The following is a 108,159-nucleotide window of genomic DNA, read 5'->3' on the forward strand; positions in this document are numbered from 1 at the left end:
AAGTCCTTTCCAAAATCACTAGAAATCCATCTCATTGTTTGAGTCTCCATGTGTAACCTTAAAATATTTTTATCCGAAATTGTTTTTTCCCCTGATTTCTTCTTTGTTAAAACGTAGGCACTTACGACAATTGCAGCTATTTGTGTGATTATTTGATTAGTATCCCCTGTAGACGTTCCTTACCATTCCAGTAAATTGCCGTATTCCTAACTCTCAGGGCTCGGCATATAGTAAATGTTTAATAAACACCTGTGGAATGAATGGATAAATATAGAAAGGTATAAAGAAGAAAGGATACAAAACGTGTGATAACTACTGTGAACATGCTGATACTATATCCTTCCAGATACTTTTCTAATAAACTTTTAGAAATTTCACAGCTCTTACTTCAGATATAATTTCAGATATAAAAATAATAAGTGATATTTATTGAGTGATTTATCTCATTCCAGTTTCACACCAACCCTGTGAGTAGGTTGCATTAGCTCTATTTCACAGATCATAAAACTGAGGCTTACATAGATTTTTTTTTTTAAGTTTTACTTATTTAAGTAATCTCTAACACCCAACATGAGGCTCAAACTCACCACCCCAAGATCAAGAGTGGTGCACTCCTCCAGCTGAGTCAGCCAGGCACCCCTGCCCAAGAGATTTCTAAGGTGGCTCCTCTTGGCAAAGGGCATCTATATTACAGGAGCTGGAGGGCATGCTGAGTCTTTGCTCAGGTGAGGCCCAGCAAACACAGAGACCACAGGTGCAGGTGGACCAGAGACAGACAACGATATCTGGGTATACATGTAGGTATATTCACATTTTTCTAAGGAAGAGTGACTCCTTTCCCTGGGTGACACTAGCTTGTGAACATGTTTTCGTAGTCAAGAGCCACCTGTCATTTGTAACACTTGGTTTGGTATATGGGGGGATGTAGTAGGCGCTGATATTTTTACAGGACACTCACTTTGTGCAAGTGACTGTGGTAAGTAACTGCTTTACAGGATTAGCTCTTTGATTACCATCCCAATGCTCTTATTGTCCCCACTTCATACACAGACTGAGACAGGTTAAAGGACTTTCCCAAGGTTACACAGTCAATGGCAGACCCAGGATTTGACCCAGGCAGGAGTATACACTGGCCCCTCAAGTGTCCTGTCCCTAAGCCTTGACTCTTCAGTTTTTGAGGTCCCTGAACATTCAGAGTCCCCTGAGAGAGCAAAGGCCTTCAGCTTACCAGGTGTCATGGCCTCTGTAGGGAGCAGGTTCAAGTTTATGCGGCTTGAGGAAGGGGGATGACATATGGCAGCATCTCATAAGGTAGTTGGGGGGGGGGGGATGAATAAAATGAAATGGTCTTGAAACCTATCACTGAGTGTTGTAGCCTCTGGCCTCTGTACTACAAGTTTTGGAAAATACGAGCCAGTAGATATTTTGGTTTGATGTTTTCGGAAAACTGGCTTTTGGCAAGACAAAATTGCACCTGAAATTCTGACGGTGGGAACGTTGGGCAGGAACAGAGTCTGAGCTACTCTGTCCAAGTCCAAAACCAGACAAAAAACAAAAACAAAAAAAACCCCACCAAGACTGCATTACTTAACTACGTAAAGCTCTGAGTGGTGTTGGGCAAGTTATTTAACTCCTCTGAGCCTCTGTAAGTTTTGTCTGCCCAGAAGTCCCCTTCTTTGCAGGAGGATCTTGATTTGTCCTCAGGAAACCAGCTCACCCTATTCTCAGGTTGAGGATGGCCCTTCCCACTGACGTGGGGCCAAGTGTGAACACACGAGAAGACCTGGCCAATCAGCACATTCCATCCTTGTAGCCACACTGATTGGTTCTGGGATGAGCATGTGACCCAAGCCAGGCCAATGAGATACTTATCTGCATCTTTTCTGGCAAGCCATAAAAACGAGAATCTCTTTTCCAGAGAGTTGTTAAGCTAATAGGATTTAAGCCTAGGGTTTCTGGACATTCATTCTCATGGCAAAAATTTATTAAGCCCCTATTGTGGGCCAAGTATTGTGCTAGGAGTTGGGGGAAAGGCCTGCCTTCGGAGAACTAATGGGGTAAGAAATGGGAGAACGGCAATTTCTCTCATAGTCATTATTCCATCATACCATTATAAACCTCCAGGTGTGCCAGGAGCGAGAGGTATGGGCAACAAGGAGAGATTATAAGGCAAACCTGCTCAGAAAGGCTTCTCTGAAGAAATGGCATTTGAGCCGGGCTCTCAAGGAAAAGTAGGCATCACTTCCAGTAGCTTTAGGAAGACAGTGCCTGGGTGGCCTCAGCAAGGAGATGTGGGTCAGAACCATTCTTGGTTTTTACTCGGTCCTTGATCACCTCCTATGACCATCGCACAAAGTTGTTCAGACTTTACTGAAAAGTTTGGGGTAACAAGAATTAAATATAGGACGGAAAACATTAAACCATACTAGCAATGTTACAGTATCCAAGAGGAAGAATAAACCCTTCCCAGGGCACTCTTCATTGGCCCACTCCAGTTCCAAGCCTTGCTCCCCTGTCCTAAAGCCTGCCCCTCCTTCTGTCACACAGGCAGCCATCTCCTCTTCGAGCTCTGAGGGACAAAATCCCCGCCTCTATTGGAAAAATCCCTCTTCTCCCCGACAGGGAGTTGGGTTTTTTCCCCCTTTCCCACCAGAGGAGTCCAGAGTAAGGGGCTCAATAACCCACAAGATGCAAAAGATACCATCAAGAAAGTGAGGGGCGCCTGGGTGGCGCAGTCGGTTAAGCATCCGACTTCAGCCAGGTCACGATCTCGCGGTCCGTGAGTTCGAGCCCCGCGTCAGGCTCTGGGCTGATGGCTCAGATCCTGGAGCCTGTTTCGGATTCTGTGTCTCCCCCTCTCTCTGCCCCTCCCCCGTTCATGCTCTGTCTCTCTCTGTCCCAAAAATAAAATAAAAAACGTTGAAAAAAAAAAATTTAAAAAAAAAGAAAGTGAAAAGACACACCTGAAGCTAACATAATACTGTGTGGTTGTGACTCAACAATACTTAAAAAAAAAAAAAGACAGTGAGAAGACATTTCATATAATGGGAGAAAATATTGACAAATCCTGTATCTCATAAGGGATTCATAGCTAGAATATATAGAGAGCTCTTACCACTCAAAGAAAACCCTTTGGGTTTAACCACTTTGAAAACATTTGCTTCAAAAAATTAAACATTGGGTTACCATACAACCCAGCAATTCCATTCCCAAGAGAAATAAAGACATATGCCTACACAAAAACTGATACATGAATGTTCAGAACAGTATTAGTCATAATAGCCAAAATGTGAAACCCGACTATCCATCAGCTGATGAACAGGTAATTAAAATGTGGTATATCCATACAACGAAATATTATTTGGCAGTAAATATGAATGAAGCACTGACACATGCTACAACATGGATGAACCTTAAAAAAATTATGCTAAGAGGCGCCCGGCTGGCTCAGTCGGTGGAACGAACGACTCTTATTCTTGCGGTTGTGGGTTCGAGCCCGACATTGGGGGTAGCGATTACTTAAAAATTAAATCTTTAAGGAAAAACCATTATGCTAAGCGAAAGGAGCTAGTCACAAAAGGCAACTTACTATATAAATTTATTGATATAAAATGTCCAGATTGGGGAAATTCAAAGTGACAGAAGGTAGATTATTGGTTGCCTGGGGCTGGGAGGGGAGTTTGGGGAGAATGGGCAGTGACTACAAAAGGCTGTGGGGTTTCTTTTTGGGGGCTATGAAAATGTTCTAAAATTAATAATCATGGTGATGATTGCAAACTTTGAATATACTGAAACAAAAACAAAACCTGAATTATACACTTTAAATGGGTATAGTGGTGCCTGGGTGGCTCATTGGATTGAGCATTTGACTCTTGATTTCAGCTCAGGTCATGATCCCAGGGTGGTGGGATTGAGCCCCGTGTCGGGCTCTGCGTGGAGTGTGGAGCCTGCTTAAGATTCTCCCTTTCTCTTTCTGTCTCTCTCTCCTTCCCTCTGCTCAGGTATTCTCTCTTTAAAATAAGCAAATAAATAAATGGGGATATTGTACGGCATGTGAATCACATCACATTAGAGGTGTTAACCCCCTCCCCCCCCCCCCACCCCACACAAAGTGCTCATGGAGTCTCCATCTCACCACGGTGCTTCGGGGTGTGGCAGCAGAAGAAAGGTCACCAGGAGCAGTAGCCCAGCTCTTACGCCCACTAGCCCCATCGCGGATACATGGCTGTTCTCACCTTCCAAGAGATGGGTATAACCCTCACAGAGGCTCAGAGAGGATGGAGAACCACCCTAGCCCCATATGCCACAGAAGGGAAATGTTCTCCAGTGTTAAAGGCTCAGATCTCCTGTCCGTAGGAGCCTGCGTCCGCAGTGGTTATAGAGTGATTTTAGGTTCACAGCAGAACTGAGTGGAAGGTCCGAGATTTCCCATATCTCCCCTGTCCCCACACAGGCACGGCCTCCCTGTCATCAATGGCCCCCACCAGAGTGGTACATTTGTTACAAGTGGTGAACTTACACTGACACATCATTATCACCCAAGTGCATTGTCAACATTAGGGTTCGCTCTGGGTGTTGTACATTCCATGAATCTGCACAAATGTATAATGACGTGTACCCACCGCTGTAGTATCATATACAGTAGTTTCTCTGCCCTATAAAATCCTGTCTCCCAACTTTCAGGAACCACAGTGAGATGCTTTAAAGCAGTAGCTTCAAAGTCCTTCTTGGCGCACTTCCGTGGCTCAGAAGGTCCCCGGCCTCCTGGGCATAAAACATGAAGTGCATCACAGAACCATGGCATAGCCCAAGTGTAGCTATAGGAAGACTCACACAAAATGACTACACTTGGGTCTTTTGGGTGGTGCATTTCTCCCCTTGCCTTGTGCAAAGCAAACCCCAGGAACAGAGTGGGGCATTTACACACATCTGCATAGGAAAAGATCTGGAAGGTCACTCTTTACAGGGTAAAGAGCTCCTGCCTGAGCTGTGGGGATTCAGTTGTAAAGGACAGTGATGGTGAGGAAGAGAACTTCCCTCCAACTTTATACATATGATATAACATTTGAAAAAAAAAATTACAACCGGCATGCATTACGTTACATTTCAAATTTATTTTTTAGGATTTTTTTTAATTTAAAAAATGTTTTTAATATTTATTTTTGAGAGAGAGAGGGAGAGACAGAGTGCGAGTGGGGGAGGGGCAGAGAGCGAGGGAGTCACAGAATCCCAAGCAGGCTCCAGGCTCCAAGCTGTCGGCACAGAAGCCAGAAAGAGACAGGAGATCATCCCCTGAGCCGAAGTTGGACGCTTAACTGACTGAGCCACCCAGGTACCCCCTATTTTTTTTTCAAGATTTAAAAAATAATCTCTACACCCTAGGTGGGGCTGGGGCTCAAACTCAACCCTGAGATCAAGACTCAGCACTTTCCATTAGCAAACCGCTGACAGAGTTTAACTGGGTAGAGAAATTCAAGGTGATTTTATTTCATTTTTGCTTTTCTTTCTTTGCTCGAGTCTCAACAAGGAACACATATTACTTTTACAAACGTTATTTTGAAACGTCACTCGAAACCAAAACCAAAACCAAAATGAAACAAAACCTCAAAATGAAGCAGTCTAGCTGCTTTGGGTTCTGTGGCCTCCTCACCCTTGCTGTGCTGGGGCTGGCTTTGCACAGAAGCTGACCTCTCTCAAGTGGCACCCTTGAAGACACAAATCACCGGAGAAGCCGGGTCAGCAAGTCTGTGGGAGGCCACACGGGCCAGCGGGTAGAAATGCTCAGATGAGCTCATGGCCTTGCTTCCCTTGGATTTTTGTTCTTTTGAAGAAGCACCTCTTGGCCTGAGGGTATCTGGAAACTCCTCCCAGAAGACCTGCTCTTTGCCTGATCAGGTCTAGTAGGTGCAAGATTAATGTTCACTTGAATTAAGTTATGAGAGAGAGAGAGAGAGAGAGAGAGAGCACGAGCGAGCGAGCTGGGGTGGGGAAAGGTTGCTCCCAGCAAATGGGAGTCACGACGGGGATGGGTGTGTGTTTGGGGGTGGCGGTAGATAACCTGAAGAGGTCTCTGTTTACTGCTTGTGGCCACAGGTGATCTTCCAGAAGAACAGACCACAGTCTGGCTACGTTCAGACAAAAGATCTACGAGCTAGCTCTCATGCTGGGCAGGTCCAGCCCAGAAGCATTTGCCTCTGACTTCGTCAAAGCCCACATAGCAAGAGGGAGCGGCCTCGACCAAGGATGCAAAACCACCAGTATAAGGAAGAGTCTTACTGCCAATACTGTTCTAGGTCCTGGGGAAATAGCTTTGGGTGAACAAGACACGATCACCTGCCCTCCCGGAGTCGACATTCCAGCCGGGCCCATTATAGTCCTCACAAAAAGCCAAATACCAGCTCGAGGCAGTGGTGGGGAGATGTATGTGCAATAATACCACCAAGTGGTCAGCATCCATGTAAGAACTCTGGTGGTGAGCAAACTGAAGTACTGGGAGGGAGTGGGGAGCTCAGGCTGCTGGAGTCACCACCGCCACACCACCCACACTATGTGCCTGGGAGGTTTGAGTGCACGACGCACATCACCACGTTTAACCTTCCTCCGCTTCACTCCAGTGTGGCCAAGTACACGGAACAGTGCCTGACATGTTGAAGGAGCTCAAGAAATACCTGCAGAATGCACGAATGGGATTCCCATAGCAATCCTGTGAGCTGGGTATCATCATCGCCCCATTATCACTACAGACAAATAACTGAGGTCCAGAGAGAAGTAGATTTCCTAGGCTCAAGGCTCAGGCTGTGTTCCCAAGCCCACAGGTCAGTTTATACACTGTTTCGGTTTTCTATTACTGCTGTAACAAATTACCACAAATTTAGTGGATTGAAACAACACAATGGTTTTACCTTCCAGAATTTAGAAGTCCAAAAACCAAGGTGTCAGGCACTTGTGTTCCTTTTCATAAGCTGTAGGAGAGAATCCGTGTGCTTACATTTAACAGCTTCTAGTTCATTCCTTGGCTTGCGGCTGTATCACTGGGACCTCTGTTTCTGTCTGCACGTCTCCTGCTCTAATTCCTACGTCTCTCTTCTAAAGACCCTTGTGATTAACTTGGGCCCATGTGGATAATCCAGAACAGTCTCCCTACCTGAAGATCCTTAATTTAATCACACTAACAAAGTCCCTTTTGTCCCATAAAGTAACATACTCACAGGTTCTGGGGATTTGGATGTGGACGTCTTTGGTGGGTGGAGGAATTATTCAGCTTACCACACCCACCTGTCTAGCTTTACTGTAGTTTTGTTATTTTCCTTAAATATGCAAGGAAATGGAGAAGCCTATGTGTAGGTAAAATTCGAAAAAAGTGGACTAACTAAAAGCATCTGAGACTCCTGAGCAAGGAGGAAGGGGGATCGAACTTGCAGATTATCAAAGGAGACTTGAATCTTACTTACAGCTTAGTTCAGTTTATTTTTTATTTAAGAATATTTGAAGCAAATACACAAAACGTTAACTAATTACGGATGACGGGAAATGGAAGTTTGGTATGTACTTATGTATTATGTATTTGATCTGTACTTATTGCATTAAAAACAAAAAAACACTGAAAGAGCCTGCATAGAAGAACACTGGGGTTTTGGGAGGCTGGAGAATACTGGCTTTGCCTGGGGCAGCTGAGACAAGTTACTTCGTCTCTCTGCGAGTCAGTTTCTCCCTTTCTAAGATGTGGCCAAGAATTATGATTGAGGGAGACCAACATACAGATAATGTGTAACAACATTCATTGACATTGTAACGACATTCACCTAGACCGGTGATTCTTACCTCGCAATGGCAGGGACCAGGCCATGGGGCCACCTGGGATTGCAGAGATGACGTGGAATAGGGCTGAGAAGTCCGCAGGATGGGGACCTGCCCGGCTTCTGTGCATAGCAGGGTTCCGCGCGGGACCCCGCAGCCCAGCAAGGGAGGAAGCGGCAGCGCGGCACCGTCCCCTGGTGGCCGTAGACAGTATACGACGCACACGGCAAATCGAATGCACACACGTAAGGACTGAATATTCATGTTTAACACTCAGGAACTCTTCTTTCCCTTTAAATGTGGCATTCTGACCATAGTTATTGCTGTCAATCATATAAATACTGTGATTCCAAAGCCCTGAAAGAAGCCACAGATCAAGATACCTTCACAGGCGCAGGAGAATCCAGGTTGCTATTGGGCATGCGCAAATCTAAGAGGGCGGAGTCACAGTGTGAGACACTACGTCATTAGACTAATATAGTCTCAGCGGAAAGCCCTGCGACGGGCGGTAGCGTGGCCGAGTGGTCTAAGGCGCTGGATTTAGGCTCCAGTCATTTCGATGGCGTGGGTTCGAATCCCACCGCTGCCACACCCCTTCATGGTCTCACTTTTTCTTGAACTCTTCAATTTGTTTACCATCTCCTAATCCCTCTTCCTCTTTTCTCCTTTATGACTCTGTTTTTACAAATGAAATGGAGAGCAAGCGGGAAAAGCAAGAAACTGCAGCCCAGGCACTGCCTTTCCCTAGCCCAGTACACAAACCCACCAATCCTGCTATCTGAAAAACAAAAACAGAAGCGTCTCCTTATGTCCAAGGGGAAAGCATCTGAAATAACTTTAATAGTTCCCAACAGACTGCCTACATCTCTAATGCTTCCAGGGGCGGCCAGAGTGAGCAGGCCGCTTTACCCCTTAAGGACAAAGGTTAGGTGGGGGTGATTTTAATTATGACCTGAGTTGGGAGGTTCCTTTCCCCGCACGCTCTGTATCCTATGGAGAGCTCCGGCTGACTCCACAAACCTCTGTTGGTAGAAAAGGTGTCAGGTGACCCTGTGGAAAGGTTGAGATTTCACGGGGCCTGCCCCACGTGTGCTATCAACCTTGAAGTTCCAGCTTCATTGATCCACCCCCTATTTGGCCTTCACGCTTGGTTCAGGGGCCCCTTGTTTGTTTGTTTGTTTGCTTGTTTATTCAATAACTGTGAAGGGCCTACTATGTGCAAGAAACCAAGTTCGTCTTGAGGCTACAGAGCACACAGGCAGGTAAGCTTCTCATCAGCTTTCCAGCTGTGGTAATTTCATTAATTACACCTGTGCGGAGTGTTAGGCAGGGCACAACATGCTCACCTGGCTCAGGGTCAACCTAGGATGTGTCATTTCCCTGGGACTTGAAATTGAGAGATTAGGTATGTGAAGCTGGGAGAGAGGAGCTCAGGAAGAGGAATCAGATTGTGGAAAATCCTGGTGGCAATCAAGAGCCTGGTGAGTCTGAGATGCTTTGAAGGCAATTCAGGGCAGCTGAGCAGAGAGCGGCAGGGACTAATGGCAAGAGATGAGGCTGAGTGTTAGGCAAGCAGGGTCATGAATGCTAGGCTAAGGCCCTGAACTTGGTCCTGAGGGCAGTGAGAAATCATCAAAAGGTTTTAAGATGGAGGGTGGCATGTTCCAATTTTCGGTTTAGAAAGTTCCTTCTGGCAGCAGGAACGGGAGGTTCCATTCAAAGCCTACTTCAGCTGTCTAGGAGAAAGGAGGGTGGCTTGCAGCATGGTTGTGACAGTGTGTAGGACAGAGAGATGTTTTGGAAGTGAGTCTGACCAGACTCACTGAAGAAGGTATGAAGAAGAAGGACGTGTCAAAGTGATGACCAGGTTTTGGACTTGAGCCACTGGATGGTGGCTCTGGTGGTGCCTCTTCTTTCCCTCGGAGGGAATATAGGATGAAGAGGAATTTGTGTAAAGATACTTTCAGCTTGATTCACAATGAGCGTGAGATGTGGGACATGGGCTTGAGGAGGAGGTTGGACATAGAAGTCTGGATGTCAAGAGAACACTCTAAACAAATGATACAGACTTGGGAGGCAGTGGAATAGACGTATTTGCTCAGGAAGAGTGCACAGGGGCAGTAGAGGGGCCAAGACAGAGTCCTGAGGAACGTCATCTTAAATAGAGGGCAGTAGGAGGGGTGCCTGGGCGCCTCAGTCAGTTAAGCACGGAGTTTGGCTCAGGTCATGATCTTGCGGTCCGTGAGTTTGAGTCCCGCGTCGGGCTCTGTGCTGACGGCTCGGAGCCTGGAGCTTGCTTCAGATTCTGTGTCTCCTTCTCTCTCTGCCCCTCTCCCGCTCACACTCTGTCTCTCTCTCAAAAATAAATAATAAAACATTTTTTAAAAATGGGGGACAGAAGAGAGGAGACAAGAAGGACTGGTCAGAGACATAGGTGGAAAACAGGTGTGGTGTCACATAAGCCAAAAAGAGTATTGCGAACAGGAAGTAGCCAACCATGTTGAACACTGCTAAGAGGCTTGGCAAGATAAAGACTAAAAAATATCCATTGGACTTATGATTTATGGACAAGGTCATTGACCCTGATTAAAGACATATTGAATGAGTTGAAGAGAAGAAACAGAAACATATGTGTGGACCACTGAACACAAAATTTGATTTTGAGGAGGAAAGCCGTAGGAGCACTAGTGAGAGAGGAAATGGGGAGTTAAGTGAGGATATTTTTCAGATGAGAGAGACTGGAGGATAATTTTTATTTGTTTTTTAGTAAACCCTACAGCCAACATGGGGCTGGAACTCAGGTCCCTGAGATCATGCTCTTTCCACTGAGTCAGCCAGACACCCTGAAACTGGGGGCTATTTTAGACACCTGGCCTTGCATCTACAACAGGGAATAGTTTCACCGATGATTTTTTTTTTTTTTAAGTTTATTTATTTTGAGGGAGAGAGAGACAGCGTGCTTGGGAGGGGCAGAGAGAGAGAGGAGAGAGAATCCCAAGCAGGCTCTGCACAGTGCAGAGCCTGATGTGGGGTTCGAACTCACAAAATGTGAGACCGTGACCTGAGCCAAAATCAAGAGTCAGATAAATGCCTAACCAACTGAGCCACCCAGGCACCCCTTCAGGGTATAGTTTCAGCACTGACAGTGGAAAGCTCATGGATTTACCTTTGATGATCCATTCTGATTGGCTGCTCACACTGCCAGCTCTATTTTCTGCATTCATGTTGCTTTTGCTCAGTGTTTCCAAGTAAGCTAGGCCCTCCTACCTCTCTCAGAACCTCATGCACGGAGGGCTGGTTATCTGAGCTGCCTCTAAAATCCTCACAGGAACTCTGTCTGTTGGGTGCAGGTGCTACCTCCTTTTCCTTTGGGTAAAAACACGAAAGGAGGGAAGCTTTCTTGGCATAGTGACCCGCACAGCCCCCAGGCCCAGGGGGCCTCAGGAAACAGATGACTTAGAGAAATGGAGAGAACAAAGGAATTGATTTTCCTTTTGTTTTCTGAAAGCTGAGTTTTGGCAGTAGACAAAAGGTGTAGAAGATTATGCGAACAGTGAAAGTCTGTTTTCCCGGCCCTGGGAACAGATTTCTCAGGATTGATAGAGGAAAGTCAAAGAAGAAGGAGGTGAGTTTAGATGCAAATGTGTTACTGAGAAGAAAGGGAGCCTGAGGGCTGCCAGCCCCAAATGGCCTGAGGTAGATACCAGAGCTCAAACTAAGCCGTGAGATGGCTGAGGTGCAGAAGAGCAGAAATAACCATGAGGAGCGTTGGGCCAGTGGGCCTTGGACAGCGCCTCCAAATTACTTCAGCTGCAGAGGAGCAACCCCCACCCTTTTTAGTTAGACACACCCCCAGATTCCTCATCTGTAAAATGGGAATGATAAAACCTACTGTAAGGGTAGCCCTAAGAATTAAATAAGAGCATACAGGGATGCCTGGGTGGCTCAGTCGGTTGAGCGCCCGACTTTGGCTCAGGTCATGAGCTCACAGCTTGTGAGTCGGAGCCCCGCGTTGGGGTCTGTGCTGACAGCTCAGAGCCTGGATCCTGCTTTGGATTCTGTGCCTCCCTCTCTCTCTGCCCCAACCCACTCGCATTCTGTCTCTGTCTCCCTCAAAAATAACATCAAAAAAAAAAAAAAATGAAAAGAAAAGAATTAAATAAGGGCATACAGATGAAAGCCCTTTCAAACTGTCAAGCATCAAAACAGACATAAAGGATTATTACTGAGCTTTGAAAAATTATATGCACACAAACAGTTCAACCTATCAAAGAGGAGCATACAATTTTTAACTGCTTCACAAACTTTCTTAATTGTTCAGCAGAGAGATACACTGGGGATGGTCATGTTGGCTCTAATACATTCGTTCCCCTCCACCACAAGTTTTGTTAGGCTTGTGATGGTTTTCTTCTCTGCCAGGATCCATTGTTTGATGGGCCAGTTCCACTTGTACACATTATGATATATACATGGATATATTTAAACACTGATATCTTGATACAATCAATACCAAGACAATGTGGAAGGGGGCACTGTTTCTGTGGAGAGCAAGGCTGGATTACGAAGTTTTGTGAGTTTAAACATTAAAGATTCTGGTGATCACCACTGCTCCCTTATTAATATATGGAAGAAATAGGGGCACCTGGGTGGCTCAGTTGGTTAAGCATCCAACTTCAGCTCAGGTCATGATGTCACAGTTCCTGAGTTCTAGCCCACGTCGGGCTCTGTGCTGACAGCTCAGAGCCTGGAGCCTGCTTTGGATTCTGTGTCTCCCTCTCTCTCTCCCCCTCCCCTTCTCATGCTCTGTCTCTCTCTCCCTCTCTCAAAAATAAATAAGCATTAAAAACATTAAAAATACATATATGGAAGAAATACCAAATTATAAAGTATGACCAAAACAAGTTCTAATTCTTCCCATTACAATTATATTGGTACTTTTTCAAAAGGTCCAATTCTTTAAAAAATTATTTTTGGGGATATAATTTACACAGAATATTAGCTTCAGGTGTACAACATGATTTGATATATGTATATACTGTGAAGTGAGCACAATATCCAGTTAACATCTGTCACCACATATAGTTATAATTTTTTCTTGTGATAAAAACTTTAAGTTTTTTGTTTGTTTGTTTGTTTTGAAAGAGAGAGCGATAGAGTGAGCAGGGTAGGGGCAGAAAGAGAGAGAGAATCCCAAGCAAGCTCCGTGTTATCAGCATAGAACCCAACATGGTGCTCAAACTCACAAACTGTGAGATCTTGACCTGAACTGAAATCAAGAGTGAGACACTTAATCAACCAAGCCACCCTGTGTTCCTTGTGGTGAAAACTTTGAAGATCTACTCTCTTAACAACCTTCACATATATAATATAGTATTATTAACCATAGTAACCATTATATCACCATAACTTATTTATTTTATAACTGGAAGTTTGTATCTTTTGACCACCTTAAAAAGTTTTGTTTTGTTTTAGACCTTTTCTGACATAGAAGCCTGTGCTTATTATCAGCCCCAGACTCATAAACTGGAAACCCAAAAGGCCAGGTCTGGCTAGGCAGAAAGCCTGGGTCTCCAGTGTCCCTCCAACCCTGGCTATCATCACATAGGGAGAAGTGCATGACTGAGTGAAACCAAAACATCAAGGTAGCAGATCAAAAGCAATTCTCCTAGAATCGGTCTATTCCAAGATCCCAAGACTGTCTCAGGACAAACAGAAAGGAGCTTGGGCAGTGAGGACGGTCCAATGTTTCTAGAGAGGCAACAGCTGCAAATGCCACCCCCGCCAGCACTTAGCCGCTAGAGATGACTCCGGCCAGGCCCTAAGCGCTCACCTAGGAGGCGTGGCTGGGGAGGGGGTGGAGCCAGAGAGGGAGAGGGCGGGGCTACGCAGAATTACAAGCAGGAGAGGGGAGGGACCGGATCCAGAAGGAGGAGCAAGGCCAGTCCCGGAAGGAGAAACCAAGGGGAAGGCTCAATCCTACCGGTAGGGCCAGAAACAGGGCGGAACCAAAGCAGGGGAGAATCCGGGGTCGGGCTAGGTGTGGGCAGAGCAGAGGGAGAAAGCCTAGAAGGCGGAGGAGGCCTTACGGCTACCTCCTCGGTAACCCCGCCAGGCCAGGCATGAAGCTTGGGCGACCCAGAGGGCGGGGCCAGGGCGGGGCCGTGGCTCAAGAGGAGGAGCAGAGGCGTGCCCAAGCCTGGGGGGGCAGGGCAGGGACGGAGTCAAGACCCAGGGGGTGGGCCCAAGCCCAGGGGGCGGGGTGTGGCCGGGGCAGTGGTTCGGGGGCGGGTCCAAGCCCAGAAGGTGAAGCTGGGTAAGAGGAGGCAGTGGCCAGTGGCGCCGGTCAGACATTGGACGGCTGCAGGCCTACGAGATGTAGGGCCAGGGCGAGCAGCCCGAGCAGCAGCAGCAGCCCGAGCAGCAACCGTAGGAGTGTTCGCGCGGTGGAGCCGCGGGACCGCCGGCTCGTAGACCTCACGTATTCCTCGACGACGTCGGCGAAGCGGAACTTGTCTGGCGCATAGCCAAGCTGGGCGCGGGCCTTGGCGATCTGGAAGGTGTGCGTCACGGCCACGCTGCGCACCTACGGGGAGGGGGGGTAGCAGAGTGGCGGGCCCATGAGGGTGGGAAACACATTCCAACTTGTGTTACCCACAGGGAAGAGAGGGCAGGGGTTTCCCTTCCTTCGCACATCAGATCCCATGTGCTGCGTCTCGCACCTCCTCAGGGAAGATTTCCTTTCTCCCTTCTCCCATTTTCCTCGAGAGCGAGGCTTCCAGGAGGCGTTTTCTGCATCTCCCCCACCCTACTGAACTTCTCAGTCCCCCCAAAATGACGGTCCCACCTCTTCACGTCCCTTCCCGGGCTAGCGGCCTAGCACAGGGCTGGGAGTCAGCAGGTTCTTGGCTATGTTCTAAAAGAAGCTGACCGCCCTGCCCGGGGGCCCCGGGCGCTGCTCTCCGGAAATGTCCCCAGGAAACACGCTAGGCTTCTCTGGCTACAGCCCCAGGACACAGCCTTCACACCCTCCCTGGTTAAACTTCCCTAAGAGAGGAATTCAATTATGAAGACATGATTCTCTCCAGCTTCTGGGCTGCCTGGGGCCCCATAGGCTTCAAGGGCAGTACTGACAGTTATGAATAACTGAACAGGCCCTGTGCCTGGCCTGGGCTAAATCCTTTCTAGGCCTTATCTTATTTAATTCCCTGAGGTGGCACTAACACTGTCTCCTCTTTACAGAGGTTAGATGACTTGCCTAGACTCACAGGGGAGCCGCATTCCAGGCCCCGCACTTCCTGGCTGTGCTGGGACCGGAGAGAGGATGCCCTCCCACCTCAGGTCTTCCTCTGTTGTTCCTCATCCGGACACTTGGAGGGGGTCTGAGAGAATGGCTTGATTCTCCCATGGCACTGAAACAGCCCCTCTGGCCAAGCTGCTGGTCTTGGATACTCGTGGGAGAGGGGAGAGGCCAGTCTTGTTCCTTTTTGCCCCAGGTAGTAAGTTCAAGGCTGTGGGGGACACAGCTGGGAACTAGATCAGCAAGGTCCTGGACACAGTGCTCTCAGATCTCAGGCTTAGATGTTACCTTACTTTGGGAAGTCTCCCTAACTGCCTCAGACCTAGCTCAGGTGCCCCTTCTGTGTGCTCTGAAGTTCCTCATAATTTCCTTCAGTATAGGCCTTATACTGTGTTAGGTTTCCCGGTTGTCTTCCCCTTTGGACTGTGAGGTATTCGAGGTAAGGGCTGTGTCTTGCCTTAGTTACTCCGCACAGTTCCTGGCACACATTAGGGGCTCAAAAAATGTTGAATGAATCGGACTGTAACTAGAGAGCTGGTTGGGTATGTCACAGTTTGACCAGCAGAGGGCGCCAGAGCCATAGTGCCCAGAAACTTCCTTAGCTAAGTAGGGATCCTTTGCCCCTTAGCTGAACAAGGAAACTTACAAGTGAAACAAGGAGGGGAGCTAAGTCCCTTCCGCAATTCAGCAGCGACTTGGCAACTAATTTACATTAATGTGATTCCTGATTCGCTTTGAGCTTGAAATCATTTAGGTCTGGTCTGGGTTCAAATGCCAGCTCTGCTTCTTAAGTGCATGTTCATGGGCAGGTTTTTTCACCCCTGTGTGTCTCATTTCCTCTGTAAATGAAGGCAACAATCTACAATTTCGAGTAGCATTGAAAACTAAATGATATAAAGCACAACACCTGGCATATCATCACCACTCAGTAGATGGCCACTATTGTCATTTTTCTTTTTCCTCTGCTAGTCTGGATAGTTCAAAGGAGAAACCACAGGGAAGTGCTTCTTGCTGTGGCCCATTCCCTATCCTCTGAGTTAAACAGCACTGAGCTTGGAGTATGAAGTCAATTCCCAAACTGTGTGACCTTGGACAAGCACTAACTTCTCCAGTGTTCAGTTTCTTATAAAGTTCAGTTTCTTATCATAAAACACCATCATAATCTCTTGCCCTTCCTAACTTAGCAGGACATCAGAGAGAATCAAATGCAGAGTGAACTGGAAGGATTTTGCAAGTAATGCCAAACACTACTATTTACAACCTGCCTTAAAACATCCTCTCTTTTAAACTGTATGTACAAAGAGAAATCTGCATCATCATTTGGGAATAGTATTCTGTACACAGTAGGCACTTGTATACTTATTATTCAGTAAGCGTGAACGGTGAACCTAGAACCACCAGGTTCTGTGTGCATGTGTCTCGAGTGTCGGTGGCACTGGTGGGGAGTGTTGGCATATTCAAAAATGTGAATGTCACAGAACCTGTCTTTGGGAGCTTCCGGTCTGGCAGCGAAGATAAGCTGCTTATGAATGAATGACAGGGATGAGGGACAGGCTCAGAGCTAATCACATTTCAGACCAAGAAAGCACAGCCTAAGCAAAAGCCCAGAGGCTGGGATGATTGTAAAAAGCTAGCACTAGATTTGGGCCCACAAGGAAGGTTCTGAGACTTCAGACAAGGATCCAGTTATGGTGTCCAATGGGTGAGGGGTGCTGGCGGTGGGTCTGTGGTGCAGGGCACCCCCCCCCCCCCCACCAGTAGCCCACCTACCTCGCTCCGGGTGAGCAGTGGTTGGACGCTGCAGATGGGCCTCAAGGCCAGGTGCACATACTCCATCACCGCAGCTGTGGGGGGAGAGAAGGGCCAGTGACCAGGGGGCCTTGCTCTGCAAGCTCTGGGGAGACCCTCGGGGACAAATGAGTTGGGGGCATTATTTGCTTTGCTAGGGGGAGTCTCTTCATTTTGCAAAATTCTCCTGTCCCTGGGTTCCTTTAGATCAGCAGTTGTCAGCTTGTGCCGGGGAGGTGGGGGTGGGGGCTTGTTTGGCTGTGAAATGTGTCACAAGTACGTTGTTATTATTAAAGGACTGACATTTGAAAACAAATCAGAGCAGATTCAGAGTTATCTCAAATCATGTCTCCTCCACCCCCCCCCCCTCACTTCTATTCCAATGTGGTCTCTCGAGTAGGAGAGAAAGAAGTTGCAACGGTGGTTCTCAACGGGACCACTTTTAAAAATGCTCATGCTTCCCCCACCCCCTTGCTCTTGCTGATGCTGATGTAATTGGTCTGGGATGCGGCTGAGGCATTTTTATGTTTTATAAGCTCCCAGGTGATTCTAATAGGAACACAATACAATCCTATATAACTGCTAGAACCTGTAGCTGCTCTTTCCCCAGCTGGGGGGTCAAAGAGTGTCAATCATTGTGGCAACGCTGTGCGTGAGAAGTCACCCCACGTGTGGCCTAGTGGGCATAAGTTTGTAAATCCCTGCTTTAAATGTCAAGCACCCCAATGCATTTAAAATACAACAGATCTAGCTAAGATTTTCCAGGAACGCAGCTCTTCGTGTCATGAGGATCACTGGTCCCCCTCGGGCTGACCACTCCATGCCTGATGTCTGCATTCCGGCTGGAAGGAGGCCCGCAGAGGTGATGATGGGGGGTGCGGATGAGAGTAGAGACTGAGCTTCAGGGTGCGGAGGAAGCTCCACCTGCGCCGAGGCAGACTTCTCTTCAGCCCCAGGGCCCCCTGTCCCCCTGACTGGCGTGATGCCTTCCAAGATGGGCCACAGGACTGGGTGTGGGTTTTGAAGTCAGCCAAGCCCGGGTGTGAACCTGCCTCTCCCGCTTTCTCACCGTGGCTCCATGAGCAGGTCACTAACCTCTCAGGGCCTCAGAGGCCTCATCTTTACTTGGGTCCAATCATACCCACCTAGAAAGTAGGATAGGGTTTATTCAGGGTCAGGACTATGGCAAGGAGGTTGCCAGGCAAATGCAGATCGGGCTTGGAGCACCTGACCCCTGAGAGTGACGGTCTCCTTAGATTTTGTGCCCTCAGTGCCTCACTCGTCTCCACCTAGTCCTGGCCCTGGGCTTGAAATAAGGTGATGCATGTGCACCTGGTACATGGAGGGCTTGTAATACACACACCCCTTTCCTTACCTGTTAGGTAAACCCAGGAAGTGGGCACCTGGATCCAGGGCTGGCTGTACCCTAGCTTCTCAAACTGCAAGGAAACATGGCCTGAGATGAGAAATGGCCTTTCAGGGGCTGGTGTGGAAAGGCCACATGTTCCCTTTGCCCTCTGTAGAGGTACCACCCGGCCCTCTGCCTGCCCACCCAAGAGGGCAAACCCAGCAGCCAGCCCCAACCCTGTGCCAGTCTTGAAATGGAAAGCTTTGATCTAGAAAAATCAAGCAGGGCATGGATGCATGGGTAGGTTTTTAACCTGGGATCATTCACATCATTTAGTTATTATTTCCATCTGCCTACACCCAAAGACATTCCAAGGCACTTAACGTAAAACCTAATTTTTCTAGAATTGACTTTTCTGCTATTAAGGGATAATAATAAAAAAATCCGGCATGTGTGTGGAGGGTGGTAGGAGATGCATGAAGAGATAGGCTGGCACAAGGTGAAGTCTTCACTTGTATAAAAACTGTCTGGGTCACAAGAAAAAACAAAAAAACAAAAAACAAAAAAATGGCAATAACAAGTGTTGGCAAAGATATGGAGGAATGGAACCCTGTTACACTGGTTTTGGAAATGTAAAATGGTGCAGCCACTTTGGAAAACAGCCTGGCAGTTCCTCAAAAGGTTAAACAGAGATACCACATGATCCGACAATTCCACTCCTAGGTAAACACCCAAGGGAAATGAAAACGTACGTCCACAAAAAACGTATACAATCTTATTCATAATAGCCCCAAAGTCAAGAAAGCCCAACTTCTATCAACTGATGGATGGATAAACAAAATGTGGTCTATCCCTGGAATAGAATATTTTTTGGCAGTAAAAAAAGAATGAATACTGATATGATGCAGGCTACGCATGAACTTTGAACTCATGATGCTAAATGAAAGAAGCCTAACACAAAAGTTCACATACTGTACGATTCCATCTATACGAAATGTCCAGAATAGGCAAATCTATAGAAACAGAGAGTAGACTCGTGGCTGTGTAGGGCTTTGGGGTGATGGTTGCACAACTCCAAATATACTAAAAACCAGTGAATTATGTGCTTTAAATAGGTGAATCGAACAGTATATGCTCAATAAAGCTGTTGACATTGACATGTCTGCATGCCCCACAGATGGATCCTCTAGCAGAGGGGTTGTGGTCGACCTCTTCCAGGCAGGCCTGGCCCCAAGAAGGAGTCTGCAGGGTGCTGGGTGTGGAGGCCAGGGTTCTCGGAGGGGCTGCAGCACAGGAAGCCCCAGGGCTAACAGCTTCCTTCGACTTCAGTCTACCTTCCACTTACCCCTTACACAGCTTCATCACATAGTATGGGGGCATCATGAGCAAACTTCCACAGGGCAAGTCGACATAAATCAGGAATCAGGGAGCAGCTGAGTGGTTCAGTCAGTTGAGCGTCTGAGTCTTGATTTCAGCTCAGGTCATGATCTTATGGTTTGGTTCATGAGATTGAGCCCCACATTGGGCTCCACGCTGACAGCATCGAACCAGCTTGGGGTTCTCTCTCTCCCTCTCTCTCTCTGCCCCTAAGCCTGCTTGGGATTTTTCTCCCTCTCTCTCTCTCAATCAAAATAAATAAATAAACTTAAAAAAAATTAGGGGGCACCTGGGTGTCTCAGTCAGTTAAGCATCCAACTCTTGGTTTGGGCTCAGGTCATGATCCCAGGGTCATGGGATTGAATTCCACCTCAGGCTCCATGCTGAGTATGGAGACTGCTTGGGATTCTCTCTCTCTCTCTCTCTCTCTCTCTCTCTCTCTCTCTCTCTGCCCCTCTCCTGTGCTCTCTCTCATAAAATAATTTTTAAACATTAAAAAAAAAAATCAAGAATCAGACTGGGAGAGGCTAAGGCAAACCAGGAGAGTACATGGTCCCCCAAAGGGGGAGCCACAACCCAGCTCCAGCCAGTTCCAATGTTGCCCAGTGGACACTATTGCTAGAGCTGTTTTTCAATGTGAAATCTTCCGATTTTCCGGAAGTAGGAAAGGATGACAAGGAGAGGAGATGTGCAGAATCCTTTAATTCTCACTTGGGGTGGAGGCAGGTGGACATCTGGGCACCTACCAGCGGGGCCATCCACTCGAAGAGGTTGACACTCTCCCCGTCATTGATATAGTACGCCTGGCCACTCTGAGAGGGACACACAGGGAGGGGGACAGTCAGGCATCTGCCCACCGCCTGACCCCACCCTTTCAGATGGCCAGCAGCTGCCCTGACTCCCCAGTTCTCCCGAGCAGCCATTGAGGAGTCATGGCCATTGTCTAACCCTGGGGACAGACCTGGGTAATTCCCTTTGAATTCTGAGACTGCCACACTGAAAAGCTGTGTGACCTCGGCAGAATCACTTAACCTCTCTGTACCTAAATGGGACGAAAATAATGGGATCTCCCTCTTGGGCTATTGTGAAGAGTAAATGTGACAGCATAGGTAAAATGCTTAGCATTTGGTTACCATTAGTTCAGGATCCACAACACCTACATCACAGGGTTACCGCAAGGAGTTAGCGATGCCCTATAAAGACACCCCACCCCTAGCTTCCCTGGGCCCACAGTCCCACCGGCCATCTTGAGTTGGGGAGAAATGTGTGTGAGCCAGGAACCCCCTAGGGATGGGGCACCCTGCCTGCCGTCTGCTGGGGGGAGGTGGGGACAGCATGGCAGGAGACTTACAGCTACATAGCCCTTGGCCACGGTGAGGGCCTCGGCTGCCAACACGTGTGCCTGAACCAGATTGCGCACGTGGACCCAGTTCATCTGTGTCCTGCGGTCCCCAAATCGGAACATGAATAGTCTCTTCTTGATGTGGCTCTGGAGAGGGTGATAAACACAAACCCAAGTCTGGAGTGGCTTTGAATACCATTTATATGATGATGGCTCCCAAATTTCTAGCTCCAGGCCAGACCTAGGTCCCGACGCCTCCATGTCCTGGAGCGTGCGCCTGACCTTCTAGCTCCTGTTCACCATCCCCCGCCAGGCCCCCCACATCTTACTAGAGAGCACTCTGTGGCTCAGGCTGAAACCCTGGAGCCTCTGCTGGCCTTCCCTTCTCTCCACTCCACATCCAAGCCACCTGCAAACCCAATGGACTCAACTATTAGAATCTGTCCAGAATCCAACCACTTCTCATGGCTGTGACCGCTGCCCGGCTTCTATACCTGGACACCGAAATAGCTTCCTAGCTGCTTCGGCTTCCACCCATGGTCCTTGCTGCTGTTCTCCACACAGCCAGCGTGATCCTTCTGAATTTGAAGTCAGATCCTATGTCTCCCTGCTCAGGGTCTTTCAGATGCCCACTGCCAAGTTGAAGGCCAAAGTCCTGACAACGGCTCAGGAGGCCCTTCTGACCTGGTCCCAGCTACTCTCAGACTTCATCTCCTACTAACTCCCTTGTGCACCCAGCTCCTGCCACATGGCCTCCTCCTGGAATGTGCAGCAGGCTCCCATCTCGGGGCCTGCCCCTGCCTGGAAGGTCCTCCCCTAAACACTCGTGTGGTGCACCCTGCCAGCTCCTTCAAGGTGAAGAAGCCTCAAGGTTCCCCTGTCCCCTGCTCGATGAGACTCCCTGGCTGCCTGTGCGCCCAGCTCCCACACCTTGCTCCCCCGTCCTCTTTCTCCATCGTACCCGGCACCTTCGAACACTCTTTATCATTTATCATGCGTATTATCCATCTCCTCCTGTGAAAATATAAGCCCCACAAGGATAGGAATCATTGTCTGCTTTGTTCACTGATCTGTCCCGAAGCCTGGAATAGTGATCTTTCTAATTTCCAGGTTTGTACCCAAGCTGGCTGTTCTATTTGGACCACCTTCTCTCTACCACCCCATTTCCTTGGTTAATTCTTTCTTCTCTTTCCAAACAGCATAGGCATCACTACCTCCAGGAAGTCCTCCTGGACTGCCCCTACCAGGTCGTCTCTGCTGTGCTCCCACATTCTCCTTCTTTCCTCCACATAGCCCTTACCACACTGACTCTGTGACTGTGGCATCCATCTCCCTGACGTGGCTGTGAGAAATGTGAGGACAGGGCCTCCAGTCCCTCATAGCTATACTGCTGGCACCTGGCTTTCTCTGGAGAGAGGCTTTCTATATGGCAGCACGAGATGAGCCATCTGGCCATCTTTGAGCCCACATCTGAGTAGGGACGGTAGGCTCCCTCTGCCTCTTTGGGGTCATAGCTCTGTGTCTCTCCAACCTGTGCGTAACCCTGGCTGGCACACACTGAGACCTTTGTTCCTCGTGGGTCTGATAGGGGTAGGGACATCTCCCAGAACTAAGAGTCCCAGGCTCAGGACATTGCCCCAAGACTGACACAGTGACTGTAGACTGGAAGAGCCCCATCCATGCACACATCAGCCAGACTCCTCCTGTGCCTTGCGCACAGGCCTGGGTTGACATACCGCCACACGGGGCAGGTGCCTCTGCTCTTCAGGGCCATAGATCCCCGGGGGCCGGAGCACACACGTCCGCAGAGTGCCTCCTCCTAGGACACAGGGAGGGAGGTCAGGGCCTGGGGAGGGGTGGACCAGCAGGGAGAGACACAGACATGCTGTCCACATCTCCCAGTCCTTACCTGGATAGGTCGGCAGGGAAGACAGCCCCTTGGGCTTTCCTCATTGAATTATTCTCAGTCCATCAGTCAGTCATTTAACAAACAGCGTTGAGGGGTTCCCCAACCTCTCCCCCTTGCACTGGGCCCTGGGATGGATGCTGTGGAGAACCCAAGGATGACCAAGAAATGGTCCCTGCCCTCATGATGCTCACGGGCCAGTAACAGAGGTAAGACTGAGATGCAGATATGTACGTGGCCCATGACAGTTCAGTCAGCACTTGGCAGACATAATCTCTTTGGCTCCCCTGAGAGTCCTACTGTGCCCATTTTACAGATGCACAGAGAGACCCTCACTCCATTGTGCCAATAGCTGTAGCTCTTTCCTTTTTCTGATCATCAGCTAGATAAGGACTCTGGTGGCTCTCAGGGAGAGCCTACTATGTGCCTGGTGCTCTGGTAAGCCAGGTTTTTGTTTTTTTTTTTTTAATGTCTGTTTATTTATTTTTGAGAGACGGAGAGAGACAGTGTGAGTGGGAGAGGGGCAGAGAGAAAAGGAGACACAGAGTCTGAAGCAGGCTCCAGGCTCTGAGTTATCAGCTCAGGGCCTGATGCGGGGCCCGAACCCATAAACTGTGATGAAGTCTGAGGATTAACCAACTGAGCCACCCAGGTGCCCCCAGGGTTTTTTCCTTCAAGGCAACCCCATGAGGTGAGAACTGTTACTATCCCTGCTTCTGGATCAAAGAACCAAGCCTCAGAGAAGGGACGCGATTTGCCTAAGGGCACACAGCTCAGCCCAGGAGAGATGAGATGGGGGACCAAAGCCCAGGTTCTGATGCTACAAACGGACTCTGTGTTTCTGCTCACGCAGCCTTGGTCTCCTTGGAAAATGGGTGCTTTGTAAGTAGTGGTAGCGATTGTACTTTTCAGGCAATCAGTGGAGAAGGGAAGAGACTGGAGCCATCCGCACAAGAGCCTGGAGGCTGTCCCCCTCACTCTCACTGCTCTGTGCCAGCAGAGTCCCCCAGACCAACAGGGAGCTTGGTCCAGAGCCCCCCAACTTCTCTGGCACGGGTCTCCCCACATTGATGGAAGCAGTAAGCGAGTCTCCTCTGGAGAAGTCTGGGGGTACAGCCTGGAGGCTGCCACAGACATATGTCTGTCAAGTCTTAAGAAACCCTACAAAAATTTCAGTTTATCTCATAATCTATTTAAGATTTAAAAAAATTTTTTTAAATTACTTATTTGTAAATTATTTGACTTTCAATCCCAACCCCTGGAGATGGAACCTTCTGGAAGATGTTCCTACTCTCCTGAGGCTCAGGTTCCCCAAGGGACCACACCCCAGTTTGGGAAGCCCCAGTGTACCTCGTCCTCTGGGACCAGAAGCCCACCTTCCTTTGGGGGTCCCTCCCCCTCTGCACAAGGTCTTAGGGGACCATCAGTCTAGATGCACCAGATGTGTCACTCTCCTTTGAGGTGGTGGCCACGGGACCCAAGCTGGGCTAGTGACATGTTCTCACCCAGGAACGTGACTCTCGGTATCACTGACACCGGGCTCTAAAATCCTCAGAGTGGGTTCACCCTGAAGAGACTGGTCACCAGCTCCTGCCACCCAGGTCCCCGGAGCTGCCCCAACCCTGTCCTATTTGCAAGCTCTGGTGATCATTTTTCTGCAAATATATTTTCCAGAAGCTATCCCACATCCTTCTGTAGTTAAGTTCCTTTTCCTCGCAAACTTTGCCAGGGCCAGTGTCCTGGGTCATAGCCAAACACCCTGACTGCCTCTCCACCAATATCCTCACTTTACAATGAGGCCAGTGCAGCAGACTGAGTGGTAGCCCCAGAAAAGATATGCCCACATCCCGGAACATGTGGATATGACCTTATTTGGACGAGGGCCTTTGCAGATACAATTAAGGCTCTCAAAATGAGATCATCCTGGATTATGCTGGTGAGCCCCAAATCCAGTGTCAAGTATCCCTTATAAGAGACTCACACAGAAGAGACACATGAACCGCAAGGAATGAGTGGGGCCATAAGCTGGGAAATGATTCTCCCATAGAGCCTCCTACAGGAAGTGCAGCCCAAGCCACACTTTGGTCTCTAACATCTGGCTGTAAACCACAAGAGAAGACCTTTCAGTTTTAAGCCACCAAGTTTGTGGTCATTTGTCCCATCACACTGAGCTGAGATCTGCACTCTCAGGGCTCTGCTTCAGGGACCAGGGCTCTCCTTGCCGGATTACAGGCAGAGTCTCAGGGACCAGCTTGTGTTAGCAGGGACTGGAAATCACCCAGCGTGACCACGGTTGGACTCCTGGAAGGCAGGTATCAGGTGAGCTTTTCTGTAAGCAGACTGCAGCTAATTTTAAACTCTGGGTCACCTGGGCATGGTCAGGGGAGCGGCGGGGAGGTCAGGTTTCAGCTGACATTGACTGGCGGGGCACTGGGCAGCCACGTCACAGAGGGGCAGGGCCCAGGGTATCCATGACTCCCGACCACGAAGAGCTGGGGATGCTCGTATAAATAATTCTTGTCCAAAGGATTAAGTGTCTGTTTTGCAGGCTGCTGGTCCGGCCATGGAAGGCTCCAGGCAGAAAAGACAGTTCAACCGCACAGGGTCAACCCCCTGGGAAAACACAGCCGGATGTATGTTCCCACTGGGATCAGGGGTCAAGGCCTGACAGGCCCAGGGTGCCAGGATGGAGTGGGAGGATTTTAGGGAAAAGAGCCTGTGCTCAGTGGCCTGCTCAGCTGTGGCTGCAGTGAAGCATGATGGTTCAGGTCCAGGCTCTGGTGTTAGACGCCCCCTGGAGTAGGGGTGGGGTGTTCAAATCCCACCTCTGCCACCTAATAGCCAGGTGACCTTAGCTAAGTCAGTTCAGCTCTCAGCCTTAGCCTCCTCCCCTGTAAATCTGGGGATTATAATTGCAACCAGCCCTCACTCTCCAAATCTACTTGGCTCCTGAGTTTAGATACTTAAGGTAGTAAGAGAAACCAAGTTTTCTGATTCTTTTTTAGTTTCTGAATTTCAGAAAGCAGAAAGTGATCACTTGAAGAGCAAGGGATATATCTAAATCTATCTGGCTCCTGAGTTTGGAAAGCAGGGGATCCTTAGGATTCTTAGCTCATATGGATGCTGTAAAGAATTACTGAGACCTTTGCATATAAAATTAGCATGTAAGGGACACCTGGGTGGCTCAGTCGGTTAAGCATCTGACTTTGGTTCAGGTTATGATCTTACGGTTTGTGGGTTCAAGCCCTCGTCAGGCTCTGTGCTGACAGCTCAGAGCCTGGAGCCTGCTTCTGATCCTGTGTCTCCCTCTCTCTGCCCCCCCTCCCACCACTTGTGCACTGTCTCTCTCTCTCAAAAAATAAATAAACATTAAAAAATTTTTTTAAAAAGTAAAAAACATCCTTAAACTAGATCTACTCCTATGTGGCAGAAGAAAGATCCACTCTTATCTGTCTCTTCCCTCACCCAAGATGTGAGCAACTTGAGGGCAGAGACTGGACGTGACTTTCTCCAGACTATGTCCCTGATGGGGTTTGGGCACATAGCAGGTGCTCAGAATTTGTGGAATGATGAATGACAGAGGCCCTGGGGAACTGTCCTTTGGAAGGAAGGTGAACCTCAGAAACATAGAAGCTGAAAGCTAGACTTGCACATATATTCTGGGGGGAGGCAGCGGGAGGCATGTGTATTTGCCCTGAGTAGGGCCCCACGACACTTACCTGGGAGAGGTGTGCCATTGGCCATGAGGGTCAACTGGTCAGCGATGGCTTTGGTTCGTGAGTAGTGGTCCACATGCTGCCAGAGGACAAGGAGAAGAGCACCACCAGGTAGGGGTCAGCGGCACTGCCCAGCCCCTCTGGGCCCAGGGCTGCCCTTCCTGCTTCAGACTACATAGGGGCTGCATTCTGGGGGCTCCCCCTGGGAAATGGCCAGCGCCCTTCTTTTCCCTTGGGGTAGGAGCCATGGGAGCAGAGTTCAGAGCAGTAGCAACGACCAGAGCTCCTTCACTCGGGGAGGGTCTTGCTGGCCCCCAGCGCGACCCCCGGGATGCAGATGCTGCGTGTGCACTGGATGAACTATTTCCATGCAGTCCTCCAGGTGTTCATGGCATTTCACACGCATCAACTCGCTGCCTGCTCTCCACACCCCACCGGGGTGGTGTTTTCACGCCCAGATGAAGAAACAGTGGCTCAAAGTGACTTGCACAAGGCCCCACAGGTAGAGAGTGGCCTGGCTGGCTCAAGGCCAAGTCTGTCTGATTTCAGAACCCCTAAAATAGGAGGCTTGTGCTACCCGGTTTTGGGGACCCCTTCTTCATGGGACTCAGCCTGAGTTGTGAAGCTGACCCTGGTTTCCACGCATCCCTACCCTTCGGGCTGTGGATCCCAGGCCCAGTGGCCCTGCCCACCTCTCCTGGAAGCCAGGTACCTTCTCCAGTGGGAAATATGGCACAGAGTCCTCATCACCCTGTTCTATGGGCTTCCCGCCGAACACGACATTGACAGTGCTGGTGTAGATGAGCCTTGGAACTCGCCGACGGACGCAAACTGCAGTGACAACGGCACACACACACACACACACACACACACACACACGGGGCCAAGATGAGTAGAAGCTGGAGGAGAAGGTGCCTACTGGGACCTCCCTGGGAGAATCCACTGACCTCCACCCAGTCTTTGCCACACATCCTGGCCCCTGGGGCCCTCCCAGAATACAGAGCTGCTCAGGAGGGAAGGGGTGTGGGTCAAGTCCCTGCTCCGTGGGGCCCTGGGAGCCAGGCTGGCTCACTCCTTCTTCTCAGTATGGCTGTGGCCCCTGAGCTACCTTGCTGGGGGCAAGTCAGAAGAAAGTTTCAATCGATGGGGACATAGGAAAGAGACACTCTAGAATCAGAGAAAAGACCGGATGCAGGACAAGGCAGACATGGCCAGAGCCCCCATAAGTGGGTCTTCTATTTTGGTGCTTCAAGCAACTTTTCTAACTCTTGATCCCTGAAATGTAAACTCCGCTGCCCGTGTCCCCAGACATGCTGTGGCCACACTGACACGTCCCATGCAGGGGCCTGGGTAGGTCTGCAGTTTAGGAAGGATGTGCTGCCCACAGGCCCTACACTGGGGTGGGTGGGGGCAGGGGAGGAGGGTCCCACCTCTGTCCCCCTACCCTGTCCCCAGGGCCGGGCCTGTGGCAGGAGAGGGGAGAGAAGCAGGAAACACACAGCAGGTCACACGGAGCTCGGAGCGCCTACCATTGATTACTAGTTTGGTGCCTCCAACATTTATAGACTCAATCTGCTCTTTTTGCAGCTAAAAGACAAGACGGAGGTGGGAAGTCGTGGTGCTGTCATGCCTCGTCGCTGAGGCCATAAGGCTGGGCTTAGGGTAGGGCAGGACAGGGCCTACAGAATGTCCAGCTCAGAAGCAGGGACCTGGGAGGCCCACAGGAGGTGCAGGAGCCCTGGGTACCAGTGCCCAGCTCTGTCAGCATCCCCCTGAGCGCCCCCCACCTCTGCCTGGCCCCCAGCTATCTCATCACCTCCCCTCTGGGTGGTCAGCAGGATGAAATGCACCCTATGGGAGGACTTGGTACAGTGTTTGACCCAGAAAAGGGGCTCAAAATGTTTGGGTCATTTCCTCACTATGGAAGTCTCAGTTTCCTTATCTATAAGACAGACAAGAGTAATACTGTCCATGCCCTCGCGAGGTTGGGGTGTGAAAAATAAAAACACCTTGTCTGCAGAGAGAGAGCTGCTCGTGTGCCCGGGAAAGGGCGAAGCCTGTGCATCTTACTTAATCCTTCCGACCAGACTAGGAGATGGGTTCTATCTTGATTTTTAAACTATATTTATCCTCACTGCAGTTGCTTTTAAATAGATAATACAATCACATGGTTAAAAATATCTCAAACAGGGGTGCCTGGGTGGCTCAGTTAGTTGCTTGAGTGTCTGGTTCTTGATGTCAGTTCAGGTCTTGATCTCAGGGTTGTGAGTTCAAGCCCCATGTTGGGCTCTGTGCTGACAGTGCAGGGCCTGCTTGGGACTGTCTCTCTCTCTCTCTCTCTCTCTTGCTGTCTCTGCCCTTCTCCTACTTCCACATGCACATGTGTGCATGTTCTCTCTCTCAAAAAAAATAAACATTAAAAAAAATCACTCAAACAGTAACAAGGGTATATAGTGAAAAGGAAATGTCCTTCCCATTCCTGACTCCCAGCCTTCCTCCCCACCCCCCGCAGAGGCAACCACTGTTCCTATTACAGGCCGGTGTATTTCTAGACATAATTTATACTTATTCATATCAGCACATACACATGTGTGAATATCCTAGCTTCTTTTTTATACAAACAGGAGGATATCAAACACTGTTTTTGCACCTTGGAAATTGTTCCATTATCAACACATATTGAGTTACTTCATTTCTGTTGAATGGCTGCATAGAATTTCAATGTGGGGAGACTTTACAATTTATTTAAATAGTCCTTAACTGATGGGCATTTACTTTACTTCCTGTTTTTGTTATTTAAAACAATGCTGCAAATATACACACAGTGTGATTTCTGAGTCAAAGGGTGTCTGTTTTGATGGCTACCAGCCCACTGTAAGTACTAGTACGGAGGAGGAAACAGAGGCTCAGAGAGGTTAAGTTAACTCGCCCTGGGTCACACAGCGAGAAAGTGGCAGAACTAGCATGTGGTCCCATGGATGCAAAATGCAGGCTGGGTATAGTCTGAGTCCTTCCTGGATTAGGTGAAGGGCACGTAAAGTTGGGGGTGCACAGAGCCCGGATCTGAACCCCGCTCTAACTCCAGGTATCGTATGTTGGGGTGCTCACCTTCTCAACACCGGACATCCCATAGGATGCCACGTGGAAGACGCAGTCCACCCCTTCGAAGGCACGATACAGGGCTTCTTCATCTCGGACATCGGCCTGAAACACAGAAGGAAGAGATGGGGCCAGGAGGTTTGGGCCAAGGCAGAGATACCAACCCTGCTCCTTGGCAGCTCCCAGAGCTGGTCCCCTGACCCAGGCCGAGCACCGTGGGAGAGGCTGTGGGGCAGGATTTAGCGTATGATTCTATAGGGCATCATCATCTTCATCATCATCGGCGGCTCCATTTATCAAGCCAATTCACAGGGGCTGTGCTCGGTGTTTTACGTGCACAGTCTCATGGCCTCCCCAGAAGACCCTCGTGAATCCTGCTTTCTATGGATGGGGACACGGAGGCTCAGACATGTGGAGTCTTGTGGCCATGGTTGCCCAGCTGGGAAATGCCAGAGTTTAAATAGTCTGATTACAAGAGCCTGTTCTCTTCAATATCACACCACGGGTTTCACATCAGACACTGTCCCCAGACCTCCACCAGCACCCTGGGCCCCCTCACCAGTCCCCAAGATGCTCATCACCGCACCTGGATGAACTCGGTCCCCGGGGAAAGCTCCCACTGTGGTCGGCGGAGGTCGAGCAGGATGACAGAAGTGCCACTCTTGGCCAGGCTAGAACCCAGGCTAAAGCCCAGGTAGCCTCCTCCTCCAGTCACCAGAACCTTCTGCCTAGGGGCCTGCATGGGTGTGGCCTGAGTCTTCTGCTGTGGTGCTAGTGTTGGGGCTGTCTCTGGCTCACTGGGTTTGGGCCCAATTCCAGAACCCTGTCTGGGCCCAGGCTCTACCCCTGGCCCAGGTAACGGTGCAGCTCCTGGCCTAGGTACTGGCCCGGGTACTGACCTAGCTCCTGACCCAGGCCCCAGACCTGGCTTAGGTCCTGAAGCAGCACCAGGCTCCGGCCTAGGTCTGGATACAGCACCAGACCCTGGTCCAAGTCCTGGAACAGCACCAGACTCTGGTGCAGGTAGGGACACAGCACCATGCATTGGTCTGGGTCCTGAAATAGCACCAGGCCCTGGTCCAGGTTCTAGAACCACACCAGGCCCTGGTCCAGGTCTGGTCACAGCACCAAGCCCTGGTCCAGGTTCTAGAACCACACCAGGCCCCGGCCCAGGTCCTGACACAGCCCCAGGCCCTGGCCCAGGCCCCAGAACAGTAGTAGGCCCTGAAACTGCACCAGGCCCTGGGCCAGGCCCTGACTCAGACCCCAGGCCTGAGACTCCTCCCCAGGCCCGGCAGACGGGGCAGCTCTTCTCGCCCTGGCCTGCAGCTCTGCAGGCCTCTGGGGAGGAGCCTGCTGGGTTGGGCTTCATTCTCTACTGAGCCATGCAGACCCAGCATCTGTCCACCTGTAGAGAAAAATAGAAGAAAGATCATTCTAGAGTTGTCTTAAGTCATGTGGATTATCAGACTAAGGGGAACTCTTGGGGGTGCTGAGAGACCCCTTTCAGAATTTTGAGAACTTTCAAGGTGGTTGCTGCCTCCCTTGTGTTTTACAGCTGGGGAAATTGAGGCCCAAAGTCACATTGCATGGCTGAGGTTTACACCAAGCATTCCTCACTTCTCTACCAGTTCCTTAAAATCCCCATTCCCATGCAGTACCAGAGGAAGGCAGAGTAAATCATGCCCAGAGGAACCCCAGCAGACTGGAGGTGACCGCTTCTGACTGGGAAGGGTTTCCTGGAGAAAGAGATAGAAGGAAGAGGAGGAAGAGGAGAGAAGGGGAAATAAAGAGAAGAGATGAGGAGGAGGAATCCCCATGGGGTCTATAAGGGCTCTGTGCTTGGGAACCTGCACGGAAGAGCTGCACCACCCCCACCCTGAATCTGCAGCCCCTGGTTCTCCCAGGTGCCCCAGCAATGCAGGTGGCTGGCAGTACAGGTCTGCCCAAGCCCTCTGCTGGCTTCAGGGTCAGGTCGGTGAACCGCGGGGTCCAGCACTGAGGATCCTGTCGTCCTGACTCCAGACTTAAAGTGACCCAGCTTCAGTCACTATCACCATCTTCATCCCACCCACTCCCCCCCCCCCCCCATCTCCTGCTCCACCTGAGGCTAAGGCAGCACCAGAGGCCGGATGATCATCGTCACCATAATAATAGCAGTGACCATATACCGTGGGTCAACTGTTTGCCAGGCCCTGTGGATACAGAGGCAGGTGTCTCTGCTCCGCATGATGCCTACTGGCTGTAAAAAAAAAAAAAAAAAAAAAAAAAAAAAGGACGGGCACAGGGCACCTGGGTGGCTCAGTTGGTTAAGAGCCTGACTTTTGATTTCGACTCAGGTCATGATCTCACGGTTCATGAGTTTGAGTCCAGCGTTGGGCTTCGCTCTCTCCTTCTATCTCTGCCCCTCCCCTGCTCATGCTCTATCTCTCTCTCACTCTCTCTCTCTCAAAATAAGTAAAATAAACATAAAAAAAAAAAAAGAATGAGCACAACCGAGTGACTGAGTGATGAGCCCCATGGTTGTTGCTGGGAGTGTCAAGGGGCAGGGGCCCTGACAGATATAGGGGCTATACCTGTTGGTCTCCCCCTTATCACTGCCCTGCTCTCCAAAGTTCTAGGTCAGGGACACAGTCACATGCTGTATAAACACTGGCACTCATGGGTTTAAGAGTGAGGAGACATCCCAAATCTGAGTCATCACTGGGGATGAGTTTAATTCCCCAATGGGGATGCAGTCCCAGAGTGGAGCCCTTCTCTGCCTAGGACTCTGTTCTAGGGACTGGAGCTTTCTATCCTATGGGGATGTGTGTGTGTGTGTGTGTGTGTGTGTGTGTGTGTGTGTGTGAGAGAGAGAGAGAGAGAGAGAGAGAGAGAGAGAAAGAGAGAGAGAGAGAGAGGGAGAGAGAGAGAGAGAGACAGACAGACAGACTGGGTGAATTCCTTACAACCTCCCTGTACCTCAGTATCTACAGCTCTAAAATGGACCCAAATAACCCTGGCTGCTCTACCTCACCAGGTGATCATGAAAACGCAGATGCCGGAGCCCTTGGCAAACCACTGGAAAGCATGCTCCAGTAGGGCTTTGTTCACAGCAGCGTCCCCAGCACCTAGAACAGGGCTGGCGCCAAGCAGGTGGTAAGTAGCTGCTGACTGCATGAAACCACCGGGAGCTGTTCTGCATCTGGGAGTGTTGCGGCCAAGCACCTGCTGACCGCAGCCAGGGCGGCATTTAATTCTCCTGGCAGTCCCGTGCAGTACAGGATGCCGCTCCCATCACCCAGCGATGAAAACTGAGGCTCAGAGAACATTCGCTAACTTTGATGGAGTCTCAGTAAATGGGTCGGCCTGGGTCCAGGTCCCTGGGGGCCCAAAGTGGAGTTTGGTGAAAGCAACTGGGGAAGGGGCGCCAGGGACCCACCCCGGCCTCAGCGCGTCCCGGAGGCGGGCAGGAGCAGGTGCCCCTTGCCACCCCCCCCTCCACTCCGAGAGCACCCCCGGCCCCGGCCCCGGCAGCTCGGGCGTGTCGTCGGCCCCCCGCCCCGTCCCCCGTCCCAGGGTCCCCAGCTGTCCCCACCCGCACCCCTACCCCCCAGCTCCCGCCAGCGCCCGGCTGCGCTCACCCGGCTGGGCTCCCGCGGCGCTACGTGCTCCCGGCGCTGAGCCCACCTTCTGCGCGTGAGGCCCGGGCGCTGCTGGGCGGGCGCCTCCTGGGGCGGGGCCGGGCTGGGCTCCGGGACCCGCCCCGCGCCCCGCCTCCCGCCCCGCCCACACGCGGCGTGGGAACACCCCCGTTTCTCTGTAGCCCGGTGCGGGCTCTCACAGAGGGGAAACTGAGGCCCGCCGAACAGGGATGGGGTGAAATGGGCTTAGCTGCTGGTAGGGAAAGGACGCAAAGGCCCTGCGTGCTGTCCTGTCCTGCCGCAAAGTGGTCCTGGAACCCCAAGAAACAGTGTTTCTTCCTTCACCCCCTTACCCATCCATCCGCTCCCCAACACGTTCCTGTCTGTGCAGGATGCCTCCTGCCTTCCCTGCCTTCTTCCTCGTCCACCTGTTCATCATCTCACCTGTTCTTCATCCACCTCGTTGTCTCTTCATCCATCTTCCCACACAATTTTGTTTTTGCTATTTTTGTCCACTCATCTATTCATCTTATCCATCCATCCATCCGTGCGTCCGTCATTCCATCCTTCCACCTTATCCATCCAGCCTTCCATCCATCTAATTCGTTCCATGTATCTTTCTTGCCTCCTGTCCACCCATCTCTTTCCCCTTCCTTCCTTGCATTCTTCCACCCATTTCTGGGTTCATCTGTTCTTGGGGGGGTCATTCCGCGTTTAGGGGTGCTTCTTCAGTGCTGGTCCTTCCCTTACGCTGAGGACCAGCTGGATCACACCATCCCTGGAAAACCCATTTGCAAGGCGCAGTGACAGAGGGGAAGGCATGTGCCCGGCAGCTGGTGCTTATGAGGGCCGACTCTGAGCCCCAAATGCCACCGACACCTGGTTACTTTGGTCTGAAGAGGCTACTGGGAAGTCTTCGCCCGTTTGAGCCTCCTCCGTGGGCATAGGTGGGTGTGGGAAAGAGAAAAGAAAATCTTAGGCAGAACATGCCAGGTGCCAGGTGGTAAGGTATCTTGCTTGCTTAATCCTCACAACTCTGTTTTGGCCCAATTTTAGAGTCAGGGGAACAGGTTCAGAGAGATGAAAAGAGGCTTCAAAGCCTGGCGGGAGAAGGCCATGGAGTCAGCCCTGGCGTTAAATCTTGGCTTTGCCACTTTCTTGCTACGTGTCTTTGGGCAGCTACAAGGCTCAGTTTCCTCATCCACAAACTGGAAATTGTGTGTGCTGTATGGCTGTGACGTTGTTGGGCTTGGGGCACACAAGGTATATGCCAACAGTATGGTGCCTGCCCAGTCAGGGCTCAACCAACAGTAGGGGTTATCATTATATGAGAGGTTGGGGTTCACACCCGGGTCCTGTGCTTCACCGCTTCCCCAACCACATCCAAACTGTGTGCATCATTCCGTTTACCAAAACCAGCCTGTCCTCTCCCACCCGCAGGGCCACAGGAATCCTATCCCCAGGTCCGGCTGGCGGCTGTTGTCCTGATAACAGCATAGTTTACGATACAATAGTTATGAGTTGAATTGTATACCTCCTTGGCCCCTCAAATCCACATGTTGAAGTCCTAACCACCCAGTACCTCAGAGTGTGGCCTTGGAAATAGAGTGATCTCATATGTAATTAAAGATATATAATATAGAGTAGGGCCTGGTCCATTATGACCGGTGTCCTCATGAAAGCTGGAAATTTGGACACACACATGCACACAGGCAGAGCATCATGTGAAGTTTGGAGCTCTGCCGGTCCTTTAAACTCGGACTTGCAGCCTCCTGAACTGGAAACAATACATTCCTGTTGTTTCAGCCACTCAGTTTGTGGTACTTTGTTACAGTAACACTAGCAAAGTGATAGAAACACCACAGGCCATTTTCTCTGTTTGTAGAGGTGAGCAAAACGGCAGCTATCAGAGAGAGTGACCAGACTGAGATCCATTGGGGCAGGGGTTATGGTCACTGCTGCCTCCCTGAGCCCAGCACCGAGCCTGGCCAAAGCCTGGGCTTGTCAAGCCTTAGTGAACTGTGGGGTTTTTTTGGAAACACCTTGAATTTTACAACTTTGCCTAGATGAAGATATAGAATATTTCCAGCACTTCAAACGTCCCCAGTATGACTCTCACAGTCACTATTCTGACTTTTGTTGCCAACAAGAGTTTTGCTTGTTCCTGGACTTCATATAAATAGAGTTACTATGTATTTTTCTTTTGCCTGACACTGATCATGAGATGGATGTATATTGTTGAAAGCAGTTATAGCTCATTATCTAATTATTTATATTATTTATTTATTTGTTTATTTATTTATATTTTTAGAGAAAGGTAGGGGGAAAAGGGCAGAGGGAGAGGGAGATACAGAATCTTAAGCAGGCTCCACACCCAGCAAGAGCCCAATGTGGGGCTTGATCACATGACCATGAAGTCATGACCTGAGCAGCAATGAAGAGTCAGGCACTTAACCTACTGAGCTATTTAAAAAACTTTTTTGGGGGTGCCTGGGTGGCTCAGTCGGTTAAGCAGTCGACTTCAGCTCAGGTCATGATTTCACGGTCTGTGAGTTCAAGCCCCGCGTCTGACAGCTCAGAGCCTGGAGCCTGCTTTGGATTCTGTGTTTCCCCCGTTTGCTCTCTGTCTTTCAAAAATGAATAAATATTAAAAAAAAAAAAACCTTTTTTTAATGTTTATTTTTGAGACAGAAAGAGAGAAAGACAGAGCACAAATGGGGAAGGGGCAGAGGGAAAGGGAGACAAAGAATCCAAAGCAGGCTCCATGCTCTGAGCTGTCAGCACAGGGCGGGATGTGGAAGAGACCCCTGAGCTGAAGTGGAAGTCAGACGCTTAAGCGACTGAGCCACCCAGGGGCCCCTACTGAACTATTTTTGAAATGGATGTGTAGAAATGTACACTGTACATATGTACAAATGTATCATAAATGTATCAAACTGTACAAATGTACAAATGTGTCACAATTTATTTGTCCATTCTAGCATTGGTAGGACATTTAGGTAGTTTCCAATTTGGGGCTCTTATGAGTAAAGTTGTTGTGAAGACATTCTTGTGTATGTCTTTTATGGAATGTATGCAACTGTTTCTCTTGGAGCAGAATTGCTAGGTCGGCAATCCACTGGGTGGGGTGCCCATCCCAGCAACGCCGGAGAGTTCTAGCTGCTCTGTATCTTGATACTGTCAGTCTTTTTACTTTTTGCCATTCTGGTGGGCATGCAGTGGTATATCATTAAGGGTTTTTGTTTTTTAAACTTGTTTATTATGAGATAGCATGAGCAGGGGACGAGCAGATAGAGAAGGAGAGAGACAGAAAATCTCAAGCAGGCTCCACACTGTCAGCACAGAGTCTGACACAGTGCTCGAACCCACAAACTGTGAGATCATCACCTGAGCCAAAATCAAGAGCTGGATGTTCAACCAACTGAGCCACCCAGGTGCCCCTATCATTGTGGTTTTAATCTGCATTGATGGGTAAGCCTGTTGAGCACCTTTTCATATACCTATTGTCTATTTGCACCTGTTTGAGTGTTTTGTCCATTTCAAAACATTAGGATATTTCTCTGTTTCTTATTGATTTGGAATTCTTCATATATTCTGCATGAGTCTTTTAAAAAAAAGTTTTATGTATTTTTGAGCGAGAAAGTGCATGCACCCATATGGGGGAGGGGGACCCCCCCGATAGAGAGGGGGACCAGAAGCCGGCTCTATGCACTGACAGCAGCAACCTCAACCTGGGGCTCCAACTCATGAACCATGAAATCATGACCTAAGCCGAAGTCGGACGCTCAACTGACTGAGCTACCAGGTGCTCGTGCATATGAGTCTTTTACTAGCATTTTATATCACCAAAAATTTACACACACACACACAAACAAATCATCACTTCAGCTTAAAAGTCATTTTGATTCTATTTAATTAAATAAAAGCAATTTTTTCTCATCTCAGGAAATCACTCCAGACCACATAATACATGAGACAGTCATTTCATATGTACACAGCAGGGCCGGGCCCAGTGGACCCAACCCAATTTTCACCCGCTTGAGCAGGGCAGACCTTAATTCAGTTTGGTTGAACAGGTAGGGGGCAGGTGGTAAGGCTCACTGGTTTTTGCTCCCAAGATGGGCTGATGGTGAATCTGCATCACCCCACCCCCCCTCCCCGGACCAGGGTGGTGGGAAGCAGAGGGTGAGGGGACCAGGGCAGAAATAACATGCTCTGGCTGGTTTCCAGAGCCGGACTCCCACAGCTAAGCTGGATGCTCACAGTTTACTACGTCTGCCCCTGTGGCAGGTTCTGGGGACCTAGGACACCAGCCTCATCCTGGGGGAGCTCATAGCCAAGAAAAAGAGTTGGCAAAGGGAGTAAGGAAGCATGGTATGGAGTGCTAGGCATCATAAATGCTAAGTGTCACTGCCGTGGAAACAGATGTTTGGTCCGGATGCAGTGGGAGGAAGGCTGGAGGCTCCCAGCTCTTGATGGGTCCCAGGGACATCTTCACAGTGGAGCTGATGCCATATGAGTTGTGCCTTGATGGATGAGCAGGAGTCACCAGGCAGAGGGTGGTAAGAAGGGCGTTTCCAGGCAGGGCTTGGTGCAAGGCTTCCTAGCGAGTGATAATTTTGTGGCTGGAGTGTAGGGTGTGCTGGGGGACAGGGCAGGAACATTAAAGTGGACCTGATGGGGCACCTGGGTGGCGCAGTCGGTTAAGCGTCCGACTTCAGCCAGGCCACGATCTCGCGGTCCGTGAGTTCGAGCCCCGCGTCGGGCTCTGGGCTGATGACTCAGAGCCTGGAGCCTGTTTCCGATTCTGTGTCTCCCTCTCTCTCTGCCCCTCCCCCGTTCATGCTCTGTCTCTCTCTGTCCCAAAAATAAATAAACGTTGAAAAAAAAATTAAAAAAAAAAATAAAGTGGACCTGAGATGTCAGAGCCTTCCCTCCCTCAGCTTCCAGAGAGCCCCGGTGCCTGGGATCATGTTTCCTGGGGATGAACTCTGGGTTACAGCTTTCTAGGATACCTCACCCTCAGGGCCAGTGTGTGCTGAGCGAGTGATTATTTGTAAGATGGCCTTTCAATTTAGAGGAGTCATTATTTCCAATCCCTCCCTCCCTCCCCATAGTTACTACTACCCATGACACTGAGCATGCTGCCTCGTCCTTGGTGGATACTTACGAGAGAGAGAGCTCATCACCTCCTCTTACCTGAGAACCCTTCTCTAGAAAAGAGTGACATTTGGTTCTGTGTTGTTTTTCTTCTGGAGTTGAGACCTAGTGGACAGGAGATGAAGCGAGGAGGTCCCCCTGATGCCCAGATTTCTGGGCCTGGTGGGGAGAAGCAGGCAGGAGCTCTTGCAGGAAGGCTGTGCCATCAGCAGGGTGGGCCCAAATCTCGATGAGGCCCAGGGTCTGGGTGGGCTAGAGCCACGAGGCAGGTGTGAGGGGCTGCTCGAAGGGCATACCTGAAGGATTGGGCCTTCCAGAGGAAGCTTCTGGCCTTGGTGATCTCCTGGGCCAATCTTCTCAAATCATCTCCTTCAAATAGTGGCAATACGGGGTCCTTGGAAAGGGGAAATGAGTGTGAAATTAGATCCATTCAATGACTGGGTGCAACCTGAAAATCCAAAATCTCAGGGGAAAAAAAAATTAGACCTAATCAAATGCAGCCTCCCACCCAGTGCAGGCAATCTGTGGGCCTCGGCTTGCATACCTCCAGAGACAAGGAGCTCACCACCTGCCAAGGTAGCTACTTTGCAAGTGGAACACTTTGAGGTAAGGTGTCTGAGAGTCAGCGGAGTGGGTAGTGGCGAACCAAGGTGTTCATTGGACTTCACGGCAGTCGGCGCCTCTCTTCTCAGTAGAACAGAAGTGGAACATGCTCCTTATCTCACTGTGACCCAGTGAGATCTATTCTGCCCTTTCCCTATTGCTTCTAGTAAAACAGCTGCACAGGCAGCTTTTCTCTTGTGTCAGCCAGTGGAATTCCAGAGGCTAGAGTTAGAGACACAAGTGCTCACGATCAGCAAGAGAATGTACGAAAGAAAGAGGCTCCCTCTGCCCTCCGCAGCAGGAGAGGAATGGTCCCATTCTGCATCTGGAGGCTATTCATAGAACCTGATTTTTTGTGGCATCAAACTGAGGACTTTTGCAACACTGTCAAGTTTGTTTTCCTGGGTTATAAGGACGGGTGAATTTTTCTTACTGTCACTTGTTCTGTTCTCTGAACTATTTGTAGTATTTATCCCTAGAAGACGTATTTGAACGAAGGAGTCCTGCAAAGCACTTGACCTCACAAATTAGGCCATGTCCTGTGGCAGTCATCTTTAACCTCCAAAAAGAGGTTCTGGAATTCTGGTTGGTTGTCTTACGTGATGATTTGTTGCCTTGAAAATGTTCTGAGAGCACCATGCTCCCAAAAGGTATAAACACGTGCCTAGCTTTTCAGTCAGACCGGGAGAGGATCTTTGGCATTCTCGTATCTGGCATGTGTGATAGAAACTGTGACTTTACCAGATTTATTACTTAGATCATTTGAATATCTGTGTTTCAATGAATTGAACACAGGGACACAGAAATAAGCAGGACTTATAGCAAAGAGGTTAAGAGCATGAGTGTCTGGGCTGACTTTACCATTTGCTATGTCTTTAGGTGTATTCCTGTCCCTTACTGAGCCTATTTATTCATCCGTTTAATGGGTATAATAGTGGTTAAGGGGATTGAAAGGGGTAGTCTGTATAAAGCAATGGACCTGCACAAGTAAGTGCAACGAATGTGAACTGTTCTGTTAGTAAATAACACCTCCACGGGCACCTGGCTGGCTCTGTAGGCAAAGAATGTGACCCTTAATCTCAGGGTTGAACTGAGATTGAACTCCCGTATTGGGTGGTTGGGTGTAGAGATTGATTCATTGATTGATTGATTGACTAAATAAATAACACCTCCAAGCTCTGTTGCTTTCCCACTCCGAGGAGAGCCAGCGTCGAGGAAGAGCAGCAGGGAAACACAGCCCTTTCTAGCCAATACTTCGTATTCTCACAAGAGAAGCAGAGATCTTTTCAGGTAGGGGGGAATGACATTATATCGAGACATCTGAACAGACCTCACTCAGTCGCTCCACAACCTACCCTTTCGTCCACGAAGCCCTTGGTCAGCAGGCTGTGGATTTTGAAGAGTGTGTCCTCATCAACAGGGCAGTGATAGCGGGCCCCTGTGAGGGAGGCTAGATTTCTCAGGAAGTCAACCGCCGCCCTAGTTGGGAGAACAGATGTTCTGAGGCCGGCCCGCTGACTGGCCAGGCAAGTTCCCTCTGCACCCCTAGCCTGTGGGGAGCTTAAGTCTCTGCGGCAGTGGGCCCTGGACCCTGAGGCCCTGTGCCACTGAGACCACGTTGGCATCACCAAGCCCACCCCCGTCAGTTTATGGGCGAGGCAGCTGCTGCACGAAGCAGATTCCCTGCTTCAGGGTCGCCAGCGAGTGGGAAAGCACACAGCCAGCACACGTTCCTTAATTGGACAGGGAGCCAGTGCCTGCTACTACGTGTTGGGGCTGGCAGGGACACAAGCGTGGCCTTTATGAAGCTCGTGGTTTAGACAGATTAAATATGCACCAAAGCGGGGCGCCTGGGGGTCTCAGTCGGTTAAGTGTCTGACTTTGGCTCAGGTCACGATCTCACCATTCTAAGTTTGAGCCCCACTCAGAGCCTGGAGCCTGCTTCAGATTCTGTGTCTCCCTCTCTCTCTGCCCCTCCCCTGTTCACTCTCTCTCTGTCTCTCTCAAAAATAAACATTAAAAAAAATTCACCAAAGTAATCAGTTTCGTCAAAAACATTCAAGTCTTTTTCTGAAGGAGCAGAATCTCTCTTTTCCAACACATGTTCCTCTGCGGTGATGGTTTATAAAAAAATAACCGTGGTAATGCTACTTTAAACGTTTTTCCCATCAATTTTCACAAATGTGCTCCGAGAAAGATTGGGAGGGCGAAGACCACACGTGACCGTGGGAATGGACGCAAATCCATTCTCATACCGGAGAAAGTCAGGACTGCGGTGCCTGAGAGGGGCAAGCTGGAGGTGGAGGGAGGGCTTTCACTCTGATGTAACGCCTGCCTGCACCCTCCTCATTTCTCACTCACAGAGTTGGGCCCCGGAGAGATTGGGCTCTAAAGTGAGTCCCTGGACTGGGCCAGCTGCTCACATGTGTACCTCACACACGCAGCCGTGGGAAAGGCGTACAGCTCAGCCCCTGCTCCTTCTTACCCACCTGCCTGAGCAGTTCAGGGAAATGGTGTGCAGTTTCAGATCTCTTTCCTCCTTGAGTCTTTGGACTTCATTCAGAATAAGGCTGCAGCTTGTATCTGGCTTCCCGTCGGTCAGGAGGTACAATCCTTCCACATCGTGAAAACTGAAGGCTTTCTGAAAGAGAGCGGGAGGGTGGTCTGGCTCAGGGCTAGGCACTAACCAGGAAGGGCAAAAACGAATTGCCTGCTGTCCCCAAGGGAAATAGTTCTGATTGGATCCCACTGACTTGTCCATTTAGAGTGAGAGACCCTCCCCTCCCCCCCTTTCAGCTATCACAGACCAAGGAAGCTGCCAAGGTCTAGGAGAAAGCATGGCGCACTTCTGGGCTGGTTAACCCCAGCAAGTCACTTAACCTCTCTGAGCCTCTGTGCCTTCAACTCTAAAGTGAGAACGAGGATCATTTTCTCACCAGGTTGTCGGGACAATGAAATAAAGTAACACTTCGTAGATCTAAAAGGGCTTTTTGTAATTTGAAAGCATAATGCGGGATCGGTAGAAGGGGTGATGGTATTTCTGTTTTGCTACCGAGTCGGGCTCGGGGGCAGAACTTGCCAGTAATGCTTGCAAGACTGAGGTGCTCCCCTGAGCACGCAGGTGGGTCACCCACTGCATAGCCTCGTGACAGGCTGCATCTGTGGTCTCCACCAGAGTGTCCCTCCACAGCTGTAGGTCCTCCGCAAAGCTGAGCAGGTTAAACCTGGGGAGGGGAGTGGAAAAGGTAGGGGCAGAGAGAAGGTGAAAGAGATGGGTTAGAAGATGCCTGGGTGAAGTAACCTCTGTGAGGACCATGCAAGCCTATCAGTGTCAAGACCCTACATAGAGCCCCGGGGCCCCTCGGGGGGAATGAGAAGGAGGAGGTACACGCTGACGATTCTAGATGCAGATGAAATAGATCGGCACCCCACCTCTGTGCCACTTACAGGTCATGTGATCTCTGGCAAATTACTTAACCTCTCTAAGCCCTTATTTCCTTTTCTGAAAATTGGGGATAATAATGGAAATACCTCATTGGGGCACTGTGAGGATTGAATGAAATCATGCACATAAAGTGCTTGGCACACAGCAAGTGCTCAATAAATGTTTACTGTTATTAAGGCAAGGATGAGTCCCAGTCTAGGACCAGTCTCCTACCGTCTCCTAGGGTCAATTTTTCTGGGTAGAGAAAACAACCCCAAACCCCAATCTCTTAAAAAATCAAGTTCAGGGGCGCCTGGGTGGCTCAGTCGGTTGAGCGTCCCACTTCAGCTCAGGTCATGATCTCGCGGTCCGTGAGTTCGAGCCCCGAGTCGGGCTCTGTGCTGACAGCCCAGAGCTTGGAGCCTGTTTCAGATTCTGTGTCTCCCTCTCTCTCTGCCCCTCCCCTGTTCATGCTCTGTCTCTCTCTGTCTCAAAAATAAATAAATGTTAAAAAAAAATAAAAGAAAAAATAAAAAAAATCAAGTTCAGCTGAAATCTACAATTGAAGGCCACCTGCTGGTTCCTTTGCTCTGTTTGCAATGGTCCCTGGGCCAGAGATGGATTTCTGAAGGCTGCTCTATTTCTGCAACAGGATGCAGTGTTACTGCTCAAATAAGCTACAGCTCCAGGCTTGTGAGCGGTGAGGAGGGAAGCCCAATGAACTTCCCCTTTGATCTTCCTGCCTCACAGCCACTCACCCCCTTCCCTCTCACCTGTTACAGCGCTTCCTGCCCCGCACCCACTCGCCCCCTGCCTCTCACCTGTCACAGTGCTTGCGCAGCTGTTCCCAAATCAGCAGAATCAGCTCCGTCTTCACCTGCTGCAGGTAGGGGCCCATGGATCCCGACGTGTCCACCAGGATACACACTTTGCTCTCCAAAATGGTGCCAAATAATCGGCGGCTCCCTGCTCCCAGGGCGTGGGGGCAGAGGCAGGGAAGGAGTGAGGGGTCGCTCCTGCCACTGCTGGCTTTTCTCACGGCAGCTATCAAATACAAGGTCTACCAAATACACCTGTTGCCTCACTGGTCGACAATCAGATGTTAGCCCACTGGGAGATGGCCTTTGTGATGTTGTCGAGGGGTGAGGGGCGTCAGTTGTCCAAGGGCAGAGCCGGTCAGTGGCCTGGGCTTTGGGACATCACAGTTTCAGCTGTGTCTTTGCCTGTGATCTGTGATCACCTGCACAAGAGGTTGTAACCACTCTGGCCTGAGTTTCCTCATCCCTGCAGTTAAGCGCCTGGACTAAGTGGTGTTACGGTATTGTTTGGGGCTGGAAAAGATGTTATGGAGCACGGAGTCCGTCAGCTGGTCAACAGACATCAGCGGAGCCCGGCACTGTGCAAAGTGTGATGGAGAGAGGCTGCCTGGCCTCCTGGAGCTGCGAGTTGGGCAGGCAAGGCAGATGTTAAATCCATAGCTATGGCTCTCAGAGGGTCACGACAGAGCAGTAGTGGGAAGAATCTGAGTTCGGCGGGTGAGCTACCACTGCAGGATGGGCAGCTAGCGGAGGAAAGAGGTGAAGGTGTGGAAGGAACAGCCTGGGCAAGCCTGGGCCAGAGGAGAGGAGCATGGCATGCTCAAGGACAGAGAGAAAGACTGTGGAAGGAATCAGGAGGACTGGGATGGAGACCCTTGCCAGGGTCACACAGACTGGCAGTGACCACTGAGAAACCCATGTCCTGCAACCCACACTTTAGTCAGACAACCACTAACCCTAGCCTTTAGTTTCACGAGGCTAAATACAGAAGTGACCCAGGGGAAAGCCGGAGAACAGAAGACAACGCATCCAGCGTTCTTGAATCACGCCTCAGCGACCTTCCTGGAGGCAGTCGTACAAGAAAATGGAAAAACTGCCACAGAAAAGATCGGCTGCTTTCCAGGAAAAGATGGACTGAGCTGGCTGGACCCACTGGCCAGGAACCTTTCAGGACTCATCTGGGGTGTTCCCTGGCAGTGCTCATGTCCACGTGACAAGAGAGGGGCCTTCCTGAGGCATGGGCGACGTTCCATGAAGATGGCCAGCCAGCCAGTTGAGTCGAGGAAACTCCAACTGCAAATGGCTGGCCGATCCGTCTTAGGAACCAGATGGTGGAAACAGTGCGAGCCACCAAGCCCCGTCGTTTTGACCTCCTGCATCTCTCTGACTCTGCCCACTCCGTCCATCTCTACCATCCCCACCTCTTCCAGCTAGCCCAGTCTTTCACCCGGGCTACTACGAGCTCTATCCCCTCAACAATTTGTATTCCATGCAGAACCAGGGCGATTATTGCCAATGCTAACTTGATCATTTCCCCCTTATTTAAAACATTTAGTGGCTTCGATTGCTCTTAGGATAAAGGACAAAGACCGGGCATGGCCTCATCTCTCTGGGATGGTCTCATTCTTACTCTCCCTTGTCCTCAGCCACACAGGCTTCCTTTTAGTCCTTATACTCAGCACTGACCCCCCACCCCCCACCCAGCGCCCAGCACCTCAGACATGCCTGTCTTTTCTCTCTTTGCCCAGGTAACATCTATTCACTCTTCAGATCTTGGCTCCTCAGGGAAGCCTCCTGTGATTTTCCTATCCAGACCCACTGCCCCTCTTAGAGGCTCTCACTGCCCATGCCTATCTCCTCCCTACACACGTCACCGTTGTGACATTAGACTTGTCTGTGGGACTCTTTGGTTAATGTCTGTCTCCTAGACCATATGCTCCACGAGCTCAGGGACCGTGTTGGGTGTTGCCTTCCACCATCTCCCCAGCACCTGGCAGGAGAGCAACACACATTTGTTGAATAATGAACGAGTGAATAAGTGAAGCAGCCCTGGGTTTGGAAGTGTTGGTGGTGTTCTGAAGTACTGGGTGGCACTGGGGTGGCAGCATTGCTGATCTTCACACCTTTCCCAGCAGCAAACGTGCATTGCGATTGGAGAGAGGCACACAACCTCTTTGCCCCCGTGTCAGCCTCTGACACGACGACTACACGTGGCTCTGGCAGCGCCCTCCGGAGGCTTTGGAAAGCAGCAGTCATCACTATACCCCACTGCACATGGTCTGTTTTACCAGGTTTTACTGCAGAGGATTGGATCTAATGAATCTGTGTGGGACCCTGAGGAGCCCACATAGGGACCTCTATAAAAGCCTCCCTTCCTCCTTCCTCCTGTTGTCCCAGGAACCCTCCAGGCCCCAAAGCCTAAACACTCTCCTGTCCAGCTCCGGCTATCTGCCTGGCCTCTTGAACTTGATGCTTCCGGCCGTCTCTTGATCTCCAGCCCACCCTCCTCTAGGGTGTGAGCCTGGCTCTCCTGGGCCAGCCCTGCTGTCCACCTGCCCTGGAGGGGCCTTGGTGCCCTCTGTAAAGAAGAACAGGGGATTCTTCTCTGTCAGCACTCCCTCTCATTTCTGCCTTTGTAGACAAGTTCTATGGGGGTCAAATCAATGTTGGATTGAGCCTCTTGAGAGAAAGCCCCTCAGTCACATCCAGGAAGGCAAGGGGTGGGACATGGCCTTGCAGGGTGGGCCTGGACAGGCCTGGTTCCCTTCTGGTGCCCACTGGCCCATGCTCCACCTCCCTGTCATCCGGCACCTTGCCTGACCTTGGAATCCAGAAATCATGTTGTAGCTGGATGACCTTCCTGGCCTCATCCCTGACCTGTGCACCTGGTCTGGGAAGGACTGACCCTCATCCCTGGGTTGACCTTGCACTTCCCCTCATGGCCCTCCACCCTCCAGGACAGCAGGCAGGCTCACCAGACAGCAGCCACTGCAGCCTCTGGACATAGCGCCTCATCACCTTCTCCAGACATGTGATGTATGCTTCCATTTCCCTGGGCGTCCACTGGATATGTCTCACTACCCCCTGGATTAAGACAAGCCAAGGCAAACTTTGCCCCATCAGCTTTCTTCATATCCCCATCATCTCCTTAAATAGTTTAGTTGGTTTTGGTTAATAATTTCCAAAAACCTCTATTAGGCATATATATATTTGCTTAAAGGCTTTTTCTTTGACCAAACCACTAGATTTATGGTTCTAGAAGGAGTAGGGGAATTGGGATGATGGTTTTGTGGCACACGCGGTCACTGAAATAATAAAAAACACAGCATCTCTAAATTTTAAGTTAGAAAACCCTTCATGGTAGGATGGGATGTCCATAAATGTCAAACTAAAAGATTACCTTAGATGGAGAAGGGGACGGCATGATAAAACCCCCATAAAGTCCTTCTGGTGAATACTTTTGCATTTGGTGGCTACTTTTGGCTTTCTAGTTTCCCCTAACATCAATAATGTCACATAAAATGGCAAGGATAGAAAATGGGGTCTTCCAAAAACAAAAACAAAAACAGCATGATTCATTTTTTCATTTGTACTAAATTTACTTGTTCCAGTGTTTTAGCAATGAAAAAATTATCCCCAAACTAGAAACTAGAAAACACTCTTACCTCCCCCAGGGGAGGAGGGAACCCCCTGATGCTCCCCATCTTAACAGAATCATCAGCAATATTGGGATACAGAGTTCTGCTGGGTTCTTCAGCCAGTACCCTATTCTCAGCAACTATTTTGTGTGTGTGTGGTTTTTTAAAAATTTTTATTTTAGAGACAGACAGAGAGAGAAAGAGCAGGGGGAAGGAGTAGAGGGAGAAGGAGAGAGAGAAAATCTTAAGCAGGCTCCATGAGGGGCTCGATCCCACGACTCTGGGATCGTGACCTGAGCTGACCTGGGATCATGACCAGAGTCAAAATCAAGAATCAACCGATTGAGCCATCCAGGCGCCCCCCTCAGCAACTATTTCTAATTCTCACTCCATGGAGCCCTTCTAGCTCTGGAAGATGGTGTCAGGCACCCTAAGGAGTTGACTTTTCTTCCAACAGTATCTGCATCTCTATGTGCCAAGAACAGTCCCAATTTTGGATAGAAGCAGGAAGAGAAGCCATGTACATTCACATGGAGTTCTCACCAACACATTGTGCCATTTGAAGCTGATCACAGGCAGGAGGTGGGAGAAAGGAAACAATAGCAACAAAAACCATGACTTACATTGATCTCTATACTGGGCAGGATGTTGCAGTATTTGGCTGATGCCAGCCCCTGGGCTGACTTCTGATGAGTGCAGCTGGGACCGATGTATCTGGAGATTTCCATCCTCAGTTTTTTGAGCCCATAATTTGCTACCCACTTTAGAATAAAAGAAAGAACTGTTATCTTGGGTAATGTAGGCTTAATTGAATGATGGTCTGACTCATCTATTAAAACGTTGTATTTGAAATCTGTCTCGTGTTTGCAGTGTGGGGTTTCTAGGTCTTCATGGAGCACCCAGGGCATGTAGATTCCTTCCCCTGCACTGGGGAGAGATGCACAAGAAATACCGGCAACAGGGAACCTGCTACTTTCTAGTCTGGTGGACGCTGTTGCTTTTCCAATAGCCATTTCAACTCTCTCCCACAAAATTTGAGTGGAAAGCCATGACTAGTCTGAAGTTCAGATTCTAAACCAATTAGGGTGATCTCTGTCTCCTTGTCATGGTGAGAGATACAAGAACGGGCAGGCTCGCGGCAATCAAGCATGGCTCCAGGATCGAGTCAGGCTCCAGTCAGAACCAAGCTCAGACTCTTACTGAATGGTTGTGGAAAGAGACTCTCATTGAATGTTTGTATCTTCAGGATATGAACAAGAAGGGGGATTTGTCCTGCCTGCAGCCAGAAGGTTCTGACACCACTAAGTGCTTTACCCAAAATATACTTCAATTAGTCATCAATCCTAGCAGATATACAACTGGATTCATTTTACAAACGGGGACACTGAGATTGGGTGTAGCTAAATGACTTGCCCAAGGTCACCCAGCTAGGAAGCAGCAGACCCAGGTTTCCAACACAGGTCTATTTAAACTCTTTTCCCATCTGCCATACTAAGCAGCCATTGGGAGCACATGCGTCTCCACGTCCAAGTATGTCCACCTACCTACGAGTGGAAGGTTGGCGGAAGGGATTATTGCTTGAGGGGTGTGTGCAGGTTCCAAGAACTTAATACCTCTTGGCTTGAGCAAACTGCATCCTTCCTGGGCAACTGGATAGAAGAGCTAACCCTTCGTATTCCCCTTCCTTGAGGGTATTTCTTGTAGACCGAGCCTAGGAGAAACAGAGTGAGGTTACCTCGTGCACCTCTCTTCCCTCTCCCCTCCACTCCCCTCTTTGGCTTCCTTTTGCATTTAATTTCTCTGTCAATCAAATCAGCTGGAAAATTCCTTAGGCCAATCTGCTGAAGGGTAGAGGGAGGCTGTTAGGTGGATCAGGGGAAGCGTTGGGACCTCGCCTCTCTACACATCAGTGAATCGTTACTGGGGGACTTGTACCATTTTGCAGCAATCAATTGTAGGGGGGAGCGGGTAGGGACCCGAGGACACTCATCTCCACTGCCTTCCCAATTTCCCAATCAGCCTCAGAGCTGAGGACACTGCCTCTGATGGAGGATGAGCGGTGTCAAGAACTCGCACGCCCATTTCCCTGGACTGGGAGACCTGAGTGGTTTGAGGATACGCCTGCTCCAGAGACACTGCTGCCCGCGTCCTGGAACAGCTGGAGGGGTCTCCCTACCCACGGGCCTGCTGACCTTACAGTTCTTACAGGGCCATCCAGATATCTGTGTAACCTCCTGCTTACCCACGTTATTCCCCGTCTCCATATAAAACAGTGAGAGAGACGTCTCTGCTTCCCTCCACTTGGTCTTCCTCCTCCATTCTGCTGTCCCTTCTTTCACTGGCTGGGCTGAAGCTGGAGGAAAATTGGCCTGTTGGCTGGAGCAGCCTCGTGGGGTCATGCGGTGACGCTGTCCAGCTTGTCTGGAAGACTTGTCAATTTCAGCTATGCTCTGCCCTTGAAATAGGCCTCCAAGATGGCCTTGAGGTCCTCAGGGACTACCCCCAAGTCTTCTGGCCTCACCTGCATCGGCAACAGCTAAAGCTGCCATTTACCAAGTACCGATGTGTGCCAGGCGTGGCGCTAAGTGCTTTCCGTAACCCGTATCAGCTTATCCTCAACGTGCCCCAGTTTATAGTCAAGGGGAGTGGGGCCCAGGATCCGTAAGGGCACAGCAAAGATTCTACCCAGGTCTTGCTGACTCCACAACTCTGCTCTGAACCATTGTGCTATGTCTTTGACATTAGAAATAAGATACACAGGGGCGCCTAGGTGGCTCAGTCAGTCAAGCATCCAACTCTTGATCTCGGCTCGCATCTTGATCTCACTGATCGTGAGTTCGAGCCCCACATCGGGCTCTGTGCTGGCGGCACAGAGCCTGCTTGGGATTCTCTCTCCCTCTCTTTCTGCCCCTACCCCTCCCTCCCTCCCTCCCTCCTTCCCTCCCTCCCTCCCTATAAACTTAAAAAAATTAGTAAGATACATGGTCTTGCTTCTATGAGCTGAATACTTAAATAAAAATACTGAGGCCCTGTCATGACCAGCTGGCACTGGTCATTATCCTTAGCCAGTCTTGGGCCTAAATTTCTTTATCAGTGAAATGGGGAACTAATAGATTACCTGTCACACAGGACTGATTATGGTAAACTTTACTTGGGACAATCTTAGCAGAAGGGTGAGCACATGATAAAGACTCATGATCATCAGTCATTTTGGTTACCATTATAATTAATACATGTCTTGGCCATGCCCTCCACCCCCCTACCCGCCAGCCTGAGCATGGTCACGCTTACCTGGTGGGACGCCTGCTTTGCCACTAAGTGGCCGCCATGTCAGAGCTTCCAAGGGGGAGCTCTTCTTTCTGTCACGGTCATCTTTAAGGCTCTAGAAAACAGGCCGTCTTTCCTATCAGTGGCCTGTTCTCTGTAGCAGGCCCAGACCATGTGTAGCTTACTCCCGTCCCAGGGGCTGTGTTTCTGGAAGGTTCTGCCCACATGGGCACTGCCCTCATTCAAAGAACTCCACCAGGTTCCAGGAGCCAGCCTAGAGGCATCGCCTTCCCCTGCCTTCCCAAATTCTGGGATGAAACCCCAGTCTCAGCCTGTCCGTTAGGAAGCCATGCAGGGAGGGGCCTATGGGAGTCGATTCCTCTGACATGTTTGCCCCATCTCCTGCAGCAGATTCAGAGGCGACTGAGTTTTGAGGTGAAAAATTGTGTGCGTGCGTGTGTGTGTATTTAATAACAGGGAAGGAGGGCATGCTAGCATACCTGTGGGATTTGCCAGAACTTGCTTCAGTTACTGCCCTTCTTCCTAGGACTGGGATTTTTGGGCCTCTAGCATGACAAGCAACCATTTGGGTAACTTCTGTGCCTTCTTGGGCATCTCAGTTTTAAGGGAGGAGTCCTTCATTACTGGGCACAAGTGCAATGTGGCAATGGCTGAACAGAGTTACCCAGGGCCTTGGAACAACCAGCTCACACCACCGGGTGAGCTGCTGTGAAAAAGGCCTGGCTGCTGCTACCTGGCCCTCATTCCAGGAGCCTCTTTGGAGGCCTTGGCACAGCCCAAGCCTCTTCACTCTGAATCGGCTCGGAAAGCACAGAAGGCCCAAGACACAGCCCCTGAGACTCCGGGATTTCGTCCCAGAATTTGCATCTGGGCTGGTTCCTGTAACCTGCTTGAATTCTTTGAATGAGGGCAGAACCTGTGTGGACAGAACATCCTGGAAGTGCAGCCCCCGGGCTGAGAGTAGGCGACACAAGATCCGGACTGGTCCCCTCATTCTGCAAATGCATTATGTTTGCAAGGATCTGTCCATCAGTGAAACATTGAAGAGCTCCAGGTATTTGCTGCTTCTGCTCACAAGCACTGTGGAGTCCGGAGTCATTCTGAGGTCCCTCTGATTTCTGCAGTGGGGTGGATATTTTAGGTAGGACAGGTTGGATCGGCTGTGACGGGGATAAGGCCCTAGCAGGCACAGGTCTACCCTCAGGGTCCTATCAGGCCCCTGCTAAGCCTTGGGCAGCAGTGGCTCCCATGGCAGCAGGAGCCCATTAGATACCCTTTGCCCAAACAGACCCTCCAGGATAAGCCCTCCTGCCTTACAGCCATCAGATGTAACAGTGGGTGCCAATTCCATGGAGTCCTTAGTACCCAGCACAGGAATCAAGCTGAGATAGCCAGGCAGAGCCAAAGGTGGATGGAGAGGAGGCCAGAGATGCCCCCAGAGCTGAGAAGCAGATCCCCTAGAAGAGGGGGAGATGGAGGTACCCCCGGGACATTGACCACTGAGCACCCTGCCCCCACCCTGCTGGCCCTGGGGTCTGGGAGAGTGGCCTAGGTCATTTTAAGATCTAGGAAAGACCAGGAGACAAGATGGCAACAAAATCCACGCTGTGTTATTAGGGAGGGGAGTCAAACCATTCTGGCCACCGAGGGAGCTGTGGGCTTGGAAGAATAGAGTTTCCTGGGCTGACTTCTTTGCTTGAACATCTTTGGTTTTTCTTTCAGGAGGGCTGAGCTTTCCACTTCTTTCCCAGACTGGTTCTTCAGTGAGGACACCAGTAAGGCACACTGCAATGGGGACTGGGCGGGTTAGCAGCACCCCAGCCACGGTGTGCCTCCGAGCAGAGGACAGACAGGCAGAGTGCACATGCACAACACACACACACACACACACACACAGCAGGAGAGACTGGGTCCATTGGCACCTCTGGGCTCCTGTTTCTGGGGCCATAAGCACCGTGGATCAAAACTATTAATTGTAAGTCCCATGTATGTAGGGTGTGGGATCCCTCAGGCACTGGGCTAGTTAATTCCCTGGGGGTCCCAAACTCTCGTGCCAAGAAAGCATGCCAACTATGCTTTTAGGGCAAGTGCTATTAAAAAAAAAGTTAATGTTTATTTATTTTTCAGAGAGAGAGAGGTGGGGAGGGGAAGAGAGGGAGAGGCAGACACAGAATCTGAAGCAGGCTCCAGGCTCTGAGGTGTCAGCATAGAGCCCAATGAGGGGCTTGAACTCACGAACCACAAGATCATGACCTGAGCCAATATCAAGAGTTGGACACTTAACTGACTGAGCCACCCAGGTGCCCCCCTTCATTGCCATTTTTAACAAGTATCCAGTGCAATTTTTTATTTAATTTTTTATTTTTATTAAAAATTTTTTATTAAAAAAATTTTTTTAACATTTATTCACTTTTGAGGGACAGAGAAAGACAGAGTGCAAGCAGAGGAGGGGCAGAGAGGGAAAGAGACACAGGATCTAAAGCAAGCTCCAGGCTCTGAGCTATCAGCACAGAGCCCGACGCGGGGCTTAAACCCACGAACTGTGAGATCCTGGCCTGAGCCCAAGTCGGACGCTTAACCTACTGAGCCAGCCAGGTGCACCCTGTGCAATTTTTTAAACACCAACCAGCACTGGCAGCTAGGAAGGGCTACAGAGGGATTCTACTCAGAGACCTCAGAAGGAGTATGGCCCTTCTACCACCTTAATCGTAGACTTCTAGCCTCTGAAACGGTGAGAGAATAAATGTCTATTGCTTTAAGCCGCCTAATTTGTGGTACTTTATATGGCAGCCGCAGGGCACAAGTAGAGAAGGGCAGTCGTTTGCCCACATGTAAGGCATACCTTTTGGGAGTAGTTGAGAGCCTTTTCCATCTCAGACACGATGGCATTGATGTCATCGCTTTCGTAAATACCTGGAAGCAAGGCACATCGTGAGCATGGAGGAGGGGTGTAGATCATGGAGAGCGTCCATATCTCTTTACATGAGGGCTGTGTGGAGGTGACCTGAGCCCGAGGGGCAGGAAGGGGTCCTGATGGGCTGTGCTGACCAGGTCCCCCACCCCCCACCCCCACAGCCCCACCCAGTGGTGAAGGGGATGGGCAGGTACATTGAAGTTACCAGTAGTGGGGCCAGCCCCAGGACCCAGTGGCTTGCACCCAGCTGACTGCCTTCACCCAGAGGAAGGATGGGTTAGGCGTGATGGTCCCGCTATTCCAGTGAAAAAGAAGACCCACCTTGGGATTAAACTATCTAGTGTCTGTAGTGAATATTGGTGACTTATTTGAGAGGGACTGGAATGTAATGACTAAGAAGACAGACTCTGAAGTTGGCCTGCCTGGGTTCAAGTCCTGGTTCCACCGCTTACTAACCACATGCTTTTGGATTCTGTCTCAGCTTTCCCATCTGTAAAATGGGGATAACCTACTTCAGAGGATCATTGTGAGGAATCAATACTAATACATGCAAAATGCTTGGAACTGTGTCTGGCATATGATAACTATTCTAGAAGTGTGTCCTGTTATTAGCAATCATCACCAACAATAACTTCTATGTATATGCCCAATGCTTTTCATGGAAAGAGCTGGGAAACAGGACCCCAGGGTTCCAGCCCCAGCTATGCAACTGATTTTGTACCACAGGTAACTCATGTCCTTGGGAGTCATTTCTTTGTTTCTAAATCAGAGAGGGTGGAATGTACTAGTGGGTCCTGAGCCTCAATCACTCCTGTGTCCCAGTCATGATTTTGCCTTATCTCCATACCACCTAATCCATTATCTGTATTATCACTTTTGTTACTTAAAAGCATATATATGTATATATGTAATTGAGACATATGTTATTGACATAATGTATCACATAATATGACATGATATTAGGTTCATGTGTACAACAAATCATTTTGTTATATACATGAATATTTATATATATTGTGAAATGATGATCATAATGTCTATCCAACATACTTAAAAGTATATTTTAAAAAAGAAAACTTATGGGCATCTGGGTGGTTCAGTCGGTTAAGTGTCTAACTCTTGATTTTGGCTCAGGTCATGGTCTCACATTTCATGAGATCAAGCCCTATGTCAGGCTCTGCACTGACAGCACAAAGCCTGTTGGGGATTCTCTCTCTCTCTTTCTGCCCCTCCCCCGCTTGAGCTTGCTGGCTCTCTCTCTCTTTCTCAAAAATGAATAAATAAGACTTTAAAAAAAAAAGAAAAAAGAAAATTTATGTCACTTTAGAAAAGAGAAAGTTAGCACTTTTTTTTAAAGTGTTTATTTTTGAGAGAGAGAGAAAGAGGGAGAGAGAGAGGGACAGAGCGTGAGTGGGGGAGGGGCAGAGAGAGAGGGAGACACAGAACCCGAAGCAGGCTCCAGGCTCCGAGCTGTCAGCACAGAGCCTGATGCAGGGCTCGAACCCACGCACTGTGAGATCATGACCTGAGCCGAAGTCGGACTCTCAACCGACTGAGCCACCCAGGTGCCCCTGCACTTTTTTTTTTAAACCTAATTTATTTATTCATTTTTAACTAGGCTCTAGGCCCAATGTGGGGTTTCAGCTCATGCCATGGATATCAAGAGTTGCTGACTGACCCAGGCAGGCATCCTAGACAGTGAGTACTTTTTTTTTTTGTAAGTTTATTTAATTATTTTGAGAGAGAGAGGTAGGCACGAGTGGGGAAGGGGCAGAGAGAGGGAGAGGGAGAGGGAGAATCCCAAGCAGGCTTCATGCTGTCAGCACAGAGCTGGCTTGATCCCACAAACACTGAGATAATGGCCTGAGCTGCAATCAAGAGTTGGACTCTCAACTGACTGAGCCACCCAGGCACCCCAACAATTTCTTTTTTTGTGATAGTTGTAGGGGATCAGAATATGCATGCCATCCCAAAATATGCCAGTTTGGCATAGGATTATTTTGAGCTGAAGACAGTTGAGAAACAGTCAAAAAGTTCTCTACCCTCCTCCCACCTCCATTTGCCTAAGAGCAGGATGTAAATTTCCATTTTAGGGTGTCTCCCTCTGCCTTGCCAGGAAGAGGAGGAAAAGCACCGGAAACAACAAACAACCCTGGTTGTTACTAAAACAATTCTGACCTTATGTTAGTCCCCTCCTTCTGTTTGCCTTCCCACAGTCTACCGCCCCTAACCCCCTTTCCTTTGTCTTGTCATTTCTTTTTTTTTTTTTAATTTTTTTAAATCTTTATTTATCTTTGAGAGAGAGAGAGAGAGAGAGACAGAGAGAGAGAGAGAGACAGAGCGTGAGCAGGGGAGGAACAGAGAGAGAAGGAGACACTGAATCCAAAGCAGGCTCCAGGCTCTGAGCTGTCAGCACCAAGCCCGATGCGGGGCTTAAACCCACGAACTGCGAGATCATGACCTGAGCTGAAGTCGGACGCTCAACTGATTCAGCCACCCAGGCGCCCCTGTCTTGTCATTTCTTTACAAATGCCTTGTCCTTGGTTAAGACCCTATATTGGCCTTAACATATTTTTAAGGCAGGGCACCTGGCTGTGTCAGTAGGAAGATCCGTGTGACTCTTGATTTCAGGGTCATGAGTTCAATCCCCACACTGGGTGTGGAGCTTACTTAAAAATAAATCACTGAATAAGTAAGTAAATAAAATATTTTTAAGTAGGCTTGCTTTTTTTTCCTTTTCCTCTAAAAAATTGTGATAAAATATGCTTACCATAAAATTTACCATTTTAACCATGTTTTAAGGGTACAGTTCAGTGGCATTAAGTATGTTCATATTATCTTGCAATCCTCACCACCATCCATCCCTAGAATAGGAATTCTGTTTTTTCAAACGTGATTTTCACACGCCCTTTTTCTGGAACATATCTATGGCACAGGGAGCTATGTTGGTACCGAGACAACTTTCTGGAAGGAAAGAGGTACAGGGGCCTGCCAACACTCTCGTTCATGCACCTGTGTCTCCAAACCAGTGGAAACGTCCGGCCGTGGCCTGGGTGATCTCCCGGTAGGCGGCGGCTGTGTCGGTGCGGCTGGCATAGCGGGCAGGGGGCATGATGTCCATCTGGGGCTCGCCCACGTAGAAGAGACATATGTTCAGCTGGAGATCGCAGCCCCCACAGGCCTCAGCCATGTAGGCGCTGAGCATGGGCTGTGAGGGGAGAGAGGGCAGGAAGGCCCCACAGCTGAGGGCTCCTGTAGCGACTGGTTTCAGGTCAGTTGAGCCTAATCCTCCTTCTTCAGGGCCTGTTGTGTGCCTGGTCTAGTACTAGACGCTGAGGACAGAAGGATAACTGAGCTTGGGCCACAATTTCTCTGTCTTAATAGGTAAGGCCAGGGGGGTGGACCTGAGAGCCTGGCCATGCTGAGTGTGGTCTAGGGACCAGAAGCATGGATGTCTCCCGGGAGCTCGACAGGAAGGCAGACTCTCAGGTCCCAGGCCAGGCCTTTGGGAACAAGGTCTGCATTTTCACAACATCCCCAGGTGACTTTTCTGCACATTAAAATCTACTTTGTGCGGCGGGGGGGGCCCTGGGAGGCTCAGTCGGTTATGCGTCTGACTCTTGGTTTCGGCCCAGGTCATGATCTCACGGTTTGTGGAGTCTGCTTGGGATTGTCTCTCTCCCTCTCTCTCTCTGCCCCTTCCCTGCTCTCTCTCTCTCTCAAAATATAAATAAACTTAAAATGTTTAAAATAATAAACTTTAAAAAGTAAAATAAATAAATAAAAAATAAATAAACTTAAAAAAATTAAAAATAATAAATAAATACATACATAAATAAATACATAAATAAAATCTCGTTTGGAAAATCATGCTGGGGAAACCTGTCGCTAGGCGCCCACCTAGGGGAAGACGTGGGGTCAGAAAGGATGCCCGGGACGAGGCCTACCCACCACGTCCTGGTCAGGGATGCCACCCGTGAAGAGGTAGATGCCCTGAGATTGGTGACCGTCTTTGTCCTTGAAATCCACTTCCACAGCCTTCCGCAGGGCGCTGAGGACGTTCCTGCTGCCGTGACACTGCAGAGTCAGGGCCCAACTAGGAGGCAAGGAGGGCCTTGCTGAGGGAGGCTGGCTGTGAGGCCCCGGAGGGAGGTCAGGGATTCTGGTGGAGAGGGGGACAGAGAAAACAGAACCGCAGAGGCCGCCCTGAGACACAGCAGGTGCCTCTGACAGTCACCTACCGCCAGGCGCTCTGCAAGTTTTCGTGGTTCACGGCAACCATCTCTGGCCTCCAGCTTTCTATTGTGCTTCCAAACCTTGGCAGGGAAGGAAAGAGGGTGTGTTCTTAAGCAGGAGATCTGGCCACTCTACACCCCAGGTCTTTGGGCTCCCAGGTCTTTTAGGGGAGCAAAATTCTGACTACACCGAAAAATGCTAGGATGTCCCTGGCCTGGGCCAGCCGCAAGATTTCCTTGCTGGTCCTGACGTGTCACAGTACGTTCCCGGTATGAGCAGAGCTGAGGGGCTCTCAGTGGAGACACAGAGCCAGGACCAGCTATGGCCAGGGTTCCTTTCTGACACCAGCTCCCTTCTCTGGGTGAACTCCCCACCCCCAAAGGAGAGAGTCATTTCCCCCTTTTTAAATCCCCCTAGCACTGATTCAGCCCCATAACTCATTTTTTTCACTCTGTCTGCACGATAGTTTTTAATTAAGAAAAAAAAATGCATCATCTCATTTCCCCATGAGGCAGAATTTAAATCCTTGAGAAGAGGACTGGTTGCCTTTCTCAAAGGCAATCCCTTTTCTATCTCAAGATTAAGTCTTCTACCTGATCTTCTGAGACCTGCCCACAGACGTCTCCCTCCCCCTCAAACTCCTTCCTCCTCTCTATTCCACTCTTCCCCCTTGTCTCTGTGAATGTTCAAGCCTATTCTTTTTTTTTTTTTTAAGTTTATTTCTTTATTTTGAGAGAGAGAGAGAATCCCAGGCAGGCTCTGCACTGTCAGCACAGAACCTGATGCAGGGCTGGAACCCATGAACCATGAGATCATGACCTGAGCTGAAACCACGAATCAGACACACTTAACCAACTGAGCCACCCAGGCACCCCAAGCCTGTCCATTCTCAAAAATAACTTCCTCTTTCTACCAGGGACTCTCTATTAGCCACTTCTCTTTTGTATGTATGGACGAGCTCCCTGGAAAAACAATGTCCCAGCATCTCCTTACTCCTCAACCCACTGCAGTCAAGCTTCTGGTAGGTTCTCTGGCAAATATTAACAATGACCTTGGTCATGATCTCACCATCCTGAGATGGAGCACTGCCTCTTCAGCACGCCGACAGTGCAGAGCCTGCTTCAGATTCTCTCTCTCAAATTCTCTGTCTCACACACACCGCCCCTTGCACACTTTCTCTCTCTCTCTCTCTCTCTCTCTCTCTCTCTCTCTCTCTCTCTCTCTCAAAATAAACAAATAAAACTTAAAATAAAACCAATGACCTTCTTCCCCCTCATGAAAATATGTATTGTAGTTGGTAATAAATCCTCTATTACAACTGGATAAAAATTTTAACAACATCTAGAGAGTGAAAATTTGTCCAATTTTATTCCTCAGAAAAAAATTGTTAACTTTTTACTCTATATTCTTTCAGATTAAAAAAAAAAAAAGCACAGGTGTGCCTGGCTGGTTCAGTCTGTAGAGCATGCGACTCTTGATCTCAGTTGTAAGTTCGAGCCCCATGATGGGTGTAGAGATTACTTATAAATAAAATCTTTAAACTAAATTTAAAAAATAAATGTGTAAAACTTGTCAAATCACTGAGTTGTACCCCTGAAACTAACTAACATTGTGTGTCAACTATACTTTAAAAAACAACCACAGGGGCGCCTGGGTGGCGCAGTCGGTTGAGCGTCCGACTTCAGCCAGGTCACGATCTCACGGTTCGTGAGTTCGAGCCCCGCGTCGGGCTCTGGGCTGATGGCTCAGAGCCTGGAGCCTGTTTCCGATTCTGTGTCTCCCTCTCTCTCTGCCCCTCCCCCGTTCATGCTCTGTCTCTCTCTGTCCCAAAAATAAATAAACGTTGGAAAAAAAAAAAAAAAAAACAACCACAGAAGAGGTAAATATATATTTACAGAAATGGAATTATACAGTACATACTATTTGTAATCTACCTGTTCCCTTTCGTTGGGACTTACGGAGGACATTTTTCTAAATGCACACATGTAACTCTCCCTCATTCTTTTGAATAGTTGCATTGTCAGGATTGTTTTACCAATTTTTCCAAGGGTCATGCAGTTTGTTTCCAGGTTTATCCGTGTTAGACTCTGTACTGAACAACCCAGCATGTTTATCTCTGTACACTTGGCTTTGTATTCCCTTCAGATAATATATAAAGGTTTAATTGAAGGAATGAAGAATATATACTTAAAAATTTAATACAAGGGGCTATACCAAATTACACTTCTACTGACAGTTTCCAAGAGTGCCCTTCTTACTGCATCATCACCAGCACTGGGCACTGTTATTATTTTAAACCTTTTAAATATTCAGTTGCCAAACTGAATTCCAAAATCCTATATCTCATTTTTTGTTACCAGTGAGCTTTACTGTCAAATTCAGTAGATCCCTTCATTCTTCCCCTTCTTGATTTTCTTCTGCAGATCAAACTCTGTTTCTTTCTGAGACCTCGCTTCTCAATACTGCTCTCTCCTCATTTTCCTCCTACCTCTCTGCTGCTCCTCTCCTGTGTTTCTCTGGTGGTTCCCTCCAAATGTCAGTGCCTCATCAGTTCTGTCTTTGGTTGTCCTCTCTCACCTTCACATCTCCACAGGTGCAATTCATGCACTTCCGTGTGTGGAACCACATAACCAGAATACCGATCGCTTGCAGACCTGTGCTTCCTGGCTAGAACTCCTCAATGGAACCCCTCCAAGGACATCTCCTCTTGGAAACCTCCAACTCTACATGGTTAAAACTATCTTCTACTTCCAAGATCTGCTCCATCTGGGCTATCCTCTCTTCACTGTTCTCTCACCCCCTATAGCCACATGGTAACGACGCTTTGCGGATTCTAACTCTGCAATGGCTCTCACATGCATCCCTTCCTCCATCACCATGGCCAACAGTTCAAGCCTACTCCACACTAGTGCAGACCACTGGAGCAGTCCAAATGGCCTCCATCCCTTTAATGCATCCTTCGCACTGTGACTTGAGCATTCAAGATCCGCTCATCTTATGACCTTGCTTAAAATCCTTTAATGCCTATATGTCCTGTAGTATAAAAGCTCCTGAGCACATTCTCTATGTATAAATTCTCCATCACCTGTTTTATTCTGTCATGCACAATCTCTCTTTCTCACCCTGTAACCTACTGAACTCCCTGATGGCCTCCCAAATTTCCATAGTCTCTGTTCCAACACAATATACAACGTTCCACAGTTCCAACACTTGTATGCCTCATGTTGTTCCCTTTGCCAAAAATGCCTTTCCTCCCCACTGCCCCCATCATTCACATGTGCTAGGTAAACACCTGCTCACTTGGTAAGACTTGGCAAAAGGGTCACTTCCTCTGTGAATATTTTCTGACCTAATTCTGCTCAGGCAGGATGGTCTGGTCCTGCCTTCTACCTATTTCTGTAGAAAACAGTTAATAACACTTATTTCTTAACATGCCTGTCTCCCTCTACTAGACCCCAAGTTCCTTGAGAACAGGTATTATGTGTATGCACTTCTGTATCCCCAATGCTGAGTGTAGTGATTGGCACAGAGCAGGCTTTCAATAAAAGTTTGTTGAATGAATGGATGGATAAATTAATGAAAACATTGCCTAATATGTATCTCTAAGCATTTTTTCTGTAACATTTATTAGAAAAAGATTAGGCTCTGGTACAGAATAATATATAATATTAACCGCTGTCTTAATTGATTTAGAATACTCTCTATTTGAGAGGCACCTGGATGGCTCAGTCAGTTAAGCATCCGATCTCAGCTCAGGTCATGATCTTACAGTTCCTGAGTTTGAGCCCCGCATCAGGCTCTTAACTGACAGCTTGGTGCCCGGAGCCTGCTTTGGATTCTCTCTCTCTCTCTCTCTCTCTCTTTCTCTCTCTCTCTCTCTCCCCTTCCCTGTTCACACTCTCTCTCTCTCACATTTAATAAACATTAAAAAAAAATACTCCCTAGTTGATATGAAGTGATACAAAAATGTATAGTTCAAGTGGGTTCCTTTTCTTTGTCCCCTAATTAGTGAAAAAGGTATGCCATTAAAATAAGTATATAAAACTATATATATATTTGAATTATATATGGCTATATATATAAATTAGATGTGACTATATATAATACATAATTTAAATACATGTATATATAGTTATAATTTAAATTGTATATATAACTATACATACATATAGTTAATTTATATAACTATATATATAACTGCATATAATTTAAGTTATATATAGTTACATATAATTTTCTTTAAGATTTTATTTTTAAGTAATCTCTACATTCAATGTGAGGCTCAAACCCACAACCCCAAGATCAAGAGTTGTATGCTCCACTGACTGAATCAGCCAGGCACCCCAGCTGTATATAATTTTTAAAATATATATGGGGGCACCTGGGTTGCTCAGTCGGTTGAGCATCTGACTTTGGCTCAGGTCATGATTTCACAGTTTATGAGTTCGAACCCTGAGCTGGGCTCTGGGCCGACAGCTCAGAGCCTGGAGCCTGCTTCGGATTCTGTGTCTTCCTCTCTCTCTGCCCCTCCTTTGCTCATGCTCTGTCTCTCAAAATTGAACAAATGTTAAAAAAAAATGTTTTTCGGGGCGCCTGGGTGGCTCAGTCGGTTGAGCGCCTGGCTTTGGCTCAGGTCATGATCTCACAGCTCTGTGGGTTCGAGCCCCACATCGGGCTCTGTGCTGATGGCTCAGAGCCTGGAGCCTGCTTTGGATTCTGTTTCTCCCTCTCTCTGCCCCTAACCCACTTGCATTCAGTCTCTGTCTCTCTCAAAAATAAATAAACATTAAAAAAACTTTAAAAAAATTTTTTAAAATATATATTTTAAGGGCACCTGGGTGGCTTAGTAGGTTAAAGCATCTGACTCTTGATCTTGGCTCAGGTCGTGGCCCTGAGGTCATGGTTCGTGAGATCGAGTCCTGCATTGAGCTCTGTGCTGACAGCATGGAGTCTGTTTGGAATTCTCCCTCTCCCCTTCTCTCTGTCTCTCTGCCCCTCCCCTGCTTACTCTTTCTCTCTCTCTTAAAATAAATAAATATGTTTAAAAATATGTCTATTTTATATATAATATTGATATTTTAAAGTATATATCAAATTATATATATCATTTAAATATATAGAATTATATATTATATAGTTACACATAATTTAAACATATATAGTTATATATATAAGTCTATATAATTAACATTTGGGATTGGAATCCTAAACGTTTGGCATATTAGGTCTTGCTAGACATGTACCGAGACTGGGGCATGCCCGGGGCCCTTCTTTTTCTCTTTCATGTTTATCAGCTCAGAATCCAAATGGGGCAATGGGCTGAGTTACTTTATCTTGGCTGATCAAGCTGTGTGTTTTGGGGCCACTTACACCTTCGCCCCAGTGGGACTGTCCTCCAACCATTTAATTATTCAGTACCGCAAACAAGATGATTCAAATCAGATAAGCTGATGGCCATCCTAGGATGCTGGGTGCTGGTAACATCTGTCATCCAGCCACCTGCCGGGAACCTCAGCCCAGCAGTGGCACAGAGCACCCGCGCCCCCTGCCCCCAGCCCCCCACCAGGACCCAGGAGCCTACGCGATGAGGTTGAAGCAGTCCTTGTTGGACAACTGCTCCTCCAGCAGAAGCCGCAGGGAGTGCTGGATATGAATAATGTACATGGAATTGGTCACAGAGATATCCAGCAGTATAACCACCCTAAAAAGAAACACAAGCTTTAAGAAGAGAACCGAATCTCTCAGATAATGTTTATTTTGTTCCATTTTACTATTTAAAGTTTTTTCCAGGGGAATTCTACATGCCAAACTTACAGCTGGCCAAAATCTTTTCCATGGTGTGAGGTCAATAGGAGTGGGTTTACAACAGTAGACTAAGGGGATCGTGGAAGCTTCTCTCCCAGGGGGTCCCATCATGGAGTAAAGTCACATCAGGGTGGAGACGGTTTAAGGGGCGGGGGATGCCTGGAAAGCAGGCATTTCCCTGCTTTAAAGCCCTAGCATTCAATATTATTCTAGATTGGGGTCTCCGTAGGGGAAACAGAAACAAGGTAAGCAAATTAGATGGGGAATTAGGTGTATCTGAGCCTCTGGGGAAATAAATGCATCTTTTTGTGACATTTCTCTGTTTTAAGATCCTTAGCCCCATCTGGTCTTCTTTCACGACCTCAAATCAATTCCCAACTCCACCCTCTACTCTCAATTTGAGACAGCAATTATGGATAGCGAAGCAAATCCTCTGGATTTAGAGTCAGAGTTCCACTTCCTGTGTGACTTAGGCAAGTCACAAAACCTCTCTGATCCTTCATATATTTAACTAGGAACTATTTATAAGACTTCTCATAGATTAGTTTTGAGAATTAAATGATTGAATAGTATAGTACTTTGTAAGTGGGAATGCATCCAATAAGGTATGGAACGGTTAAGGATGGCTATCATGGCTGCCAACTGTTTCTCCCTATGCAGAATCTATTACCTCCTGTCACGACAGCGTCTTGATTTTCCTTTGGAAAACTCCTCTGCCTCTTTCAGGCCATTTGAATTGGGTGAAACAGAACCACCCTAAGCTTGAAGGGTGGGCATTTGACTTTTGGCAATTAGAACATCGTACCTCCCAGGCCAGAGTTGAATAGCCCAGCGATGGACCCCTACTCCAAGCCTGGGAGTGCTAAACTGGTAGAAAGCAAGTCAGGAGTTTCAGGTGGCTATCCTGCTACCTGGATGGGTAAAGCCTGCCTGAAAACAAAGCCAAAAGGGAAGGAAGTAGAGCCGAGAGACAGAGAAAGATTCCTGACACACGTGAACCCCTGGATGGAGCCACACCTGAAGACAGCAATCAAATCTATTTTAGAATTTTCAGTTACCTTAACCAGACTTCCCTGTTTTGCTTAAGCCAATTTGCATTTAGTTTCTGTGGCTTTTTAACTGAAAAAATCCTAAGTAAACACAACGATGATACACAATTACTGATATTGATGATGGTAGTGGTGACTTTTTCCTCCAAGGATTCTGCTGAGTGATTGTTGATCCTTATCTAAGTGGTGGTTTCTGATGCTACCAACAGGGAATTCATGAGCTGGATGAGTGTGTATGTCACACACCAGACTCACAAAGGACAAGAACACTACTTTGAGGGAAGGTACCTTTTTTCACAGACAGTGCCCCAGATTCTTCTGCTGGCCAAGGAGAGCCACTCGATCCGCCTCTCATACATCCGCATAGCTCTGCTGAGCTGTTTCTGAAAACCCACAGGCCACAGAGTGAGTGACAGATCAAAGGATGGCTGGTTAAAGGGTCTGTGTGGGGAAGGTTGGCTTCTGGGAATGAGGTGTCAAGGTCATGGGTATCCAGGCAGTATAAACATTCCACTAAATCATTGATGAGTCTGCCACAAGACCAGGAAGTTCAAATATTTCATTGCCTCAGATGGGAGAGGAAGTAGATCTTGCCCCAAAAGATTAGAGACTTTTGTTTGACAGGTTCCTCCCTGGGAAACAAGTGTAGAAAGCTCCAGCAGTGCCTGGAGGCAGAGAACAGTTTCTGTTTATAAGAGGGAGTTCAGCCAATGGTTTTGGGTCTCCACATTCCATGGTGCCTTCCTCACATTCTCTCTTCTCATACCACATATTCTGACCTTTGGACCCATTACTAACCTGGTACTCATAGAGGAAGGGCGGGTCCACATGAACATTCTTCACTGTCCCGTCATGCCATTCAAATTGTACCATTGCCTTCTGCATTCAGGTGTTGCCAGGATGGGCAGCAGGTGAACAGAGCACATGTGGGGAATGACTGTAAGTTTAATTTGGGTGCTGGGCTCTCCAAATCAGATGCATAAGAGGGAAGTGGGCTTTGAGCACATCTGGGGGTGGGTTATGCCTCCCTAGTCATTGCCATGCCTGGAGCTGGTGACAGAAGTCCTTCAGGACAGTGGTCCCTGAATGCACCATGCCTGATAGCTAGCCAGGCTCCCTTCTGGGGAGGCTCTTACAAACAGCAGGGTCTTGATTACAAGATATGGCTGGAAGTTTTGTAATAGGATAGTTGGAGACCTTGAAACATACTGGCCATGGGCTCATAGGCTTAGAAACCCAGATAGACCTTCATGGACCCTTCGAAAATCTAATTTTTCGTCCTCTGCCAAGTTGTCTAATTTTTCATCCTCTGCCAAGATATCCATCCACCCGGTCATTCATTAATCCATTGCTACAATTATCTATCCCACTTCCCTCTCATTCTTCCATCTTTTCAACGATGTTTCTCTTTACCTATTATTCCGTCCTTCCATTTCTCCATCCTTTCATTGTACTTTAATCCTTTCACCTTTTTTAATTCTGTCATTCATCCTTCTACTTTTCCCCTTCCATACTTCCATATGGAAGTTTACATTTCCATCCATCCATCCATCCATCCACCCATCACCCATCCATCCATTCATCCAACCAACCAACCAACCAAACATCCATCCATCCTTTTATCTATTCATTCATCATCACCATTTCTTTCTATCCATCCATTCATTCTTCTTTTATTTCTTTTTTCTATCCTTCCTTCCACCCAGTTAGCCATCTGGGAAATATTCATTGACTGCTTAGTTGTACTAGATAATGGGGATACAGGGTTGGAGAACAGAGTTTGTTCTCTTGGTTAATGTTTTTTTTTATTATTTATTTTTGAGAGAGAGAAAGAGAGCACAAGTGGGGGAGGGGCAGAGAGAGAGGGAGACACAGAATCTGAAGCAGGATCCAGGCTCTGAGCTGTCAGCACAGAGCCCAATGTGGGGCTCGAACTCATGAGATCATGACCTGAGCTGAAGTCAGACTCTCAGCTGAATGAGCCACCCAGGCACCTCAAGAGTTTGTTCTTTTTTTTTAATTTTTTTTTTCAACATTTTTTATTTATTTTTGGGACAGAGAGAGACAGAGCATGAACGGGGGAGGGGCAGAGAGAGAGGGAGACACAGAATCGGAAACAGGCTCCAGGCTCCGAGCCATCAGCCCAGAGCCCGACGCGGGGCTCGAACTCACGGACTGCGAGATCGTGACCTGGCTGAAGTCGGACGCTTAACCGACTGCACCACCCAGGCGCCCCAAGAGTTTGTTCTTTTAAAGGCTCATATGCCATTGGGGGTTTAGACACATAACAAGTACACATATTAACACATTATAAGAGCTGGAGCAGAAGCTGTACCAGGTACAGTGAGGATACAAGGAAAGTGAGTGTGTTCTGAGTGCACAGAGGAAAACCTTCAAGGAGGAGGTAACTATAGTACCTGACTTGCTCCCTCTTATCCCATCTCCCAAGTCCATTTTTCAAATCTTTGCAAAATAGCAGTTGGGATAGATCTGATGAGAGTTCTACAGTCCTGGGTGGAAAGCTTACAACCTACTCCAGACCTTTAGACCCCCACTCCCTGTGATCTGACTTATTACTCTTATTTCTTGAACATTTAAGAAGGGAAATGTCACAAGAGCGCCCCCCTGCAGAAGACCGGAGAGAACTCTGACTCTGAGTTACCTCATAGATAGATGAAGATACTGTTTTCCGGAGAATAGGCACGAATTCCTCCACGGGAGAGAATGCATTGGGTGCCAAAACCTGATCAAGGCTTAGTTTTCTGGCTGTAACAATAAATAGTGGGGTGTGAGATACAACCCTTGGAGCCCCAGAGGATTCATGACTTTAGTCACCTGAGTCCTGGGTTCTGCCCTCATTGGGGACTTACCTTTTAGGCCATTGATCTTTAGCCATTCTGCAGAAGTCTTCTCCAAGTTTGGGAACTCAATTGTGAGGGGACCCTCATGCTTTGGGGGTTTAGGCAAGAGACCTGTGAGTGGCCCTTTTGCAATCTCTGTGGAAATCTAAATGAAATTTAAAAGCCCTCATTACAAAATCACATTTTAGAGCTTGGAATCCCTAGTCTCCCCGACCCACCCCATTCCCCTAAGTGGAGCATCTGAAAATATTACCTGGCAAATTAAGGCAATTCTGCCTTCCCCTCCCACCATCCCCACCCCCTTCTCTGGAGATTGCTAGAATTTCCAGAGTAAGAAGATGTCCCCAGCAATTTGCTTCCTCTTTGATTTGTCCATCCTCTTGGCCCCTTCCCCACCCTTACCATCAAGATCGGCACCTTGGACTTCAAGACGACAGATGGCCCTTCTGTGGGCTCCTAACACAAGGCTTTGAAGAAGTAAAAAGTAACTCCTACACCAGATCATTTCAGGAGCCCTGATCTAGCCTAGCTTCCCCTTATCCACATTTACAAACTGAAAACCTGAGGTTCTGAGATATTAAGTCATAACTCATGTATAAATAAGACACAGAACAGCAATTCCCAAACTTTGGACACTTGAGCACTGCCTTCATGAATTTTGCTGTATCTGAGTACCACTGTCCTGTTTAGAATTTTTAAAGAAAATTTATTTTAAAGTAATCTCTACACCTAATGTGGGGCTCAAACTCACAACCCTGAGATCAAGAGTGGCAAGCTCCACTGACTGAGGTAGCCAGGCGCCTCTAGAATTTTTTAAAAAATAAATCAACCATGGGGGCACCTGGGTGGCTTAGTCAGTAGAGCATGTGACTCTTGATGTTGGAGTTGTGAGTTGGAGCCCTACACTGGGTGGAGAGATTATTTTAAATTTATTTATTTGTTTGTTTGTTTGTTTGTTTGTTTGTTTTAATGAGCGTGAACAGGGGAGGGGCAGAGAGAGGAAGACACAGAATCAGAAGCAGGCTCCAGGCTCCGAGCTGTCAGCACAGAGCCCGACGCAGGGCTCGAACCCACAAACTGTGAGATCATGACCTGAGCCCAAGTCGGATGCTTAACCGACTGAGCCACCCAGGAGCCCCTAGAGATTATTTTAAAAAACTAACTCCTTTGGGTGCCTGAGTGGCTCAGTTGGTTAAGTGTCTGACTTCGGCTCAGGTTATGATCTCACAGGTCTGTGATGGTTCTGTGGGTTCAAACCCCACATCTGCTGTCAGTGCAGAGCCCACTTTGGATCCTCTGTCTCTCTCTCTCTCTCTGCCCCTCCCCAGCTCACACATGGGCATGCTGTCTCTCTCTCTCTCTCTCAAAAATAAAATAAACATTAAAAAATCTTTTTAAAGAATGAAATAAATCAAATATGTAATATTAAAGCCTTTAAATTATTAATTGGATTTCATTTAAAAAATTAATTCCCTTTTTGTACCTAAATAATTTTAGAAAGAAGATGTATTACAACAATAATGAGCTTGTTTTAAATACATATTAGAAAAATTAAACCATGTACCTTGCAAACCGTAAGTAATGCATGTATTGCATTTTGGGAAACTCCTGGAAAGGTTGTGGTGTCAGACAGACCTGGGTTTAATTCATACTCGATCTGTCTCTAATCTCTCGGGTCTGAGGCAAATTATTTAGCCTTGTAAGTTCCGTTTCCTCATCAGTAAAATGGGGATAATAATACATCTGCAGCAGACTGTTGTTTTTAAAATAAGATAAGACATTTAAAGAGTTAAGCATAGTGCCTATCTTAGAATGGGCACTCTGTAGAGAGTTATTCTAATTATAATACAAATAGCTGTTATGATTTATAGAGACTAAATAGAAAAGCTGGAGCTAAAATGTAAGGTTCCAGTTTCTAGGTGCTGTGTTTCTTCCATTGTGTCCAACCAGGCCAAGATGTCTTCTATGACACAGCCACATGTTCATTTGGTGAAGCGATAAATGCATTCTCCGTGCCTTCTGTTCACAGTTAAGTTTCTGCACAGTCTAAACAGCTCATTGCTTTTTTTTTTTTTAAGTTTTACTTATTTAAGTAATCTCTACACCCAACACGGGGCCCGATCTCATAACCCTGAGATCAAGAGTCGCACGCTCCTCTGACTGAGGCAGCCAGGCGCCCCTCAGCAGCTCATACCTTTTATGGTGCTGCGTCCATGAGCTGGCTGCGTTACTTTACTAATGTTACATTAGTGAAGTCACCAGGCAGGGACGTTTGCCCTGAATGAAGTGCTGGGTGCCAAAGACTGTCTTCAAGATGGTCCACTCAGTGCGGCTGAGGTTTCTGTCCTTCTCCAAATTGGGGTGAAGGGAGGGGACAGTGATAGACGGGAAGGGTGGCAGGGGCCTGCTGGCCTTTCTCTGAAATCAATTTTTCAGCTAGAAAATCCATCAGGATCCTTCCAGCACAGTGGAAGGCCCACCCGGCTCAGGGGTGTCATGTACAGCAGAGGGCACGGCTTTGCCTTGTTTTTCTTTAGCACATGGGGGCCTTGGCAGCCATGCCCTCAGGGAGATGGGTGAGAAAGGAGAATGGAGTGAGGCCAGTTCCAAAATCTTCACCTACACCACCTACCTCCTTCATCATGCCCGTTAGCTCCTCATTGGGAGTCCTGTTGCGCAAGGCTTGGATGTGGCTCAGGAGGCTCTGGGCCTTCTGGATTTCTGCCAGGAGCTGGTCCATGTCCCAACTGGTATAGACCTGGGGGTAGCAGGAGTAATCAGCCATTAGAGGTCATTTGGCTACTAGCAATGGCCAAGGCAGGTCAAGCAGCCATGTAATTTCCCAAAGCTAAGTGTCAGATTGTTTAAACCAGACATTATCAAGTAGGGTCCATTGGGGTGCCTGGATGGCTCAGTCAGTTAAGGGTCTGACTTCAGCTTAGGTCATAATCTTGTGGCTCATGAATTCAAGCCCTGTAATGGGCTCTGTACCACCAGTGCAGTGCTTGGGATTCTCTCTCTCTTCCTCTCTCTCTCTGCCCCTTCCCCACTTGTGTGCTCTCTCTCTCTAAAAATAAGTATATAAACTTTAAAAAATAAGGTAAACTAGGGTCCATGTGTTAGATACAGCCTGCAAATGTGTTGTATTCCATTTCTACGGTATTGTTCTGCAGCATTTTTATTTTATTTTTTAATTTTTTTAATGTTTATTTTTGAGAGAGACAGAGAGACAGAGTGTGAGCAGGGGAGGGACAGAGAGAGGGAGACACAGATTCTGAAGCAGGCTCCAGGCTATCAGCACAGAGCCTGATGAGGGGCTCAAACTCACATACCTCGAGATCATGACCTGAGCCGAAGTTGGAAGCTTCACCAACTGAGCCACCTAGGCACCCCTGAAGTATTTTTAAATAACTGAAGGGTTTTCCAACCTTAAAGATATGAAGAAACACTTTACACCCACTGGGTTGGCCATAAACATAATTTAAAGAGGACTTGAGCAAGCATTGGTGAGGATGTGGAGAGTTGGAGCCCTGTGCACTGCTGGTAGGGATGTAAAATGGTGCAGCTTCTGTGGAAACCAGTTTGGCACTTCCTCAAAGAATCGGACACAGAAATACCATATAACCCAGCATTTCCACTTGTAGGTCTATAACCCCAAATAATTGAGAACAGGAACTCGAGAGACTTGTACACCAATGTTCACAGCAGTTCACAACAGCCCAAGGGTGGAGACAACCCACATGTCCATCAACTGATGCATAAACAAAAGGTGCTACATCTAGAAAATGGAATATTCTTCACCCACGAAAAAGAATGAAGCTCTAAGACAAGCTACAACATAGATGAACCCTGAAAGCATTACACTAAGCAGGGGTGCCTGGGTGGTTCAGTTGGTTAAGCTTCTGACTTTGGCTCTGGGCATGATCTCATGGTTCATGGGTTTGAGTCCTGCATCCGGCTTTGTGCCGAAAGCCCATAACCTGGAGCCTGCTTCCGATTCTGTATCTGCCTCTCTCTCTGCCCCTCCCCCGCTCACACTCTGTCTTTCTCACTCTCAAAAATAAAAAAAAAAAAAAAAGAAAATATTATGCTAACTGAAAGAAGACAAATACAAAAGGTATATGATTCTGGATATGAAATATCCAGAATAGGTGAATCCATAGAGATGGGAAGCAGATTGGTGGTTTCCAGAGGGCTGTGGGGGAGGGGAAAGAGGGAGGAACTGCTTAATGGGTACAGAATTTTCTTCTGGGGAGGGATGACATGTTTTGGAACTGGATAAAGTTGGTGGTTGCACAACATAGTGAAAATACTAATTGTTCACTTTATTTTTTTTTAAGTTTATTTATTTATTTTGAGAGAGAACGAGAGCGGGAGAAGGGCAGAGAGACAGGGAGAGAGAATCCCAAGCAAGCTCTGCACTGTCAGCATGGAGCCTGATGTGAAGCTCGAACTCATGAACTGTGAGATCATGACCTGAGCCAAAATCAAGAGTTGAACACTCAACTGACTGAGCCCCCTAAGTACCCTTAATGGTTCACTTTAAAGTGGTTCACTTGATGTTACGTGAATTTCACCTCCAGTTTTAAAAAAATGTAAAGGAGTCACACATACACACAAATCCCGATTTCCAGCTCTTGAAAAATCCCAAGACCTGGCGGCACTGGGGTCACATTCCTCCAGAGCAACAGCGAGCTGGGGCTGAGCAGAGGCACCTCTCTAGACGGGGCATGTGCTGCCTAGTCCTCCGAGCCCCACACACTCTCTGCTCCCCGCCCCCCACACTCCATCGGAGTCAGCTGTAGGGTTTTGTTATCCTTCTATTGTTGTTTTGCTCATATTAAAAGAAGACAGGGATGCCTCAGCGGCTTAGTTGGTTAAGCCTCCTATTCTTGATTTCAGCTCAGGTCATGATCTCACGGTGCCTGAGATCAAGCCCCACATCGAGCTCTGCGCTGACAGCGTGCAGCCAGCTTGGGATTCTCTCTCCCTCTCTCTCCCTCTCTCAAAAATAAATAAACTTAAAAAAAAAAAAGAAGAAGACAATGAAATTTGTTGCAGCCATATCTCTCTCAAGGGCAGAAAAACAACAGAGAAGCCAAGAGGGCTACAGGTTTTAAGATAAAGGAATTTATTTTTAAGTTTGTTTGTTTATTTGTTTGTTTAGAGAGTGCAAGCGCCTGACACAGGGCTCGATCTGACAAACTGTGAGATCATGACCTGAGTCAAAATCAAGAGTTGGACACTTAACCGATTGAGCTACCCAGGCACCCTTCTATTTTTTTTTTAAGATTTTATTTTTTTTATTATTATTTTTAAATTTTTTTTTACCGTTTATTTATTTTTGAGACAGAGAGAGACAGAGCATGAACAGGGGAGGGTCAGAGAGAGAGGGAGACACAGAATCTGAAACAGGCTCCAGGCTCTGAGCTGTCAGCACAGAGCCCGACGCGGGGCTCGACCTCACAGACCGCGAGATCATGACCTGAGCCGAAGTCAGACACTCAACCGACTGAGCCACCCAGGCACCCCAAGATTTTATTTTTAAGTAATCTCTACATCCAACATGGGACTTGAACTCACAACCCTCCGATCAAGAGTCACATGCTCCACCAACTGAGCTAGCCAGGCGCCCCAAGATAAAAGATTTCTTAAATCAGCCAGTTTCATTCATTTACTGTACCGTCCTAGCCCCTGTAGTCCATGGCCTCAACAAACAGAGTCTGGGAAATGACAGAAATGACATAAACAGAAGGGGTGTTACCCAAGGAAAATGTTGCCTGACCTTGGCTCCTTGGTGTTAAATGCTAGACATGGTGACACTCGAACACTGTGAGATGCAAATATTCGTTTGCTTATGGCTATTCATGGTTACAGGCAAGACACAGCCTGTTAGCCGAACAGACAGTTGGATTTTCAATCCGCCAAATGGTTCCATACACATTTGCTAATTGTTACCTCCATTGTGGACACAGGTGGCACCAACGGACGGATTGGTACAGAACTGATGGCTCACTCACAGTTGACCCTGCAGTAGCAGGGATGTACTTGGAGAAAGACCTGAGACAACTGTTTCAGACTCACAGCTTTGATGGGAGCAGAGGTGGGGTGGGGCCCACGTTGTTGGCGACTGGATAGAGATTCGGGATTCTACCAGCAAGGCTTTAAAAGGCCTCTAGGCACACTGGTGCACAATCAACTCATCGCGCATGCTGAGCAAAGGATCTCCTGTGACTTCATGCTGTCCCTGCTATTCCCACATATTCATCTTAACCTGATTATACTGAGCATGGTGGTGGGGGAGGGAAGCAAGTACAGATTCCCCAGAAACAGCCTTGGAGCCAGGCAGGGAGGGAGGAGAGGGATACCGCGTGTTGACAGAAGGGCTTACCTCCGTCTCTGTGCTATAGCAGTGGTAGTAGCCCCCAAGAGCTTCTGCAAAGTTCTTTAGGACAGCCTGTAGGGAGGGAGACAGGGTCAGCTCTCCATAGGGCAACGCCAGTAGTCTGACAAGCCTTCTCCTTGACTGAGCCTCCCAACTGCCCAAAGGGAGAATTAGGTACAAGGAGAGTTGTGTTCTGGTCCTTAGTTTGGGAGAGGTCCCTGTCCATGCACGGAGCCCCCAACGCTGGCCCAGCTAGCTCCCTATGGCCAATCCAAGGGAAACATTGAAGAATCCCAGTACTTACAGGGGGCACCTGATCGTTGCATTTGTAGGTGATGACGTGGGTGATGAGGTCCCGTCCCACAGTGGACTGTTGGATGTAGTTGGACAGAATTTCAGAAGGCTGATCTGGGCTGGGGAGAAGACAGAAGAAAACGGGGTGCCCCAGGTCAAATCACTTTGAGGACCATCCAGAGAAAACGGGAACATCTACCAAATCGAACTGACCACGTGTGTTCCAGGTCACCTTAGGAACGTGTGGGGAGGAGTGGACTGCAGGCCTGGCCTGCCCTGGCTGCCCCCTGCCCTGACACCTGTGGACAGATGGCCTGTGAACGAAATCCTTCTCTCAAGCGTGTGTGAAGAGTCATGCTTGACGGTCTTTCCTCTAACAATGGATTGGTTCTCCAGCCCCCTTGATGTGGTCTGTTACCCACGGAGGAAAGGAGACCTACCAGCTGCCCATTATGGTCACCAGAGAATTCAGTCCTTTCAGGGTGAAGATTTTCCTCAGGGCTTGTAGCAGATTGCTGCCCCCATCAGGCTGGAGCTTCTTCACCCAGAGCTTGAGTTCCTGGAGGCTGTGTAGACAACAGACACCTAAACACAGTACTCTTTCAGGGTGCCAGGCTCAGCACAAACACAAGCTCACTTCAGACTAACAATAATTCTTTTCTTTTTTAAAATTTTTTAAGTTTAGGGGTGCCTGGGTGGCTCAGTCGGTTAAGCATCTGACTTCAGCTCAGGTCATGATCTCACGGCTCATGGGTTCAAGCCCCGCGTCGGGCTCTGTATTGACAGCTCAAGGCTTGGAGCCTGCTTCAGATTCCATGTCTCCTTCTCTCTCTGCCCCTCCCCTGCTAACGCTCTGTCTTTCTCTCTCTCAAAAATAAATAAACAAAAAAAATTAAAAATAAATAAAAATAAATTTTTAACATTTATTTATTTATTTATTTATTTATTTATTTATTTATTTGTTTATTTTTTGAAAGAGAGAGAGAGAGAGACAGAGTGAGCACACAAGCAGGGGAGGGGCAGAGAGAGGGGGAGAGAGAGACAGAATCCCAAGCAGGCTCTGCACCATCAGCGCAGAGTCTGATGTGCGGCTTGAACTCATGAACTGTAAGATCATGATCTGAGCCAAGATCAGGAGTCGGATGCTTAACCAACTGCGGCCTCCAGACTAATAATAATTCTTGAGGTGGATACCTTCATTCCAATTTTATAGATGAGAAGACCCAGTTAGGACTTGCCCAAGGTGATACTGTAAGCAACTGGCAACACTGGGATATCAAGCCAGGCCTGACTCTAGGACCTGAGGTTCAAGTGACTCTGCCCATCAGGGGGTCTGGGCTAAGTTCCTTCTCCTCGATCCTGCCACACAAACCCCACTCCAAGTGCAGAGTGAATGCCCTGACCCCAGGAGCACTCCAAAAGGAGGCACCGTGGCTGTGTGGCCGCATCTCATGTGGACTGGGATATACTCCGGCCCTAAGAGGGAAGAAGATGTGAAGCAGTGCTTTCTCCATTAAATACCTCACACGGTACCAGTGAGAGAGTTCTGCTCTTTCCGTTTCTTTCTCTTTGACCAAAAAAGAAAGAAAAATAAGAAAAACAAAAATAAAATAAAAAACTTCAGCTCAGAGCTAGTAAGCCTGCCTTTCATTGTGCTAAGTGTTGAGTCTGCCTTTTAAACAAAGGGAAAGAGGTGCCTGGGTGGCTCAGTCGGTTGAGCATCCAACTCTTGATTTCGGATCTCACAGTTCGTGAGTTCAAGTCCCTGCATCGGGTTAAGCACTGACAGTGTGGAGCCTGCTTGGGATTCCCTCTCTTTCTCTCTCTCCCTCAAAATAAATAAGTAAACTTAAAAAAAAATAAACAAAGGGAAAGCAAATCCTAGGCCTACTGCCTTCTCTGGCTGATAGGTTTCAAGTTAGAATTTAATATCATTGTTTTGTTTGCTTTCATTGTATTTATTGTTATGGCTGCATCCTAATTACGGCAAGTGATATGGGCTTTGTGATTATGGTACTGATAGTTTCCTTCAATAATCCATGTAGAATTGATGTTTTAAAATAGTACACGTGGCAGAGATGTGACAAAAATCACCAGGGTCATCCAGCAGTGACTGCAGTTGAGAAGCTCTTGCCTGTGACCTCATGGTGACTTTCAGATCTAACATCCCATAGGTGGGGTCTAACTGGAGTGGGAACCACAGCAAAAAAAACACTCTCATTCACTGAGTGCCCTCATTTCATGTTCACGAGAGTTCAGTGAGGGATAGGTATCTCTGACCTCTCTCTGCTGAAGACAGTTGAAGGAATGGTCAAGGTCACCTGCTCTGGGCTTTGGCAGCCAATCCTGGCTCTGCCACTTTGGGCACATGCCCTAACATGAGTCCCAGTTTTTTTATTGGCAAAATGCAGATAAGAATCCTATTCCAAGTGCTGGCCCTAAGTATTAAGTAAGATAGCTCATGCTAAGCGCTTAGCATCGCACCTAACATGTGGTAGGTGATCAAGGATTTTCTCTTCATGGAGAAGACATTTTTATTTACTGCCATAAGTAAGTAGAAATTCTTACACATCTTCCTTTTTCCCCCTCTACACTCCCCTCCAAAACCCCAAACTAGAAGCTTCCAAATAAAGGACTAGTTAAATCATAGTACATTTACAGTGGTATACTAATGTAGCCATTAAAAAAGAGTAAGGTTGGGAGATCCTGGATGGCTCAGTTGGTTAAGCGTGCGACTCCTGATTTCAGCTCAGGTCATGATCTCGTGGTCTGTGAGATCAAGCCCCACGTCTGGCTCCACGCTGTGAGTGCAGAGTCTGCTTGGGATTCTCTCTCTTCCTCTCTCTTTGCCCCTTCCCTGCTCGCACGTGTTCACACACTCTCATCATCTCTCTCAAAAATAAATAAAAAAATAATAACATTAAATAAATAATATTAAAAATAATAAGGTAGATCTGTGTGTACTGAGAGAGAATGCTATGCAAGATTAAGTGCAAAGTCAAAGTGCAAGACAGTGCAACGCACTCCTGTTTGAATAAGCACACTGATGCGTGTATGCGTGGAAGTAGGTAGAGGAAACAGTTACTGGGAGGTGAGAGAGACTCTATTATTTATCCTTTCATGCTGTTTGAATTTCTTTAAATGTTTATTTTTGAGAGAGAGAGAGAGAGAGAGAGAGAGAGAGACTGCACAAGCAGGGGAGGGGCAGAGAGAGAGGGAGACAACAAAACCTGAAGCAGGCTCTAGGCTCTGAGCTGTCAGTGCAGAGCCCGAAGCGGGGCATGAGCCCACAAACTGAAATCATGACCTGAGCCGAAGTTGGACGTTCAACTGACTGAGCCACCCAGGCGCCTCCATGCTGTTTGAATTTTTAAAAATGAACACGTATTATCTTAAAAATAACAAAACTATCTTTGCTAGTTGGCTAGAGAAAAATGGCACCTTGTGGTTGTCTTGTCTTTTCATTTTGTGGATTGCTCACAACGCTGGCCACTTTTCCAAAGGCTACTGGTCCCTGCGCTTCCGCTCTGTGAGTTGACTCTTTGTACTCACTGACCTGTTGGGGTCTTGGGTTTGCACTGTGCTCATTCCCAAAAGACACTACCACATAGAGAGGAAAATGAAGAAGCAAACATTCTGGCCAAGGTCGGGTAGATACTCACGTGGAGGGGCTGACTTCCACGGGGTCTGGCCAGAGGGCGCTGGTGCTGGTGCCGAAGGACAGGACATACAGCTTCTCCTTGTGGCTCAGCTGCTCATCAATGAGGCTCTGGCAGACAAAGGGACATCATTGGCTCCTGGAGCCGTGGGCCACATGGAGCCTGGCTTCACTCCTCATGCTGGGGCTGGGCCCTCTCAGTTGGGGTGTGAGCCGTGCTGAGACAGAGTTGCTTAGTGGCCCCAAGCTGACATTTGCTTCCTGCCCACTGAGTCGCAAGGAAGTGTGGGATGAGTGCCCCTGGTGACCCATCCCAGCCTGTGTGCGTGGTGGAGCCAGGGCACCGGCCTCAGCCTACAGATTGGCACACCACCCTGGGAGGCTGTGTCCTGACTCACTCCCAGTGACTGCAGACTGACGTCTTCCGGAGCAGCTCCTCAGGGTGGCCACACACTTGGGTCATGGACTATGGGGGGAGGGGATGTGAGCGTCTCGGCTACCCATCTCAGCATGCGCTATGGTTGGACCCTTAACTGTGGCACCCAGGGAGGGGGGGAACAGGGGTCAGGGGGCAGTGGCTTCTCGCCAAAACACGGTGGCTATGCGATGGGCACAAGGCCAGCCTGTTTGATGCTCTCAAGCTGCCGCTGATGAATCCCCAACAGTAAGATAGCTTCTCCTCTTCTTCCTGGCTAGAGTTTCATCTGTATGCCACCAACATGACCCCTGCCATGGCTAATATTCGACCAGCCCACCTGGGGAATCTTTAGAAACTCAGCCCCGAGGACGTGTCATGAAGGGGTCTGCGCTATTTCCTGACATCCGTTGAGACCAGGAACGGGGGACAAGCGTGGACAACAAGTCCATGTTGAACCCTAAGAGTCCTCAAACTGACTATTGCCTCCAAAATTCTAGGGGTTCCGATAAGAAAATAGCCTCTCCACATTAGTTCACAGAGGCTACAGAGGTTTTATTTTCCATGCCAGACTTTGTACTGAGCACTTAACTTGGGTGAACCCCTTTCATCCCAGGGCAACCCTGTCAGGTGGCCACTGTTATCATCGTATTTTACTGATGAGGTAACCTAGGCATAGGGAGATTAGGTAGAAGGTCCACAGCCTCCAAGTGGCAGATGTGGCTGGGACTTGAGCCCAAGTCATCTAACTCTGGAGTTCTTAGCTTCTTTGTAATGGACAATGCCAAAGAAAATGGGATAGCTCTTGGGTCCAGAAAAGACCAGGAGACTGGGGCTATGCTATGCTGGGGTCAGTCCAAGTGATTAGTCTTCCCATCCTCTTTCCAGGGAACTCGGGGGCTCTTGTGGACAAGTCTAGCTAGCAGGGACTGCTGTGGTAAGAATATTAGAAGCTCACACTGGAACTGAAAAGGACTCCATGGTTGGGTTTCACAGAAACCTTTGCAGTTGCTATAAGGGAATCCAAGGAGCAAGCTCACAACGGGGAGGGGGTGATGGGGGTGGTTCCAGGTACTTCTCTGTGCCAGAGAGACTTACCAGGAGGTCATTTTGGAACTCCTCTTTTTGAGAGCCACTGCTAATGGCGGACACATCAACAATGATGCCAACTCTGGCTCCCTTGATGAGGCCAAATGCCTAAAACCAAAGAGGGCATGTGGAAATAACCAGCACAACTCTGTGCTTCTCTGAAGCCTCTTCCCGGGCATCTCTGCATGATGCAGACATTGGAACATACCCCCCGACCTCAAAAAGCAGCAGAAGGCAGGTCCATTTTACAGAGGAAAAAGCAAGACTCGATGTCCTGACTTTAGATCTGGGCAGTATCTGTTCTTATTTCTTTCTTTAAAAAAATTTTTTTTTAATGTTTATTTACTTTTGAGACAGACAGAGACAGAATGTGAGTGAGTTAGGGGCAGAGAGAGAGGGAGACACAGAATCTGAAGCAGGATCCAGGCTTCGAGCTGTGAGCACATAGCCCGATGCGGGGCTCAAACTCACGAGCTGTGAGATCATGACCTGAGCTGAAGTCAGCTGCTCAACCGCTGAGCCCCCCAGGCACCCCGTATCTGCTCCTATTTTGTGGCAGCCTCCTCTTCACAAGGGTTTTTTCCCTCACGTCCACTCTTATAAAGTAACACATGTCCATTAAAGACAATTTGGAGACCAGAGGAAAGCATCCTTTGTAAGATACAAAGTCGGATATCTAATTCCATCAGCTGATTTTGTTCCATTTCTCTAGATCCTTATTTATTTTTCACCCACTCTACCAATCAAAGGTAGATGTGTCAAACTCACGGCTGCCATGGTATTTCCAGGAGTTTCTAATTCTGTTTCTAGCGGTTCTCACATTCTATATGCCAACGAGGTTTGACTCTGCCCGGGACTTCATCCTGTTACGGCTCCATCATGAACCGGGATTTTCATTCATGCAAAACGGCTAGTTCTCTAGGGGCAGTGGGTTCCATTTGATGCTTTTGGCCTGAAATCTCACTTTCCTGCACGCCCAATTTTCCTGCTTGATTAACTTCTCCTCTCAGAGAGGTGTGTTTTATATCTCTCACATCCCAACATTTCCTTTCTACACTCCCTCAGCAAGTGATTTTTGCCTCCGATTTCACTGAGAAAAGAAAAATGAACCAGAGTTTTGTTTTGTTTGTGTTTTAAGTTATTTTTTATATTATTTATTGTTTTAAGTAATCTCCATACCCAATGTGGGGCTTGAACTCCTGACCCTGAGATCAAGTGTCACATGCTTCACTGACTGAGCCAGCCAGGTGCCCCTGTTTTATTTTTTAATCTTTCCTTGCCTGCCTGCCCACCTTTGCCTACACACTTAGGCTCTTCCCCTGTTACAATGTATCTATGGCAACTACCAAAGCTCCAAGGCCAACCCTGTGGCTTCCATTACTGGCTCTTCTTTGGTCAAATAGGGACTTTGTTACCATAACCATCCCTTCTCCTGGACTTCCTGTTCCATCACCACACCATTTCCATCACCATACAAATAGGCTGTCCTGTTGCCCATCTGAAAAAGGAAATAAACCTTCCAGGACCCCACCTCTCCCTCCTGCTACCCCACCTCATTTCTCTGCTTCCTATTTTAGAGTTGCTTCCTTACCCCCCATTTCTCTGCCACCCCCTGAGTTTAGGCTCTCACCTCCTCACTCCCCTGAAGCCACCCATGCCAAGGTGATCAGTGAGCTCACTCTTACCAGACCCAATGGGCTAATGTAAGTTCTCAACTTTCTCCAGTCTGAGGGGCACAGGACACCATTTGGCTGTGTCAAGAACATGACAAGTTGAAGCACTTAATGAATACACTTGTCTTTCAGGACATCACATTTTCCTGTTTCTTCTTCCACTTGCTGGCCAGTCCTTCTTACCCTCCACCCTCTCCTCCCAAAGTCTAAATTAGGGGACTGTCCTGGGAACTTGTTAGATGTAAAATCTCAAGTCCCACCCTAGATTTGCCTAATTAGAGTCTGCATTTTAACAAAATCCACACACACACCCCCCCCCCCTGCCCCCACCACCACCAAAAGGGATTTGGCTGCCATAAATTTGAGAAGCACAGGGTTAGGGGTCCATCATCCTTTAGCCTCCTTACCTACACCAGGGTTTGTCAAACCCCAAACTAGTGACATTTTTTTTTTCAACGTTTTTTTTTTTTTTATTTTACTTTTTTTGAGACAGAGAGAGACAGAGCATGAACGGGGGAGGGGCAGAGAGAGAGGGAGACACAGAATCGGAAACAGGCTCCAGGCTCCGAGCCATCAGCCCAGAGCCCGACGCGGGGCTCAAACTCACGGACCGCGAGATCGTGACCTGGCTGAAGTCGGACGCTTAACCGACTGCGCCACCCAGGCGCCCCACTAGTGACATTTTTAAAAAAATGTTTATTTATTTATTTTGAAAGAGAGAGAGACAAAGATCAAGGGGGAAGGGGCAGAGAGAGAGAGAGAGAGAGAGAGAGAGTCAGAGAATCCCAAGCAGGCCCCGGGCTGTCAGCACAGAGCCCAATGTGGGGCTTGAACCCACCAACTGTGAGATCATGACCTGAGCAGAAATCAAGAGTTGGATGCTTAACCAGATGAGCCACCGAGGCACCTCCTGAACTGTTAACATTTTGAGCTGGACAGTCCTCTGTTGTGGGGAGCTGACCAGACCATTGTAGGGTGTTTAGCAGCTTCCCTGGCAAGCTGCCCTCCCAGTCTTGACAATGAAACATTTCTCCAGACAAGGCCAAATGTCCCCTGGGGTGAGGGTGGAGGGACAAAACCACCCCGCCTCCCATTAAGAACCACAGTTCTGCACTCAGCAGCTAAGTGATCTCCCGTGTCTCAGGGATTTGAATACCATTGGTACACTGATGATAATCCAGTGCCCATCTGCAGGCAGAGCTCTTGCAGTTCCAAACTTCTGCATCCGACTGCCTGCTCGCGTCTCTGCCTGGGTGTCCAGCAAGCCTGTCAGACTCCATGTGGTGAAACCAAGACCTCTTGATTTTCCTCCTCACACCTGGTCCTCTCGTGAACGGCCTTCGACACGCACCCTGCTGGCCCCAAGCCCATGCGATTCACCAGCCCTGCCGGCTCTACCTTCAGGCCACGCCCTGAGTCCAACCATTTCTCGTTCCATCCACCTGAGCGCTTGAGCCTAAGACACCACCACTCTGACCTGACCTTTGTTCTCTATGGTCAGTTTATGAAGCAGGCACAATGGCTTTTTTGAAACTTAAGTCAGATCATGTCACTCCCCTGCTTAAAACCCTCACCTGTAGAATAAAATCTGAACTCTGCAAGGACATTCCTGATTTGAGCCTCCTCTCCTCCCCTTCTCCTCCATGTTGTTCACTCTGTGCTTGCTGCCCTGACCTGCTTGCTGCTTCTAGAACATGCTAAGCTTGTTCTTGTCTTAGAGCCTGGGCATTTGCTGTTTCCTCTGCCTGGAACATTCTTGCCTAGGTGTCTACATGGGAATGCCCTTATTTCCTTCAGGTCAGTTGACTGTTCAAAGGCCTCCTCTTTGACCCTTCTATTTCAATAGTCCCCCTTTGGGGCCCCTGGGTTGCTCAGTCAGTTAAATGTCTGAGTTCAGCTCAGGTCATGATCTCACAGCTTGTGAGTTCAAGCCCCATGTTGGGCTGTATGCTGGCAAGGAGGAGGCTGCTTTGGATTTTCTCTCTCTGTCCCTCTCTCTGTCCCTCTCCTCCTCCCCTCCTCTGTCAAAAAATAAATAAACATTTAAAAGAAAAACAGCCCTCCTTCTATCCTACTCTCGATTCCCTTACCCTGCTTGCTTTTCTTTAAGCACTATCACTAACTTGACCTTGCATATGATTTGCTACATTATTCATTGTCCTCTCGCACTGGACTATAATCTCCACGAAGGTGGGACCTTCGTATTGGTCATGTTTCTAATCCTTAATCCTGGACCAGTGCCTGATATGTAGTAGTCTTCCAACCAATATTTGCTGAATTCAGGACCCAAATGAGGTCTGAGGCCTCCCAGGACATTACCGATCCTCAGGGGCCGAAAGGAGCTCAAATCAAGGGCCAGTTTTATTCCTTTTAAAATTTGAGGACCTGCCCTTAGAGCATTTGTTGTTGAAAACATTCATGCTCTTACACTTAGCCATTGGAATTCTAGGCGTTTTTCCGATAGAAATAACTGGAAAAGTACATAAGAGGGGACTGGAGCCTGGTGATGCTAGATATTCCCATTTTTCAAGCGAGGGCTAAAAAACAGACATAAACATGAAACATCAGGATTTTCAATCTTGGCAACTAACTCGGGAAATATTTAAACTGTGTGGGCCAAGAAAAGCATGGCCGTGGGCCAGATTTGCCAGCATGCCACTAGTTTATAAGCCATAATATCCTCCATAAATATGGAAACAGACACCCAGAGGAGTGAGGCCACTTGCCTATGGCCTTGCTGACAGTAGTTGGGAAGTGGGCCCAGTGATGGCCTGTCCGGCACCCCAGGCTGCCTCAGCACCCAGAGGGCCCACGAGTTGGTTTATGGGTGATCGCTTCCCTGGGATCCAATCTGGGCTTGTTTCATGGTTCCTCTGTAGCTCCAACAGAAAAGGGTACAGCAGGGCCACCTGGGTGGCTTGGTCAGTTGAGCGTCCAACTTCGGCTCAGGTCATGATCTCACGGTTCGTGAGTTTGAGCACGATGCTCGCTGCTGTCAGCACAGATGCCACTTCGGATCCTCTGTCTCTCTCTCTCTCTCTCTCTCTTTCTCTCTCTCTCTGCCCCTCCCCTGCTCACTCTTTTTATCTCAAAAATGAACAGGGGCACCTGGGTGGCTCAGTTGGTTAAGTGTCCGACTTTGGCTCAGGTCATGATCTCGTGGTTTGTGAGTTCGAGCCCCACATCTGGCTCCGGGCTGTCAACATAGAGCCCGCTTCAGATCCTCTGTCTCCCTCTCTTTCTGCCCCTCCCCTACGTTCGCTCTCTCCAAAATAAAATGTAAAACAAAAAATGTTTTTAATGAATAAACATAAAAATAAAGAAAGAAAGAAAAGGGTTGAGCAAAGAAAGGCCCAGCAATCCCTGCCTCCTTTGTCAAAAGTGCCAGGACAGGTGTAATAGAGGTGGGTAAGTATGCAGAACATTCCCTGAACAGATGTTTTTGGAGTGTGTGAAGATTTCATCCCTCTGGGTTTTTCCTGCCTGTGTTATCATGTGCAACCAGAGGGGGCATGCCGCAGCTGGAGTCGTACATCCACTGACCAGTCTAAGGGAGTGAAGAAGGTTCTGGATCCGAGACACAGATGACACCGGGGAATCAGCTGTGACAGGCAGCCTCAGCACTATGTTGTCACCTACTGGTCTTGTGTAGGGGTGGGGGTTGGGAGCAGGGAGCCTGAATTTCAGCATCTGCCTGTCCCAGGGTTAAAGCAAGAACTGAGGATTACCTAAGGTGAAGCAAATGGTGAGCCAGTAATGTATCAGCTGGAGGAAAATAGGCGGACACAAATAAGAAAGCAAAACAAAGGTTAATTTGCCCAGGATCACTTTTCAACCCTTTGGATCTGAGGAAAGCATTTATTCAAACTTCTCAGAGAAGTTATGTCCAGATGATCAGCCTTAGTCATGACTTTCACTGTGGGTCTGAGATTAAATGGCTTAGGGGAACATCTGTTGTTTTCACCTGCCCAGGATCCATTTTCTGTTCTGGTAACAGCACCCTGGGTTTCCACGTGCAACCATCTATCCCCCTTTCTCAGTCTATGAGATTTGGGGGTATGTACCCAGTCTCCCTGCACGTCCCCCACCCCCTAGTTCCAGATCTACCTGTTAGTACATCTCACTCCTTGGCTATGGTGATCTAAACTGGCTATGGTCTAAATTGGCCCAAAGAGAGTCAATTCCAGGACTTGGGAGGGCACAGTGGGAAAGGAAGGTGAGGACCCTTTCAGAGGGTCACTTCAGCTGGTGTCATGTAAGCCTAGAGCTGCTGGTGACCACTTTTCCAAGCTGGGGAAAGCCTTCCTAAGAATAAAACCCAGAGGAAAGCAGAGCTCAGTGATAAAGAGATGACATCATCTGAGCCCATGGATACAGCTGTGTTTGGGTTTTTCATTTATGTAGGTCGAGAAATTCCTTTTTTTAGTTTAAGCCAGTTTAAGTTGGAGGTCTATCATTTGCAGCTGAAAGGACTGTGACAAATACAGATGGACCTAGGACAAAGGGGGAGGAGAATGAAATCCTTGTTTCTTACCTTCCTGCTGCTTTCTGTGAGCCACTGGATTCTCTGTTGATAGAGTTCAATAGCTCTGCGAAAACACCAGAAAGACTCATCACCCAAGGTCACCTTCATCAGTGAGCAACAGCCACTTAACATGCATGGGAAGAAGGTGTGGATGGGATTTTGGGGTAATGTCTGGCTTGCTCTTCTCAAATCTGTGTCTCCTCAGGTGGGACTTCCCAGTCACCTGGAGAGGATCATGAATGCCCAACGGGGGCATTTCAGCAGCATGTTCTCAGGGGACTGATTAACAGAAAAAGACTTAGTTTCCAAAAGGTAGCTGGGGGAACTTCTTGAACGTGCCTTATTGCAAACCATTCCAATGGCTGGATGGAGACAGCATGTAACAGGTGCTCCAGTTAAGGACTCATCACTTGAATGTAACTGTTGCCCTCATTGAGAACAGGTGGGATTTGGGAGCCTACTGAAGGGCAAGCAAGACCTTTGATGTGAAATCATGGGGCAGCGGGTGGCGGGGAGAGTTTTAAGGTACAAATAGAGCTTGGAGCATGAACTTCATAATGGGACAGGCTGGTCCTTGAGATTCTGCTCTGCCGTTTACTAGCTGTGTGACCTTCAACAGGTGTGGTAACCTCTCTGAACCTAAGCTTCATCATTTCCAACAAGATGATAATACCAGGACTCTACCCAAGTCAACTTGCCAGAAGTCAACTTGCTGAAAATCCAATTGATTCCCTGAAAATCTATTTGAATTAACCGAAGAGGCTTGAACATTCCTTAACATGCTCGATTCACAATTAAAACCAATCAGCCAAGGGGTGCCTGTGTGGCTCAGTCGGTGAAGCCTCCGACTTCAGCTCAGGTCATGATCTCAAGACTCTCACGGTTCATGTGTTTTGGGCCCCGCATTGGGCTCTGTGTGGATGCTCAGAGCCTGCTTCGGATTCTCTGGCTCCCTCTCTCCACCCCTCCCCCACTCATACTCCCTCTCTCGCAAATAAATAAATAAACATAAAGAAAATCAGCCAAAATATTGCAGAATTCTTTAAAAACCTGTTTAAACCTTCATATCCAATATACATTGTTATAAAAGTTAAAATGTTTTGATAAATCTGGAAAATTGGTCAGTTAGCAACTGAATTTTGGATAATTGACTTGAGAGTGACACTATATTTCCAGTTGTTGTGAGGTTTAAATAAGATAATACATGTAGCCCTCAGCAGAATTCCTGACACGTTAATAAATGATGGGTATTTGTTATTATTATAGCCTTTTAGGAAACCTTATGCAAACAGTAATCATGGATCATAGATTGCTATAGCAGGGATGGAATGTATACATGTACTATGAAAATCTGGTTTTGACATGCAATTTGCAAAAGTATAAACTCAGTCTGTCATTGAAAAAGTGGTCACTCTTAACTATTTCATATCAAATGAAGGTGTAAGGTTTTATGTGCTCACCTCAAGGGCCCATGGATTTTATTTTATTTTTAAATGTTTATTTATTTATTTTGAGAGAGGGAGAGAAAAAGCATGCATACTGCATTTCTTTGATTACTAGAAAGAGTGAACACTAAAATATATATACTTTTAGGGGCACCTGGGTGGCTCAGTCGGTTAAGCGTCTGACTTTGGCTCAGGTCATGATCTCATAGCTCATGAGTTCGAGCCCCTTGTCTGGCTCTGTGCTGACAGCTGGGAGCCTGGAGCCTGCTTCAGATTCTGTGTCTCCCTCTCTCTCTCTGGCCCTCTCCCACTTGTGTGCTCTCTCTCTCTCTCTCTCTCTCTCTCAAAAATAAATAAACATTAAAAAAATTTTTTTATTATAAAAATAAAAGAATATACTTTCAGTGTTTTGTATGCCATCTTCTATGAATTATTTATTCATCTTCTTTGTCCATTTTTCAATTTTGGTGTTTTGTTTCATATTGATTAGTTAGGCTTCATTATATAGAATATTACCCTTTCTTGTGTATTTTACAAAGGCTATTGTATACCTTTAAAATACAATCCTGGTCTTTTTATTAATAGAGTCTGACTTTGCATATATAGACAGAAAAGTCTTCTATTTCTAAGACCACACAGTCAACTTGAATATTTTCCTTTTTTTTTTTTTTTTGACTTCAGTGATTTTAATTTTTATATTCATTTGCCATCTTATTTTGGTGCATCAATTCATTTCTTCTTTTCTAAATGATAAGTTGACTATCCAAAACAGTTTACTAAATAATCCATTCTTTCCACTGATTTCCACCCCCCCCCCTTTTTTTTCATCTATTTATTTTGAGGGAGAGAGTGTAAGCAGGGGAGGGGCAGGAAGAGGGAGAGAGAATTCCAAGCAAGCTCCACACTCAGCACAGAGCCTGATGTGGGGCTCCATTTCATGAACTGTGAGATCATAACCTGTGCTGATATCAAGAGTTGGACGCCCAACCAACTGAACCATCCATGTGTCCAAAGGGCTCATGGGTTTTAAAAGGCTGAGAAAAATTGGTACGGTCCAGTCTCTTCATTTGAGGAAAGATGCAATCAGGGCTGGAAGTGGGAGAGGCCCGGTCAAGAACCCAGAGATTTTTATCTGAACAAAGTTACTTTCAGGCTGCTGAAATGAGGAAATTCTTGAGCTCTGGGGTTTTTGAGAAGATACTGAAAAACATACTTACCCAGAAAGCTTTGATTCAAATTGGTGGATCATCTGGGTGGAGAAGTGTACTTTCCTCATGACATCGCTGCCCTCCTCCCTGAAGAAGCAAAGTCTCATGAAGGGGTCTCTCGGGCCCGGGGGCGGGGTGTGTCATTACAGGCTTGGGGGTGAAGGGAGTGGAGCCAGACTTACAGTACTGTGGTGCCCTGGCTAATCAGGTCAGCCAAGGTGAGCCTCTCAAACTGTAAACTGTGTGTGGAAAGCCAGTCTTCCGGGTCCTCCCAAGCTGAAGGTTGGGTCTCATCTCCCTGTAGCCTCTGTGAGACAGAGCCAGAGTCAAACAGAAAACTGGGAGAGAGAGGGCAAGGCTGAGGATGCCCTAGGTTCCCTCCACACGGATGCCCAAGGGTTGCCAACTCTGAACGCAGTCTGTTCGAGAACTCACCTTGCCGAGGGAACTGAGGAATGAGGAGGCCTGTGTCCTAAGCCAGTTGCTTTGGGAATCCCCATTCTCATCCGTCACCTCATCCCCACTATGTGGGGACAATTCAAGGGTCACTCACCACATGCTGCCTCAAGAGAGACTGAATATACAGACAGACGGTGGCTAGACCATATATGACAATACAACTCCGACCCACGACCTCTGTAGCCACCAGTCCATGAAGCCAAACCACAATTGTAGTCACTGGTCCAGAAGGGTCAGGACTTGGTCAATGACTGCCAGCTTTCCTATTTTTTATCTCACATCCAGCTCAGCACCCACCAGAGAAGGCCGAATATGCCCTCAAAACCAATCCTATGAGATGCCTGCCTCCAAATTCCTTAAGCGAACACCTTCCTTCAGGGCACACGTGGAGCTTTCCCCTTTTTCACCATAAAGCTTTCCGGCTCCCTGCGTTTGAGTCTCTGCCAAACACAAGTGAAGGTGGCTGACTCCCTTGCTAGAGCAAGCTCTAAATAAATTGCCTCTGTTCTCATATGGGTGGTCTTTGCTTATTTCTACATTTGGATTTTCTGTATCTTCCCAGGTGTATGAATTTTGCCTTCTATCAGTCTGAAGGGTCCTCAACAAACATTTGTTGGCTGATGGGAGGGAATGGATTTATCCTGTCTAGTCCAGAGAAGACAGGAGCAGCAGGTTAAGTTTTAAATGTAGAATTTCCCCACTATTGTAGGAGTCTGGCCATGAAAAGGACTCTACCCCTTGCTTATACCTAGTGACATAGTTACATAGTCCTAAGCTCAGGATTTGGGTGGTGGCCTTGGCGGTGGAACCGAAGTTATTCATGGCAAGCATTCAACACTGGTGATGCTTTCCAGGAACCAGAAGGTAGAGAAAACTGACCGGAGGCTCTGAGCCCATTTGGCCTTGATCAGCCTCTCCTGGAGGTTGGCATTTCTTCCTCTTCCCGGTGGGTGTTCCTGAGCCCTTCTATGCACTAGGCGTGGTCAGTGGTGGTAGGGCTACAGTGTGAACAAGACAGAAATGTTCTTGCCTTCTTGGAGCTTACATTCTAGAGTGGGCAGGGGGACAGAAGAGAAGAAATGAAATCTATGTATATAATTTCAAAAAGGAATAGTTCTAGTGAGAAAATGGAGCAGGGGAATGTGATATACAGTGAGTAGAGTAGAGATGGGGAGGTCACTTCAGCTGGGGTGGGGATCAGAGGAGGCCTCTGTGAGCCATCACCTGGAGGTCAAGAAGGAACCTGCCCTGTGCATGGCTAGGGAACACGCATTCTGGGCAGAGGCAGGGAGTGGGGAAGGAGTCAGAGTGTTTGAAGAGCAGAAAGGTGGCCACTGTGGTCGGTGTAACATGACACGAGTAGGGGCTGGGTAGGTGTGCAAGGCCTGGTTCAGGCCGGGCTTCCAGTGCAATCACTGTTGTTTGTGTGATACACCTAGGATGTAAATGTTGCCAGAATTGGTCATGACTCACTCGGTGTGGAACAGCATCATAAGGGAGGCCGGCTCAGTCCCACTATGACAGAAACTGCCATGCAGCATCTGATGACTGGGGAGTAGGTCTACACACTGTTTATCCAACCAAGACCCCCATCTACATTCAAAAATGGCTGCGCCCATCTCCCGGGCACTTGCTTGAACCCTAAGTTATTGCTGCTTGGGTTGTATTTGTCAGGGCTTTCATTGTACTGGGTGAGGTGGAGGACAGGAGGTTGAAAATTCTGTGGATAGCTGATTGAGCTCCACTAGGCAGAGTGGAAGACACAGGAAGAGGAAAGTCTAAAGAAGAGCAGGAGAGGAGAGAATGCAGTATGTGGGGTTCTCCATCCACTTGCTTTGTGATGCTGACCCAGTGAGTGCGGCTCTTTTCTCACCTGGGACACAGACATGTGAAGCTACGGCAGCACCCAGCTGTGCATGTTGCTGCATTAACAGATCTCGACAATGGGGCACCCGGGTGGCTCAGTCTGTTAAAAGTCTGACTCCTGATTTTGGCTCAAGTCATGATTTCATAGTTGTGCATCGGGCTCAGTGTGGAGCCTGCTTGGGATTCTCTCTCCCCCTCCCTGCCCCTCGCCCACTTGTGCTCCTCCCATGCTCTCTTTCAAAATAAATAAATAAAACTTAAAAAACAACAACCTTAAAAAAAAACAACCCAAACCAGATCTGAACAATGATCCTTATTTCCCCCCTCAATGAAAATGAAATGTTATTATATTCCAGCTAGATAGCATTGTATGCCCTCAGTTCTGTGCCTGAAGCCTACTCACTGCCCTGTTTCTAAAGGAAATTAGCAAAAGAAAGAAAGAAAGAAAGAAAGAAAGAAAGAAAGAAAGAAAGAAAGAAAGAAAGAAAGAAAGAAAGAAAGAAAGAAAGAAAGAAAGAAAAAAAGAAAGAAAGAAAGAAAAGAAATTAGCAAGTGTTAAAGAAGTGTGAACAACACTAAGAGCAAACACTTGAATAGCACTTATTATGTGTCAAGCACTGTTCACACATTAACTCATTTAATTCTACAAAGGTGTTACTGTCATTACCCCATTTTACTGACAAGAAAACTGAGGCACATGGGGCACCTGGATGGCTCAGTCGGTTGAGTGTCCAACTTCAACTCAGGTCATGATCTCATGGCTCCTGGGTTCAAGCCCCGCGTCTAGCTCGTTGCTGACAGCTCAGGGCCTGGAGCCTGCTTCAGATTCTGTGTCTCCCTCTCTCTCTGCCCCTCCCCTGCTCACGCTCTATCTCTCTCTCTCAAAAATAAGTAAACATTAAACATTTTTTTAAAAAATTAAAAAGAAAGAAAACTGAGGCACAGAGAATTTAAATAGTTTTCCCAAAGTCACACAAGCTGGTATGTGGCACAGCTGAGATGCAAACCCAAGCTCAAGTTAGCTCCAAACTGTGACTATTCTAATAAAGGATTGAGGGAGAACTGATCAAAAGGTAAATTTCTCGTGTGATTTTATGCTAATTAAGTCCTGCTCTTGAACAGCATCAACTAAAATCATGGTCCCCTCCATCTCACATTTAGGGAAACCCTGCTTTACATAGTATGAACACTAGATGTCACTCTCTTCATCTTTCAGGACTCAACTTGACTCCCTGGTTGAGGACTCCGTGCATGGTGGATTGAGAATTTACCTTTCTTCTATTTCACTTGAATTTGAAATAAAATATCATATTTTGGGGCATGGATTTTGTATCATTAATATTTGAAGGTCCACCATTAACACATAGACATTATAGATTTTGATGGTAGGGCATACTGATCGTATTAATAAGGTATGTGCTTTACACAGAGAGTTGTAAGCTCTTTACGTTGGGGTGATCCTTTCCATCTTTCCCACTGCTATTCATTTGTGAGGTATAGGAGGTCCCAGCTGTGGCTGATAATTGTATGAGTGGCCCTTGTACACCTGGGAAGTCATGTATTTGACATGAAATTAGATGAAGCAAAGACCCATATTATCAACATCTGAAGTCATTGAAAGAATCCCCCAGAATCTCAAGACTCTACTGACATTTCCTCATATTCTTTTCATTAAAATTGCTTTCCTATTAGTGACAATACTTGAGAAAAGTAAAATAGGACCATTTTCCTGATTGTTTAATTGCCAGCCTTAAAACTGTATTGTTTTTGGACTGATTATCGTTTCAAAGGTATCATCTTTAAACTCTTGTGTAGATGAGGTCGATGATTATAGGCCAGGCTTGTACCTAACAACTCCTGATCACAATAGTTTCTGTAGTAGAGTGAATTCTGAGTTCTAGACACTCTAGCCACCATTGTGGGAAAATAGTTCATTGACATGAACTAAAACTTAAAAGTCAGTCTAAAACCACAGTTCTGGTTATTCTAGAAGTTAATTCTCCTGCCATAATGCTCTTGCTCTGATAGCACTTCTGAAATGGATTTTTGGACCTAGGTTTTAGGGAATCCTCACAGAAAGACAAATCTTAGAAAGGGGAATTTTAGAATTACATTCCTTAGTCTTCAGGCTTTGATAATATAGACAATCTTCATATACTCCTGAATATTTAATGATATGGCCAAAAAGGCTATAGAATTTGCATAAAAGCATAGATATGCCTGTCATTTCTAAAGGCAGAGGATGGGTTAGATGGTTAAGCATCTGTCTCTTGCTTTCGGTTCAGATCATGATCTCAGGGTTGCAGGATCGAGCCCTGCATTGGGCTCCATGCTGGGTGTGGAGCCTGCTTGAGAATCTCTATCTCTTTCTCTCTCTCTCTCTCCCTCTCTCTCTCCCCCTTTCCTTTACCCCTCCCTCCCCCCACTTGCACTCTCATAAATAAATAAATAAATAAATAAATAAATAAACAAATAAATAAAGGCAGAGGATTAGAGATGAATGCTTAACTAATCTTTTTAACCCCAAGATCATATGTGAAGAAAGAAATAACACATTCTGCATTCCCTGACTATGACTTGTAAGCACTGTGACTCACTTAAAGGACTATGGTTTTTACCAGTAAATCCTGTGTCTGGTTAACATGTGTAACCAGTAGTCCATTGTCTGGATTTTGGCTGAGTCCATGGATATCCTTCTGGTCCAAGTGCTTCTTTGAATCTCTGTCATTGTTTCTCCTTACACTACAAAACACACAGTGAGCGATTGATCAATGTCCCAGCACTAGACATTGACTCCACATTGTCAGGTTCTCCAGAGACATTTTTATTTCCCTATGGTAAATGGGAAGGGTTCCTGCAGAGTCCTGATAAGAGGTGGGCTCCAGGTTCATAAGACATTTTATTCTATGGTTCTGGTAGTGAGAAAACTGAAGCCCTTGGGCATAAGATGATGCCATGACCATTTATCCAGTCTTGCTTCAAGACAAGTATTCCCCCATCGACTGTCTTGAACAAAATGTTGTTATTATTGTTTTCATTTGAAAAAATCAAAGATCCTTACCAGTGGTTTTCCAGAAACTTATCATCTTGACCATGGAAGACATGACTAGTATCTGTAGCCATTATAAAAACACCCAACACTTATTTTCCTAGAGAGAAAACAGAATACCAGAAAAGAGAAAGATAAATGCAGCATAGAGATAACAGCCTTGGGGTGTCTATAGTCAACTCAATTCTCCTGTCATTCATCCATTTAATAAGTGCTTATTGAACACCTCCTAGGTATCAGGCTTTGTGTGCTAGGTGCTGAGGATATGGTGAACAAGGTAACAGCGGCTTCTCAACTTTAGCACTGTTGACATTTTGGACAGGGTCATTCTTGGTTGTGAGGCTGTGGGATGCTGCTAAGCCTCGACCCACTAGATGCCAAAAGCATTCTTGCCTCCCGAATTGTGACAACCAAAATGTCTCTATGGAGCACCTGGCTGACTCTGTTGGAGGGGCATGTGACTCTTGATCTCAGGGTCATGAGTTCGAGCCCCATGTTGGGTGTAGAGATTACTTCAATAAATAAAACTTAAAAAAAAATGTCCCAAGGGGTGCCTGAGTGGCTCAGTGGTTGAGCATCCAACTTTGGCTCAGGTCATGATTTCACAGTTCATGAGTTTCAGCCCTGCATCTGGGCTGTCCGCTCTCAGTGCGGAGCCTGCTTTGGATCCTCTTTTCCCAACCCCCACCCCCACCTCTGTTCCTACCCTGCTCATGCTGTCTCTCAAAAAGTAAATAAACTTAAAAAAAAAAAAAGTCTCTAGGCATGGCCTAACGTCTCCTGGAGGAGCACAGTTGTCCCCAGTTGAGAACCACTGAGTAGATATCTGTCTTTGCCTCAGAGAGCTTACATTCTAGAGGGGGAGACAGATGTTAAAAAATTAAATATAGACGGGGCACCTGGGTGGCTCAGTCAGTTAAGCTTCTGACTTGGCTTAGGTTATGATCTCGCGATTCGTGAATTCAAGCTCCACGTCAGGCTCTGTGCTGACATCTCGGAACCTGGAACCTGTTTCAGATTCTGTGTCTCCCTCTCTCTCTGCCTCTCCCCTGCTCACGCTCTGTCTCTGTCTCTCAAAAATAAACATTAAGATTTTTTTTTTTAAATTAGAGTATACAGGAATTGTGGCAAGTGCTAGGAAGGATGTGAACAGGATGATATGATGGAGACTAATCAGGCAAGGGATCTATTTTTGGATAGCTAAGGTCCTCAGTGGCCATGTAAAGAGCATGGTGAGGGCTGAACTGGGTGGAGAGGGCAATGAGTGACCATAAGGACTTTAAGAAGAGAGAGATGAGGGGCAAATACTGAGATGAGACTGAGTTCTTTCCTTTGCGAACTCCATCCACACTCAAAGAGGTGACCCTGCAGCCTTCTCCTCACAGCTGATCAGCAAGTCAGCAGTGGACAGGAACAAGATGGATCCATCAGATCCTCCCTGGGAATTCGGAATTACGAGCTATGGGGCCACCATGTACATTTAGAAGCAGGAAAAGCCTGTCTTCAGATCAAGAGTAGTGAGTGGTCATCCCCGCCTTGGTTTCCCCAGGGCTATTTTCTCCTGCCTTCTTCCTTCTCTGCCGGCTCCTTCCTGGTCTCCCTTCCAGGCTCGCTCTCCTCTACCTGAGCAGTTAAAGTGGTTTAGGTCGGTGTTCCTTGAGGCTAAATTGTACACTCTTCCCTTCTCTATCTGCTTTTCCTAGGTGGTCTTACCCTTCCTTGCCCATGGCTTCAACTACCACCTACATACATCAATGACTCCCAAAATATATGTCAAAAATCCAGACCTCCCACTCTGACTGCAGACCCGTGTATTCATTGACACTGGATATTTCCTCCTGAAGTACCTCAAACTCAACGTGTCCAAGACTGAATTCACTTATTCCCTACAGACCAATTGTCTTTTCATTGTTCTCCAGCTGAGAGAACACAGCCACTCTCCGTCTATTCACATGGGTCAGAAACCTAGGAATTACTCCTGACACCTCATTCCCCATATCCAATCCATCACCTAATCTTGTTAACTTTCCTTCTCTCAAATCTCTCCACTTATCTGTCTCCAGTGACATTCGGTATCCAGGTCACTGTCATCTCTGCCACAGACAACTGCAGTAGACCCTCACTGGCCTCCCTAAATCCCCTCAGATGCCCCCTCCAGACCCCCATCCTGTCTGTTCTCACTGCAGTCAGAGTGAGCTTTTAAAAACACAAATCGAATGTCATACGCCCTCTTCTCCCTAAGGCTTCCCTTCATTTCTAGGGTGAAGGTCCTCAAGATGGCATTTGAAGTCTTGCATGATCTGGCTGCTGCCCACCTGTACCTCTCCAGCTTTCCCACTTTATTCCTGCTCCCTGCCCCCCTTCTGTGCTCCACAACTCCTCCCTTCAGTTCCTAGAATGGTATACATTTCCTTTAACCCCAGGGCCTTTTCAGGTGCTGTCTTTGCTCTGGAGCATTCTACCTCCTCCTCACCTCCCCCACTCATTCTTGGTATTGCAGCATAAGTGTCAATTCCTCTGGGAAGTCTTCACCTTCCCACTTTATTTCCAGTTTCTCTGTGTTATCTAAACTTTCATAGATCTGTGCTTTCTTTTGGAATACTTTATTTTTAATTTAGAACGATACATCCATTGGTGTGATTTTTTAAAATTGTGGTGTCTCTCTCCCATTAGACTGTAAGTTACATGAGAGTGGGGACTGGCTAGCAATAAATATTTGGGGGAGGGGAGGTGAAGGGAGAGGAGGAGGTCAAGAAACTGCCTTGGTTCTGGAACTTCTAAATGGTAATCCCAGGCACCTGTGACAGCTGCCTTCCCCTTCTGCTCTTGGCTTCCATGAAAAACCCCGTTCCTTATAATTCCCGATATTTCTGCTGAAGCTAGCTCCTTTAGGTGTCTGTTACTTGCAACCAAAAAAACATTGGCCAAGGCACAGCAAGTGAGAAACTCCAAATGGAGTTGCAGCTTGAAAAATAAAAGCGTGTGTTCTTATGAAATCATTAAACAAAATAGCCTAATGATGGTTCGGCAACTTGCTTTTCTCTCTGGGGTTTTTAATCTTTTATTGAGAGGATGCTTTGTCATCTGGGAAGCACCAAGATAATGTGGCAGTGTTAATGCTAAAAAATGTTTAAAAAACAACTGGCTTTCCTTCAGTACGCCTGGCTGAGAGACCAGTGGCAGGGACTGTTGAAATAGAAATGCCTTGCGAACACTGGACGCCCCACAGTGCTCCGGTTCCTTCTTTTCAGTGAATGATTAACAATCATGAACTCAGAGGCCTACTTGAGGATGGGATTCTAGGGCGATCGATGTGGTCACTGATGGAGGAGGGTGTGGTGTTTCAGAAAGCACCAGAACTTGGGTTTCTTCAATCTGCTGAATGGAATGGGGTTACTGTTAACTGCTTGGCCTGCTTCAACTCAATTGTCAAGGGGTCAAAGGAAATTGAGAATATCAGAGAGCTTTGTAAATACAGAGTACTATAGAAATGTAGAACAGCATCAGAATAACATACTCCTTCTTCAAGCACTTCAGCATAAAGTGATCATTCATTCCACGAATGTTTTTAGGGTGTTTGCGGGGATGCCAGAAAGAGCTGGTACTGGGGAGGCAGAGAGAACTGGACACAGACAGCCCTTACCCTCAGGTCTTTGCTCAAATGAAACCCAGTTAGAGACGGCTCTTTTGATTAGCCCATCTCAAAGAGTACCCCCTCCACCCTGCCTTGTTTTCTCCAGAGCCTGTTTTGTTTTATAATCTGACAAGCTCCAAATTTGCTTATTACTGTTTGCCCCCGCCCATCAACCCACTAAAAGATCCACGAGGGCAGGGACTTAGTTACGTTCATTTCTATTAGACTTTCACCTAATTAGTGCCTAGAACATAGTAGCTGCTCAAAAAAAAAACATTTGACTAAATGCACTCAGGGCAGGTCCAGAGTTCAGACAAAGGTGGGTCACATTACCCTGGGGGACCAGGCTCAGGTGGGGAAGAGAATATGGAAGCTGGCCCTTAGAAGATGGCGTTGTGGGGCGCCTGGGTGGCTCAGTCGGTTAAGCGTCCGACTTCGGCTGGGATCACCATCTCGCGGTCCGTGAGTTCGAGCCCCGCGTCGGGCTCTGGGCTGATGGCTCAGAGCCTGGAGCCTGTTTCCGATTCTGTGTCTCCCTCTCTCTCTGCCCCTCCCCCGTTCATGCTCTGTCTCTCTCTGTCCCAAAAATAAACGTTAAAAAAAAAAAAAAAAAAAAAAGATGGCGTTGTGGGCAAAAGGAGATAGCTCTGGTGAGTGGATAAAAGAAAAGCTCCCCCTAACTTCCCGGTTTGCTAATAGCTGGACTCTCCTAAACATCCAGAAGAAACCATCCCCAGGGTTTGTATTTTGAATGGCCAAATAACTGAAGTCTTGCCCCCATCCAATGCATTTTACATTCTACTGACAATGATTTTTCCGACGTGCAGTTGTTCACCTGTTTAGAAACTGCCATGGCGCCTGTGGATAATCAAGCTGAACCTTCTTTGCAAGGTTTACTTTCCCTCAGGACCTGTTCTTACCTCTCCACATCATCTCTTACCCTTCTATGGCCTCTGGCAACCCCTACTTACATACACCTTGCTGTTGCATACCCTTCTTAGCTCCAGTTGGATCTACTTCTAGAAACGCCCTTTGCCCTTTTTGACAAGAAACCCAGCAAGTCTTTCCTGAACCCCATTTGCTGCCTTCCAGGCCCCAGGAAGGAAATCATTTCCTCCCGTTGCCACCCGCCTGGGGCTGCCTCATACCAAGTTGTCACCGTCCTTCTCCCAAGCAGCCTGACTCCTTCCTTGTCCACTGTTGCACCTCCAGCACCTGGAACAGTGCCTGGTTTGCAGGGAGCGGAGGCCTAAGGGCCCAGGCTCCCTAAAGGTTTCTCACTCGGTTCTGAGCTTAGCGTCTGAATGTGCCTCACCCTCTCTTGCCACCCTGCCAACCCTGTGACACTCACCCTCACCTGCATTTCTTCATTTATTTCTCCATCTCTGGGAGAGGAGAGGTCTCTGCTTTTCCTGGCTCCCACTTCCTCTAAGCTCCTCCAAGCGACTCCACAGCGAAGCTCGCCCTGCCGGGAAGTGTTAGCTGGTCTCCAAGGTAACAGACTGCACCACTTTAGCCTGAGGCAGGGACAGGGGGGAAAAAAAACCCAACAACCAAAAACCAAAAAACCTGCCCTCACCCCAGGGAGGACATTACCACTTTGTCGTTGATAACAACCTCTCCCCAGGCACTCTGCTTTTCTCCACCTTTACAAAAGCCTGGAAGCAGGGTTTGGACTTCTTTTCTATTTCTAGTTTAGACCAGTACAGAGCCAGGTTACATCCTGTGGTAGGAACTGAAGACAGATAGCAGAGAGCCTGCGAGGCGCTAGGTCAGGCGTGAAAGGTGGTAACTGTCTCTACTCCTCAGATTCTCTGGGGTCTCCCCAGCACACACCCTGAGAGAGGCCTGGCATTCCTTCACCCCTACCAGGTCTGTCCTCATCCAAACCTGGCTAATACAGCTCCGGGCTCAGTGACCTCTCAGTGTCATAAGATATCATCCACTGCAGTGGTTCCCAAACCCAGGTGCCCATGGGTTGTTTGCTAAGAAAACATACATACATTCGCATTTGGGAGACTGGTACAGAACTGTGGTAGAGTGTGGGAACAGGAATCTTTAACAATGGTCCCAGGTGATTGTGATGTAACCAGCCCTTGACCCATAGTTGGGGACCTCTTCAACTCAACTCCTTTTATGGAAGTCAAGAGAGAAGTGATGTACCCAACGTCTACCAGCTTGTAAAAGGCTAGGAGATCTCTACTTAGTTCATCTAAGTAATTTCTCAAATCACTATCTTCACTTTATGAACCTTTGATTTTATAATTTAGAGCATGTGCTACTTGTGGTAACCATCATACAGCAGAGTACCTCTTCCAATGTTGACACTACTAGTGGCTCCTTTAGGCCAGATGGGAAACAACAAATCCCTCCAAAATCGACATTGTTTACCTACCCGTTACTGTGGGCAGAGTAGTCATGGGTTGAGAGTAGTGTGGCATTTGGAAGGGCATTTCGTTGACACCCAACAAAGCAGGAGAGGAGGGAGATCAGAGAGAGGTAAGGAAGTCAGAAAAGGCCGAAAGCAACCAACCAATAGCTAGTCTGTGAACAAGAGGTGAGGGTCCTTGTGCCCACCCTACTGGAAATCCTGGGTAGAAGGGGCTGGCTAGCTTTGAGACACCATTTTGGAAGACATGAAGGCCCAAGACATGTAGTTTAATACCCTCACCATTCCCATTGCTCCAGGATACATAGATTTTTCAACATTTTACAAGAAGCAAAACCCAATACTGAAAGGTCATTGTTACTGACAGAGACAGAGGTCAAGAAATCAGGTATCTGAAAATCAGAGGGAGTTAGAGACCTACTGTTTGGTAGCAACACTTTGAGATGCCAAGGTCTAAGAGGAAATGCATCCTCAGTCCAGGGAGAAAGTCTTCCCAGCTCACCAAACTTCGCCATGGCCCGAGTGTGGGATGGACACGAACTACTGCACCATTCAGGCTGGAATAGTTGATGTCTCACTAGTAATAAGTGTAGAAAGATGACAAATGACTAGAGGGGGCTTCTTTTCTTAAAAATTTAAGTTAAAAATTTTTTTTTAAATATAATTTATTGTCAAATTGGTCAGCATACAGTGTGTACTGTGTGCTCTTGATTTTGGGGGTACATTCCCATGGTTCATCACTTACATACAACACCTAGTGCTCATCCCAGCGAGTTAGAGGGGACTTCTTAATATTTGGGTCATGAACCCGTGAATGACCCGAGGGTAAACCAATAGCCAGTAGATTTCCTATCAACAAGGTAGCAGGGATCTAGTTAATTGGTGTTCTTTTAAGTGCTACAGAGGGGACAAGACATAGCCTGTGTGGGAAAATTTTCCTGGGTACACAATTCCCAAAAGGGAAACAGTAAAATCAAGGGGTGACGTCATCTAGTTCACCAATCAGTGAAGTTACCACGTAGCAAGATTGCAGAAAGTCTGACAATGAGAGGGGAATGATGGAAGATTAAACACAACTTTATAATAACTTACATACTTTTCCCCTCAACAAAACATATAACATTTATAGGTTGTTTCTAAGCAGGACTACCTTTTATGGTTGTTTGCATTCCTCATCCAGAAGAAGCAAACCATAGATTCAGCTGTTCATGTCTGAGCCAAGAAATCATGCAACTGGGACAAGCTATTTTTATTTCCCTTACACTAGCCAGGACAGCAGAGGTAGTCCTCGATTTGAAGTCAGAGAACCTAGGTTTGAAACCCAGATTCAATAGTAACTAGTTACTGAACCTTGGATAAATTGTTCACCTTGGGTAAATTGATCCATGGTTTTCTGGTCTATAAAATACCACTTCTACTTTACCTTAGAAGGATGATTAAGAGGACATATGGAAAAACACATAGCATGGGAGTACCTGGGTGGCTTAGTTGGTTAAGCATATGACTTTGGCTCAGGCCATGATCGTACAGGTTGTGGGTTCAAGTCCCACATCAGGCTCCATACCAACAGTGTGCAGCCTGCTTGGGAGTCTCTTTTCCTTTCTCTCTGCCCCTACCCCACTTGTGCTTTCTCAAAACTAAATAAATAAACTTAAAAAAATAGCATGAATTTAATGTTAGTTTCTTTCTCCAAACTCTTAATTGAATGCCATTATCTCTTAAACACAATATTTAAAAATTTATGAACTGCCTTAATACAGTAGTTGATATGCTTCAGTTAGAATGTTAGTTATCATGATATTTGGGAAGTTTCTGTTACCTAAGACCTGAGTTCATAGCAGCATTATTTGTAATAGCAAAAAACTTGGAAACAACAATGAACATCAAAAAGGGAGGAAGTAAATCAACACACACACACACACACACACACACACACACACACACACACACACACAATACAGCCACTAAAAATGCATAAGATTTATATTTACTGAACAAAGATGTCCACCATAAGTTAAAAAAAGTAGTGACAGGTATGTATAATATGATCTTGTTTTTGTTAAAACAACTGAACAGGACATACCCATGACACACATGTATACAACACGCGTATAGACACACATGATATACATATATTGTAACTATAGCAAAATATCTGCAGGAATACCTAATAAACTGTTAACAGTGATAATCTCTGGAAGGTGGGTTGAGGAGGGACTTTTAATCTCTTACAGTTTTTTTTTTTTTTAATTCTACAAATGTATTACTGTACAAAAAAAAAAAAAATCCTTTGCCCCAGTTTAGGGTTATGGTAACTTTCGTCTCCACAACAGCACTTCAGACAAGAAAATGTTTCTGATGATGTAAAAATGAGGTGAAATGCTAGAGTGGCATGAGTGGGAGTGACACCACAATACGAGTTCACTTTGCTACTAATGACATTAGTAAAATATGAGGTAGTCAAAAGCTTTCTTAGATAAGTGGATGGATTATTTTCTCCTCAAGAACAATTTATCATCAATTTATCATAATAGAAAGAATTTTCTCTGATTGGTTCTTCAACTGCATTTGCATTTTGCCACAGAGATTGAAGCGATGTAAAAGAATGAGGTTTTAAAAAAAATTTATTTAATAAGGGTGCCTGCATGACCCTTGGTTTTGACTCAGGTCATGATCTTAGGGTTCTTGAGTTTGAGCCCCATGTTGGGGTCCTCGCTGACAGTGTGGAGCCTGTTTGGGATTCTCTCTCTCTTCCCTTCTCTCTGCCCCTCCCCCAGTCTCTCTTTCTCTCAAAATAAATAAACTTAAAATTTTTTATTTAATACTTGAATTGTCTAAGGCAAGTAAATTAAATATTTAAACAACATGAAAATAGTGCCAGACCGCATTTATTTTAGTGACTTGCCTTGACAGATAATAGAGATTGATTTAATGATGACCAAATACAATGGCAGTATTTACTAAAAGGCCATAAAATGGCCAGTTGGGGACAACTACATTTAAAGTGAGATCAAATCCTTGAGTCTATTCCTTTTAGCAGAAATAATTAAAACCATCTTGGCAGAACCAAGTCTTTGTGAAACATACCAAATCTGTGGCTTCTAGATAGCTGAGACCCAAAAGCTTGAAAGAAGCCTCCAGAGAGTTATCTCAGGATCAACAGGGTGCTTGCATCATCCTGGTCCTTTTTGCATTAGTGTCCACATGAGAGCACTGTGAATTCAGTAGTAAAGGGTCTTGAGTCCACAAAGGGTCTTGAGTAGTAATGGTCTTAGGTCTTACATCCTAAAGAAACTGGCGTATTACACGGTCAAATACTTACCAATAAAATAACCACACTTACTTATGAAAGGCTGATCTAGGAAAGCCTCTGCTTTTACGAAGGATTTCACTGAAATGATCCTGGCAGACAGGAGATTAGGTCTTTCAAATACAGTTTCATAATTTTTCTTTGTAACCTAGCCCCAAATTTAATTATAATTCAGTTCATATGTAAATCACTGTGCCAGGTCTCTAAGGAAAATGAGAAAGCCACATTCCTTGCATTCAAGAGTTTGTAATCCAGTGATCAAGTATTTATAAATAAGAACAGCAGCAATTAACATTTGAACGCTTACTATGTGCCCGGTGCTCTCCTTGTTTTCTCATTTGAACCGACAGTAACCCTACGACATTAGCCCCATTCTATAGGTGAAAAAAAACCAAGGCTCACAGAGGCTAAGTGATTTATCAAGGGTCACACAGCTAGAATTTTGGAAGCAGGATTTGAATCCAGGCACTCTACTTGCCCCAAATAAGTTCTTGTACAGAGGTATAAACAAAGAGAGAAAGCACAAAAAACTTAAATATGTTGCAAATATGAGAGGTATTAGGGAAAACTGTGAGAAGGAGGTAGTGCAGCCACAACTAAGACAAAGAGCAGGTGTAGTGAAAGAATGGAGAATAGCTGGCTTGTCCGCGTAGGATGAAAAGATACAGTGGTAAGACTGTCTCCTCCTAGAACCACAAAGCCACTGTGGAAAGAGCAGCCCAACTGTCCATTAGAGTCACCAATCCTAATGCCAGGCTGCGCCAGCGAAGAAAATGAATGGACAAGCAGCTTATGTGCACACTGTATTTGTGTTAAAACCATAAAACTACAAAAAAAAAAAAAAAAAAAAAAGATACAGTGGTGGGGAAAAAACAAACCCGAAAGCCAGATCATGAAGCTATGTTAACGAAGATGGGACTGCATTCTGCAGATTAGGAATGACAGGAACTCAAAAGAAACGATATGCTTTCGTGTTAAGATTCTTTTGGCAGAAGTTATTCGGGTGGACCGAAGTAGATCGAAGTTGAAGGAAGACTGGTTCAGACGGCTGTAGACCAGAACAGCTGTCCTAGGTCAACTGCCCAATGACTATTTGTCAAAGGCCTTTTCTCCTGGGTTGAGGGCTCTGCTGGTTTGGCTCTGTGACTTTGGGAAAGTCGGTATACTTTTCTGAGGCCTTGACCTTCATTTTCATCTCGAACAAGTTAACACTGGATATGCTCTCTTAGATTTCATCCAGCTCTACAATCTTATGAGTCTCATGAGAAATCTCTTCTTGAAATTTAATCTTGGGTGGTCATAAGTCTGTGAGTGGAACTGGGACTGAATTGTAGAAAACTTGAATGTGCTTGAAAATGCCATCCCATTGTTTTCTCCTCCTGGGAAAAGAACCAAAACTCTAAAAAAAAGTAATACAGCATTATGCTTTCTATCTTTGATTCCATTTATAAATACCTACTTTTACTTTGTTGCTGGGTAACTGTGACCCAGAAGAGTTGACTTTGCATAAGAGGAACCCAGTCCTTTAGTCTTGGTATTTTTCCTAAAATCTTCTCATACAGTGGTTAGAACAGAGTTAGTGCAAGACTAAGTCAAAATGTGTTTTTGGACTCATGTTATTATGGTTTTTGTTGCTGTGTTTTTTAAGGAGGCTCTATGCCCAACATGGGGCTTGAACTCACAACCTTGAGATCAAGAATTGTATGCTTTACCGACTTAGCCAGTCAGGTGCCTTCATGTTACTGTTTTTAAAGCCAGTCTGTTTTTTCCTAAATTATTACCAAAAAGAAGGAAAAGTGTTTTCTCCCGCTGTCTTATAAGTTCAGTGGAAGTCTACTATTACAATTTCCAATTGATCTATCGATTAATATTTACGGAACTCTTCAAATACCTCTCATGTGTTATACATCAGGATAGATTTGGATGGTATAAAGATAGGGTGATCAGCTCATCCCTTTTGCATGGAACTTTCCCAGTTATAGGCCTGAAAGTCTCATGTCCCAGGGAACCCCTCAGTCTCAGGCAAATGGGGATGACTGGCCACCCTAAGAAGATAAGATGCCTTCATGATCCAGAACTCAAGGATGTCCAAATCCCATCTTGTCTTTATCTTCATACTCCCCATGAGTCTCCTGTAAAGGCCATATAAAGGAGAAACAGCAGCAAAGAGTAAATGCAGTGCTTTATTTGATTATTAGCTATTACTCAGCTGGGCTAATCCCAAGACCCCTCGAGAAAGGTGCAGTAAAGCTGTGATGGAGCACATGGTTGAGTCTAGAGACTATGTACTCTCCTTCAACCCCAATCTAAAAATCTTAGAAGTTAAGATCCTTTGGCCTGCAGTGAAGTAGAAACAGAAGCAAAGATGAATGGCTTAGGTCTATGTGTGAGGAAGAAACACAAGATGGCTGGCTTTGAGGGCCTTGGCTCAGTAGATCTCTCCCAGTCCATAAAAATATGATGCAGAAGAGAAAGCCACATACATGTGTATATGTGTGTGTTTTTTTTTTTTTTTTTTTTTTACTGCTGAGTGACTCTTCTTATTGGTAAATATGGTCTCATCTACACTCTAGAATAATGGCATCTCTTGCCAAGGAAGGAGCTGGGAGCAGGAGTGTAAAAAGAGACGGAGACCTTCCTCCTGCCCGATGCTAAAACAAAACAAAGAGGCACGGCACTGTCACTGTGTGAATAGGTAAAACCTCTGTAAGAATTCAACTTCTGAAGTAAAATCTTAAAATCAAAGCTTATTTCAAAGCAATAGAAGCCTTTTTAGTTTCTTTAGTAGACAATTTATTTTGATAAACTTGCTCAATAACAAAAATACAAGTGAAGAAAATTATGTTCATTTTATACAGTTTGTATTAACAATTTGTTTTGAAATTATTAATTGAAAAATGTTATAACCAATTAGAAAACAATTCTTAATAAAATTTGGGGTAATATACAGACCTTGATCACAAACTCTAAAATCTCTTGAGGTGATACAACTAGTTAAGTCCTGTGTAGGGAATGCAACCTACACAGGCCATGTTTTTCCTTCATATATTTTTATCCTTCAAAAATTAGTTCTGAAAGACAGCTTACTGTTTTGAATTGTGAATGTAAATTTAATTTTTAAAAGAAGATCAAAGCAGGTTGATAAAACAGTTACTACAATCAGAGTAACTTGTGGCTAGTAGTCTTTTAATAAAGACAAAATAAATGCAACATGTTCTTCCCATGAAGCCCACGATGCGAAATGATAGCTAAGAGTACATCTAAAGTTAGTTTCCAATACTTTTTCAGGGCCTTTCCTCTAAATCAATAGATTGTATGTCACCAGGACTGTTTATTATTTTACTTAAGAGATTAAACAGTGAATTCACAGAACATCAAGCAGGGATATCAAAGCTTTAGGCAGAAGGGTAAAAACCAATGAAGTGTTTTGGTCATTTAGAACATTAAAAAAAAAAAAAAAAAAGGAGCCATTCTTCAAAAACAAAACAAATAGAAGAGAAAATAGGATAAGAAGTATAAGAGTCAGAAAAGTTACGTACACACATTAACAACATAGAACATGGATTACCTTTGGGAAAAATCATACTGAAATGTTTGCTTTTAATGAATCCAAGATTTTTCATGTTTACAGATGTTTAGGCATGTTCAATAGGAGCTTCCAAAAATTTCAAACTAAGTCTTGTGCAAATAAAACCTATAAACAGTTTTCAGCAGATTTTACAGTGATGTTCTTAGGTCTGAGAAGAATGCGCACACTCTAAAAACAATGTAACAGACAAAAGTTTGACAAATGATTGCACCATAAAACAGTGTTTTATATACAGTTTACAAGATATGATTTCCTGCTATAAATTAATATTGTACTATGTAGTACTTATTATAGTGATCTTTTTAAAAAGCAACTGCTGACAGTTGTTTATCTTTTCACTTACAGAATTTATAGAATTTTAAATGAATGAATCCATTTCATTGTTTGGTCTGGAAGAGTACAAAGATTTGACTTCACATACTACTTGATGGGACAATCTCAATCCTGGGTTAGAGTGCTGACTGGTTAGAGGGAGGGTTCCCCTATCAGCCCTTTGTGCACTGGACCTCCAAGACAATGAGGAAATTAAAGACATTTAATGGTTTGGGTAATAGATACAAATAAAACCTTACATTTTGTAATCTTATATGCAATACCACTGTAAGTGAAAGAAGTAAACAGTGGGGAAATTCTTAGCAGCTGAGAAACTTTCTCTCCCCATGCTTGTGATCCAGTTAAAAATATTTTGAGAAACTATTTACAATAAAATTCATCTTTTGGAAGAGAAAAGCTCTTGATCATATCATAAATTAATTTGAACCATACTTTGCTAACACTTTATCTCAGTGGTATTAATGGTGACAACCAAAACTTCCCTTCAAAGTGATCCATTTGACTGAGGACCAATCAAATCACAATGGGAAGTGCAATCCCAAATGTCCATAGAACACATCCAGTGGTTTTCTCAGTATTAACTAGACATGATAATACTTGGGGAAGAACGGTCTCCTTCAGTCATTTCCCAAGACGTTTCTTTAACCCTGGGAAGGAAAGGTGTGACATTCCCCCAGAATACTCAAGGAATGCACCAGAGTGGTGGTTCACCTCTTCTGACTCCTGAGTGAGCTGGGACACTGGGGTTTTCTTTCACAATAAAATACTGCTGAGTTAACAGTAAGATATACGAATGTCAAACAAGCCAGTGTGAAACATGTCAGGCTCCTCCATTTTCTTCTTTGAATATCTGAAGAGGCAGCCACATCTCGGAAGTAATCATCTTATAATTTATAATTGAGCTCTTTTGAAAAAACAGTGCATTCATTTCTGTTTGGGTGAAGCATGGACTACACGGGACTCTAACTCTACTGGATAGGGACATCTGGGTTGCCGTTTCACTAAAAAGAAGAAAAACTCAGCTCCATTGCCAAGAAAGAACCTCCTGCCCCACATCTCAAACAGGAGATCGTCATAGTGTTCACCTGGAATAACAACTAAGCACTGATATGAAAGCATGGAAACGTGGAGAAGAGAAATACTGTATTTTAAAACTATTATGGATTCAAGGGTTAGTGGCAATGCTTCTAGGAGAAAACGTAAAGCTGTGGGTTTAGTACAGCCCTTTAAAGTAAATACAAAAATGTTAGCTTCTAGCAAACAAAGGCATATAGCATATAAAGAAAACATTGTATTGCTCAGGTTTTTGGTAAAGGAGATGTGTTAATAATGCATACAGATGAATACAAATTTCACTTTTATAGCAGAGTGAAGTTAGTGTTGTAGATAGCCAAAATATTATGAACTGACATTAGCAGTGAACTTTGTATTTATGTAAAGTTGTGTGCTCAACACAGAAAATGCATTATTCGTGTAACAGACTAAGCCAGTAGAAAAAGAGAGCCTTTGTACAACAGACAACAGTTGCCAATAATTTAAATAGTGTCAAGATTCCCCAAATTATAACATTTTACATGATCTTACCTTCTACAATCATATACAAATAAATTAACCCTACAAAGAATTTTAGCTTAACTTAAAATTGGACCTAGAAAGGTATGGGATTATTTGTACCTATTACAAAAACCTGTTAAAATCAAGGGCTGCTACAAAGAATGAGGTAAACTGAAGACTCTCTCCACTACGCAG

The 108,159-nt window shown here is 47.1% G+C and overlaps 2 protein-coding genes and 1 non-coding gene across 3 annotated transcripts; 1 reads left to right on the plus strand and 2 right to left on the minus strand.

Annotated features, from left to right (window-relative positions):
- Positions 1-8,304: 8,304 nt before the first annotated feature.
- Positions 8,305-8,386, plus strand: TRNAL-UAG. The gene has a single exon. It is a non-coding gene; the product is annotated as a tRNA-Leu (tRNA).
- Positions 8,387-13,187: 4,801 nt separating this feature from the next.
- On the minus strand, positions 13,188-31,697 carry SDR42E2 (short chain dehydrogenase/reductase family 42E, member 2). The gene is made up of 11 exons (XM_045047903.1): positions 30,257-31,697; positions 29,680-29,775; positions 28,101-28,158; positions 27,284-27,402; positions 26,575-26,650; positions 22,686-22,768; positions 20,959-21,096; positions 20,354-20,419; positions 18,258-18,321; positions 16,865-16,938; positions 13,188-14,380 (listed from the first exon to the last, which is right to left on the minus strand). Exons 1-11 carry the CDS (start codon positions 31,040-31,042, stop codon positions 14,141-14,143), a joined length of 1,800 nt encoding a protein of 599 aa, XP_044903838.1. The 5' UTR covers positions 31,043-31,697; the 3' UTR covers positions 13,188-14,140.
- Positions 31,698-37,189: 5,492 nt separating this feature from the next.
- Positions 37,190-99,484, minus strand: VWA3A (von Willebrand factor A domain containing 3A). The gene is given in 37 exon segments (XM_023246294.2): positions 37,190-37,935; positions 38,493-38,558; positions 38,750-38,847; positions 40,412-40,535; positions 41,546-41,697; positions 42,136-42,280; positions 43,302-43,446; positions 46,274-46,382; positions 47,560-47,697; positions 48,550-48,647; positions 49,179-49,289; positions 50,228-50,318; positions 51,857-52,009; positions 53,067-53,137; positions 56,151-56,346; positions 57,090-57,234; positions 57,380-57,454; positions 62,956-63,075; positions 64,517-64,611; positions 65,027-65,107; positions 66,891-66,994; positions 67,099-67,234; positions 69,722-69,847; positions 73,481-73,546; positions 73,779-73,887; positions 74,209-74,334; positions 77,431-77,537; positions 78,940-79,038; positions 85,138-85,192; positions 87,791-87,868; positions 87,964-88,088; positions 92,725-92,848; positions 93,168-93,235; positions 93,237-93,255; positions 98,147-98,254; positions 98,386-98,524; positions 98,793-99,484. Coding segments are annotated over 34 exon segments (3,555 nt in total). The 5' UTR covers positions 98,161-98,254; positions 98,386-98,524; positions 98,793-99,484; the 3' UTR covers positions 37,190-37,935; positions 38,493-38,506.
- Between the last annotated feature and the right edge of the window lie 8,675 nt (positions 99,485-108,159).

Source organism: Felis catus, chromosome E3, assembly GCF_018350175.1.
Source record: "Felis catus isolate Fca126 chromosome E3, F.catus_Fca126_mat1.0, whole genome shotgun sequence".
NCBI lineage: Eukaryota > Metazoa > Chordata > Mammalia > Carnivora > Felidae > Felis > Felis catus.

What these genes read in the sequence shown, in the direction of transcription:
- SDR42E2 (XM_045047903.1), bottom strand. Translation starts at nt 31,042, where the DNA reads ATGAAGCCCAACCCAGCAGGCTCCTCCCCAGAGGCCTGCAGAGCTGCA. An exon ending in CATATTTCCCACTGGAGAAG is followed by an intron (nt 26,651 to 27,283) that starts GTACCTGGCTTC and finishes GTCCTCTGGCAG; the next exon opens with CATGTGGACCACTACTCACG. An exon ending in CAATGGCACACCTCTCCCAG is followed by an intron (nt 22,769 to 26,574) that starts GTAAGTGTCGTG and finishes CCTGTGTCCTAG; the next exon opens with GAGGAGGCACTCTGCGGACG.